This window comes from Parasteatoda tepidariorum, chromosome 9 (assembly GCF_982258835.1).
Source record: "Parasteatoda tepidariorum strain Cologne lab strain chromosome 9, Ptep-v5.0, whole genome shotgun sequence".
Classification (NCBI taxonomy): Eukaryota; Metazoa; Arthropoda; class Arachnida; order Araneae; family Theridiidae; genus Parasteatoda; species Parasteatoda tepidariorum.
Genome location: NC_141763.1, coordinates 69770092 through 69882818, shown reverse-complemented (window position 1 = coordinate 69882818; position 112727 = coordinate 69770092). Strand labels below are relative to the sequence as shown.

The following is a 112727-nucleotide window of genomic DNA, read 5'->3' as shown; positions in this document are numbered from 1 at the left end:
TAAAAAAAAAAAAAAAAAAAAATTAAAAAAAAAAACGCTGTTTTTGGTGTTCATCTTAACGATGCATTTTGTTTTGCCAAACAAAAACTGCAAGACATAGAAACTTGAAATTACTAAAGTGTATACAAAAGTGTTGTGTTCAGGAATTAAGATAGAATACAAAAAAGAAAACATTCGATTATTAGTTCGAGAATTTTACAGTTTTGAATTTGTTGGAAAAAATACCATACGGCCCACTTTACAGACCGCGGGAATGCAACTACAGAGTTAAAATTTAGCTTGCCGAAAAGATCATATATGTTAATGAACTTCTGTGTTTCTTCTGAAATTTGAATTTGTTCAAAAGTCATTGCAATTTTTAAGTGTTTTCTTTTTCCCTTTTTTTTTTGCGAATTTTTTCTCACTTATTTTTGCTTTATGTTACATTTTGCTTTTCTACTCAAAATCTGTAAGACTTAGAAACCTAAGATTACGAAGGTGGGTTGAAAAATGTACAAGATGTTTGATGGAATAAAAAAAAAACAAATACGATTTTATTATTAATTCGAGAATAATTAACTGTTAAACTATATGCTGTCGATGGACTAAAACTAAACAACTATGCAACTGAAGAGATGACATTTGACATCGGGCTAAATTCCAACATGAATTCAAACTTAAACAAGAATTTTTTTCAAAACTTGTTCGAAAGTTATTGCAATATTTTTATTATAATAATTATTTATTCATTGCTGTAGAAAAATTTTTCATACTATAAGCTTATAATATAAATCCGATATAAATCCTGTATTTTGTATTGATTTTTTAAAAAAATATGAAGTCTGAAAAGAGATTAAAGCTGTTTCTAATGTGAATTGTTATATGATATGAGGTTATCGTTATATATTGTTAACAAGCAAACTTTACTTCCCATTTATTTCGAGTTATTGTGTCGCATATTCTGTATTCCTAAGTCTTAATTTTATTCAAGTACATTTGATTATTTTACATATTCGGGTATCCTTACATTTCATTACAGTTGACATATTAATTTAATGTGCTGACATAAAATTTTAATAATTATATACTTTCTAAACAAAGTGATATTATTTATTGACTTTTAAGAAAAATTTTCTTTAAAAAAATGAATGAGAAAAATGGTTAATGCTCAGAAAAAAATAAATTTGCACACGGAGAGCAACTGTAAAAATTATGCTTGATTAAAACCTCAGCACAACCCATCTTCTCTGAGTAATTACTCTCTGAGAGATGGGAGTTCGATTTTCCATGTTATTGATTTGTCGAACTTTAGTCATCATCAAAATACAGCAGATGGCAATCCAATCGTAGTTTTTGTAAAGAATGAACATAAACTACTCTTCCTTTCCCCATGATCTTCAATAATGAATGAGAAGCGACCACAAGGGCTGGTAAGCGAAGCAACTAATCGGTGGTCCACTTAGTAAAAATCAAGAAAAAAACATCCACTCTTTTTAATCGTGGACTATAAAGGAAAATAATTTAATTTTTGTCTCCCAACGCAAAAAATGTAGTGCGCATCGTTTTCGAAAATAAATTAATAATAATATAAATAAAAATTCGAAAATAAATAAAAATTTCGTGGTGATAGGAGTTTATAATGGAAATGATGCGTTTGACGCGGAAATGATGCTTTTCAATTTATTTGTAGCAAAAAAATTTAAACATATGTATTTTATAACATTATTTTCTTCTTTTTAGTTTTGTAGGAGATAGTAAGTTATTGTCAGAAAGAAATTAAAATTAGATCTCTGGAGGAGAAATTATCTCTAATCGATAGATTACAGATAAATTTTATTTCAGATTTAAAAAAAAAGGAAAAGAAACTGCAGTTTGTATTGTTCTCAGGCGCAGAACTCTAGTAGAAAATTAAGCACTCTTGCTACTCGGAAAGTTATCGAAATTTCGATTGGCATTAAAATCTATTTTTCCAGTAAAATGTATGCTACTATTGGTTATAAATTATTTAAACTGGTACTGGTTACTATTGGTTATAAATTAAGCATTCTAACTCGTTGAAAAGTAATTAAAATTTTGATTAACAAAAAATTTCCTTTGGTGCTAATGTCGTGATAAATTCAGCTTGCAGTGAATTTATCACGATAAATTCAGCATGCAGGAAATTATTGAAACTTCCCTTGACATCAAACGCAGTGCCTCAGAAGAGCATCAGGTGGTTTAGTTTCTCCGAAAGTAGAGGAAATTTCTGTTGCAAATTTTCACCCTCAGACACACGAATGAAAAAGTAAAAAAAAAAAATCTGTGGAAAGTTTTCCGGAATGTTTCCCAAACCGTCGTCAATAGCCCATTGTGCAGCTCTAGAACGACGTAAAGGAACCATACAGTTGAAATACTGTACCTACTATTATACCTACTAAATAATACCTACTATTTCAACTCTTATGAAAAGAACTACAACAACCAACTGTGGAAAAACCTATTTCACCAATCAGATTCTCATTTCCTCCCGACGGTGATCGGAGATGCTTGAATTGCTCACAGTGAAAATAGTCCTTTTAAAAAGGTTAAAAGTGAGTTTAAAAAATCTTTTTTTAAAATCACTTAACAAACTTGTGGCAACATCCGTGAATGTTTGCATGCACTTCGCTGGAGGAGCATAGACGACTTTCCTTGACTTTCAGCTTTTCATTAATTAGTAAAATAATTTTTCAATATTATTCTCTTTTATTTACTTTAAGTATGATAATGATGTAATATAGAGTATATTTGATGCATATATATTGATGATAATTTGCTTATTGTTATAACACACTAGTACTAAAAAATTATAAAAAAACAATTGAGACGATAGATTTTTTTCTTCTTAAAATTGAGATATTTAAATGTGTCCTAAATTACTGTGGTTGAAACTCTTTGTTCAAAGTATAATATTGTTCCTTTTAATTTCAATCCTTTCCGTACGTAAGAATTTTAATTATGCTCATTACAATTCAAAACTAGGGGGATTATCAAAACTACTTGGTTGTTTGCACCAAGAACTTTTATTCACCTTCATAAACTTAAAAAAATCTTTTGTATCTGTTTTAAGAGCATTACCTTAAATAATCCTTTAGTCATAAATGGAGTAATCAAAAACCAAGTATTTAGACAGATATGGTAATTATAGTGATTTTTTTATGTAAACATCAGTGTTCTAGTCACTAAAATATTTCTATCAGTCAACTAAACAATATGATTGCATAATATTAAATACTTTTAAACATTAAATTTAATTTAAAATTAAAGAAAGTACAAATGTTTTTTATCTTGCATAATACGAAAGTTCACCTTAAAATAAATTTTAAGAAAATATAATTTTATTGAGCATTTTATTAAATTTTAAGGAAGGAAATAAAAGTTATATATTCTGTTAAGTCAAATAAATACTTAATCAGTCAAATATTTACAGAAAGTTTATAGTGTTTAAAATTATTAAAATTAAAACAAAACCTTCATAACACTTTAGGGGTTAAATTAAAGAGTTAATGTTCATAGCTATCAAAATTAGGTTTTTACTTCAGATACAGTGTATTTTGCTAAACTCTACATAATTTTATCAAAAAGCAAGGAAAGTAATAGTTTTTGGTTAATTTGAAATGAAAATTTTTAGTTATTTTAAGGAAATCGTTCTCTTTTCCATTAAAAACCTGCTAAGCTTTCATGAAAACTCATCTATATCTTCAAATATGTAACAATAATGGTATAGTTGTATACCATTATTGTTGTATAATATATTTTTTATATTTTTATTTCCTCCCTTTCATTCTTCTCTTAAGAAAATAAAATTTAACGGAAACTTTATTTTCAGTCTGCACAATAACTATGCTGCATAATGCATTGTAATCAAACAAATAAATTATATTTAAGCTATTCCATCATAAAATATATAGTATTGGATATTTACTAAAACTAACACAGAAATATTAAAAAAAAAAATCCCTATCATACAACAACCTAACCATATACCCGCTTAACCCCATCTCCGAAAACAATTTATAGTAAAAACAATTATGAAATTAATTTTAAAATTTCTGTGTCAACCTGTTCTTTAAATGTTCCTCTAACAGTTCAAACTAAAATTAGCAGTTTTTCCAGGTTTTAACGATGTTAGAAAAAAGTTCAACAGCAGCTTAAACTCATACTTTCATCATCACCAGATAGTTTTTAAACATTAAACTTTTTATTAGCTTCTGAAAGTGAAATTTTTTATTAGAAACCTGTTCTTTTTTTCAAAACCACTAACCATCCACATTAAAATTGATCAAAACAAAAATAAGGTTCTTTTAAAGATAACCAAGAGACAAAAGCTATTTTTTGACCCCCGCTTTCAAATATTTTTTTAAAAAATAAATAAGACATTTTCTCAACAAAAAAAAATGAAATAGTTGGGGTAATCACATGGTCCTTCAAGGATCTGGATAATTTACACAATGTGTAAACAAACTTTTTCGGATAATCGACCCTCTACTGTAATTTTATTTAATTGTAAAGGCGACTTAAGTAAAATAATTTTTTTGTCATGATATTTTAAAATAGAATTTTTTTTTTTTTTTGTAAATTATACATGAAATTATAAAAGTTTCTCAATTTCCGTATTAAGATGCTTTTTTTTCTTTTAAGGTAACTCAAAATGGCTGGTGCTAGTGTAGATGAAAGTCAATTTAAAGGATGGCAAAAGCATTTCAATACCTATACAACTCGTGGAAGAGCTAATGTAAGATGCATTTTTGCTTGTTAAGGTTTTCTTGGTTACTTATATAATTTTTTATTATTTATAATAATAATTATTTGAAATAATATTAAATATTTGTGAATAATTTGTATTTTTTTTTTAAATGACATTAGAAATAGCTGTGTTTTGTACTTGAATTTTTACAAAATGAATTAACAACAAAAAATGCTTTCTTTAAAAGTGATACATAAAACTACATTTTAAAACTATTATACTGTATTATGTATACTCTGTGTTAGGAAAAATAAAAGTTTTAAAAATCGTCACAAAGAAGAAAGTCAAAAATTTATATCAGTGTAGCAAAATCAGAAATTTTAATTGAAATGCCTCAAAAATCTGAGGAGGATCATTCTAAAATTCAGGCACATAAAAGTACTTGATTTGTTTCTAAAGAATAAAATTAGATTTTTTATCTTTTGGAAAAAGTGTTTAGCTCGATTGAATTGTATGACAGCTATTAAAGTGAAATTGTATGCCATGTTTACATGGAAATGAAATAGAAATAGTTTTAATTTCATTTGAATATCATAGAACCCTTCAACATAAGGTAAGTACTACAGAATTCCTAAATAGATGCTGCAAAATATTTAAATTACGAAGAGTGTATTTGTAATCCAATTGCTTCTGCAATATTTCATAGAAAAATTCAATCTTTCTTGTAACACTCAGAAATTTACTGCTATTTGAATTATTAAAAAAGTTGGATTAAAGTAAGATGAAAGAATTGTGAACAGTCATAATTTTTTTCAGATGTTTCAAATTAAGATTAAATTGTCATTGTCGAATTTGTATGCAGCATCTATTAAAACTGCACAAATATGCAACATTGATAATTAAAGAATTCTTAAATGGACACTGCAAAGTATTAAGTTACGAATGTCTGAATTTAAAATCTAATTGCTTCTGCAAAATTTTATAGAAAAAAATTGTTCTTCTTTGCAACACATTGAAGTTAGAAAAAAGAGATGTCTACAAGCATAATTTTTTTCAGGTGTTTCCAATTAATATTGAATTTTCATTGTCTAATTTATGTGCAGTATCTATTAAAACTACTAAAATATGTATATGCTTATTCAATTATGGGCACTACGGATTATTTATAAATTTGATCATGTTGTCATCTAGAAACATCATTTTCAGAGAAAAGCATTGTAATCTAACTTCCATAAAACATGGCTAAATAGGCAGTGACCTTTTGTCATTTAAAACTTTTAATCAATCCTTGTTTCTTTAAAAGACATCTAAAAAAAACTTTTTATCTAGAGCTTGTCTCAAAAGCTTTTTTCAATGATATAGATGCGAGTTTCTTAAACTATGGGTCGCAACCCCAATTGGGGTCACCGAATATTTCGGTATTTAAACTTATCATAATTTCATAAATACTGAATATTTTTACATTATTACATTAATCTAGAAATAGATAATATTTATGTGAGATTGCATTTTAATCTCCATGGAATCAAAATTGTTGATGGAATTTAAAATTTTTTTTTTGAAGAAATGCTTCATTGTGCCATGTCTACTGTTTTACCAAGATTTGATAATGTAAAACTACAATAGTATATTGCAGTACAAGTTCAAAAATTGACAGTTTCACCGACATGTGTGTCAGATTTGTGCATTGTTTATGGGATCCCACAAAATGTACATAAATATTATGGGTTCTTCACATTAAAAAGTTTAAGAAACGTGATATAAATTAAGTAATAAGGTAAATATAAACAAGAATCATCATAACATAATTAAAAAAAGGTTACTATAGGCAAATGCTGCTGTGAGTTCCTAAGTTGTGTAAAATAACTTTTAAACAGGTTGTTTTAAAAATCTAAAACTATTGTAACATTCTGTTCAAAATGAATACAATATACTAAAATAATTTGTTAAAAAGTAAAAATAAAAAGGAAAGAAAAAAGTTTTAATTTCAAAAAGGGAAATTTTTTTTTGAACTTTCTAGTGCTAAAATTTTTCTGTGTAGAACAGCAAGGAAAATGTTCTTTTCACTATTGGTTAGTTATCAAGAAAAGGTTAAATTTCTAGATTAATAATTGCATTAACATATAATGTATACAGTATGTATTAGTTTTTTTAAAAATAATTTTAATGTTCAATCGTTTTTTAAAAGATAAATTGTACTAATTCTGGAGAAAATCCTAATGGCCCATGAGAGGCAGTTGTTTCCACATTGAGAACTTAAGATCTATACTTTTGTGCAATTCTTGTTTTAATTTTTTGGTGCTTAAATAAAAAGCTTGTTTGCGCAAGAGATTATTAAATAATATTGCAAACAATTTATTCCTAATATTATTTTAAATATTTGGGCTCATTATTTTAATTGCATTTGTCGACTAATCAAGCTTTTAACAAAAATTATGAAATCTCATAACATATTGATAATTAGGAAAAATCATAGACATTGCTTTACTTTATAATAAAGAAATGCTTGTTTTTAGTTTTAAACCATTAATTTGGAATAATAGTTAAAAACATTATAAGAAAGATCAATCAATGTTACAAGTTTAAACTAAGGATGTAGAAAGATTTTATGGGTAATCCATACTTTTATAACTATTAATTTATTTAACTATTAATCTAGATTTTAATATTAAACTGGATTTTATAGTGTAAGTTTTAAGCTGGAATTATGCACTGGTTACAATGAAAAAAAGGTTTTATGCCATTAGGTGTTTAATGAAAAATAAGTGCAATGCTTTAAACTAACTTAACTGGAAATATGTACTTTTTTTTATATGGGATATAAATAGGTCACACTTATTCTTTTATATTTTAGATTACTTTTGCAACATATGGTGCACTAGCTGTTATTGGTGTTTACCAGTGGTTGAAACCAAAGAAGAAGCCTGCAGCAAAAGATGGACAATAAAACTTATTTTATAGGATGTTAAATAACAGTTGAATTGATTTATGTATTTTTTTTTCTATTTGTTAGTGTTCAAAACCTGTCAAATAAATTGATTTAATTTACATTTTTCTTTTACTTCAATTTTCAGTGCAATCTAAATATTTTACTGTAAAATTCTTAAAGACAAGTATTTTATAATTATTAAAATGATTTGAAAAGTATATTTAATTGATATTTTTAATTTATGTTGGCTTCATATCTTCACATCAATCATTTGTTATATATTTTGAATTTGTTTCAATTAATGACCTCACAAGGCTCTGCATTTGTCTGGCAGCTTTATGTTAAGAATGCAGGCAACACCTACCTAGAAATATTCTAATTTCCTTTGCATATTACCAGGGCAGCCCACTGGTCAGGGAATTTTATTTTAACTTTAAAACGAAGAAATTAGTCACGGAAAGTCTTTTACAAATGGATGGAAAATTCTTATATCATACCTGGAAATAACCAGTCTTAGAAGTAACAGCAATTAGTTATTGAGATTTGAGTTTAATTTTAACATCTATTACAATTATTTGTTATAAAAATGTCAAATTTTAATCAAACTGACATGTTTCCAACTTCATTTAATTTTTTTTTTTTTTGCCCAAAAAATTTATATTTAGCATTACAAATAGAAAATCAGCTTCCTAATAAAAAAAAATCATGGTATAGGTAAAATATGGTCTGAATTTTAATTGTAATTTACCTGATATACTGTACCCATAAGATGAAAAAAAAAAGTAGCTTTAAAAATAATCGGGCTTAACATCCAAAATAACATTATAAAAGTATATTTATGGTGAATAGGATTCAGCGATGTAAAAAAAAATTATATCATGATACAGTGGAGCATCGTTTATACGACGTTTACATTTATACGACGTTTTAGTATGGTCCCAAATCATTCATTTTAATGTAAAAATATATCGTTTATACGACGCACAGAATCGGTTATACGTCGGTTTTTGGATTTTGTTCACGTTTATTTAATTTTTTACTTGTGTATTTTAAAAAAGGGCGGAATTTGCCAACATGATTGATACAGAAAAGGGTGCCAACAAGAATGCTTAGATGAAGAACGTAGTTTTTACTAGATGACTTAAAAAACTTGACAATGTTATGAAGATGCAAAAACGAAAAATTTTGATCGAACGAAAAAATTATTCATCGACCTATGTCCAGCGCACCCATCGGATACTAATTATTTTGGAAAATGTAAAAGTTCTCTTTTTTCCTGCAAATTTCACAAGTGCGCTTCAGCCATTAGATCTGGTCGTGAATAGAAATCTAAAATTGCATCATAGAAAGCAGTAAGTTCAACTCGCTATTCAAAGCATTGTAGAGACTAATCGCAAGAACATATAATTAAAGGTAACATACATTCAAATTGCTCACTGCAATTTTTCTACTTTGGTTATTTGTTTGTTTTGCTTTGTCTAATTTAGAAATTTACGTACACGTTAAACATTAAATTTAACTGAAAACAGAGTTTCAGTTTTAGAAGTAAAAATCGATTATACGACGTTTTTTGGTGGTCCCTTTAGCGTCGTATAAACGATGCTCCACTGTATATTGTTTGTTAGACATAGTGATGTATCATGATTTTAAATGTGTTCGGAAATTATCAATCAGAAATTTTTAATTCTATCAAAAATAAATAAAACAATTGAAACTATAACAAAAGAAAATGCTAATTCTACAAAAATGATTCTATAATCTGAATAGCATTGCTCAATTTTTTCAATTGAAATAATAAAGATAGATTGACTTACGACCAATGTTTTAAATTAAAAGAAAAGTTTTATTGTAATTTTTTTTAAGTTTAAAATGACTTAAGATTAGTTTAGAAATAATAATAAAACTGTAAAAAATAATTTTACATACATACATTAAAAAATTTAAAAAAGAAAACAAACCAAAGAAATGTTTTCTAAATAACATTTGTTTTAATTATTTGTTCGAAAAAATAACGTGCATTTGGAACATTATTAAAATTTTTATTTAATTTAGAATAATCAAGTTGTATTGACGATTGGTCGAATTCTATACTTAATAAATGTAGGTTTTTTCTTTTTTGAAAATAAAAGACTAAGATGATTGATGAAAAGAAATGATTGACGACTAAAGATTTATCGGTTTAAAAATAATGCTGACTATCTAACAAATTATCAAACTAACAGGTATTGAAAGAATTTTAAGAAAAGTTGAAAATATACATATATATTTAAAAGCACGATTGTTAAGTATTAAAAAGCGTTAAAACATTGCTTAACTTTTTATTTAATTAAAAAAAAATTAGTCATTTTAACTAATAGCCAATTTTAAAAAAAAAATAACGCCAACTTTGTTTTAATGTTTTCAAAAATAAAAAATTAAATGTAAGCTTTGCGTTATTTTTTTTAAAATTAAAAACGACTGAAAACTTATTGATTTAAAAGTATATACCTACATGCATTAAATAAATTAAAAAAAAAAAAAAGCTAACTTCTAAAAATAGACAAAGAACGTTAAATCCAGACAAAGAGACAGCGTTAGCGTAGGCAAGGAGCCTCGTATAATAAAATCGTTAAACCGCGAGCGTCGTCTTAAATCAGATTTCTGATGCATCGATTTATCGCCCAGTCCTAATGGTAAATAAAGGTTAACTTGCTCAATTTAGTCCAGACGCAGTAATTAAAAACAAATCTTCTAAAATTTAAATTCGTAAATAATATTTGCTGCTTAATTAGTCCACTAAAGCTCTAATATTGCTCAAAAAACAAAATTAGAGTTCCAACTTTGCCTAGTTATCCAAGTAGAGCTCTAATAATGATTAATTATCCTACAAGGTTCCAGTTCCGCAGTGGACTGATCGTTAAGACACGGTTCCCAGATGCAGCACTGGCTACGGTCAGTGTGTGGGTGGGTGACCACTTGGATCAGTCTGCGTAGGGACCGAAAGTGTGCGGTATTAGTCCTCGTTAAACTGTTCTACCGTAAAGTGCTCGACTTCGCGTGCAGGTCGTCGGGCTACAGCAGCGGGGGGTACCATCCCCTCTGCAGAGGATCAAAATTGTGATGGCATGTCTTCGGATCATCCTCTGGGGTGTTTCCTAGACCGTCGCCAATAGCCCATCGTGCAGCTCTAGTGTGACGTAAATTAACTACAAGGTTTCAGATAAAGCTAAGAAATTAAAAAGTAAAAGATTTATTATTGAAAGATTCCTTGCTAATTTATATCCTTTAATTGAACTGACATGACAGTGACTAACCGACATGTAATGGTCCTGCAGACCACTTTTATTTTTTAAAAAATTAGTTTATTTTATTTTTTCCTCTCTGCCGAGTTCTTTTGTATTTATTTTTTAGACTATTACGTTGCATTGTTGCAGTTGTTTTCAATGCTGTGATGTATGTATCAGTGGTCAGAATTACCCGGCTACTAGTAGCGAAATTACTGTTGTACCTACTTTTTTTGCAATTTGTAGTATAGTGTGCTACTTGAAAATAAAATACTCCAGTATGTATCGATTCCTGACACATACCTTTAACATTAGTTTAGTGAAAAGAAAAAAGGTTAAAACGTTATTAATAGAGCCCGGATTTTGATGACCTAAAAAATCTCAATTAATGCCCTTAAAAAGTGCAAAAAATGCCCTTAAAATACGAAAATTGCGCTAAAAATGCCTTATGACATGACTTAAATAAAAGTAAAAATATTGAACTAAAACAATGTTTTACTCTTTAAAATTATTATGAGTCGTTTCAAAAAATATAAAGCAATGCAATACTTGTTCTATGTTCATTAAAGTTTGACAAATATGTTTTATATCCAAAAATAACAACAAAAAAAAGGAAAATATATTGACTCCAAAACATTTTCATTTTGTATAGAAACTTAAATGAATATAACAACTTCCATCTCATAATATTACTAAATATCAGAATTACAGTAGATTATTTTTTTTTTTTTAATTTTTGAAATGTAAACGAGCGTCTCTTGTCTGAAAGCAAATTTTTTATACCAGGAGAAGCTTCTTTCAACGTCTACTGATGTTATTGGTGCGTACTTGAAAAGGACGTTCACACTTACTGACAATTCTTCTTCAATTTGAAAAGATGTTGCTTCACCTGTTAATATCCTAGAAATTTTCTTCATTCTTTGAAAGCCAGTGTAATAATAAAAATTAGAAAAATTTAAAAAATGCTTTAAAATGCAAAATACGCCCCAAAATTTTAAAGAAAATGCCTTATAAATCTCAAAAAATGCTCTCAAGGACAAAAAATGTCCAAAAATGCAAATGTCATCAAAATCCGGGCCTTAGTTATTAATTTCCAATCTGATTGATATAAACCTCGTGAGTAAGTCAGTAGACGTAGGGGAAATACACGTGTGGTCGAGCTTTAATAAGAATTACGTATCAATACTATTTAAATTAGCCATTACGAATATTAGTTAATTTATCTCTTAAATCACACCTTTAAATGCGAATGTACACTCATAAAATATTGATGTTATTTCAATGGAAGTGAACATATTTTCTTTGTAATTTTCGATGTACTTAATTTTTCAAAGGAAAAAGAGCATTAAACACCTAACAAAATTACACGTATTTGATAATTAAATATCTGCTGTTCAGCAAGTCATGAAAAGTTGAATGAAAAAATTTTCAAAAAATGGTTAAGAATAACAAAATGGCTCATGTAAGCATGAATAATTATTCATTTTACTAAAAATAAACCAATTTTAGTATTCAGAACCGTTTTCAATATATTTCTACCCAGCAAAGTTCGGCCCTTAAAATTAGCAAAGTAGTCACTACGTTTCAAAAGTAGTTAGTAGCCGCTACATTTTTAAAAAAAGTAATAATAGCTGCAGTTAACTACATTTGTAATAAAGCTGTTGTAACTATAATTAACTTTAAAAATAATGTAGTTTTTCCGACAGCTGGTATGAATTTATCTTTTTTTAAACATAATTTATTGAATTATTTGGTATTCATTTCTATTCCATTTATACTTTAAAGCTATACATAATCATAAAAATTCAAAACTTAAAGATGAATGTATAAAAATTCTAAATAATTTTATAATTTAAAAAAAAATTGCAAAATAGGCGGGAGAAAATGTTTTTTAATGGAAAATCTGGTTTTCGTGGGGTACACCGTTCCCCCCGAATGCCCCTCTGGTTATTTACCAGCTGCATATTTTGACAGAGGAGTAGGGTTATTTGTATTGGTCCAGTCAAAAAATTTCGCCAGGAAAAAAAAAAAAAAAAGCCAGATTTTTGGGCGCCCCACACGTGACCTTGCAGGTCAGTTTGGGGTTGTTTTTTAATACAGCGGGCTACTTTGCCGGCCATATTGATACAAGCTGTAGCCATCATAAAACGTGAGTTATTTTAAATTCATTCTTATTTAAAGTTCATAAATTGTTTACGTATACTTTAGCTTAAAAAATGTACATATTTGCTTTTGTTTAATGTGTAGTAAATTTTTTTATTATTATATCAATAATAACTAACTTAAATGTATTGATTGAAAAAAATAAGTCAGTTGTGTGGATAACATGTTTAATATGTTTTTTTTTTTTTTTTAAATTTCTATATTAGTGTACTACAGGCTTTCAAATTTAAATTGCTGGCATTGCAATAAGTTGTAAATAAATTCGGAATTTTACTAATTTTTTATTTATTGTTATTGAATTAGTGAGAAGGAGTTTAATGCCCTTACAGTATATATATATATATTTAGTACTTACTAATATATCTAATCTATTATTAATACACTTATTTTATTTATAATTTACTGACTCAAATTATTACTTTACGCACTGGTTTATTATTATTTGCGATTGTTAGGAAATTCGTGAAAATTGAGCTAGTTTAATTGTTGCCATTAATAAGAATTTACCTATAAATAATTCCCCCTCCCTCAGAATTACAATTTGCGAATTTCACATGTGTGTACAAATGTCTTCAATATTGAATTAAATATTTACAAATTATTTATATAATACGCTAAAAGACGACATTAAATGAAAACAACTAGAATTCGGAAAAAGAAATGTTGAACACAGAAACCTTTTTTGATCCAATGAATATAGCTTTGCGTTCTAGGACTCAATCTTAATGTTTCAAGGGGTAACCTCAAATATGATAATTAATTAGTGCAGACGATATTTTAAATTACGAAATCAAACACGAGGACGTAAAAATTACTTTTTTTTCTCCATAGATTCAGATTTCTTACTCCTAAAATATTGAGGGTAGCCGCAATCTTCGAAATATGGTCCCAAGTTTGGGCGGCTATTGTTATGCTATGCTAATTTTATTTTTTGCGTATTTTACCATATCTCAAGAAATATTTTAAGCGAATTAAAATTTTTTTGCATACAATTATACAATTCATTTATCCAAAGATAATTTCTTTGCAAAAATTAATTTTTAGTAAATATTTATTATTTTTTCTTATTTTATTTAATAATAGTCAGAAAAAATTTAAATTATAAAGTATGCAGTGTTTTTTTTTTTTTTCTTTTTACATCATTTCAAAGAATGTGATTTTGCATGGCGAAATACAAAATTTTAACGAAATCGTTCAAATACTTCCAAAGAAATAGACTGTAATAAAACTCCTATGTTTAAAATTCGATTTTTAAGGAACCACTCTACCGATTTTGTTCAAATTTTTACATTCTTTGAAATCATGTAAAAATTTGTATGCTTTACAATTCAAAACTTTTTCGACTATTATTAAATAAAATAATAAAATATATTTACTCGAAGTTAATCTTTATATGGAACTATCGTTAGACAAACGAATTTACAATTATTTGCAAAAAAATTTCAAATTGCTAAGAAAGTTCTCTGGCGAAATACGCAAAAAGTAAATTTTTTTCTCCATACTTTGGACCATCTTTCTCTGATAGCGGCTGCCCCCTACAGCTTGGGGGCCAGAAAAAGTACGTTTTTGTGTTTGATTTCGTAACTTAAAATATCGTTTGCATTAATTAATTAGCATATTTGAAGTTACCCGTTCGAATTATTAGGGTCGTCGACACTTTGCAAAAGAATTCAAATGTCTATAATGGCATAGAGGGGTTCCTCTATTGTTGTCCTTGGTCTATGGACTCTATGGGGAAAAAGAGCGAAGGAAACACTTGAATCCCTGCGGCGAGTGGATTGAATGTCTGGTGCAGCCCCTCCGTTTTTCTTTAGCAAGTTATTGCTACTTAACGTTCTCGAAATAGTAGCTACTATAAAATAACTAATATGTTAAGAATACCGTGAAAGTTTATATAAAAAGAATGTCTTTCTGTCCGCGGTCCAATTCTGTAAGAGATCAGGGTCTCAGTGAAGTGACCAAAAGAGAAAAAAGATATGTTCTAAAGTGTTTGTTCCAAACTGGAATCTGAATATGTTTTTTTTATTTACGCATAAATAGTTAAATTTACTTAAACATTAAGAGAAAACACATGAAGAAAATTATAGCATACGTTTATAACACAAAAAAAAGTATAGTTTAATATTGTGAGGTTAAATTTCAAATCTTCTTTTAAAGGAACTGATTTTCAATTATTGCGAAACCATAGAGTTAATTTTAAAAATGTTTTATTGAAAAAAAAGAAACAATAATTTGAAGTGAATGAGTTTTTAAACACTCGACTCTCAAAAATAATAGAATAAGGCGTTTGATTTTATATATTGCGTATCGTAAGCATTATTTAACGCTACTATAATGGTAACTGACTGCTCAAATAAGCTAAAGATTCAGTATTTCAAACAATAATGACTTCTTATTTAACAACGAGATTAAATATTTAATTACATATTGAGTTCTGTTATTGTTACCTTTCGTTTATTTCTTATAATAATAGTTCGGATAAAAAATATTTCAAAATTAAATAAACATAAGTTACATATAAAGGCCATTAATAATATACAAGTAGAATTTCTTCTTTATTCTTTTTAATATTTTTAATTCTAATTTTTTTATTATCATTATTAATGAATTATTCTTTTTTAGAAATACATTTCAGTCATAAACTGATCATGATAAATATAATCAATCATAAATTGATTGTTAATCATGATAAGATGGGTAATAATGAAGAGAATGAATAGGTAATAATGAAGGTTTTTTAAACGAAAATAATTACAATACAAATACAAACAATAAAAACAATAGTAAATAAAATCTCACTTAATAATTTATTTTTTTCATTTTAAAAATATTAAAAGTGCCTAAGACTATTTTGAAACAATATATTCTGGAAAGAGTAAAAACAATTGCCCAAATTCAAATGCCTAAATAAGAGACTTTTTTTCTTCTAAAGAAACCTTAGTAATGATTCTCTAAAAATGAATCGAACTGATTTTCTAACAAATCGACTCTTTCGTCTTCAAATTAAGATCAGGTGGCCGTATTCAAAATACAATTTCAAAACCTAAATTACTTGGCGAAAAAAGAACTTGAATCATTTTCCTCCCCCTAATATGTATATGTGTTCTTTTGTGCACAAAAACTAACATTATTTCTGAAAATGCTGTTATCCATTTCATTTGGTATCATTTTCAAAGAAATCTTATAGCAAACTAAATTTCCCCTTTTTTTATAAATTTATTGGTTACTGGCATCTGAGGGAGAGAGCTTACTCAAAAAATAGTTATAAATTCGAAAGGAAAGAATGCATTTTAGAGATTTAAACCTAAAATGTAGATTATAAAATATGAATCGCACTCAAAATTAAAGTACGGAGACATAATTTTTATTTATTTTTTGGATTATCGTTATCCAAAAAATCGGACGACGGCACACATCAGAAAAATAACTATGTTTCTTACGAAAGAGAGGTTCGTAATATTTCCAAATATCAGACGGTTATATTTCATTCTATGCCATTGATTTTTCGGCGGAAGTGATATTTTTAGTTACTAAAGAAAGTATTTTTTAGCACAACTGTGAATTCCTCAACGTCGGGAGATACAACTTTTTGCAACTGGTGTGTTCTGAATTAAATGCTATTTCTCTTATCTATATATCATTATTATTATTGAGTTTTGGAAGAGTATATTTAAAATAGTTCTTTAAAACTTTTATCTCCTAAGTAAATCAAAGAAAATAGTTAATTCAGTCTAAAAAAAAAAAGCCATACCATTGGACAAATAGATGTATTATTGAAAGTGAAATAAAAAGTTCAGTATTATCTATCACAAAAATGTAATTTAATAAGATAACATAAAGTTCTGAATTTATATGATGAGTAACAAACGTTTCATGCATAATATCAAAGTATAAATAGTGAAAGTGCTATAAGCATCTGGGAGTTAATTTCGTCGTGTGCTAGCCGAAAAGAAGAAAAAAAAAAGCTAAAATTTTTAACTGAAGATTAAAAAAATGTGCTAAGGTAAATTTGAAAATGTAGCGAGTTAAAAAAAGTAGCTGATTCTAAAAAGAAATTATTTTTAAATAAAAAAAATTACACATTTGAAATGCTAACGAGTAAAAAGTATAAGTACAAAACTTCAAGGTAACAATATTAGGTGTATACAAAGAAAACAGAAAATACAAAATAACAATATTTTATTAGAAACAATGAGTAGAAAGTTGAAAATTTTGTACAATTAAATGTATTTTAAACATCCGTTGCATATTTTACTAATTGTATTACACAGCAAACTTTTATACTCAATGCAAGAAGATTCTTAATTGTTTATGCTCACTTGCCTTTTTCTGAGCACAGTTTAATCGTAAAAGATATAACGCGCGCGAATATCAAAAACATATTTAAAAAATATATAATTTTGAAGAAAATAAATTTAAAAAGAATGTGCGAGAGGAAAACAATTGGAGAATGGAGAGAAAGTTGTGATTTACATTACAAGAACCTTAATAGAATTATTTAGCAAAAATATTAATTTTTAAAAATAAATGTTCTAAAAATAAGTAAACACTATTAAAAATGGGTTATGATACTTCATAAAGTTTATGACATTAAGTTCTGAAAAATTGTGCTCAATAAATTGTTTTTAGAAAGAAAAAAAATATTTTATAATTTTTCTCTAAATAAAAGTGTTAATTTTTCATAATTAGATTTTGTGTTAGATATCGCATTAAGAGGATATATTATTTCAACATAGTTGAACATCTTTACTCTTTTTAACTAAAGAAGCAAAGGAGGGGGACGTTTGTGAGAAACAATGATTTACTTCCTTGACGCAGACATGGCCAACTAGAGGGGGGCCTTTTAGTTGGCCATGACCCAGGGGTCAACGAAGAGGGGTTCCTGAAGAGAGAGTGCATTGGACGAAAATAACATAATAATGTTGTGTTCATTATTTTACAAAAGAATAGTTGTTTACAATGAAAAATTTTCTTTTTTAACTGAAAGTAAAAAAAAAAAAATTTTTTTAAAATATCATGTTAAGTAGAAAGTTTTTCATTGTAAACAACTTTTCTTAAAAATTTCTTGAATGAACATTATTATGTTATTTTCTTCCTCTGATGTGTATATTATACAACCTAGCATAGTCTCAATGAGATTATTATGTAACAAATTCTATATCACTGTATTTATACACTAACTATTTATATACTGCAAATATTGTCTAGTAGTACATATCAAAATTTCAGCGCTGACTGCTGACTGGACCCGTTCCTTGACTGTAGTGGAGCTGGACTAGTGGCCAAGTAAGTGGTTAAGGGCCATATGGTTAAGGGTTTTGTATAACCTAGGTACATGCTCAGGGCTTGAAGAAAAGAAGAAAAAAAAACCGCTGATAATAAAAACGACATATATTTGTATATACAGTACTATATTTATAACGATAATGATTGTTTGACCCACAAACGCTTTACATTTTCGTATATTACGACAAATACAAATCTTATTACTTATCGTGATAATATAGTAAAATAAAAAAATTATTTATTGTATGAAAAATTTAAAATCAGAAGATTTTTTTTATAAAAATAACCGTGTGTTAACAGTGAAAAAAAAATTATTGCGCTACATAAAATTCCGAAAACTGCTCAATACTGTAAATAACAAATAAAACAAAACTTTTCAAACATTATGGAATAAATAAATTTTTAATTTAACAATATTTCTTATAAAACTTTTTTGCATTAATTATTTTTTTTAAATTAAATGATTGAGAAAAAAAATAATCTTTATTCCTCTCTTGCTTTAGAGAAATTTATTCCAGGTTTGCAAACTTGATGAATGTTGATGTAACTTTTTGCTTTTAAAAAAAAAATCAATAAATGAAACTTTAATAAGGCCTACTAAAGTATCAATTTGGTATTAATATAATCATAGAAATTTATATTAGTAAAATAAAAAATTATTTATTCTATGAAAATTTTTAAATCAGAAGCTTTTTTTATAAAATAATCGTGTGTTAATAGTGAAAAAAAAAATTATTGCGCTACATAAAATTCCGAAAACTGCTCAATACTGTAAATAACAAATAAAACTTTTCAAGCATTATGGAATAAATAAATTTTTAATTTAACAATAATTCTTATAAAACTTTTCTGTATTAAATATTTTTTTAAATTAATGATTGAGAAGAAAAAAATTCTTATTCCTCTCTTTCTTTAGAGAAATTTATCCCAGGTTTGCAAATTCTTAATGAATGTTAATGTAACTTTTTGCTTTTAAAAAATTTAATAAATAAAACTTTAATAAGGCCTACTTAAGTATCAATTTGGTATTAATATAGTCATAGAAATTTATAGTTATGATAATTAACCTTAATTAATTATTATCGATAATTAACCTTAATTAATTAATTATCGATAGTGATAGGTTAACCATAATTAACCTATCATTATCGATAAGCTAAATTAACCTTCAGAGTTCTAGTATAATGAATGTATTTTATTTTCAGTTCGATTCTATTATGTCTTTTACTTTAATTTATATGTTTTTCACTTTAATTTATAAGAATCACCGAATCAATCCAGTGATTTAATTCGAATCATTAAATCAGTGATCACCTGATCAGTGCTGAGGAAGGCGTTGTAGACTGAAAGCGGAGCTCTTAACTTAATTTTGGAAAAGAAATTTTTAAAAAAATTCTTTGAACTGTCTTACTGGTGTTGCCATAATGTTGTAGAGAAATGTTTTTTTATTTTAAATTACAGTATTTCTATCAGAGAATTATAAAATCTATATCAATTCTAATTGTTGATTTGGGAAACATGTAAACAAGAGAAATTACAATTGATGCATTCAAAATTTAAAGAGAAAACCGTTAGTTTATTTAATGAGAATATCATCTCAAGTATTTTAGAATTAATATTTATTATAGGTAATGTTTTTAAGAAAATAATCTTTTATGACATACGAATATGTAAGCCTAATCACTAAAATATTTTTTTTTTTTTCGTGCTTTAGCAGTTGCAAACAGTTTTATAGACTATACAAAATCAGTTGCTTTTTCTATATACATTATTGTTGCAATTTTCACTCAATATGGCGTCATTTTGAGAAAATATGGTATTATAAAAAATAAAAAATATAGCTTTATAAATGTTTTTAAGCATTCATAAACTCATTCAGGCATTCGACTATTCACTGAAATGTCCTTCAATAATTCACCCATAAACAAATTTACTGCTTTTTATTGCTGACTCGAATTAATTCTCTGATCCACTGATTGGTATCTTTTCATTCCTCATTCTTACTTAATTCACTCGCTGTATCTAAAATTGTGTTCACATTCAACAAGCGTATTCGTAATAAATTGTTTACAAAATATACTATCTTAAAAATAGTAGTTCGAAATGAATTAAAAATGACCTATAAAACACATTATTGAAAGAATGGACAGTCATCATAATAATATTAAAATGTTAAATGATTTTTCCTATTAATTAACTTTTGGGAAGGATTAGGTATTCTCTACTCAGGCTAGTCTTGGTAAATAAAACTATTTATAAAAGTAAAAAATGCACGTTAAATCTGTCGAGTCACATAGTCCTCCATGTTTCCATAACAAATCACACCTCTGAGTGTACAGATCCAGGAGTTTACCTGTCTTCTGGATTAGTTCAAAATTACTAAGCTACGAAGTTGAACATTAGTTGTCGTAAACCCAAAGTTGGGTCGGTTGTACAACGATGGTTATAAAATATAAAATGAAATAAAATAATAGTAGTAGGAGCTGTGATGGCTCAGGTGATCGAGCGCTCTCCTCCCAATGAGGTGATCCGGGTCGATCCCAGCGATAGCTGGTCAATTCAAATTCCGCACCCAGCTCGCACCGACCACGGTGCTGACGTAAAATATCCTCAGTGGTAGACAGATCATGGGTTAGAGTCCCCTTTTCATCAGGCTAGCTGTGGGAGGTTTTCATGGTTTTCCTCACCATGTAACGTTAGTTCCATCAAAGAGTCCTCCACGAAGTCAAAATTTCTCCCAATACTTGATCCAAGAGTTCCCTTTGTCTTCTGGATTGGGTTCAAAATTACAAGGCTACGGAGTTTAACATAAGTAGCCGTGAACCCAAAAAATTGGTTCTGCTGTTTAACGACGGTTATAAAATAAAATAGTAGTAGTTGAGTTGTAAATGCATGTTTGTAATAGTCATGATAGTGTTATTCAGATGCATTACTTTTTCTAAAAACTGTTAGAAAAAAAAACGAATTTGTCACCACATTTTTTTGCTCTCGAAAGCACGAAAATTAGCCTCGTATATAAGTTAAATGTTATTTTTTCAAGAATCTTATAATTCTTTAAGCATTCAAATTAAGCGATTTACTATTTGGTTTTCAACTTTGAAACTAAAATGAATCATATGCAGCAAATAGTTTGAAAATGCCGTAGCTTAGCAATATACTTTTTACGTTTTTTTTTTCCCTTCCTTTTCCTCTGGATTTACTTCCCAAATTTTTAAAGTGTGTTAAGGTAATTTAAACGATTAACTTCAATTTTGAAGGAATGGAACGACATTGCTTAAAAAAAATAAAAATAAAAACTTAATCGAATCGCTTAAAACTTTTTTCCTTTCTATTCTAATGCAGAAGAAAATAATCACTCTGTGTTAGAAAAAAATCAATAAAAAAAAAATATGTATATTCAACCAGTTGATAATATTATGAAATTTTTCTTTCTCAGGAAAGTTATTCTCTAAAATCGAATGATGGATAGTAAAACAGAATTTCAAAAGGAAGAAAAAGACAAGAACCTGCTGACAGATTTACCATTAAAAGATGAGTCCATTAAGAAGAAGAAAAAGAAGAGAAAAAATCGAAAGTCGAAAGCTGTTGAAATTCTTGAACTGAAAAATGAAGGTAAAGAAGAAAATCTACAAACAGGTTCACTTCTGGAAACCGAGATTAATCAGGAGAAAAGGAAGATAACCGACGAATCTGATGAATTTCAAAGAGAAATAATGGAAGAAAATTTACAACCACGGAGTGAATCCAATAAAAAGAGAAGGAAGAGGAAAAGCAGAAAGAGGAAATCTGCATCGGTACTAATGAAAGTAACTAATGAAAATGAACATGACAGCAGTGACCCAGTCTCCGCAAATAACACTGGACAAGTTAATCCTGGAAGCAATAATAAAAATAAACAAAATAACAAAAAGTCAGTAGTAACTGATGAAGATCCGGTAGCATTGACGCATGCAAAAATTTCCAGTAAAGACCCAGCAACTTCGAAGCATTATGATCTGAGTAGTGACGACTTAGCAACTTTTGAAGTAATCTACGGAGACGAAGTATCTTCGGAGTATGACGTCGACTTAGCAACTTTCGAAGTGATCAATAGACCATCCGATGAAGATGTAACTTCTGAACATGATGATCTGATTAGCACAGTAGCTTCTGACCAGGTCGGTGAACACCCAGTAGCTTCTGAACTGGTCGGTGAACACCCAGCAGCATCCGAACACGACACATTTTCTTGTGAAGGTTCAGTAACAAATGAAGATGCTGAACCTTACACTGAAAGTCCAATTTCTTCAGATCATAGTGAACTTACCAACGAAAGTCTAGAAGCTTTTGAACGCCAGGAACTGACCTGTACTGCACAAGAAAATGTGCACCCCAGAGTTACAAATGAAGACATTGAAACTTTTGAACATGATGATCCTTCTTTCGTAGATCCGGCACTTCCTGATAGTATCGAAACTTTTGTTGAAGGTCCCCCTACTTCTGAACTGGAAGAACTGACCGAAGGAGATTCACCTGCTATTGAGAATGAACGAAATGAACTGACCACTGAAGGTTCATTCATTCTAGAATTTCATGAACAAAGCGACTGTAAATTGAATGAAGAAAGAACTGTCGGCAATATAGGGTAATTTGATATACAGTTTTTTTTGTTTAATAACTTTTAGTTTATTTGTATATAGTTAGAAATTTTCAGATGCATAATTTTAATTTTAAATTTTAGGTCATTAACTAAATATCTTTCTCGATTCTAGTATTTCATATTCTCTGTTCAATTGCTTGTAATAATTGCTTTATTTTTTTAAAAAAAAATTTGCATACCTTTAAATTTAAAAGATTAAAACGATTCTGTCACTTATATGCACAGTTCCACATTTTTAACGTTTTTAATCGAAAATATACCCTAACTAAATATATAGCACGATTTCTCTAATTTTATGAATTATTCTTCACATATTTATTTATTTCTTGCACGCATAAGATTGTAACAATTGCAATAATCAATAATCTATAAGCATAGTCTATGTTTTGAATAGGTATGCTTAGTTTTTTTTATTTATTTATAATTATTATTTTTATTTTTCGTATGATTGAGGGCAATTAATGTTTTTCAAAAATGAATTATGTTTTGACATTTATTTGAATAATACAAAATTTTAGATCGCAATTAATTTTGAGAAAAGCAGATGGTTATTTAGAATTTAAATTAAATTAAATTGATCCTAACGATTAAATAGGATAACAATGATAGTGCTTGAAAACATTATAAAGCAAGGGGAAGACTTGTTACTTGATGAAGGAAACAATAAAAAAATAAGTTTGCTGCACATTCTTTGAGAAAAAATTCGTAGCCCCGCCGATTAAAAATTATAGTAAAAGTGATGAACTGGGTATTACATATAGGCCAAAGTAAGAAGTGGTAAAATAAATAGCTCTAGGACTACTGATAACTTTATTAATGAGCTTTATCAGCACTTGAAAGCTTATCTATCTTTTTTTCTCCAATAGACACACGACTGATTCTAATATCCTTGTTTCTGATGAAAGATCGCATCTTGAAGATCATCTTAGTTTCCCTTCCTATACAGCTACTACAAACATTGAAAATCAAAATAGAAAATCTTCCAGTGGGGAAGTTATACAACCTACAATAGCTGATATCCTCGTTCCTGATGAAATGCCTTCCACTACACTCAAAGATGAAGATCACCCAAGCTCCCCTTCCTACACAGTTGCAAGCATTATACAACCTACACCTGATATAATTGTTTCTAATGAAATGCTTTCCTTCACCCTCAGAGATCAAGATCATCTTGGCTCCTCGTCTTGTGCAGCCACAGACAGTAAAATGCAATGCAGTAGATCTTCCGATGAAGAAGTGCCACAAACTACAGCTGTTATCCTTTCTAATGATAGCTCTTCCACCACCCTCACAAATGAGGACAATCCTAGCTCCCCTTCCTACACAGCTGCAAACATTACACAACCTACTACACCTGATATAATTGTTTCTAATGAAATGCTTTCCTTCACCCTCAGAGAGAAAGATCATCTTGGCTCCTCGTCTTGTGCAGCCACAGACAGTGAAATGCTATGCAGTAGATCTTCCGATGAAGAAGTGCCACAAACTACAGCTGTTATCCTTTCTAATGATAGCTCTTCCACCACCCTCACAAATGAGGACAATCCTAGCTCCCCTTCCTACACAGCTGCAAACATTACACAACCTACTACACCTGATATAATTGTTTCTAATGAAATGCTTTCCTTCACCCTCAGAGATCAAGATCATCTTGGCTCCTCGTCTTGTGCAGCCACAGACAGTAAAATGCAATGCAGTAGATCTTCCGATGAAGAAGTGCCACAAACTACAGCTGTTATCCTTTCTAATGATAGCTCTTCCACCACCCTCACAAATGAGGACAATCCTAGCTCCCCTTCCTACACAGCTGCAAACATTACACAACCTACTACACCTGATATAATTGTTTCTAATGAAATGCTTTCCTTCACCCTCAGAGAGAAAGATCATCTTGGCTCCTCGTCTTGTGCAGCCACAGACAGTGAAATGCAATGCAGTAGATCTTCCGGTGAAGAAGTGCCACAAACTACACCTGTTATCCTTTCTAATGATAGCTCTTCCATCACCCTCACAAATGAGGATCTTCCTAGCTCCCCTTCCTACACAGCTGCAAACATTACTCAACGTACTACACCTGATATAATTGTTTCTAATGAAATGCTTTCCTTCACCCTCAGAGATCAAGATCATCTTGGCTCCTCGTCTTGTGCAGCCACAGACAGTGAAATGCAATGCAGTAGATCTTCCGGTGAAGAAGTGCCACAAACTACACCTGTTATCCTTTCTAATGATAGCTCTTCCACCACCCTCACAAATGAGGATAATCCGAGCTCCTCTTCCCATACAGCTGCAGACATTAAACTACAATACAGCGGGCATACTTCAAGTGAAAAAGTTATGCCTGAACCATTAGGACTTTTTAGTATGCTTGTAGCAGTATTAGTGTTTTGCTTAATAGTATTCTGCCATGTCTTTTGCGCTTCATTTTTAATATTTAAAAAACCGTCTTCTCAGAAGCTGGCCAATAAGCAGAAAATTAATTCTGATGAGGCCCATAACTAGAGTTGCCAAAGATAACGCTTTTTATTAAACTGTGATAAAATGTATATAAATAAATTGTGTGCTTAATAAATTATGTTATTATTTATTTAGAAAGTTATATACTTTCAGATTGCATAAAATTGTCCTCCTAAATTATTAATTTTAAAACAATATAATCAATGTTAATAAAATAAACTATTTTTATAGTAATAATTAAAATCTAATAATCCCCAGTATCATAATCGGTATGTTATTGATAGCAAGAAATTAAAATATAAGAGAATGTAAAGTGCAACTTCAGCAAATAAATTAAGTATGAATTAGCGTATAGTAATTTCATGACGACTTTCTCTTGAATTGATCTTCGATAAATACAGAGGCGCTTCTAGTCTTAATTTATCGAATGAAATTCTAATTTTACTAAATTATCATTGCACATATACTTTTCTAACAATCTCTCGTCTTATAAAATAGAACAAAAGGTTTCATAATTTTGTATTTAGTTGCAGTTTTGGTTAAGTTTAGTCCCTTAATTTGTCAAATACTCGTGCTAAAGGCAAAAAAGTTTTTTTTTGCTGAATTAAAGAAAACTTTTTCCATGCAACTTATGTCATTTTGTAAGCTCGTGTAGTTCATCTTGAAATTAATTCCTAAGTGTGTGGTGAATAAATTGTTGTAAAAATAACTCATTAATTCCTTTTTGTAGAGAATTAAAAAAGAAAAACTTTTCATTGTTAGGATCCCTTTACAAATACACAGTATTTATATTTTATTAAACGCAATAATTAATATTTTATAAAACAATCTTGTTTTTTGATATAACAGATTTAATTTTAAAATTTTTTTTTTTTTTTTTTACAAAAATTGTATTTGCGAAGGAATAAAAATATTTTATTAATGAACCAATCACAAAAAATAACGTAACACATTAATACCATGTTTTATTGGAACGCTATTTTGAAGAATTAATTCTATTTAACTTTTATTGTAAGAAAACATAACCTGTTTTATTTTAGTGATATTCTCTATTAAATAAATCGAAAATCACTTTCTTTGCAAAAATTTGATTGGAAGGTTAAAGTAAGTGCTCCAAATATCCAAACTCTAATTATCTAAAAAAAGAAAAAAAAAAAAAAAAAACAGTATTCCAGTTTTTTCACAAAACCAACCTGTTTTCTTCAACCTTTCTATTCCTATTATCAACAAAGCACAAAAGGCCATGTAAAACAATGTTTTAAGACAAAAGACAATGTGAAAATTCTAAATAAGTAACAAACTTTACGATATAATAAAATGATTTAAATAAATTAAATTACTTACTTAAATTCAAACATTATTTATAGGCTGTCCACTACGCGTTGCCACTTGTCTGATCACCATTGAGAAAACTCACTAACTTTTATTTTACAGCTCATAAGTCTAATTAAGATAAAGAAAAATATTCCGATTAAGAATTAATCGGAAGGGTGTTATGTGAGTTTTTATTTTTCTGATGATTTCGTTTGAGTTTCGTTTCTTAATTTGTTATTTGTATTGCATGTTCTTTTCCTGGACTTCTATACAAAACCATCGGGGTACTGATGGAGTTAATTTAAGCATTTGCTTCTCCCTCAATTAGAAATGGTTTTGTTTTTATGGCTACCGAGGCTTTTATCCCCTGAAGACGTCGGCTTCGGTGGTCATATTTTTATTTCCTTCGTTTTCTTTATCGGAAGGGTGTACTTGTTTATTTTTAAGTAAATTATCAAATTTTGGCAAGATAGTCGACACCGCAGGACGAAGCTAGTTAAAAATTGAAATGTTGCCTTATACAAATATTTCCTAGAAAAAAGTAAATGAAAGTTTACGGCAGTTTCGGAAATCGTTGAAAATTGCGTCAAAGTGTTTTCGTTTTCTTTTTCCTTTGTATTATTGTCTTGTCTTTGTCTGTTTTAAAATTGTTTGAGTAAAAGTATTTGGTAATTGTAAAGTTATTATCGTAAGTTTTAAAAAAAAAAAATCTAAATTGTTAAATTTTTGACGACCCCTGCTGCAAGCCCAGAAGTTCAAAAAATGTCAAACAAAATATTATTTAAAAAAAAACTTAAATGTTAACTTATTCAAGCTCTTTTTAATAAAATATGAAACAAAAGTTCAAAAAAAGAAATTTGATTTTAGATATTTTTAATGTTTTTCGTAACAAATTTCATTCCTAAAATATTTTGTAATTTTTTAAAGAAAAATGATCAAGTGTATTTAAGTATAATAGAAATAAATGAAAAATAAAAATATATTTTTGTCTTGAACGTTCTAAATGATAAAATTTTTGCAATTTCAAAAGATGAACTGAAAAAAATAGAGAAAAGTAATGAAAACGTTTCTTAAATACGCATCTAAAGTTACCTGCTACTTTATAATACAGTACAGAACCCGTTATCCGGAAATCAGAAAACCGGAAAACCAAAAAACCGGAACGGAATTCGATAATTTTTCCCGCCATTTTTAAAAAAAAGTTTTTTTTCCTTATAAGATTTTAGGATTTTTTCTTTTTCGAAAGATGTTTTCCTTATCATCATTTCGGAAAAAATCATTAGTGTATTCCTTCATCGTTTTTTCTTCTCTTTAAGATTATTTCCAAAAAAAAATTTTGCAACGCCTACCTTGTTAGAAGTCGCATAAGAAGTCTAACTTCAAAAATATATATATTCTATTCTTCCAAGAATATGTTCCAATTAATTTCGAATTAAATTGTGCGAGAAACTAATTCACTTATTCGAATTCTAGTATGAAACTTCATATTTGTGAGGGAAAAAAATTACATTTGTGAAATATATTCATTTAAAAAACTAAACGCAGTAGCGCGACAGCTCATAGAGGGCCAAGGCCTACTGTGCCCATCTCAGTTATATATTCATTTAATAAATAAAAATGCACTATAATAGGAGATCGAAAAGGGCAACAGGTGGCGTAGAGCAGAACTCTCTGCCTATGGCAACACTTCGCATACTTTCATCATTAGGGTGAAATATTATGTGCTTATGCGCATCGTATTTTTAGTTAAATAACTTACTTATTATATATCAGTTTGAGTTTTTTTTTTTTTTAGTTTTATTGAAATTACATACATTTGCTGACTTGTGTGCTCAATATAGGCTTATAAGTCATTGTCAAGTAGAAAATACAGATAGAACAATTCAGAGAAAGACATCACAAAGAATACATCCAGGGTTACGGCGGGATTCGAACCCGCTACCTCCACGCTTAACAGAGCGTTTGGACCGGCGATACCGCTCGGCCAGGGAGGCCCCTATCAGTTTGAAGATGGCAACGAGAAGAGTTTTAGTGGTTGCCATGGTAAGTTTAGAATGTAAATAGTTTTTTTGAGAGAGTTTTTGAGTAAGAGATTTGTTTTTTTTGGAACTGCGATGCTGTAATTTTATTGTTTAGTTAATAAATCTTCCTTTTATATTAAACGTAATAGTAGAGTTTTAATTATTTGATTCGAAGTTTTATTTGAGGTCAGTAAGTATTTTGTATTTTTTGACATATGGCGTCAGGACTTTGAATTTCTGTTCAGATTTTAGAAAACGACTATTACTGAATCTGAGTGAAAATGGAAGTATGAAGTATTGAGTATGAAATGGAAGTATATTTTACACAGCATCGTAGATTGTTTACTCAGTCATGCAATGATTTTGCAGAAATTGAGACTGAAATGAACGATGAAGAGAAATTGTTGAAATTAAGAATCATATCAGAAAAAGGTAAGCAATTACTTGTATCTGAAGAAAATGTTAGAACTGAGTTGTTTTCGGAAGTTCGAGATGAAAAAGAAATTGTGAGATCAGAATATTGGCGACCATGATAAATTTCTTTATTTATCGCAATCCATGTTAAAAGGATCACCTGCTGATGAACTTTTACAGAGTTTTCCTCCGAGTGGAGAGAGTTATAAAACTGCAATTAATCAACTTAGAACTCGGTATGGAAAACATGAATTGTTGATTCAAGTGTATGTGAGATAGTTATTAGCTTTAGTATTACAGAAACAGAGCAAATTGGAGAAACCTCTGCGGAAACTTTATGATCAACTTGAGTCAAAACTTCGATCATTAGAAGTGTTAGGGAAAAATATGCGGCAATTTGTTTCCTCTAATCGAGTCATCAATTCCAGAGGAAACACTCAAAGCATGGGAAAGATATCGGACTATAAATAAACGGTCAATTATTCATGTTGCTCCAAATGTTGAAGGAGCTGAACCAACTACCAAGACTGAGTTGGATACTTTGCTAGAGTTCTTAGAGGGAGAAGTAGAGAATGAAGAGAGAATAAACATGGCATCTCAATCCTTAGTGAGAGGTACAGATAATAGTGAGAAAGGAAGAATTCCCATGAATGGTAGATTCCAGTTGAAACAAAAATTTGGTAAATCTGCACAAGTACCTTCCACTTCTGAATTGCTTACTTCACCACATGAAAAGAGAAAGTGCCTTTTTTGTGAAAACCAGCATAATTCTTGGGATTGTGAACATGCAAAAAAAATGAAGTTTGAATGATAGAGAAACTGCTGTTGCAAGATCACGTTGTTGTTTCTTATGTTTACGACCAGGGCACCGAGTAATAAATTGCAGACGGAAACCATGCTTTAATTGTGGTAAAAAGCAGAACATACTTCTTTGCGAAGGAGTTGCGGCCAGTAATGAAGTTCAAAACCCAGAGAGTAAGGCAACCGAAAGTGTCGTTGGCGATAACGTCTTAACTAGCCAGTCTCTTCATTCTGAAGTTTTATTACAGACTCTAGTCCTGCGCATAAGAAATGGAAATAAAGACAAACTTGTGAGAGCTATTATTGATACAAGCTCTGAGAGAACATACATTACGAGAGACGTAGTCAAATATTTGGGTATAGAGAAATGCGGAGAAATTATGTTAGTACACAAATTGTTTGGAGGTGTATCATCAGGTGAAAAGTATCATTCTCAATGGAAAGTTACTTTAGCGAGTATTGATAACAAATTTAATTGTAAAGTACTTTGCTTAGATCAACCTGTGATTTGTGATTATGTCAAACGCATCCCATATGGTCCATGGATAAAGAAGTTGAATGAATATGGAATTTGTGTGAATGATACTGAGTACAGTTCTCTAGAAGTATCTAATGACGTCAAATTATTACTTGGAGCTGATGTGGCTGGCAAGCTTTTCACAGGCAATGTAAAGTGTTTGATTGAAGGTCCTGTTGCCGTTGAGTCACATCTAGGGTGGACTCTTATGGGGAAGATACCTATAAATGATATTGCTGGGACGACAAATTCTTCTCTTTCATTGCTTTTGACTGAAGCATCTGTGAATCAACTGTTGTCATTGGATGTTGTGGGAATCACAGATCCATCTGCGAAGAAAGTGCAGGCAGAGTTGCAAAGAGCTACACAAGAGTACTTTTTAGAGACAATCAGACTAGATGTAGAAAACCGTTTTGTGGTGGTCAGCATGCCTTGGCTGGAAGATCATCCTCCATTGCCAACCAACTATGACCTGGCGTATAAAAGATTGAATTCGACTGTCAACCGCCTTAAATCGCAGTCGATTTATAAAGAGTATGAGCAAGTTTTTAATGAATGGATGGAGGAGGGAATAATAGAAGAAGTAAAGGATAATTGTGAGGAAAATGTACACTACCTACCTCATCGTGCAGTTATAAAACCGAATAGCACCACCAATATTAGACCCGTATTTCATGCTTCAGCTAAGGCCAAAGGTTTTCCAAGTTTAAATGATTGCTTAGAGAAGGGTGAAAATCTTATTGAATTGATACCAGGCATTTTGATGCGGTTTAGGACTGAGAGAATTGCTGTCGTTTCACACATACTTAAAGCCTTCTTACAAATCGGACTTACTGAAACTGATAGGAATTACTTAAGATTTTTATGGCTTAGTGATACAGGCTTGAAGGTTTACAGGCATTGCAGGGTAGTATTTGGAGTAACCTGTAGCCCATTTTTGCTGTCCTCAACTATCAAATACCTTCTGATGAATGTTTTGAAAGAAATAAGGGAACAAAAAGCTACTTATCCTGAATATGTTGTACAAAAACTAATGAAAAGTTTTTATGAGGACAATTGTGTGACGAGTGTCAAGGATACAGAAGAATTGAATATGTTTGAAAGAGTTGCTACTGAAATAATGGCAAGTAGAAAATTCGATCTTAGAGGGTGGGCGTACACCGACTTAACAGAGGAAAATTCACAGCAACCTACAAATGTTCTTGGTATGAGCTGGGATAAGAAATATGATACTCTTCAAGTGAGTACAGGTTGCATTGAAGAGCTTAACATTGAGAAAGTAACGAAGAGAACCATCCTGTCAGCTGCACATAGACTTTTTGACCCCTTGGTTATGATCTGTTCTGTAACGTTGATCCCAAAATTGCTTCTTCAGAGCATTTGGAAGTTGAAACTGAATTGGGATGATGATGTTGATAAAAACATCAGAAGAGACTTTTTAAAATGGATTGAAGGTGTACCGTACATTGAGAAAATTAATATTCCAAGATATTTTGGACTAAGTGGAGCCAAGAAGTTTTCCATTCATTTCTTTTGTGATGCAAGTAAATTGGCTTATGCTGTGGTTGTTTACATTAGAGTGGAGTCTGAGAATAATGTACGAGTTCAATTACTACAGGCGAGAAGTAGAGTAGCCCCTACAGGAAAAGGAGAAATTACAATATCACGACTTGAACTTCTGACAGCAGCCATTGCATCTCGTCTTTCAACTTCAATTTTGTCTGAGGTAACTCATGATGAAGTGTTTTTTTGGTCAGATTCCACAACTGTTTTGGCCTGGATCAAAAGAAGTGAACCGTGGGCCATTTTTGTTTATAATAGAGTGCGTGAAATCAGAGAGCAGACTAACGTTAACACCTGGAGGCATGTTCCTGGGACGATGAATCCAGCTGATTCGCCAAGTAGAGGATGTTCGGTGCAACAGCTTCTGCGATTGCAACGGTGGGAGGATCTCAGTTGGTTGCACTTACCTCAAGAATTGTGGACTTCGTCTGAAGATGTCGTTAATGAGGAGGAAGTGAACTGGGAGAAAAGAAAAGGTGTCACAACCTCAATGATAAATTTTGAAGTGACTAAACTTTTGAGTTCTAATATTTCTGATAATCGAAAAATTGTACATACTAAAGCGTGGGTGACGAGATTCCTTTTTAATTGCAAAAATGAAGAGAGAAGAAAAGGAGATCTTTCTGTAAAGGAATTAGAGGAAGCTGAGAAAACCACTGTATACTTGATACAACAGGAGTCATTTGCAAGAGTTTCAGATAAAAACCTTAAAACTCTAGATATAATTATTGATAAGAAAGGAATCTATAGATTAAAAACAATTGTATATAAGATAGATGATTTGGAAGAGTTTAGAACACCTGTTGTTTTACCAGGAGAGCATCCTATAGTAAAACGTTTAGTACTGTCTGAACATAAGAAAAGGGGACAAGCTGGTGATTCATACACATTGAATTCTCTTAGAGAAAGATTTTGGCGGCTGTGTGGTAAAGGAGAAGTAAAATCTGTATCGATATCTTGCGTAGTATGCAAGCGTTTTCCTGCCAAACCTATAGACCCACCAACTGCATCTCCACCAAGTGAGAGAGTTCAAGATGCAGCTGTTTTCCAAGTAAGGGATGTGGACTTTGCTGGTCCTGTGATTTTGAAAGACAATTCAAAGGGCTGGATATGTATTTTTACCTGTGCCGCTTATTTTACAGGGAGTGGACAAGTTGTTAAAAAGGTATGACAAACTATATTTATTAGAACTGCATAGTGATTTAAAACTTTAAATTTTGTTTCAAATTCTTGCAAGGTGTTATTTTTTACCCAAAAAATTTTTAAGCTAAGTAAGTTAACTTTGCTAATATTGTTAACTTAGGTGGGAGGATGTGAAATATTATGTGCTTATGCACATCGTATTTTTTGTTAAATAACTTACTTATTATATATCAGTTTGAAGATGGCAACGAGAAGAGTTTCAGTGGTTGCCATGGTAAGTTCAGAATGTAAATAGTTTTTTTTGAGAGAGTTTTTGAGTAAGAGATTTGTTTTTTTTTGGAACTGCGATGCTGTAATTTTATTGTTTAGTTAATAAATCTTCCTTTTATATTAAACGCAATAGTAGAGTTTTAATTATTTGATTCGAAGTCCTTTGAGTTTTATTTGAGATCAGTAAGTATTTTGTATTTTTTGACAATTAGCGTGTAGAGAGTCATAGGAGAAAGAAATACGTTAGTTTCTGAATTGATTTTCAAATAGATTAAAAACTTTTAAGTTGGGAAACTGTAAGCCACTTTGGACATAAAAGAAAGAGTCATGAAAATTTGAAAAAATATTTGTGACAATTAAATACGGAAAATATTAAGAAACGGGAAAATATTGTAGTATCATATACAACTGATACAAAGAGGAGAGGAATGGAATAGAGGTCGATCCATGCAACCGGTCTTCTGCCCAGGTAGCGTATTTAAGTGCTGAGATTGCGTGAATTATCTTTAAATTCAGATTGTTGTTGTTAATTTACGTCGCACTAGAGCTGCACAATGGGCTATTGGTGACGGTCTGGGAAACATCCCGGAGGATGATCCGAAGACATGCCATCACAATTTTGATCCTCTGTGGAGGAGATGCCACCCCCGCTTCGGTAGCCCGATGACCTACGCGCGAAGTCGAGCACTTTACGGTAGCACAGTTTAACGAGGACCAATACCGCACACCCTCGGTCCCTACGCAGACTGATCCAAGTGGTCACCCACTCGCACACCGACCGCAGCCAGTGATGCTTGACTTCGGTGATCTGCTGGGAACCGTGTCTTAGCGATCAGTCCACTGCGGGACCTTTAAATTCAGAAATCTAATTCAATCCCAAAGTTAAAGACATACAATTCAAACGTTCGAAATGCTTTCACAAGCAAATTGCTGGGGGAAAGACGTTCATTTGTTGGGAGGCTCGAAAGCCCAAGACTACAGTTTTTAAATATGTGACAATGTGTGTGTTGTAAAAACATATGTGTCTGTTGTAAAATCTGTTGTGACAAGCAGGTTCTCATTCTCCTCAACTACGTAAATTTTGTTCAGTGCAAATGAGGCTTAAAAAAATTCTATAACTATAATTAGAAACATCCATAGTAATCGTAATCGCATGTTATTTGACATACTTTTAATCGAAATTTTAATCGTATTTTGTGTGAAAATTCTTTTATTTACTCCAGCATTTTCTAGTTTAGATTGTTTTATAAATAATGTGACACTTTATTTTCCTCAAATTTACTAAAAAATAGTAGTCATTAAACATGTGTATAGAATACAAATTTTATTGCACTTGCAATAATTGATGCTATGGCTGAATATTTTAGGCTTACCTGGTTAATCCTTAACGGTAATTCATATTTTGTTATTCCATCTATAAATGCCAAATTCAGATATAACTCTATGTTTACATTCTCCTTAAGTAAATGTGGTAAAATTAATTTATCTATTTCTCTCTACTCATTTATTGATGAATATAGTATTTATCGAGGACTCATAAATTACATTATGTCTGAAATTTGAGATTTTGAACCAGTGACATTTTAAAAATAATTTAATCCAACTTCCAGTGACTGCATTCATATGTATTAAAATCATATGCAGATGTATATGCATTAAGACGCTGAGGGGCTGATAAAGACTTTCGGGTAACAAATTATTTACGTGATGTTTCAATTTTGCAGATTGTTTATATTTTAATTAAAGAAAAATGAATGGATGTTAAAATATGCATTAAGATCTTATAATGTACTTTTAAAAATATCTCAGTGGTAAATATATTCGGGAGTCTTTCCAGGTTTTATTTTTTCACACCCATTTTTATGAAAAGAAAAAAATATATTGTGAAAATTTATTAATTAATGGAAACATTCACTTTTCGCAATTACTAGTATATTTTATGCTTAATATCAGTTTTAAAACAAAGCCTGCATTTATTTAATTCGTTTCTATTTTTGGGGAAATTAAGACAAAGTTTGCATTATTTAAAAAAGAAGTGCGTCTGTTAGTTAAAACGTTAAATTTTTTTTAAATAAAAAGTTAAGTAATTTTTTTTAAAACTCTTTCAGCGCATGTTCGTTTAATAATTTTTTAGGTAATCAGTATTTTTCAACCAATAAATCTTTAGTAGATTTTATTTTCAAAAAGGAAAAAAAAAAAAAAATAGATGAAACAAAAGTTGCATTTAATTTTACACTCTTTATGTATTTAATTTGACCATTACTCATTACAACTGTAGGTATTGTTTTAAGTAAATAAAAGATGGTCTAAAGATGTTTCAAAAGTGCATTTCTTCCCACAAATAATTAAAAAAGTGTTTTACTTAAGTAAACATTTCTTTGGTTGGTTTTTTAAGTTCGATTTTTTTTAAAATTTTTGTTTAAATATTTTTTTACAGTTTTCTTATTATTTTTAAACTATTAAATCTTGAGTTATTTTTTTAAAAAAAAGAAAGTTAAATAAAGCTTATGTTTGCTTTTACTTTAAGACGTTGGTCTGAAGTTTATCCATCTTTATTTATTATTTAATTTAATCTGAAAAAATTAAGCAATGCTATTGGTGTTATAGAAGCATTTATTTAGAATTAACATTTTCTTTTGACATAAATTTATTCCTTTTATTTATTTTTGATTGAATTAAAGATTGCTATGTAAATAATTTATTTTGTTGATTTCTAAAGCGTTTTTTGAGTGTATTAGTAGTAGTAATGGGTAATTTTCAAATTTTCAGGTAATGAATTGCTAGTTTCTAGCTCATTAAAGAAGAAACTTTTGCTATATTTCCAGAAATAATAGTTTAGAGGTTACTAATATGAAGTTGTCTTTAATATATTCTGGTACCTTATTTATGATTGCTATATTAATTTTATGGTGTTTAAGTGCATAAAACTCTTATTATTTACATAATCAAATGCTATTCTCTTATAGATTTTTATTTCATACTCATTATGCTGGATGACTTTTGAATTATGTCAAACAACATAATTTTTAATGTTCTATTTCAAAATTTTTGTATAAAATAAAAAATCAAATGCATACTACTTTTATATATAAATTTTTATTTTGAATATATTAATGATTACATTAACTAAAAACAATCAGAACATGGAGTTGGCGAATGTTTTATTTTCAGCATAGCATTTTGTTACAGATATTGTTACAAAGATTTTGTTACAGATTTAATACATTTTGTTACAGATATAATGGCTTAATTTAAAATTTTTCTTTGTAATTTAATTTAGATATTGCTATGCAATTTTTAAAAAAAAACACAATGATGCTTAATAAATTTTTAAAATTATATATTAATGTTTATTTAAAATATCAGGGTCAATTAAACTGAATGTTAAAAAAAATTTTAAAATCACAAAATTTAGTTAGATAACTATTTTTCTATGCATGGTATGTAAAGTAAATAATGTTAGTAATCACTGTAAATTTCCAGACTGTTTATCAATGTGCAATTTATTCAATCTCATATAAAAAGTAATTTTGTAGCAGGTTTTATATTTTGTTATTCTAATGAAAAATTGATGTTTCATTAGGTGCATAGTATTTTCTTGAAGAGAATATTCATCATGAACTTGAATTATGTTATTGTGGTTACTGTTTTAGAAGGTATGTGAATTCATTTATGTATGTATTATATCTATATTTGTATTATCTTAGAGCTTTGATATAATTAAAAATTTAGATAACTTTGTACGTTTTATTACCATTTTAATAGTATAATGCAAATGGCCATTCGCATTACACTATTTGAATTTATTTTTATTGAAGAAATGACATTTTATTTATGTTTCAACTACATTATTATATTCATTAGACAAAAAAAAATTACTTTTATTAATGATTTGTTCTAAATTATTTTATTTAAAATTAAAGGAATTCTCTTTCTTCAAAAAATTTTTTATAATTACAGGAAAAAATTTTCCTAACCGCCATGACAAGTATTTGGTTGTTGATGCTAAATTCGATGGAGAAGTTATGTCGACTGATCCTGTAAACCATGTTATGCGTCCTTTTTTCAATACAGAATTGGGATGGGAAGTTGATAAAAAAGGTCTGCAAATGCATAGGCTTCAAAGATCACCTATAAAATTACAATGGTATGCTGTGGATTTGGATTTAACCAAAAAAGAAACTATTGGTTATATGGTTCTTGATATACGCTTGGCACAAGAGAAACTGGAGGTAATCTTCTATACGTGTTTGATTAAATTGTAGTTAAACTAAAGATAAAAATTACAGATAAATCCAAATTATTGAAGAATGTTAATTAGCATTTAATGAGTTAACATTAATCCTTTTTTAGATGGTCACTCAATTACCACCTTTGGATAAATTACCACACTTAGAAAAATGTTTATTTTTTTTTTTTAAATGAGTCGATCAAAGAAAAAAATGTAAAGACGAAATAAGAATGAAATATTTTCCAAAAAGAAAATGACTAATTTTTTCCAAAACGAAAAGGACTATATTATATTATTATTATCATAGTCAGGTTGCTAAAGTATGTTAATTTTTTCCTCTAAGTATAATGTTGAATTTGGTAATAGAAAATTGTATAATATAAATGCTTAAAAAAGTGAGAGAGAAGTATTTTAAACCAATATTCTGTTCTGCAGCTACTCTTCTCTGTTTAAGTATGAAAAGTTTTGTGCAATGTATCTGCTTAGTTTAACCACATAAAATTAGTTAATTAGTATTTAAAATTAGTTTATGTAGAAAGAAAAAAAATTACTCCAGAAATTTTTCTTCTGGTACTGCAATTTTTTTCTCAGAACATAATTCAGTAGTTTTAGATATGATGTTAATAGGTATATTTGCCAGCTTTTTATCGTTTGAAGCTTGATGATCAGACCCATTTCTTAAAAAAGAAAGAAAAATCTTTTTTTTTTATTAATTTTTTTTTATTTATATTTAAAACATAGCAACTTGATTCAAGAAATTTATTTATACATACACTCATACTCATAACCACAAAAATGAATTTATGCATTGTGCTCATTTGTTATTTGGTTTTTATAAAAATTTAGTAAACTTCGTGGTAAAAATTTGCGATTTCCGGAAAATTTACATATCTTTTTCAAATTAAATATGTTTCGTGCTTTTAGATTAAGCAGTGAAATATTTTTTTAGACACCAAAGTGGTATCCATTACTCAATTCTAAATATCAGAAAGAGAAACCTGAAGTTATGATGTCTTTATCTCTTGAAAAGTCTGTTGAAGAACCTCAAACTCCATCATCAACCCACAGTTATAGGAGAAATTCCTTGAATCAAGACAGAAATGTCTTCAAAAAACAGAGTATTAGTTCTAGACCCTCTCCAAGGCAACCTCCAACCAAAATTCCTATTAATGTACCCAGCTCTAATCCCCATTTGGAGCCAGTACTTCTTGCTCAAGCTGGATTTTATCAAATTGGACCTTCTCAGTTGTGCAATGAAAAGTTTACTTTCTCCATTACTTTATCGTATGCAGCAAATCTAAATAAGGTAAATCTTGTGCTAATTTTTAATTGTGCTAATAATTAATTTTTGTTAATCAAAATTACATTTTTAAAATCGATCAGTGCTTGAAATAGTTGCGACTCTGTGGACTAAGTCCAGGCTTTCTTGGATGGATAAATTGTATAGGTATATCTTGATTAATGTTTATTTTTACAATACACAGATAATATTTATGTGACATTTTTATTTATTACAAATGCATAATAATTAAAACAACCTGCTTGTGAATCTGCCTGAATGAATTTAAAGTTTACAGTGATATACCTGCCAACTTGTAATCTCTCCAAAGATTATTTACCCCCAGTGGTAATTAGATTAAAAGTAAATTACATTCATGTGCGAAAATGTATTTTGTATTTGGCGTAAGCTTAAACCCACTAAAAAAAGATGATTATACATTTATATATATATATGTATATATATGTGGAATTTATTTAAATATAGTGGTGGTCAAAATCATTTTGAATTTAATTTATAAATGCCAAGAATGAATAGCAAGCATACATTTTACTACAACTTTAAATGTAAAAATGAAATTTTACGCAAAATATGTAAAAGTTTGCTGGTATGCAATGATCAAAAATCTTTTAGTGAAATTAAAGTATATATTTTTACATGGTTTTTGTCAAGATAATATTTTTGAAATGTTATATAATGTGAGGCCAATATTTATAAATGTGTGCATATGTATGTATGAGGCCAATATTTAGGTATGTGGGCCAATATTTATAAATGTGAGGCCAATAACAGAAATGTATTAAATTTTTATTACTTGATTTCTTTTTTGTTAAATGTCTTATTTAAAAAGAAAAAAAAATTAGTTTAAAGAATTGGAAAAGATCAAATGCAATTTTAATTTTTGAATTAATGTAATGTTGTGTATGTAAATGTAATGAATCCTGTTTTTCTGCTTTTAAACTTTTTTGATTAATAGAACTGTTTTATTATGTTTTTAGTATTATAGCTGTTTTAGTATAATCATTCCGTAACAACAAAAAAAAAATCGGATTTTAATCTTTTTTCTTTTATTACTTACATTATAATTGTCTTAATTCTTTTCAGCTCTCCCCACCTGCCATGTTAAAATCTTCCAAAGGATTCTTTTTTTATTATTCTCTGTTTGACAATGATGTTACTACAGAGAAGTTTTCTAGTCTCAATGAACCAGAATTTCTTGCTGAACGAGCAACTGTTCAAATATCTAGTTCATCTGAAATTTTATCACAATATTTTGAGCAGCACCCAAGTTTAGAAGTAAATAACTTTTTGGATTTCTTGATAACTAACCTAATTAGTTCTATAAAGTTGAATGTTTTATTGTTTCCGTATCCTGATCTGTTGCGCCAAATTGATTTTAATGGGGGGGGGGGAAACATATAGAGGTTTACCTGGGGGTGGCTACGAGGTAATTCTTTGAGTTGCTTCCTTTTTGTGACTAAGGAAGTTGCCAAGATTTTGTAATAATTCTGCCACAGATAAAGATATGGAAATCTCGTTTTATTTATTATAATTTTATGAGAGCTTCATTGAGACGTTTGGAAGTCAGTGTTTTTTAAATCTGAAATTTTATAGCTTTGTGATAAGTGCTTAATGGTTTTTTCTTTTTTTTCTTTTTGTTGAAAAATTTAAAAAAGTGAACTAGTTTGTTTTTTTGTACATAAGTGTTCTTTAGTGTCTTTATATTGAGAAGAGTGGGAACTTTTTTCCAGAAGAAAATGTTAATAAACTTATAATTTTTAATTAAATAAAAACATCTTTTTTTTCTTACTTGCAAAATTATTAATAGCACATAATCAATATACAAAATCACGATTAACTTTCTTTTAAAAAAACCATTTGAACATTTGATTATTTTTGATGTCTGCATATCATTTTCATTCTTTGTAATGTTGCAATTTTTCCCTTTTATTCCTGAATTTATATATTTGACCTTGTAATATATTTTAATATTCTTTCATGTGCTTTCAAGTTGTCTATTTCTTTACTAAAACCTCTGAACTTGGGAAAAAAATTATAATCTTTCCAGTAAATATTTTTTCTATTTATTAACTGAATTATTGTTTACTGAACCATAAATCTGCTTTTCAAGGCCAGCCTGGATAAATGCTGTGAAACATTATATCTAATAATCAGAATAATGTTAATTTTTCTTTGTGCTAACTTCTATGTACATTTTTTATATTTTTCTTTGTGTGTCTATTTTTATTAGCCAACAAAATCATAATTAATATAGATTAAAAAATTTGCTATGTCCCGGTTATTAACAAGAAATATTCCTTAAAAATCTGGATTCTTGTTTTTTTTTCTTTTTTAGTGTGACAAATTCATTTTCTATCAATAAAAAGTGTTGTAACCTATGCTCTTAATTATTTGACGTTAAAGAGTAAGCAATACAGATGGAGGAAATTAAAAACTTACAATTCTACTTTTTTTATTATTTTAACCACATTTGTTTTGTTTTTTTTAAATTTAGCCCATTGAAAATTTTTTAAAATCTTGTATAATAAATTAGGTTATTTTGGTATATGAGCCACTAAAAAAGTTTCATTTTTATAAATTTTTAGTTGTAAACAATATTCTAAGTGAGAATTACTTGCATATGATTATCGTGCCAATATTTGTGTAATTTTTCATAGGTCATACTTTGTTGTGGTGATATTTCTTTGGGTTCTGGGCAAATTCCTTTGGGTCTTCTCTCTACCGTTAAAGATAGAGATAAAGATGAAGAACCACTTTGTATCGAAGGTAGTGTTCGGGTAAGGAAATGTTTTTAGTAACCACATTATTTTTTAAACTTCATTAACTTGTACTAGTTTTCACAATGAGTGTAAAGTTTTTTTTTTTAATTCTTAATTTTTCAAGTCTTTTTTAGAATGTTTTTTTATATCCTTTTTCAGATCAATCCATTGGAAAACACATCTCGAGTCGGAGGCGATGATCTTTCACCATTTATTAGGGTTTCAGTTGTCTTGCAATCTATTAAAGTAATTTAGTAATTTTTCATGTTCTTTTAAATTTTGAGGGTTATTTTTATGCATAAAATGATTGAGTTTATTTAATGTGTTTATGTGTAGTAAAGACATGTGATTCTTTCTAAAATTAGCACTTTTCTTTTTAATTTTTTTCATCTTGTTTTTAGAGGTATCAAAAGATAAACTTTTTGCATTGTATATTTTTAAAAATGCATAAAAAAACTAAACAAATAAAACTTAAAACCTGGAATATAAACATTGATGTCAACTGCTAGTATATAAGATTGTTCAAGTTTTCTAAGGGATTATTCATTCATCAATATTTTGTTAAGCTCTGAAAGTTGACCAACTGAAATGGTTAGTTTTGCCATCTAAGTATTTCTTGCTTATGTTAATTATTTTTATGTATTAAATCTTATGATTTAAACTTTATTAATAACATTCCCTTTTTCTAAGATAATTTAAAAAAATTTCAAATGCTATATATGTATAAGCAACATAATTATTGTGTTTAAAGAACTATAACTCGCTGTAAATCGTTAGATTAATTTTGATATTTTTCCTCTCATAAGGTAGCATTTTAACAAATTCATTAAGTTGTGTTGTAGATAAAATGAACTTCAACATTATTTTTCAAACTTTACTTTTTTTTTTTGTAATTACAGGCTTGTTATTATTTTTATTTTCTAACTCTTTACTGTTATTCATGAGAGTAATATATATTCATGAAAGTAATTGATTTATTTATAAATTCACATATGTATTACAGTCGAACTCTTTTATAACGAGCTCGGATTTAACGAGAACTCGGATTTAACGAGGGAAATGAGAATTTTTGGTTGGATCAATGTTAAATCTATGGAACAGAAGTTCAGACGTGCCAACTCTCCGGCTTTTGGCCGGAGACTCCGGGTTTTTGCAAGTTATTTCCTCCACCGGGATTTTCTCGAAAATCTCCGGTTTTATCACGCTGAACGAAATTTTCTTCCATATCCGTCTCAATTGCGTCACCACTCTGGCCACGCCCAGCTCTGACGCAATTCAGAGCTGGGCGTGGCCTGAGTGGTGACGTTCATCGGCCAATCAAGAGCGCTATTTCACCTTTCCTTTCTGCGTCTGCTATTAGTAGAATAAGTGCTGAGTCAGGCTGCTCTTTGTGAAAACTGCTTTGCGATTGGCTGCTTTTGGAAGCAAGAGAGTTCGTTGTATACACTGAGAAATTATTTTCGGATCTCTTTCGTTGTACTGTGAAGTGAAGAGAAGTCAATATCAGCAACTTGGAATCGGAGTTTGTTTTTATGCACGAGCGTTGATTTTTATGACTTCTTAAGTCAGTTTTCTGCGTGGATATATATTATGGCGGCGAAAAAAGTTAATAAGAAGTATTTAACTTCTTTTAACCAATCTTATTCGGAAGAATTTCCAGGAATCATTCCTTCTAAAAAAGGATCAAATTATGCCTTCTGCACGTTTTGTTCAGTGGATTTTTCAATAATGCATAAAGGCAAAGGCGACATATCCGCTCATGTTTCGAGACAGAAACATGTCGATAATCAGAGGATACGCACAGAGAATAAAAAAATTGATTTTTCTGTGGAAAAAAAATGATAATTCTGCAATCCGCGCAGAGGCGCTCTTCACATCATTTATTGTGGAACATAATATTCCCATCAATGTTGCCGACCATGTTGGTCCCCTAATGCGGAATATGTTCCCAGACAGCAAGATTGCCAAGGAGTATAGCTGTGCAAGAACAAAAACAACAGCGATTGTTGGAGAAATGGCAAGATCCAACAAATTGGAAATTACTAATCTGCTAAAAAGCAACGTGTTTTCCATTTCTACTGATGGAAGCAACAAGGGTGACAGCAAATTGTTTCCAATTGTTGCTACTTTCTATGATGAGAAGAAAACACTGATTGACTCATGTTTGATATCTGTGCCTGCTTTGGAGGGAGATGCCACTGGTGTAAATATATCTAAACTCATTTTAGATACTTTGACTTCTAATGAAATACCTTTAGCAAATTGCTTAGCTTTAGGTGTGGATAATGCTCCTGTGATGACAGGGAAAAAAAATGGAGTGGCAGGAATGCTTACTAAAGACATTCCAGACTTATTTGTGCAAGGATGCTTATGCCATCTTTTAAATTTGGCAGCTGAAAAAGGGGCAAAGTGCTTGCCAATAAATATCGAAGAATATATTGTGGATATATTTTTTTATTTGGAAAAAAGTGTTAAGCGCAAGGAGCGTCTTAAGAAATTCCAAGAATTACATAGTACGGAGGTACGTAAAATATTGAAACATGTAGGCACTCGATGGTTATCTGTTGGACGTTGTCTGTCCAGAGTTTTACAGCAATGGGAGCCGCTAACTTCTTTTTTTAAAGAAGAAGTGAAGAGCACTCCAAGTGTTGCCCTTCCCAATTATGTCATTCCAAAGAAGAAGAGTAACCTCTCTCACAATGAAGCAAGAAAGATAATAAAAAAAAGAGAAGATGACAACGTTATGCCTCCTCCATCAAAAAAACCAAAGGTAGAGGACTTTTCAGCAAAGAATGAAATTCTTTCCAGAGAAGAAAGAATCTTCATGTTTTTGTCTTCAGACCTAAATAAAGCCTTTGTACACTTCTTGCTATTTATAGTTCCACTATTTGAAAACCTAAATTTGCAATTGCAGAGTAACATTCCCAAAATTCATGTCATGGGGCAGTTAATGAATAACCTTTTCAAGGATATTTTATCTAAATTTATGCTACCCAATATAGTAAAAAGTCAATCCAAAAGCTCTTTATTGGATGTCAACTTTTATCTTCGAGAGAACCAGAAAGATGATTGTGACCTAGTAATTGGACATTCCACTTTATCTATTGTTGAGACTTTGAAAGGAAAAGACAAAGATTCTTTTTGTTGCGATGTTAGGAAATATTTTGTAAAGGTTTGTGACTACATGCGACAAAAATTTCCTTATAATGATGAGGTCGTTATTAATGCAGAAGTTGCAAATCTAGACAATGTGGAAACTACATCTTTTTCCAGCATTAGATTTTTTATTAATAGATTTCCTCAGTTGTTGCAAATCTTAGGGGGTGATAAAGATTCAGTGTTGGACAGTTTGCAGTCCCAATTTAGCTCTTTGCAACTAGAATCTATTGATTGTGTTCAGTCTGAAGAGCGGATGGATTCTAAATGGGCAAAATTATCTGTTGTATTTGAAAATAAATATGCTATGTTGTCTAAATTTATGCTATCAATTTTGGCAATTCCCCATAGCAATGCTGAGTGTGAGCGCATTTTCAGTTTAGTAACCAAAGCTCACACACAGTTTAGATCTTCAATGTCAGTAAAAAACTTGGAAAACTTAATCACTGTTAAATCTAGAATTTCTGAACCCTGTTATAAGCAGAAGTTTGATGATGAATTTTTAAAAAGAGCTAAAACAGCCACTGTCAATCATAATAATAATAATAATTAAAATTTTATTTATTAGTTTTTATTTTATAATTCCTTAAAAATTTTGATCTTTAATCTAAAATATTTTTAATTAAAAATGAAGTTTCTAATTTTTCATTTAAAGAAAGGTATTGATTTAGTTTCCTAAACTTTTATTTATTATATTTTTTAAAAATAACAGATGGTTTAGCCCATTTATTTATTTATTTATAATAAATGATCACTAGCTTGAATCAATTTATGGTTAACTAAGTGAATTTTCTTGTTACTATTTAACATTATAGATATTAATATTGACAGTTGTTTAATTTTGATATGTAATTTTAACAATATGAATGACTATTTGAATTATTAATTATGTACTAAATAAAGTCTCTTTTAAGACAAAAGTGTTGTTTTTAAAATTTTTGTGTCTTATTTTGCATGTTTAACTCTTGCGTGATCATTTTTCTCTTCCTTACAAAAGCCTCCTCTTTTTTCATTTTCCCAGGTTGGCTCGTCTGGAAGTTGCTTTTAACGAGCAAGACCCAGTTTTAGCGAGCAATATTTTTCTGTCTTGCAATCTTTTTTCTCATCTTTCTAGTCTTTCTGTCTTATCTTTTTTTCAAAATGATAAAGAAATGCGAGGGTAGGGGGTAAGTTGTCATTAAATAAAGAAAAGTATTTAATTAAATTAATTAATGTGATTAAAGTAAGTATTAATTAAATTTTAAGTAAACTCAATCATTTGACCTCCCAAGCCCCCCCCCCTCTTCTGGTTGCACGCCTGTCTTAAGGACCCGTTTATTACGAGCACTCGGATTTAACGAGTACATGTTACGGTCCCTTTGTGCTCGTTATAAACGAGTTCGACTGTACTTATCTTGCATTCTATTTCCATACTGAGTTTTTTTCCCTTATTTCTTTGGTACATTGTCTGGCATACATTATTCTTTCATTTTTTAAAAGTTGTTTTTACATATTTATAGCATTTCTAAAAGTTCATTATGTGTTATAATTAAAATATTTGAAACCTAATGTTTTATGGAAATAAATAACATGATAGGTTAGGATAATCAGGGCTGAATGTGCTCCTGAAAAAATCCGTATTTCCGTATTTTTCACTAACAGTGATCCGGAGATTGAAGGTCCAGGCGTTTCAAAAAATCATTGATCACAGAAGTTTCCGGAAATCAAATTTTCAAAGGTGGAACTTAAAAACACAGTTTATTTTGTTTGTTTGTAAGGCGGAGCCAGAGAGATACTTTATAAGCTTATATTCATGATTAATATTCATATTTTATCAGTAAATAATTTCTATAATCATTAACTCAAAAAAGAAAGATACATTTGTAAATTTTAATTACTTCTCCAGGTCATCATAAGTATGTGTTAATGGTATAGGTATGTGTAAAATTTTGAATATATTTTAAGTAAACTAAGAAATATTGAGAAAAAGGAAAAGAAACCTTGTTTAATTTTTTTTCTAATTTTTTGCTAATTCTTTTTTTTTCGGAACTCAGGAAATGTTCTGGAATTTTGACTTAGACTCGCAATCACCCCTGGATAATGCAATCTTCTTGATTAGTTTGATAGATCTTAACTTTTGCTGTTCTGAAGCTTTTTAATTTAATAGGTATTTATTCAAAAATTAACTAAATTGCTGCAAAAAATCAGAAAAATACTATATTAAGGATGTAACCATTTATAGTGTGATATTCTTTCTGGTGAATCTTCCTTTTATCATAATATGCAGTTTTTTCTGTTATTTATCTGTGAGAAGCTGCATTATGCTCATTGATTTATTAACTTATTTTGCGACTTATTAACTATTTTTTTAAAATTGTAACAGTTTAAATATTCATTTTGACTATTATTTGTGTTCAGTTGCTTTTTTAGTATAATAATATTATGACCTTATTTTTCTTGCTCCATATCTGAAGTTAAAGCAAAGATCATTGTATTAAAACTGTTATAATATATATTCTCATTTGGGTGTCCGATTGATTTTAATTGAATAAAATTTGATTCTACACTTGCTTTAGTGTGTGAGAGTTACATAGACTGTTTTGTGTCCTCTATATATGACTTTACAGATATTCTCAATATTATTTACGTACAATAATCCTGTATGTAATTTACTTAATATAATTGAACAATATAAATGTTTTTGTTACAATTATTTTCTCTTTCATCAGAAGGAAAGAGATGCTCATCAACACAAGCAAGATAAAATTTCTGCAGTTGATAATTCTGTGTCACGAGAAAAAACTCAAGTACAGTCCCTTTTTAGAGTCAGCAATCCACATGAAAATTCTAGTTTCGTTCAGAAAACGTTTTGTCCTAAAATTGACGAAGTCCAAACGAATCACAATAATATGAGTGATAGTAAGAATGTTTTTTTTTAAAGAAAAAAATTCTATCTTGGTTATGTTATTAGGGTTTGCTTATTTATATTGAAGTGAAACCTCACATTACAGACACTCTTACAAAACAGAAACCTCTCATCAATGACATATTTTTAATTCCCGAGAAATCTTCAATGAAAAAATAATTATGTACCCTCTCTGAGAAGCGGACACTCCCATAACCGAGCGTGGACAATCATTTATACCCCAAAGCATTATTTTCTATCTCCTACCTTATATGTAACTAAACATATTGTCAAGCTATTTTACAATTAAGAAATCATTCTCCTGTCACCTTTCTTTTTATCTTTATCTTTAGATTATTTTCTAGCATCTTTAGATTATTTCATTTGGATGACACAGGTTAAGGGACCCCATAAGTTCAAATTACGCATTAATGCTCTTGCTCCCTCTTCTGCACTGAAAATTCCTATCTTCTAATCAATTAAACACTTATTTTTAACACAGCTGAGTTTAAAAAAAGAAGAAGAAAGAGACGTATCTAGTCAGGTACGTGCTCATATAAGTGAAGCATTATCTTCTAATCAATTAAACACTTATTTTTAACACAGCTGAGTTTAAAAAAAGAAGAAAAAAGAGACGTATCTAGTCAGGTACGTGCTCATATAAGTGAAGCATTTATTCAGACACTTGACAGATGATCAGTTGTCAATGTAAAAATTTCATAGGGCCTGATGCCTTACAGAGAAGTGTTACTTCTTTTTTTTCTTCCTGTTTATCATGAGAGGTTAATCTTCAAAGAGGTTTTGCCACATTTCCTATCAAGTGAGGGAGAGTAAACCTTATAATTGAAGCCAATTGTGGAATTGACATAGCATTAAAAGCATCTATTCAGTGATACTAACTTGAATGTATGTGTAAATAGGAAAACGTATTAATTTCTTTGTTGTTGCATCTAAAATCATCTATATATATATCAAATTTTTTCCTCTATTCTTTTTGTTAATATCCATGCCTTGTCCAGGATCGGTTTCCAGGACCTTTCTGATGTGAGGTCAGCTTCCTGACTATTGTATAGTCCAGTTCGAAAATCGATATAAAGATATAAATTTTTCATACATGAAAAATTTATAACGATTTTTTGAACATAAAATTTTCAGGGTTTTTCACTTTGTCACAATCGCCCCTAAGAAATGGACAATTATCGTACAAGGACCATTTTTTTGGTCCCAAAAGTGTCTGCTTAACTGAGGTTTCACTGTATTTGTTTCTCTTTTTTTTCTAATATTCTATTCTATTCTAAATTTTGCTTGAAAAAACAATTTTTGCATTTTTATCTAATTTTTGTTATGGTATACTCGAATAATACCATTTCATATTTCCTGACGTATATTTTTTTCAACTTCATATATTATAAACTGCAAATTTATTTAATTTTGTTTTGGTTGTGGTATTTTTTTCATTCATTATTTTTAAATATCATTTTAATATTTTATTACCTATATAATCTGTGCTAGTAAAATCGATCTGGCTTGACAAAATATAAAAATAATTGTCTTGATCAATTATTTTAACAAACATTTTTATAAACTTAGCAGCAACCCTTAAGAGGCTTCTTATATTAGGAATTAGTATTGCATTAAATAAAAAATATTGTTATGATTATTTTATCATGTTGTGAAGATATCATATACAAAATATTAGAATTTTCTTCGGGTGATATTGAATAATTCTGAATTTACACATAAAGTACAGAACATGTAAATTAACTTTTTTAGTAAAATATTATGTTTTTTTTTTTGGTACGAAAAGCATTAATATTGTAATATTGAACCTAATTTTCTATGAAATTATTTGTTAAATTTATTAATGAACTATGTTGTTAAAATTAATGTGTATTGCAGATTCATATGGATTGAGGAGCAGAAATGCTAGCTTAATTAATGGTTCAAATCCTGGTTCATGTAACCACTCCTCTGACAATAGCCCACCTGAAGTTAGAGATAATATTTTAAGTAGTCCACCCAATTCTTTACCTATTAAGGATGACAGCAATGCTCGTCATTTTTCATTTTCATTGGATCTATCAAATTTTCAAGCTACAAGATTAGCTCATCCGATCAATCTTTTTATTAGGTGGGTAATACTTCATACTTCAAATGTTATAATGAAAGAGAAATATCAATATAAATAGAAAAACAGAGTTTTTGTTCATAATTTTGGGAGTTAATTAATATTAGTAATGTATGTTAAAATCATGTCTTGTAAAATATCATTGTTAAACATCAGTTTTTGACAATTTTCATTATAGAATGATAGAAATCCATTAAACATTTATTATTTTTCATAATAGTGTAAAATCCTCTTGAATGTACGTTAGTTGAAATAAATACTGCAAATAATACTTCATGAAACATGACACTTATTAATAGATAGTTTCATTAAATTTCTATTCTTTGTTCCATAGCAGAAATTATTTTATATTTTAGAATTTTTATTTTATTTTCTGCTTTATATTGGCTCAATAAATTTTCTTTAAGTAATTTAAAACTTTAGAGCATATTTAAATTGATTCTGTGTTTTTTTAGGTACTCGTATCCATTTTTTGGTACAACTTCATCAATGATAACTCATCCCGATGTTGAAGTTCATCCAAAACGGGAAGTCAGTATCCCACATGGGTACTGTTCTTTTAATTTTGCCACCACATTTTCTATGTTGAAGTCTACATTTTGGGAGTAAGTATTAAAGGTATTGAATCATAAATTAGAAACTGTTAGTGTGTTGCTTTTTTTTGTAGTTCTTAACTATTTTGATTTATTTTTTGATAATTTTTAACACATGTTTTTCTGAAGTTTTTAATTTCCGATTTCCTAATTTTTTATCATTTGATAAGTACAATATCATTAAATTTTCTCTTTGGCAAGTCATAGTTTCTTACCAAATAAAAGAATTAGCTGATTTTCTCTAGATGTCTATAGTAGGAGAAATTCAATGACATGAAATAGTGTAGGTAAAAGAAAAGGAAAAACATAGATCAGAGTGTGTATATATATATATATATATATATATATATATATATATATATATATATATATATATATATATATATATATATATATATATATATTAAATATTTTACTTCACTGTAATCATAGGTAAAGCCTTTTTAAATTATTTTAGTTGCAGGGATCACAGTCGCTAACATGAGATTCAGAGATCTAAAATGTGTTATATTAATTATATTTTGTGCGTTATAGCTGATTCCAGATACTTGAAAACATAAACCATTGCTTGAAAACATAATGACATCTATTGCAACAGAGATTTTTAAATTGCATAGTGATAGTTTTTTGAAGTTGCAACTTCCTCATAGCAATAATGTTTTTAATGTTGTTTACAAAGGTTTTTTTTTATTAAAAATTAGTATACTGGATAAAGAAGTGATATTGGATATATAAGTGATAGCTGATATTCTGGAAATATGCTCTTTAAAGAGTTTTGTAACCACTGTATTGTCTTAGGCAGTTATTTTTTTTAAAAAAAAACTTTTTTATTAAAGAACCTCTATGTTTAGAATGATAAAACATGACCAGATAATTAATATAAATACATCAGTATTCTACAAATGTCTCAATTTATCTCCATACATGCTTTTATGAACATTGATCAATCAAATGGTATATTCTTTCATTATAATTGGGCTGCAAAATGCATACAATTATATATCTATTACTTTATGTACTTGACTAGTGATTGGTTAAATGTGTCTAATGGCGCTATCACCAGAAACATTTATATTGTGCTAAACTTCAGCAATGTTACTTTATTAAGGTAACATAATCATAGCTGTCAGTACTGATTATTGCTAGTATATTAATACATAATGAAGTGAACCTCATTTATAGAAATCAGTTCAGAACTTTTTTTGTTCTGAAATGTTCAGTTTATTTTTATTCAGAACTCTCTTTTTAAATTAATTTTTAAAAAAATCTTTTAACTGTCTTTGGTGAATTAAATGCCTATTAATAAGATTTCAAGTATATTTAATGTCAATCACAAGTGGAAAATATTGCAGTTTTTCTATTTTGATGACTATAAAAATCTCTAAAATTCCCCATGTGTGAAATATTTGGTACATTATTCAACAATTATCATGAAATGTATGTTATTTCGTAAAATCTGCTGGATTTTTTCCCACCCATGTTGGCAGTTATGCATAATCTAAATAAACTAAGTCAGAAGAAAAGAAGGGAAAAAAAGAAAATAAAATTAAATAAAAAAGGAAAATCACTAAGGTGAATCTTAATAATTTCATTATTCATTATGACATCATTTCTCCTGTTCTATTTATTTTAATTAATCATTTCTGACCCTTGCAGAGATTTTGCCTAAGATATGTATTTTTAGTTTCTTTTTAAATTTTAAAAATAATATATCCATTATTGAGTATATGTTTTGTTATACTAATTTTTTAGCAGTATTTGCCAAGTTTTTCATCAGTTATATTAAATATCATCCAAGAGTTTTATTTTGAGAAATATTAAAAAATAATCAAAATGTAACTAATTTATTGTTGCATTCTTTGTTTGAATTAATAGACAAAAAATTGTGATAAATCTTAAACAGTGGGTGATCGGTTAACGAACATAATCCGTTCCAAGACTATGTTCGCTATCCGAATTGTTCGTTAACCGATCATCGATTCACCATAGACTTCTATGTGAAATCGATTAATTCGTTCAGGAGACCCTAAAAATTACATTTTAAAAAATGAGTGATTTCTTAGTAAGTTTTTTTAGAAATAAAACATACATATAAACTTGCATATTAATCAGTCCTTTTCATTTTTTGCTTATGGGGCATTGAAGAACATGTCCAATGTCGATTGCTTTTCTCTCTTTTTCAGGATTTTCCGGAAGTAATTAATAGCATTGTCGTTGTAAAGATCCTCAACCCTACTGACATCAGATTGGTTTGGGTGCCATTCTAAGACCATTGCTCTGACATCCTCCCACTATTTCAAAAGATCTTTAATGGCAGATGTCGGCATTGGTCCTCTTTCATCTTCCTCTTGTTCAGATGGAGACACATTTCGCTGTGTTTCTTGGTGTTCTTCATTCAAAATTTCTTAGAGTTCTTCTGTCGTCAGTTCATCTTCATGTCCCATTATGAGCTCTTCTATATCATCCTCGTTCACCTCCACTTCCAGATCGCTAGCAGTTGTCAAAATTTCATCCATAATTTCAGGGGCATCTCCCTGATCACCTCCGTCTCCTTGAACGAAGGATGGACACAGCTTCCGCCAAGCAGAAATCAACTGTCGCTGTGTGACTTCTGACCACGCCTTTTGAATGATACGAATAGCTTCAAGAATGTCAAAATTTTCTTTCCAAAACTTTTTTAAGTCATTGTTGAGGAGAATTAGCTTGCTTCAAAACACCAACGAAACAGCGCACGAGTGTACAATTTCTTGAAAGCCGCAATAACCTCCTGATCCATCGGCTGAAGAAGTCGTATTCGGAGGTAAAAACTGAACTGTCTGTCAACAAATTATCTTCAAGATCCTTTGGGTGTCCTGGTGCATTGTCCAATAGCAGCAGTGCTTTCAACGGCAAGTCATCGGCATCAAGGTAGTCCTTGATGCTCAGGGTACAAACTTTAAATAGCCATTCTTTGAAAAAGATACTGCATGGCCCATGCCCTCTGATTCGATCTCCACATTACTGGCAATATGCTCTTAATTATGGAATTTGTTTTTAATGCTCTGGGATTCTCAGAGTGGTAAACGAGAAGTGGTTTAAGCTTCATATCACCACTAGCGTTAGTTCCCAGAAGTAACGTCAATCGATCTTTCATAGGTTTATGCCCAGGCACACTTTTCTCATCTTTCGTGATGTAGGTACGGTTCGGCATGCGCTTCCAAAACAAATCAGTTTCATCACAATTAAATATTTGTTGTGGACAATATCCTTCTGTTTCAATGAATTCTTGAAATTTGAGACAGTACTTCTCAGCTTCTTCTTTATCTGCACTAGCAGACCCACCACGCATTAATGCATGTTTAATTCCAGACCTTCTTTTAAACTTTGTAAACCAGCCAGTGGTAGCCTTGAATTCTAACTCCTCGGATGATGAACCTGGAGTTTGTTCTTTCAATTTCTCAAAAATTTCTCTAGCCTTCTCTTGAGTGATTGGCATACTAGTTTCATTTCCCGTTCATTTATCCAAACTAAAAGCAACCTCTCCTTTTTTTAAGGATAGCATTTCTTAGTTTCGCAGATGAGATTTTCGTTACTCCTTCAGCTCCTCATAATAATAATTTTTGAATGACTTTTAAATTCATTGTTAATTCAAGTTTCATTAAGTAATTATTAATACTAAGCATGCTTTAACCATTTCTCCTTTCAGTGATCTTATTTTGTATACAAAATAATAACAAATGTTTAATATTAATTTTTCTTCAGGCCGAAACGTGTTCGTTAGAATTCGTTTTGTTCATTATCCGAATATGTGTTCGTTATCCGAACACAAAAAACTTTCGTGAAAGTGTTCGTTAACCGATTTGTTCGTTAACCGATCTGTTCGTTAACTGATCACCCACTGTAATAAATAGTTATGATTGATCCCTGTCAATTTTAGGACTCCTCTTATTTTGGAAATTCTGCACAGAAAAAAGGATGGTCAAGAGCAACTTGTAGGAACTGCTAGAATAAATTTGTTTCAAGTTTTAGATGCGCCATCTCTTAGTCACGTGGTAAGTATATATAAAAATGCAAAATAAGTTTATAAAAACAAATAAATGATTTTGTCAAGTAATGAATGCGTAATAGTCTTTTATACCTTTAAAATATAATTTATTGTATTAGTTTAAAATCTCTGCTTTGTCTTAAAATGAAAAAAATATTTTCAGGTTGATAAGAAACATGGTAAACGTCAAATGAACACATGCAAAGTTATGGTTATGTCTCCTGAAGGGTATTATATATATATTTTATAGTTCTTTAATCAATATGTTGTTTTTAAATGAATAATAGTTCGTAGCTCTTTGTAATGATCTGAATACCATCACCAGTTAGAAACACATTATTTCTATTTGTTACTTAAAACTTTTTTTTTATTTACTGTAAAAACAATTATTTAAATTAAAAGTACAAAACATGTTTTGTCTATTTTTGCAGATATGAAATAGGAGAAATATTTGCTTCCTTGTCATTGATTGATTTCGGGCCTACATCTGTTCTGTGTGATCATCATTCTTCTAAATCCAGTTTACCCTGCTATAATGAGGTAAGTTTTTTTAATTCACATTTTCTTGGCACTTTAGTCCTGTGCAGGCCAAGGTTATTCCTACAAGTATTTTACAACAGTCTGCCAGATGCTTGTTTTAGTAACTTTTAATGGTGTAACATCAACATTCTAAGCATCATCGAGCTGTCTGAGTGGAGGTCTTCCCCATTTTCTAGTGCCACTTAGCTTGTTAAAGGTTAACAGAAATTTAACTTATCCTCTCAAAAGAAGCTCCCAATATTTGGTTTGATGACATCATTAATAATGAAAAAAAAAGTCTGTTTTAGGTAGTTTGTTTTTATCCTATAATTAATGTATTACTGTTGTCACGTCATTTAATGTAATAGTCTTGCTTATAAGATATTTTTGATATGAATTCCTATGTTCATGTAATGTTTCTAATTTAAAATGAAAGGTTAATAAGAATATATGGATAAATGTCATTATATTGCAAGTAGGACTGGGCGATATTAGAAATTATATATCGTGATATATCGTCAGTTTTGCATCGCGATATAGCGATGTATCGCAATATAGTATTTTTGAATTTCATTTACTTTAAGGCACAGAAAGTCAGATTTCTATCAAGACTTCATACGCATATTGATTTAAATCAATTTATAAATTTGAAAATATATATGTTTTGCTAAAGAAAGATATTAAATAAATTGACTAAGATGTACAAATCTTACTTAAAATATTTATTGAAAAAATGTGTGTAGATACAGAATGAAATATTTGCACTTCTTTATCGTTTATAAGGTATAAGCAGTCTTAATTTAAATTATCCCCTAAAACACCCTTAATGAAAAAAAATATTGTTATTAAACAAAAGCGGATTTTAAAATTTCAAAATATATTTTAATTAAAATAAAAGTTAGATTGACTAAAAGCCGAAGCTTAAAATTAAAAATGTTCGAATTTTAAACTAAAAAGTAAACATAAGATTTGTAATAATTTCTTAAAATTTTCGTTCTCTGAAAGATTTCTCAGTTTAAAAATAAAAAGGGAATTTTATAAAGATATCTAGCTGAAATTATTGAAAGAAAATTTAAAAAATTAAAAAAAAAGCTTGTCAAGAAATTCATTATACACTTAAAACAAAGTGTTAAAAAAAATTTTTTTTTTAAAAAAAAGAAACTTTTTTTAACAAATCAATATTTGCTTGTACTATTATGCGTAAATAATTACAGAATTATTAAGTTCGATCGTAATGTTCAAATTCTTAATAAAAAAGTAAACACAAGTTTTGTTATATTTTCTAAAAATGATCACGCAAATAACAAAAGATTTCTCAGTTTAAAAATAAAAAAATAAATAAAAGTGAAATTTATCAATATATTTACCTAACAGCATAGGAACAAAATTTACAAAATAAGTTCGTTAAAAAATTATTTGTATGCTTAAAACAAAGAGCTAAATAAATTTTAGAAAAAAAAATGCTTCTTAAACACTATTTTTATTATTATTTCATATAAATAATTAAATTAAATTAAATAATGACCGAATTATGAACGAAAAACAAAGTAAGGCAAAGTTTCTTAATTAAATTCTTAAAAATAAAAACAAAAGAATTGTGATATTCGGTAATATATTTAGCTAATTAACTAATAATATAAAACGAAAATTAAAAAAAAATAATGATTTTTAGTAGTAATTGATTAAAAAAAAAAAAAAAGAAATGAATAAAATTCGCAAACTTTTCAAATTCTTTTGAACAAATAAAGTTTATTTACTTATGTCCAAAAAATAAGTTTTGTTTTAACTTTATTTCTAAAAATAAAAACAACTCAAGATTTATAAATTTAAAATCAGTAATAGAAGCCCATTAAATTATTAGAAGTTTTATCCGAAAGGTTTTTAATAAATTAAAAGAAAGTAAAAAAAATAACCTAACAAATTTATTTACTTTGTAATTTAATTCCTTATGGGTGCCTTAAATTAGATTTCCGATAATTTTCACATTTAAAAATATAAAAAAAGTTTTGTCAGAAAATAAATAAAAAACTTACCTAATTAATGAAGAAACTTTTCTTTATAAATTCTTTTCAATAATAGATTGCGTTCAGAACAAGGTTACGACGGCGATCACGAAGTTAATCCCATTGAAAATAATCTACAAGAAACGATTTCAAATCGCGAAGTTGCGAAAACGAACATGTGATATAACGATATAAGGTCTCAAAAGTGATTCTGATTCTACCGCTCATCAGTCAAGGCCGTCTCAACATAACGAAACAATATCGTCTTCCACAGCGCGAGTTGGCATCGGAACGTAAGAGAAAGTCCTTGTGTGTATCGCTATATCGTTATATCGTCTTCTTCACTTGACGGCTTAAATCAGATTTCTGATGCATCGCTTGGAATGAAAGTCGCTGTATCGGTTTGCCGATATAGGCGTTAAATCGATATGTTGCGATATATCGATTTATAGCCCAGTCCTAATTGCAAGTTTTTTTTTAAATTGAATTATTGAAAAAATTCAACATTAAAGATGTAAAGGATGTGTTTTCTTAAAAGCTGAAACAAAAACAATAGTATATTATAAAGAGACTTTACAATTGACGAACAGCAATATGACCTGGTCTATTAGAATATAATCTCTGTTACTGTCAGCTAATCTGAATAGAAATAAAAAAAAAGCAAATATGTATATATTTTTAGAATACTGTCAAAATTGGCTATATTTGTTTTAAAATATATCTGTTCGAATTTTATTGTTATTATTTTTAAGGTTCGCAGTGCGATACCCAGTTTTACTCTTCCTATAATGAGACAAAATGGTTTGACTCAAGATGAGTTACTGCAGGCTGCATTAGAGGTAGAGCTTTGGCAAGAGCGCCAAAGGGAAATTTTCCGTGTTCAGGTAAAAGTGTTTAAAGTTTATATAAATTTATATACAGTCGGACCTCTATTTAACGAACTTCCATTTTGCGAATTTCTCTATTTTGCGAATATTTTCAAGGAACTAAGAACATTTTGGAAATTTCTTCGTTAAATAACTTCCAAATAGCAAAGTGAATTTTCTACTTAACGAACTTTTTTTCGAGATCCACTTTCCCTATGTCCCGAAATATTTCAGAACATTTCAAACTTGTTAACGCATTTTATGGGGGAAATTATCTCGAATTGATTTTCGAAGCCACTTCTCTTATAGAGAAAGCAGTAAAATCCCTTTCCCTTTTTGTTTGCATTTCAAACAAAAAAAACTCAGACAAAATTAACGGGAGCCTTTTAACTTAAGAGTGCATGTTGTAATGTATGCTTAAAATTACTTTGCAATTATAATTTTATACAGCAAATAAATGCAGCTATAATTTTATACATAAATTCAGCTTTTGTTTAGTTGAAAATGTAATAGCATGGTTGTGTAACACTGGATAATGTTTTGCTCTATTCTTGCTTTCGAAGCAAATTTCTTTTATGGTTAGGATTTATAAAATAAATAGTAGATTGATTGATTGAATGTAGGGTTTAGTGGCACAAGATCAAAATGAGGACATGCTGCGCCAAACAGTACGGTTAATAAATAAATAGTAGATACTAGTTTACAAGATAAAGGTGTATCGACAGTACCGTCTTTACGCATGGGCACACCCGGGCAGTGCCCGAGGGCCCTTAAGCACTAAGGGGGCCCTTGGGAATCTTACTTTTTATAAATCGTATTTAAAAAAAACTAAGAATAACCAAAATTGCCTTATTTATTTTTAAAAATAAATATATTCTATGGTATAAAGTGTGCATTTTGTTTTTCTTTCTACAAATAGTGATTGATTATCATGCAAAAAACAATAATTTGAATAGTTTATCACCAGGGAAACTAAAAAAGGTAACCGAAATCTATTTTTCTACTTTCCAATGAAGTTTTTATGTGGATTCAGTTTCTTGAGGAATGTATTTAAATTTGTTCAAATTATTGCATATGTTAAAAATGCTTTATTTTGTGTATGTGAAGTTTTTGTTAGTTCGATTTTAAGCAGTATGACCTGTTATAAGGGCCCAAAACATTTCTGTGCCCGAGGGCCCTGCATGCTATTAAGACGGCCCTGTATCGATTGCTATTTTAATTATGCCTAGTGTTTATGAATTTAAAACTTGTTTTGCATTGTTTAAGTATTTCAAAAGGTGATTTTCTATTTAATGAATTTTCCTTGTAACGTACTTATTATCGGGATTTAGCGACTTCGTTAAATAGAGGTCGGACTGTATATACTACTACTGACTATATTTATTACTACTGAAATGCGGAAATTAGATAATGTCCAAATTATCGGATTCCAAGCTTTACTGGTAGCATACATATGCATTCCTGACTTTTTGTGAAAAGTTCGTTTTGAAAACTCTTCCCATGGGTCCATATTTATGAAAAATCTATTCCTAATTTTGTCTAAGTAAAAATAAGATTTTGTTTTTTGGAGGAAGAAACACAAGAAGTATGTCTTTTCAAGGAGTTTGTTTTTAAATTTCAAAGTAGAGTTGTTATTATTAGTTTAACTAGTATTATTAATTCAGTATATTTAGTTATTATCAGTTTTTTTGATGGAACCATTTATGAAATAAAAATTTTGTAATTGGTATCTTACTACCAACTTTTTCGTGGAGAGTTATTTTTTCATGGAGAGTTATTTTTTCATGATAAAAAAAAGTTTGTGAAGGTTCCGTTAACAGACTCAAATTACTCCCAAAATGACCCCTGATCTATATATAAATATAAAAGGTATTATTTCTTTTATTAATCTAAAAAATTAGGCAAGGTAAAAACAAAATATTTTCTGTGATAAGTTGCATCAAAACTATATAAAACACATTCAGTTTGTTAATATATTGTAAATTCATTATGTATTAAAATTAGATTTTCTAGGTGATGTGCAGTCCTATATGATATACATGAGTTTCGCTCGCAGAAAATTTGTCACCGTAGCTAAACATTTTTTACTTTTACTAAAGAAAAAAATCTACCTCTTCAAAGAAAGTTTGACTTTTTAAAATTCCTGAGGGGGAAAAAAACATTTTTTGGCTCTTTCCCATGGGTCAGGGAAAACCTGGAATTGTCAGTGAATTTTATTTTAATGATAAAAGAGAAGGAATAGTTAAGACAAAAATTCACATTTTTATTTATTGGATAAATGCTTCCTATATATATTTTTTTCTTGCTCAAATTTCAGATATTTCTTTTCAATTATTTTAAAACTATTTTGGCACATACCATTTTTGCATTTCTGTTACCACCTTTTCGGTGTTTTACCTAACTCATCCTTGTGGTATGAATCAATATAGAATTGCATAAAAATAAAACATATCATTTTCAGAAATCTGATTTTTAAACAATCCTCACCGAAATGAGGTGGCGATGAAAGGGTAGAAACTAGTTACAAGAGCTAATTAATATGTGCCGAAATTTTTTTAATTGAGATTTTGTGTTTGCTGAAAGTTTTTCATTTCACCTAAGTCTGGTGAATAGAATGTATGTTAGAGGTTTAAAGGAAAAGATACAACTGAAAATAAAATTTATGAAAAAGATAATGATTATTATTTTTGCTCTTTTATTTACATGATTGCTAATTGAATTATAAAAATGGCTGTATGGCAACTCTTTAGGATTACGCTGTTTTCTTGAATAAAAAAAAAGTTTCAGGTGATTTACATGAAAAGCTCCAGCTAGGATTTACTTATCAACCTAATTTGACCTTTATTTGTAATTCATTTTTACTTTTATCTTCCCTTCTGAAATAGAATATTATTTTGACCCAATTTTATCTTTAGTTTTATTTGCAGAGTGCAGCAAAAAACAAGGACAAACAAGTTTAAATTCATTTTTATTAATAATTAATAAGTTTACTAATATAGAAAATGATAATAGAAGTAAACTTTTGCTTATAAATGAATTTAATTGATTTCAAAGTGTCAGCCTTTTACAACTGTGCATATACGCAAGCGTTTTATAAAATGTTAAGTAATGGATTGCAAGTCAGCACTGGGAGAGATTCCTTTTAACTGATCTGAAGCTCTTTACTATCTCGCAAGCTCATAACTCCCAGAACGATAGGATATGGTCTGTAGACATTCCAAGCACATCTGCGATTGTTAAACATTGCCAAAGTTAGACATGCTGTAGATTGGAATTTGCGCAAGTGGCAAATCAATTGTGGGTTTTTTATGCATAAGGCAGCTACTTAAAAACAATTAAATTTATTTATAAGTATAAGTCTACTCTTATTATTTTTTATATTTTATAAATTTTTTAAAGTTGTATTAAAAAAAATTTCCCTTCACTCTAAAACCAAATCACACCCCTATTTTTATTGCTTCTTTTCTAAGAGCAAAAAAGCTATTCTTCAAGTTTCTGCATCTCAGATTTTTCTATTCCTCAATTGTATCATTTATGTAATATTATGTTATATTAGATTTAGGTCATTTTTTCAAACATTTAGGTCATCTTTCAACAAATCAATCCTGTATTGGTTTTTAAATAGTTGATTTGAGTTGTTCAGGTACTTTAAAAGAAAATTTTAAAATGTTTACCTTTATTTATAGAAGTTTACTGTAAAAATTATTTGTACAAATAAAAATTCAAATATTTTTTATAGCTTAAGGAAAAAGAAATGCAACACTTATCATTTCTGACATCTGAATGGAAACAAAGAGATAAAGAAAGAGAATTATTATTACAACGAAAGGTAACATTTTGTTATTATATATTATTTATAAATAATGATGCAGAAAGCAAAGCAATGTTGTATGATTTGTGATATACTGGAAACCATGAAAATCAACGAAAGCTATACAGAAAATTTTTAGCGACATAGATTTATTTTGTGCCCAAAGAATTTTTTGTTATCACTTGGTGATAGAAAAAATCTATTGTGTTTGAATCATTGAAATTTGATAGAAAATTAACAAATAAATAGTAGTAACAACAATAAAATAATGAAACTTATTCATTTTTTCTGAATTCTTTCGTTAAGGAATTATTTTGATTTTTGGTCCTTTTTGTATCATTTAATTCACAATTTTAAGTGCCCTGCACTGTGCATTTCTCTCCATTTTAAATCTTTATAATAAATATTCTTTGTTTTCATTTATTTATTTAAAAAAAAAATCTGAATTTGTTATTTGGTTTTGAGTGCACCTCATCAAGTATCAATAAATATTAAAAATTGTTTTAAAGTTTTTTTTGGCTTATGTTTTATATTTTTTACATTATAACTAAATTGCATTATGACTGGTATGGGTATTAAAAAATTAATTGTACCTTCATATTGCTTAATTATGAATTAAATACCAGTGTATACCTGTATATTCTAGTATTTATTATCTATCTCTTTCATTAGCTTCAAGAGTGCCAAAAATTAGAAGATAAATTGAAAGTAACTTTGAAGGATGCTGAATTAAAAGAAAAACAATTATCTTCTCAAGAAACAGAGGTTGGTAAAACAATGTTTTGTTGGGAACAATCCTTTTTATTTTATTAATAAATTTTATAGTCTCATAATATAAGATAACTTAACTATGACTGGTATATTAATTTTAATGTCTGGTATTTTTGTCGTTAAGCTAATGTGATTTATGTGTACTTTTGGTAGCCTTGTTACGTTGCTCTATGTTAAAGTTCTGAACGGTTGCCATTGTCTCTGTGATAGAGAGGTCTTTTTTTTAAACTGAAAAGGATAATAAATATTGAAAAAAAATTTGCATTTTATTCTTACTGAAGTATTAGAATTTTATTCTTAGAAAATTGCTAAAAAATATGTATTTTTTATTATTAAGAAAATTTTTTTTTAGTGAAATACGAAATTCGGTTTAAAAAAAAAACTGATGGAAGAGGTTTATATTAAAGTTAAAGCAGAAATTTTAAGTTTAAACAAAAATTAAAACATCTGACATTTAAAATTTTCTTCAAACAATTATTGAACTTTTTAAAGTTTGAGATTTAGGTGTTTGGTGAACAATTTATTTTAATAAACGTACTTCCACTCTTCATCTTGATTAATTCAGTGGCTTTTTCATTCTTTATCATTTTTATCTAAAAAAAATAAGAAGAATGATTCAAATATCTGTTAATTTTATAGAAGTTTGAAAATAAATTTTCTATTTGAAATATCACTTTCTTTTAAAATGAGCTAAGTTATATTCAGACTTTAATTTCTGTCATTCTGTTAACTTTTAAAACTGAAGAATAATTTTTTTTTTTCATTTTAATTTTCATAAATTTTTGTAGCTTTCTATGAAACTTCTTAAACTTGATAAAGAGAAAGAACAACACCAAAGAGAAACAAAAAATCAAATTGAATCTATCAAGCATGAATATAATGAGATGCTAACCATGGAAAGGTATTAATATAGTTCTCCTAAATCTTGTATACATTTTAATTCTTTGTTGCTACATTAAAATTTATTTGATGTCCTTGTTATTTGTTTATTAAAGAATGAAGTCTAGAGAATTAGAACAGAAAAACAGTTCTTTGATTCGTCAGGTAATGCTTTTTTTGTTTTATGTTCATGGTTTGTTTCCTTAATAAATATTTAGTAACTGTAATATTGCTGAATGAATGATTTTGGTTGAATCAGAATTTTATTTTTATTCTATTAAGAAAAAAAGGATTATTTCAAACACAAAAAATTTCTTTTAGACTGATGTTCCTTTTTTTTTTTTTTTTAAATGCCAGTATTTTTAAGAGTGTAAAAAATTTAATTATAATTTATTTCTATTATATGCTTTTATAAGTTTAATTGAAGATAATTTTGTTTTATTTATTTGATTTTTCTTTGTTAAAGTTATTGTTTGGCTATTTAAATGCGATACATTAAATTTATAAAAAAATTTTAAGGTCTATAAGGTAATAAATTATATATGAATGCAAGGAACATTAAGATTTTTGTGCAATATGCTTCGATTGGTGTAAAAAGTTTCTATTATCCTGATGTTTTAAATTTTAATTTTCAAGATTTTCCTTTTATGTAACGTTAACTTTGTAATGTATTTAATATTATCTAGCTTAGTTAGAGAAGCCCTTTTTTATTAAATTTTAATGGGAATTTTTTTTCTAATTATGTTAATAAAATTTAATGTCCCAATTTTTAAGCCAATTGAAGAGAATTGGACATTTTGAATTTCAGATCAAGGAATTAGAGCGTGATATCCAAGATCAACGTGCTGTCTTTGAAAGTTTGAAAATGCAAGCAAACAAAGATCCGGATGTTCATTTGCGAACAGAAGTTAATATTCTTATCATGGAAAAAGTAAATATTATTTCATTTTTTCTTTCATTTAATTTCCCACCTATATTTTTAAAACTAAAGAGCTGATCTCTAAAGATAAAGACCCTAAGATAGCAGTAAAAAGGAGAAAATAGCAAACTTTAAAACTTTATGGAATTTATTTTACCCAAGAATAAATATTGATATTTATCTAAACTCGTGTAAGTTTACGCATGCATTTATAATTTATAGGCAGAACTTCAACAGAAACTTGAGACTGCCTTATCATCAAAACAAAAGTACAAAATTCAGTGGGGTCAAGTAGTACGCCAAATGTCTGCTCTTCAGCAGAAACTTCATAATATGGAGTGCTTAGAAAAAGAGAGAAAGGAGAAAATTTCATCTTTCCAGCAAAGAATTTTATCATCTGAAGAGAAGAATGCTGTGCAAACTAATGATGAAATTCATGGTATTGTGAAAGAAAAAGTTGAGAGGTAAATAATTCTTATTCTTTTAAGTTTTAGATCAAATTAATCTAATTTTATTCATCTTTTTATGTGTTTGTGCATTCTTTGTTTATTTACATTTTTCTTCTCCTGTTTTTAAATAATTGATTGGTATGCAACTTAGATAAAGAATGATCTATGCACTTATTGTATTGCTGGTCTAAATTATAGTTTAAAATTTTTTATTAAAATAAATCTAAATTTTTTTCTTATTTCTTTCTTATTTCTCTTTTTCTTATTCACTTAAGGGGTTTGCAACAATTTTTTTAAATAACTATAAAATCATTTATTTTGTGGATGTTTTACATGCTCATTTAACTTATAATCAATAATTTATCTTCAAAAAGTAATTAAACTGTTTAATTTTTTTTTTGAAAAACTTCAAAATTTTTAAATCCATAAAGCTTTTTTTATTTGAATATATTTTCAGAAAATTTTTTTTTCTTGGTGCTTACTATATTTATTTTAACAATTTTGTGCATTCATTTGTTGATGTATCAATTAGAATTTTTTGTATAGATTATTTTGTAAAAATGTAGAAAAAAAGGTTAAAAATTCCTGTTAAGTATATATAACATGCTGTAAAAATTGTAATGCCTCATAAAATGCTTATTCCATGCATAGTTTAAATAAGTGTATTATACTTAAGATAAAAAAGTTTACTTCAAAGCTTTATCTTAAGTAGAAAAATTCCTTAGGGATTCAATTAAGATTAATACACAAAATTATCATCTATGAGAAAAAGCACTCTAAAGTCTGTCTGCTGTGCAAGTTTCTGTATTAGGACAATCTAAAATCATTCATAACTTTTTTAAAAATGTAGATAGAGAGATGATTTTTTTTCAGTGAATTTGAAATAGTTTTAAGTTTTATTATAAGCAATAAAAAAAAAAAATTTCTCGATAATTTGGTCATTTTTTGGAGTTTTCCTTAAGAGTTTCTTTATGTTTCTATATTTTTTGAATTTCATAATCAAACTGGGCTTTTAAATTTTAATAAATTATTTAATGAAATATGCACCCAATCATAAGATATTTAAAACTTATTTTTGAACGATCTTTCCTATATATTTATTACTTTGATGTAGCATTTGCCTAAATACAGCTTGATATAAAAATAAAATGAAAATAATTTTTTATTTGTGTTTCTAGATTATCATCAGGTGCATACTCTAAGTATTTTGATTGAGATATACTGACTCGAATAGTAATTTAATATTTTTTCTGCATAATTTTGAAATGTGTCGGAAATTTTAAAAAAGCTTGTATATAATTTGATAACTTACAAATTCACAGTATAGCACAAGTTCAAAATATAGTCTGGAACAAAAAGTACATCGATGTATTAAGCAAATTTGTCTTTCGTATGTACTTTCCATTCAAGAATGCATTTTTGCATTTAATGAGTAATATCAAATCAACCAAATATAATAAGCCTCATTTTCTAAAATATCATTTGTTGTGAGATGTTTCTGAGTATTTTTCTGAGTATACAGTCAGACCTCGATGTAAGGTCACCCTAAGGGACATCGCAAAAGTGACCTCATAAGCGGGGTGACCTTTTAACCGATTCATTAGCAGTTCGTAACTAAGCACGTAAATAATACTTATTATGATTTTTTAAAAATGGTAATACAAGCGGAAACGATCGGCCATAAATTAAATATTTAAGTCAATAAATTTTATCTGAATTAGTGAAGAATTAAAGAAAGTTAAGATTTTTTTTAAAAGTTTTAATTTAAAATAAAGCTGTTTACTAATTTTCTCAAAGTGTGCAGTACATCTTACTGTATTTAAAATAAATCATTTATGCAGGTCTGTCTAGTTTTTGGTTGCATTTTTCGAACAATGTTTTCTAGATTTTGTAACTTCTCAAAATGTTCCTCAGCTCCCTCATGGTTTGTAAAAAAAATTTGTGTGGCATTTATTGCATTGAAGAATTCCAGTTGGGTTACAGTCTCAGGATCACTGTCATTGTCCTCACTCTAAAACAATTTCAGAAATTGTAGCTTGTTCATTTGGTTGCAACATTTTCATCGAATTCGAGAGGGGTAATTGCCTTGTAAAGAAGTTATATAGGCTTTTGAGAGAAGAGCTCCCCTCACCTCAGATAAATATGACCTTATAAGCGATAACGATTTTTAAAACTTGACCATATATCCGATAATCTGTAGCAAAGAATTCCTATTCAGTGAGCCGGGACTTTGGTAAAGTGACCTTATATGAGGATGGCCTTATGTCGAGGTCTGACTGTATTTATGTCTGAGTATTTCTATTACTTAATCTGAATTGAGAAAGCTCAATACTTTTTTATTATTGTGATAAGCCTGTGTATGGGTTGTCCAAATGAAAAATAATTATGTGATATCTTCTATCTGCTTATTTAAGTATTGTTATATTTAAAGACTAAGTTCAACTATAAATGACTTACATCCATTTTGTTTGAATTTACAGCTTGAAATCTGTTGTATCCCCTGAAAGTATTAAACAGCAGATGCGCCAGATGTCTTTAGCTGTGCATGGTGCAGAAACATCTCATTTAAACAGCCCTATTCAAAACCACCACTTAATTTCTAATGCTACTGTGAACAGGCTGATATCTAATGGTCCTTTGCAGAACTCTAGTGCCAAATGTTTAACTAGTATTTCAGATGAAGTGACTGAAAAACACAATTCAAATGAACACTCTAGTCCTTCAGGATTAGAGAAAAGTCCTGTTTCTATGACTTTACACTCAAAGCCATCAGGTATTCCAAAACTCTCAAAAGACTTACCAGATCTGAATGGTAATACTACTTCTAAAGACAATAATTTTCTTCAAAAATTACTTGCTGACAAGGAAAAACTTATTTTGTCTGGTTACAAAGAACAGCATAAAGCTATAAAGGATCTTAACATTCATATTGATAAAGCAAAGCTAACATCAAAATGAATAATTTTTACAATATATTTTTTCATTTGTGAATTTTTCATTTTTTACATTTAAGTGTGTAACTTATTTATTTTTCATCTGTGTGTTTTTTTTATTACTGTGTTAAAATATTTATTTAAAAATAAGTTTTATTTTGAGTCTGAAAATGCAATCCGAGTGACAGTGGGAGTGAATTTTAGAAATTATGTATGTACCTTTTTTTTAATTTTTTTTTTTTTTGCTGTCAAAGCATGGGTGATGAAAGATAAAATCTCTATGTAGTAAACTGTCTTAAAGTTATTATTGAACCAGCTTGCATAGATAAGATACCATCTTAAAATTATACTTTTTAATCTTAATGCATGGTTTAAAACTATCTCTGTTTTGTTTATAATCGTAATTCTAAAACATTTTGGTTACTAAGGTCAAATGTAATTCATTTTTTGCTTTTATGATATTTTTTTTACAGTGTCCAAATATATTTTTGTAATGAAATCTTATTTTATGAATAAAAACCAGTGAAAATCAGGAAATTAATATTTAGATACATTTTACTTTGCATAATTTAATATCAAAATTCTAAATTAGTTTTTATTTACTTTATTTACTTACTATTTCACACTCAAAATATAAGTAGTTTAAAATTAAGTATTTGGGCGATTCTTATAATTCTCAATGCAAACAAAATATAATAAGTTTGAGTATTTTTGTAAATTTCTCATTATAACATGTATATATATATAAAAAAAATGGTAAAATGGTTTATAATAAAAAAAATGGTAAAATGTACTTACCAGAATATTTCTCAATGAAAAAAATTGTGTATAAGAAGTTTTGCTTGAAAAACTGTTTTAAACACATGCACAAAATGCCACATTTCTTTTATTATTGTTCAAAAATATTATTGACAGTAAAAATTTAACGTTGAAAAATTTAACTAAATGAAATTAATTAGGAGCAAAAAAAACAACAACATAATGTTGTGTTTTTTTTTTGTTATAGTGTCCTTTGTATAATAGAATTGAAAATCTCATATTTAAGTCAGAAAAGTTGCAAATTTGTTTTATTTTAATTTTCTTCCTCCTTAACTTTTGACATAAATGGCTCAATACAATACAGACATTTTTTTCCTAGTTATGTAAAAAATAATAATTAAAGGAACACTGAAGAATTGGAATGCCTATGTTTGATACTTACAGCTTTAAATACTATGTTAGGCATACATTTAAGTTTTTAAAGTAATTAAAATAAAATGAAAGAATTTAGTTATAAGTTATGCAATAGTAAAATTCCATTTTGGAGGCAGTGAAAAAATGGCAAACTTTTTTTGATGCTTATTTATGTCTGGTAGTTTTTTACACTCAATCTTCGAAACTGAATTTTATCCTTAAAGCATAGTTGTAGAAAATTCAATATTTTATTTTTATTTTACTAGAACAGCTAAAATATTGTTAAAAGCAGTAATCTCCTCTCATTTTTGTTTTAAACTTGTCATTTCCTCATCTAGATGACCTGGAAAAGTCAGAAAATTTTTTAAACTTTTTTTATAAGTCATAAAACTTCTAATTTCTGCTTAAAAAAGGTTATGTATAAAAATTAGAAAAGTTTTTTTAAATTTTTAGAAAAAGATAAGATTGTTTAATATTAGGAAAAATTTATTTCACACTCTTAAGCAATAATTTTTATCCTCTAATTATTTTTTGCAAGCAAAGAAATTTTTTATAAATAGGTGTGAAATTTAAAAAAAAGAAAAAAAAACTAGTGAAATTTTACTATGTTTATTAAAAAAAATTTCTATATTTGTTAGTAAATGTACATAATAAAAATAAGAAAATAATTCATTAAAAAAAATGCTGTCTAAATGCTTCTAAAATTAAAGTAACCTGTAATTTTTTTAATTTTCAATGTATAGTTTTTTTAAAATTTTACTTTATGATTTATCTTTCAAACTTTATTACATTTTATAAATGTATATTTTAAGTTTATATGATATAAATTATCTTTTCTATTTCTGAAAGGGTAATTTAAAGTCTAACATTCTTTGAACAATTGCTGGTGTGCTCGATTTTATATTGTTCAATATTTGATTAATTAGTATATTTAAGAACATATTCTGAAAGAGTGGTTCTGGAAAAGTTCAACAGGTTTCATCTAGAACTTTGCTAGGCACCCTAATTAAATGAAGTGTCATTATCGAAAATGTTTTGCAGAATTCTTATTGTCATTCTAAGAAAAATTACTTTTGTTTAGTTATTTATATAATTGTTTTTTCTAATCAAGCTTTTACAAAGATGAGTCTTCCCCTTTTTTTAATTGGAAATGACAGCTGTTTTGTTTTATTAACTGAATCCTATACATTGCAATTTTAAAAGAAATTGTATAACAAAAAATTGCTGAAGCTCTAGAGCTTGAGAGTATTTTTGGAAGGATATATAGAGAAGTTTCTTGTATATTTATAATTTTTAGGAAAAATATTCTAAGCAAGCAAATTGGATCTTATGGTATTTTAAACTTGAATTAACCTTTTATCAAGTTAAAACCACTTTACCAAAACAATCGTACTAAAAAAATAATGTTGAGTGTTGTAATTCTTGAAAATGTTTTCCAAACTGATTTGCAATTGTCCTCTATTACTGTTAAGGAACAATCATTCATACTGGAGTTAGTTTTAACAATGTCTTTTTTTTTTTTCCTTGTGAATTACGTAAAGTATTACTTAATTGTGTGGAAAAATTTAAATAGTTGTTTTGCTTACATGCAATTTAATTTGTCGAGAAGATTCGTATTTAAATCAAGGAGTGAGTGCAAGCATTTATTTATATTATTTTAACTGTTTAACCTTTAATTACTTGATAAATATTTTCTTATTTGATTTCAAAAAAAGTATTTCCTGATTCTATGGAGAGATCTAATTCGGTAAAGGAATAGTGTGCTATTTAGTATTAGTTGCTCTTATAAATATATTTTTATATAAAATTTTGCTTTTAGTGCAACCATTTGGAATAACGTTCTGTTTTTATTCAAAGCATGATACATAATTGTTTTATGAAACAAATAATATTAGGCAAAGTTGAGTAAATGATACTTATTAATGCTGTGTTATTAATTTTAGATTCATTCAATAAGTCAACTGTAGATTATAAAGGGTAATAGATAATTATTAGTGATTAATACTTTATTAAAGTCTAGTTGCTACATTTGTAAAATTTTAGTATCCTATAAATTTGCCAAATATTAGCGCTTCCATTTCTTTGTTTATATAAAAAATCAACGGTTAACATTTATTGTAAATTTGTTTTATTGTGTATTTAATAAATTTTACTATTTGTTTTATTACTATTTTTATATTCTTCATTTATACAGACATATTTTTAACAAAAATTACACAAAAAATAAAACACCACATTGTATTTAGATAAAAAGTCCTGAAATTTAAAGATTATGTGGTCCACATTAAAATTATGGTTCTGCATTTTCTCTTTAGATATCAATATCAACAGGTGTAGATATGAACAAATTCAACTTAAAATAAAATATTATGATTCGAGACTTTATTTACAATGGCTATGTGAAAGGTTACATAAAAAGGAAAACAGAAGATGAGAATCACTGCCACAGAGCTCTCTACTTCCTCTTAACCTCTATACGCCCACAAAGAGCCCCATTTTAGAGCAAGTGATCCATCACTTCTAGGCTCGGTTTTTATGCCTGATGGTTTATCCTGTATCTTATCCTGTAAACAGGTGAAACGCCACTACTGCATAGCATCTTGGTTTATGAGGTATAACTAAAAGAACTAGGCTTCTCCAACTTTTAAGGGCTTTACAAGTTTGAATGTTCTATAAGGAATTGATGTAAATAAGTTTTAAATTGTAACTCAGGCAGTTCTTTAAATTCAGATTTATATTTTTAAATTTAACTAGACTATTATCTGCATTAAAAAAATGTAATTCAAAAAATAACATAATTAAAAAAAAAACATTTTTAAGTACAACTACATATTGAGCTTTTAGATGAAACAAAATTCCTCAGGGGGTTTGCCCTTTAGCGGCAAACACGGGTGTCACAATCCCGAGGTTCCCCAGTGATCTGGTTTTCTCTTATGTAAAGATACATAGAGAAACAAACTTCCTACACTTAGTGAATGAATGTTTTACTAGTTCTGTGAAGCTTTTTTCATACTTTAATAACTAATAAATTTAAGAAGCTGCTGTCGTATTGTGCAATAAATTGCTCACAGTACATAACAAATATTTAATGCTGTTTCTCTTGAAAATGAGACATCACCTATTATTTTATACGCATTAATGTAACTAAAAGGCATGCTCCAACTACTGGTTGCTTAAAGAGCACTCTCTGTTAATAAAAGAGGTAGCTGTAAAATATATTCTGAATACTATTTATTTTTAATTTACGAAAATCTAAAGGTAATTTTCACAAATTTCTATTGAAAAATAATTTGCTAGTTTTTTTTTACTCAATTATTTCAGTAATAAAAAGAACAGCCTGTAACAAATAATATTTATCTTATTCTTACACTTGTTAAATGGAAATGCTGTTATAAATTAAAATTGACCGAAAATAAAATATTATTAAATTATGCGATGTGCCTCAATAACTAACATAAAAATACACATTGGTGAGGTACAAAATGTTGCAGTTAAATTAGTTGGGAAAAACATTATAAATTTAGTTAATTAATTACTTTTGTTACAAGGTTGAAAAAAATAAAAGACAAGTTAATTATGGCGCGTGACTACTCCAAAAGTGAAAAAGTACTTAAAGATTGCAAGCAATAACTCTTAGAAATCAAAAAATAAAAACACACAAAAAGATCAATACGTCATTGTAATTGAGTTCCACATACCTGTTGCAGGTTTACTTTGAGCTGTCTGAAATGTTGAAAAACAATAACTAATGTTATTAAAAAAGAAACAGAATAAATGAGTTCTGGTTACCACTAAAACAGATTCTTTTATTTTTATTTGCTGCAGAAGGTTCGATAGAACACATCATAGGGAATCACAACATCGATTTTTTACGGTATGGAGACAGCACGGTTTTTCAAGAAAATTCACACACTTTGTAGGAAACACATCATCACTTTACTCGAGATCTTTCAATCACGATCCCAGGCTGTTTGATGGATTGGAATGCTTTTTTTTTTTGTCAAAGTCACCATGGCACACGAGATACGGATTCACTACGCTTGTGATTTACTTTAAAAACCAAAGGAAGAAAGAAAACCAACTAATCCATGGCGAAGGAATTCCAGCACAGCCGAGCCGGACAGCTCACGCACCCACGGGGGGGGGGGGGTGGAATAATGACCTCCATGCAACAAAAACTCCGTCTCTCGAAGAGAGGAGGGGGTGGAAATGAAAAATCCCTGTTAAGGGATCGTAGATTTTGAATGCTAACAAATCTCGAAATGCTGCCCGCTCCAAAAAATGGGCGGTATTTATATAAACAGCCAGAAGTGAAAGTTAAACTCCCTAAAAAATGACTTGAAGTGAAAAGATTAACAGTGAAAAATTAAATTACAATTATTCGCAAACGGTGACCGCAGCTATCGTTCTCCCACATGTTCACATCAAAGGCTGCCGAAGGTCACAGGCGTGAAGGTCGACAGACAGTGAGGCGTCACAGGAGAGGGGTCAGGGTTCGGTCTAATTTTTAGGTCACGATCCCAACAGAAAAATTAAGATTAAGTGACGCAATGTCACAACACTGATAAATTATTCTTTGAAAACAAAGAGCAAGACAGATTACTTGTTCATTTTTATATGTTAATTTGTTATCATTCATAACATATCGTGGATTTCCTGGTTTTCTTCGTGGTGGTCGTTGTTGAGGTGGATGGATGAACTGCTACAGCAGGTGGCTGAATTGCTGCAAAAGGTTGTACAGCTGGATCAGATGACTGCTGTACAGATGGAACGGAGGACTTCTGTACTTGTACAGGTGGGAGAGACTTGTGGTGGTGTAATAGAACGGACGGGAGTTATGGGAGACGGTGGTGCTGCTCGCTCAGGTGGCAAATCCTGAACTTCTGACTGTACTGGTGGTGAAGGTTGGCGAATTGAAGATGCAGGTAGGGAAGAAAGTGGAGATCAGACAATCTCTAGTTCTTCTGGAGGGACAGACTGATTTAAAGAATCCTGGATCGATCTTCTCAGCTGTTCGCTCCTCTCGTCTATTTCTGTAGCCAGCTGATTTCTTGCTTCCTCAAATGAAGCTCCCTGAGACATCCTGTCAATGAATCGGTTTGTTAGGATAATTGTTTGCTCATGAGCTAGTCTGGTGGCTGTCGCACTAGCTTCCTCAATGATATGGCGGCGTTCTTCATTTTTTCTCTTTAACTCCACCTCATCTTTACGCTTGTGGTACAGCTGGGCTTTCCGGTGTTCATCCTGGGCGTACCATGCGTGGATTTTTTTTACCACCACCTAGAAAGGAGATAACGAAGTCGAAAGACAGAATGAGTAGATGACGATCGTCTTCAAGAACTTTTTTTATCGATGTTGGATACTTCGAGACACTCTAAGATTAAACGTTGGAAAAAAATATTGGATGAAGTATGCTTTATTCTGGACTTATTTTACCACCACCACTTAAAAACTTTAGATGAGGAGGAGGTAGAACTTTTAGATGTATAAAAAGATTTTAAAAGGAACCTGGGGGCTTGAAAAATGGAAAAGGCATTTAAGATGTGTAATAGCTGGACCTAAGAGGCTTTGTTCTGAGACGGTCGATATATGGTTGTCCCACCTTTAGGAAAGCTAAGCTTGCTTCTGTTAGCATTGCTAATCTTGTACTCCGTCTCCCTGGATTTCCTGGTCTTCTTCGTGGTGGTTCTTGCTGTTGAGGTGAATGAATTACTGCAACAGGTTGTGCAGCTGGGGCAGGTGACTGGTGGTGGTGTAATAGTACGGAGAGGAGTCATGGCAGACGATGGTGGTACTCGCTCAGGTGACTGTGGTAAATCCTGGACTTCTGACTGTACTGGTGGTGAGGGTTGGAGATCAAACAATCTCTAGTTCTCCTGGAGGGACAGACTGATTTAAAGAATTTTGGATTAATCTTCTCAGCTGTTCGCTCCTCTCGTCTATTTCTGTTGCCAGCTGATTTCTTGCTTCCTCAAATGAAGCTCCCTGAGACATCCTGTCAATGAATCGGTTTGTTAGGATAATTGTTTGCTCATGAGCTAGTCTGGTGACTGTCGCACTAGCTTCCTCAATGATATGGCGGCGTTCTTCATTTTTTCCCTTTAACTCCACCTCATCTTTACGCTTGTGGTACAGCTGGGCTTTCCGGTGTTCTTCCTGGGCGTACCATGCATGGATTTTTTTTACCACCTCCTAGAAAGGAGATAACGAAGTCGAAGGACAGAATGAGTAGATGACGATCGTCTTCAAGAACTTTTTTTATCGATGTTGGATACTTCGAGACACTCTAAGATTAAACGTTGGAAAAAATATTGGATGAAGTATGCTTTATTCTGGACTTATTTTACCACCACCACTTAAAAACTTTAGATGAGGAGGAGGTAGAACTTTTAGATGTATAAAAAGATTTTAAAAGGAACCTGGGGGCTTGAAAAATGGAAAAGGCATTTAAGATGTGTAATAGCTGGACCTAAGAGGCTTTGTTCTGAGACGGTCGATATATGGTTGTCCCACCTTTAGGAAAGCTAAGCTTGCTTCTGTTAGCATTGCTAATCTTGTACTCCGTCTCCCTGGATTTCCTGGTCTTCTTCGTGGTGGTTCTTGCTGTTGAGGTGAATGAATTACTGCAACAGGTTGTGCAGCTGGGGCAGGTGACTGGTGGTGGTGTAATAGTACGGAGAGGAGTCATGGCAGACGATGGTGGTACTCGCTCAGGTGACTGTGGCAAATCCTGGACTTCTGACTGTACTGGTGGTGAGGGTTGGCGAATTGGAGATCAAACAATCTCTAGTTCTCCTGGAGGGACAGACTGATTTAAAGAATTTTGGATTAATCTTCTCAGCTGTTCGCTCCTCTCGTCTATTTCTGTTGCCAGCTGATTTCTTGCTTCCTCAAATGAAGCTCCCTGAGACATCCTGTCAATGAATCGGTTTGTTAGGATAATTGTTTGCTCATGAGCTAGTCTGGTGACTGTCGCACTAGCTTCCTCAATGATATGGCGGCGTTCTTCATTTTTTCCCTTTAACTCCACCTCATCTTTACGCTTGTGGTACAGCTGGGCTTTCCGGTGTTCTTCCTGGGCGTACCATGCATGGATTTTTTTTACCACCTCCTAGAAAGGAGATAACGAAGTCGAAAGACAGAATGAGTAGATGACGATCGTCTTCAAGAGCTTTTTTTATCGATGTTGGATACTTCCGAGACATCTGAGATTAAACGTTGGAAAAAAATATTGGATGAAGGATGCTTTACTCTGAACTTATTTTTACCACCACCACTTAAAAACTTTAGATGAGGAGGAGGTAGAACTTTTAGATGTATAAAAAGATTTTAAAAGGAACCTGGGGACTTGAAAAATGGAAAAGGCATTTAAGATGTGTAATAGCTGGACCTAAGAGGCCTTGATCTGGGACGGTCGATCTATGTTTATCCCACCTTTAAGAAAGCTAAGCTTGCTTCTGTTAGCATTGCTAATCTGGTGCTCCGTCTTCCTGGATTTCCTGGTCTTCTTTGTGGTAGTCATTGCTGTTGAGGTGGATGAATTGCTGCAACAGGTTGTGCAGCTAGAGCAGGTGACTGCTGTACTTGTACTAGTGGTAGAGACTGTGGTGGTGGTGTGATAGAACGGAGAGGAGTGGCAGACGGTGGTGGAACTCGCTTAGCTGACTGTGGCAAATCCTGGACTTCTGACTGTATTGGTGGTGAGGGTTGGCGAATTGGAGATGCAGGTGGGGAAGAAAGCGAAGATCAGACAATCTCTAGTTCTTCTGGAGGGAAACACTGATTTAAGGAATCCTGGATCGATCTTCTCAGCTGTTCGCTGCTCTCGACTATTTCTGTAGCCAGCTGGCTTCTTGCTTCCTCAAATGAAGCTCCCTGTGACATCCTGTCTATGAATCGGTTTGTTAGGATAATTGTTTGCTCATAAGCTATTCGGGTGGCTATCGCACTAGCTTCCTCAATGATATAGCTGCGTTATTCATTTTTTCTCTTTGACTCCTCATCTTTACGCTTCTGGTATAGCTGGGCTTTCCGGCGTTCTTCCTGAGCGTACCATGTTACGCACGGCCTTTGACTTCTCGATATTCCCGTACCTAAAAAGAATCCCAGAATTCTGTCTTTTAAAAATATTGAAGTTTTTGAAGAGCAATTTTTAGATTGCAACTCCTTTTCAATAAGGAAACCCTTTTCTGCCATGACCATATCTCCATGCTCAAGTTTTGAAAGAATGCTCATCCAAACTCACGTTTGTCAACTAGTCAAGTAGAAACACTATCTGAAGTGCTGCAGCAATACAGATCTCAAATGAGAGAAATTGCCCCAGATGGGATTATTCCAACCATAAACTTCAGAGTGTTATTGTTTTCATGGTGGCTGAAAGTGAGCTGTTGCTCAACAGGATTGTTGGGATTTTCAATTCTGAATTGCGTGCAATCATTCTCACGTGCAACACGTCATTCTCTATTTTCAATTCTAAACTGACTACTCATGTTTACCTATATCAAAGATCTTCTTGGCCAAATATCTAGAAGCAAAAGTTCTTATATATAACATTAACAGTATTGTGAAGCATCTTGAAACTGATGTGTCGAATATTTTGAATAATATTGATAAGAACTCATTAGTTATTCCAGTTCTTAACTTGATGAGAAAAAGAAAAAAATGTTCTACTTCACTTAGCTTGACTCTCTTCTGTAAATCATTTTTAATATTCAAAAAATTAACGAGGCAGTAAAACGTCCATCAATATATTTCAACTGTTCATCATTTTTTATATTATCCACACTAAACTCACTTTGAGCTATTTATTTAAATTCTTCAACTAACTTTTGAAGTAAACTCAACTCGTCAATAATTTCACCAAAGCTCAATGTTTCGCAAGCTTTGGGCAGGAAAGGAAGTCTCTCTAAATAAAAAGAGAAATATATATCTGAGTAAATGTATTAATGTACCATTCTGATAAAATAAAAAATTATTCTTAAAACTGTTCATGAAATTTTTATTTTTTAGGGCTAAATTTCATGACACAATATAAATAGGGTAAAATTAGTAATTCTCTCATTATAAAATATTTGTTTCTTTAATATGATCAGTTTCGACGGTGACTTGCCATAATAGATGACTTCTCGTTACCATACAGAATATTATCGTTATTAAAACAGTATTACAGAATACAGATCGTATAGTTATTACAGAAAAATGACTTCTCGTTACCAACCGTACGTATAGTTATTACAGTAACTTTAAAATTATTGTATAAAAGAAAAAAATAAAATGAGCCAAGTTATTACATACATCAAAAGGTTATCTGCGGAATATTAAAATTGAGTTTTTTAAACTTAAGGTTTTTATGAACCTCAAAATATCATTATATCTAAATTAATGAATGATTGCAACCTAGATTAGTAATTAAATCTTCTAGTACCACATAGTCCTTCAAAATTTTCAGCGCTTGCCTTTGGATTGACTTTCACGAAAACATATAGAATAAACACTCACTTGTATAGTTTTGGAATGGGAGTACCAGTTTCTTTGACTGCTCTTGCTTTTAACTTTTCTTTGAATTTACGTGATGCCAATCTGTCCTCACTGGACACATGATTGTGATATTCAGATCTTGATTGAAACATATCATTTCTGAATATAACACGTGCAGCGCAATATTGGGAACATCTCCAATATGATGTGTCCCCTACTTTCTTCATCAGGTTATAAATTTTATCCTCAAAGATTAAAACTCTTCCTACTCTCTTTGAGGACATGAAATTAATCGTGTACGTATCCATTTGAATGTAACAAAATACTGAGAAGAAAATTTAACTGTGACGAGTGAACTAAATTAATGGATGATATATTAAGATACATATTAGTGCGAAATGCGTCTCGTATAACTAACAAGAAACTTTCCTTACACAAGTACTTACAGACATCAATACTAGTCACCACTGATCTAGTGTTTCGATTTATAGAGCATGCGCAGTTAATCTGTTTGAAAGAGGAAAGGTATAGTTTACATACATATTATTGGCGAGATTTTTGACTACATATTATTATGCCCCAAAATCAATCTTATGTTAACCCCTGTACTTGTTTTTGATGTAAGTATACCTGCCTCAGGAGTTCCTTTCAATCTGTTGGGATGGGGGTAAACACCACAGGTGGAATTTTCGGTGAAACGACCCTTGAACCCTTCATTTAATGATGAAGCCAATAGTGAGGAAATATTCAAACTAATTTTAGAGAAAACAAGTGCATCCGCTACTGAAACCAAACTGCCGAAAGTTTTTAAAAAAAATGTAATTTAAAGACTGTGTTGATTTATCCGATTTCGACTACAGAATTTTCGAAGAACTACAAAATTACTGTACTTTACTTTAAGTGTTTTATATTTATTTTACGATGGTCGATTGCTTCATTTTTTGTTTTAATTTTTCCAGGAAGATCCATGACTTGCTTCTTTAATATTATATTTTCTGTTTTCAAAGAGCCACAAGTAGTGCATTCTGTTGGTTGGAATTATTCTTTATTTAAGCTACAATATTTTTTCCATGTTTGTTTATCTGTTGTTTAAGAAACAGCTTCTACCTAAAAAGGATCAATAAATATCAAGTAATTCAATTAAAGCTAAGCTAAACACCAGAACTAGAAAGTAAACACCAGGATTAAAACTAAACAGGAAAGTCGAGAAAAAACTGTTTAAAGAATGCTATATTAGAAACATACCTCCAAATTGTAGAAAATAGGAGGGATACAATTCGTTATTCCATTTTGTCTCAATTGATCTCTTTCGATTCCAGCTGCTTAGATCCATCACATAAGCTCTGAATGATCGACAGCTCTTATTAGTTTTAAAATCGAATATTGATTTTCTTCGTAAAAATAGACGAGCACTAGCAATTTTTTTTATTAACTTTCAAGTTTTGATCTTTCTTAACATAGTATGTTTAATTCAAGAAATATTAAGAAATCATACAACATTCGTAACAATGTACATGGAGACTGGCAGAGTAAAATATGTTCATCTTCATTAAATTAACATGCATACTTTTTTTTTTTAGCATTTGAAAACAAATTTATGAAGTAGATATGGCTTACAATGCCTAAGTTAAATAAGATTAAAAACACTTGATCACATGCAATAAAATTGCATCTGCTGCTTAACATTTGTACTATAAATCGCATAACATTCGTACAAATCAGATGACATTTTATTAGCATGAGATAATTTTTATCTATGGGGAAGTCATGTGTATAAAATAAGTACAAAATAGTTTACCTCCCTGGGGGACCCCTGCCCGTGGGTGTGAGGCATAACAGGATCTTTAAGGGGTTTAGGAAAAAGTATAATTGTTGCTTCTTTCCATTGCTCCGGAAAGTAACAATGAGAAATACAGTAATAAAAAATATTTAAAAGTTCGGTAATCGATAGGGCTTTAAACACTTAATTAGTAATTTTATCTCCTCCTGGTGCTTTTTTTTGTTTGAGTTTTTTGATTATTGTATTTATTTTATTAATATCTGTTTGCATTAGATTTTTATTAGGAGTATTAATATTAAAGAAATGTCTGTTTGCTTTGAAAACAATTTCTTCGAAATCGTCATCAATGTTGTTGGTATTTTCTGAAAACTGATCCTCCATTACCTGAAGTAAGGGCTAAAGCAGTGTATTGGAGTACCAAGATGCTTATAATTTCTAAATCAGCTTATAATTGCTGATAATGTTTTAGAATCTGTCACATTTTTTTAATTTTAAATAGTACTCTCAACTAGTTGTTAAACGTCATGCAAACTGAACTTACGTTTCATTTAACTGCCGTGTGGTTGTTCTGAAATTATCCCAGTAGGATTGATCCTTTGGCTGACTTTCTCTCAGTACTATTTTTATCGCTTTTTCATGATCATTAAGATCATCATCACATATCGCTCATGGGCTGCAATAGTGGCACAACTCAAAAAGCACGTTTTTTGGACTAAGAACGTGTGTAAATATGAAAATACATTCTTTTCAGCAGCAATACTAACATAACTTATAATTCAACTTGAATGTAATCTTATAATTCAACTTGAAGGTAATCTTGGTTTAAGCAAACTAAAGCATTTCCCTTAGTAACTTATCTTAAAACATGATTTTTTGAGTTGTGCAGCTATTGCAGCCTTTGAACGATATGTGATTGTATTAGACGATCTTTCACCAAGCAGATTAAGAAAAATCTCATATTTATAAATGCTCGTTCTAAAGATGTAAAAAAGAATCCCCATTTTTGGAGTTTACTAGGCACTTTAATGGTTAATGTTCTAATACTCTTACTCAGAGAATCTAGGGGATTACTAGATTCAAGTAATATCTATTAAAAATAATCTGAGAATATATAATCGTCTATTCAAATGGTTAATAAATTAGTTTTATTTTTTTTAAACTTGTAGAGATTAATTTAAATGTATTGATGTTTTCTGTGAGTTTTTGTTTATTTACTGCAGCATGAAGCCCCAAATCGATAACGATATTGACATTCTCAATTTTCTAATTCTCGGTATTAACTTAACAAAACAACTTAACATAATAAGCAATGAAAAAGGTGTTACTTATTTTTTAACTAAAATAAATATAAAATTTATTACTAAACCACTTTTTTTTCTCTTTAAAACAAAATTAGCTTTTAATCTATTAGTCTTATAATTAAGGGGAGTCGGTACCCTCTATTCCGACAATGTTAAAATGGCAAACTTCGTGTACCTTTTTCTGAGAAAGTATCAAACATAGAGCTTTGAAATTTTTTATGGTGATAAGTTTTTCACTATGTATTACGAATAATTCCTCACAAGACTTAATCTATTATAGCAAATTCATAAATATGTATAATATAAGTTCAAGTGCAAAATTATTCTTTAAATTAATCTTTTATTTATTAACAACCGAGTAAGATAAACACATCAATTTCACGATTCATAATTTGCAAAACATTTGAAAAAATACATTGTTAAATATGCTCAATTATAAATAAATTCACATTTAAGTTGCTTAAATTCTTAAAAGTAAATTTTATATATTAATTTAAAAATTTGTATCAAAAATTTACAAACAATAAAAATATTTTACTATAAAAAAATTTGAAATCTTGCTACCTACATCCGAGAACATTCTTCTATGTAATTACTATTGCTTTCAATGTATTGATACTTATAAACGTTCTCAACCAGCACAATAATTTCCAGTCTAGAAGAAACAAGTAACACATAGCAGAGATTGAAATTATGAAAAAAATATCTGAAGTAATTCACACACAAAATTCTAAAACAATCCAGCACCATAGCCGGATTTGAGAGGATGTTTTTGAGCACAATCTTCCTCACGCTTCCTCTTCTGCCTCTTTTCCTTCCTTTCTTCTTTAGTTTGCACAGAGAATGCATACCTAAATCGGGTAAGCTTCTCTCAGTCTAAGTTTTTCATAGCAGCCACTGCATAATCTCCAGGTTCAATTCCAAGAGCCTCGAGAATCTGTAACCTAGAGACATTTCCATCGTTAAACGTGCACACTGCATCAAACACCCCAAGCGAAAGTGCCTCAACATGCACAAAGGTAGATTTAGGGACCCGTGACCAGATAATATTATTGACACTTTCGTTGTTGGGATTTTGCGTTTTGCCATGTAGGCACTTTCGTAGCAAATCAAGATTTGACAAGTCCCTGAAGATGGGACGCATTGCCTCCACAACTGCAAGAGGAAGACTTGCTTTGTGCCATAAGATTGATTCGTGGCCTCACCTTTCCTGTAACCACACAACGTGTCTTCACCTATAGCGCAAAAACCATGCTGGGGTTTCTCATCCGTAGAGAGTTTGTGCAAAAATATGGCCCAAACTGCTTACCTCATGCCCTTAAGGGGACACTGGACGTTAAAAATCAACTTTTTTAAATTTAAAGGATTTCAATGAAATTTGGACCACAACTTATTGTCACTAATCTAAAGCTAATTATAAAGTTTCATCAAAAAATTTTAATTAGAAATTTAATTATTAAGGAAAATAATTATAAATTTTACGATAATCACAAGATTTTCGAAATTTTCCTTACGCATTAATTCTGTGTCTACCACCATAAACCTTATTTGAAATCATATTTCAAACTTAGACAAATAAATATAAACCCACAAAAGTATGTTTAATTAATATTGAATAGAGATATAAAAAATTTTCTATGAGCTCCAAAATTCGATACAAATTATATAAATAGTGTTGTATAAAACTACTTATAAAAAACCAACAATGTTTCATAGGTGTCAAACAGCCACTTAATTATGTGCACTATACTCAATAGCAAGCATGACAAAAATTTCAGACAATTACAAACAGATTTCATGCGCAAGGAGCTTTTCGACTAGAGAATGACGTGCGAAAAAACTCATTTTGAGAAAAACAAGGTTTTATTCAAATATGAACTATATCTTTAGAAATCACTTATTAAAACAATATAAACTTGGTAATTGTGTTAATATAACCTTTTTTTTAATCATTTTTATATATGCATAAATCAATAATAACAATATAACAAAAAACTATATCGTAATAAAAAAATATATCGTAACGATAAAAACATCATTTTTTTTTCAAAAGTCATATATAGTCAGAAAATGGTAAAAGTAAACTATTGCCAATGACTAAAACAAATTGAGAAGCTTTTTTTTAAAAAATAAAAACTAAAATTTGTATTGAAATATGCACAATAACGGAAACAAGCATCAATCGCAATATAAATTTGGCAAAAATATAGTATCTTTCTTTCAAAATCCACAAAACACACACTCAAAACAGAAGAATGTAATTCAAGAGTCATTTGTGAAAGAAAAAAAATGAAATTTAGAAAAAATGTGCTTGTGATTTCTTTTTATACACTCTGTAAGCAAACTGGTAATAATTGAAAGTGTCACGTGTCAATGAGACACGCAAATCCCCCAAAATTGTAATCAATACGAATACATATCTAATATGCACCAGCACTATATGAATTATCACTTTTACTAGCTCTTTTTGTGTATCTTTTTGTAAGCATGTGTGCTTTATACTGTTCAGAAGACTTTCTTTTTTTTTTATTTTCCCTTCGTGCGTCTTTTGCCGCAGCAACTTTCAGACTATTATCGTGAAGATTTGAAAATAATATGCCTTTCTGTAATTCTAAAGTCTTAGCACACCCAAAATTAAACTCGCTTACTGCAAGAGAAACTGCATACTCCAACTTATTTTTTGAAACAAAAATTTCCTTCGGACACTTGCTCCAGATGCAGCTATGTAGACTCTCGTTGGCATTTTGAGTTTTACCGGAAATACACCTTTCCAATAGCTCATCTGAAGCAAGTCTCTGATAAACAGGAATCACTTTTGAATCTACATCTTCTGACAATAGGGTTTTCATTAATCTGTGGCTTTGAGGCTTTTTATTTTCCGCCAATGCCCTTTGGTAAAAACACCACGAATTGTTACCTGTCGGACATTTTGAGTGTCGTGGTTTTTCATCTGTCGACATTAAATGGAACAGTGAAGCAAAAACAGCAGTTTTCATTTTATCTATATCAGGAGCATTATCTTTGATGGCTTTGCTGTAATAATTTTGTAATTTAGTAATTGTAGCATCAGTCAGTTGACCTTTTTTGCGGCCACCAAGAGTGACTTTTTGAGGCGCCATTCTTTTACCTTATTCCGTAAGGCCGTGCCCAGCCTTTTCGCTACATGATTTATGCACTCTTCTTTTGTAACTGAAAATTCTGGGCCATATACTTCTTTTTCATTCAAAGTTAAAAAAAGTTTTGGTATCACCATCACAGATCATATTTGTATACCGAAATTTATTTTCGGTGATGGAACGCTTCCATAGGCTCAACGCTGCATGAACTTCCATGCTTCCGGCAGAGCCTGAAATTTTTTTTTGGCAGGAATGCCCTTCTTCCCATATCAGGTATTCCAAACTATCAGCTCCAAGATCTCGTATTGCATTTACACACTCAGGGCAGTATTTTGATAATATCTCGTAGTCAATTACGAGATTTGTAAACGAGTCAATAACACAACCAATACCGTAAAGGGACGTGCGGCCTCGCTTCTGCCAGGTACCGTCGTAGGATACAGTCAAGTCTAATATATCGTTGTCTTTCAAGTTGCTATCAGCCTTGACATATGCATCTCTTACTGTATCGCAAGAAAGTTTCAGCATATTACTTTTAAAAGTTCTGTTGCGCTCACATAATTTATCAAAACATAGGGCATAAGTTTTGGAATCCATAGAAGGAACTCCTAAAATCATACTAAAGTTTTGCATGGCAGCATGACCTTTACCCGAGCTAGCAAATGCTCGCGCCATTTGAGTATTTATGTCGAATCTTTTGGAGTGAGATTCTCGCTCACTTGAAAAGGTAGTGCCAAAAGATTTACTGCAGAATTCGCAAAAGAGTTCCAGCTTAGATGAAAATCCAAACGTGTCAATGACTTTGACATTCAAAGAATTTTTACCACATTCACAAAATAAATTTTGCAGCAATGGTTTGAAGCATGATTCACTCATAATAATATAAGATTTACATTTATCTGGAGAGCAGTTTGTGTTAGTTTGGTCATTGTTTTGCTCTGTATCAGTATCACAATTATCATCAATACCAGCATGTATGCTAGTCTCATTATCATTACTTTCATTTTTGTTTTTAACATCAGCCTGTTGATTTATACTATTGATGTTAGATACAATGTCAACACTTTCATCGACATTATTCACATTGTTGCTTGCAGACAAAAGACGAGCTGCAAGAATAGCTTTGCTACGTTTATTTGGCCGTGCCTTGGGCTTCCTCCACCTTGAACTAATGCTATGCATTATTAAAAAGATGTAAACAGATTCAAATATACTAACTATACAAGAATCAAAACAGAATTTTAGCTAATAATAAGCTATGATTAGTTCTAAAAAGAACTGTTTTTATAACAAAATAGAAATATTTGCAGGAGATAAAAATCACACTGAAAATTGTAAACAAACTATATCAAAGTTGAAGTAGAAGAAAGTTGCCACATTTTGAAACTGAAAATATTAATTAAAAATGAATTAATTACGAAACAAAATGTTTTTATATTTGAGTATGAAACATAGTTTTGGTTTCAAACATGCTCAACAACTCATTAGTTTCGGTTTCTTCGATCAGAAAATCGGTTTGTTTACAAAATGAAATCCTTATAACTGGAAAACGCATTGGAGCATTTAAAAAAAAATTTTTGCATATGAAGCAGAAATGTTGAAATATTTTTAAAATGTAAAAAGAAAAAAAAGTGAATTTTTAAAATTTTTCATCATTTTCAACGTCCAGTGTCCTCTTAAAGCTTTCTACGTTTCTTCGTATCGCAAGGCCATAGTAAGTTTGAATTTGGTCAATTGCACTATCCGTCAGTCAATTTTTACCAGAAATACCTTTACCGTCGGATAGCTTTTGGACCTTCAAGCTGGTTTTAAGACGACGAAGTCTTGAACCCATCCTTTTCATAACATGGCCGATGCATTCTATCTTTGTTACAGGGTATTACATCCCAATGCTCATTTTTATTTCGTATAGACTCAAAGGCTTTTGAATCTCCATCGCCTAAATATGTTGTGTAGCGTAACGTGTTCAAAGACATTGAACGTTGAAAAATTCGTGAAGCACTTTTCGTTTCCATAAGTCCACTCGAACCACTGTAGTTTTGTTTGCATTTATCATCATGCACTATTTTATTATTGCATCTGCAATGCTTTGTTAAAACCTCAACGTCCAACACTTTGCCAGTGTCAACACTCGATACCGTGACGACACCATTTAACGAACTGAAACCTCGCTTCTGCCAGGTTCCATCGACAGCAACAGCAATGTTTTCTGCACCGTCGTTTTCTAATTTACTTTCTACCGTAGCTTCTTTCATAGAAATACTAGCTATTTTCCTAGCCGCTGACAAGTTATATCCCGCAAATCTTGTAGGAGGTTGGGGAAGATTTATTACTCCGGAAAACATATCTGGTGTTTACAGTAGCAATTCGGCTATCGTCATGGTATCCAGATGAGCTGAAGAGATGTTCATATTGACAATTAGAGCAAGTCAAGTTAAACGATACAGCCAGACCAGCATTGGGCTCTAAAACATGCAGATTCAGACCAGAATCACAGGACTTGCATCTAACAGCAGTCTTAAAGACATTAGCCAACAAGTTAAGGTCCATAATCACATTGAAAAGTCCACTGTTTTCTTTAAATTGAATAAAAGATGCTTCCAAATCTGGAATTTTTTTTCTTTAGCTGATACATTTTCACTACTACCAGCATTATCAGAAACAGTCTTTCTTTCATAGTAAACGCCTTTGCGTTTCTTAAAGACTTTTGCAGATCTAGGCATTTTAATCCAAAACAAATTACGAAACCTCAGCAAAAAAGTCTTGAAAAAAATTAACTCCAAGAGCAAAACAAACCTAACAAAAAATCCAGCAAATCTAACAAAAAATCAAGCAAATCTAACAAAAAACAAAACAAATCTAATAAATAAACAAAACTAATCTAACAAAAAAACAAAACTTATCTAACAAAAACAAAATAAATCTAATTAAAAACTATGAAATTGCCTGTAAAGATCAAGATAGCTATATTTGCACGTGATTATCGGTTGAAAGTCAAATGAAATATGAAAATAATACTTGAGTATTGCCTATATTAATTGTTAAAGCAGTTGCATAATTATTTAGCTTATAGCTTTTACAGTAAAAATAAAATTTTAACTTTTAACTTGCTTAGATTATAAAATAATAAAAAGATACTCGTAAACGTCAGAGCTTTGAATCTTGTGTTTACGTTTTCATCTGTCAAATGTGGGCGTGGCACAGCTAGAGGATAGTTTGTTTACATTTTGAAATTAAAATTTAACAACTTTAAATTTGAGTAAATACATAAAACTATACATCATTGGAAAGCTCTTGATTAGGAGATTTCAAAAATGTAAAAATTTCAAAATCGATTTGAAGGTTGGGTGGGTACTGACTCCCCTTAAACTATAAACTTACTATTTTGGGTTCTAAACAATATAATTCTTAATTGTTAAAAGAGGGTCGATTTTGACTTAAATATGTTCTAGCTGTATATTTCATTTTTCAAAATTAAATATCTGTTTTAAATCATATTTTTAATGAAATTATGTTGCATGTTTACAAGACCACACACAGATATTACTACATCATCCAATAATATTTTGTTGCGACTTTTGTCCACAGAACTGTGAGGTGTTACCATTTTAAAATTTCTAAGACGACCACTTAACCGTTCAACATGAATTCTCAATGCTGCTATCCGCTTCGATTGTTTCGCTTCACTTTAGCTATTGCATTTTGATCCAAACACTGAGGAGGGACGAACCAATCTACATGATTTTTCTTCCTAAACTTTCACTATATTTTTGAAACCTCTGACAGCCATTAATAAGTCACTGACAGTTAAGTGATCCAGGTATCCTGATTCTATCTAGATAATTTGATCACTTGTCCTGCCACCAAAACCAGGTAACAGGTTATCAGTCCATCTGGTGTGTATGTTACTAATTATTTAATTGTATTACAATTACAGTAATTTGACCACGTCATAGACCGAATCGCTAGGTTTTTCAATTTCTAAACAGTTCTAATTCAGTATATATCTATTGAAATAGCTTTTCTAAATCTTTCCCTGAAAGGAATAGGCAGTTTTTTATGCATTTGTACTTTAGTAGGCAATATGATTAGACTCTTTCAATTATTTGCATTAACGGACAAACATTTTTGCCACTCAAAATCAAGAACTTTCCCTGTTTCTCAAGATGTCGCAGTAAAAACACCATTCAATGAAGTATGGCTACTCTTCTGCTTTGACCCGTCAAATGCGGCAGCTATGTCTTTCCCACTATTACCAAGCATAACTTTATTCTGTGGCTTGTTCCATTGAAAGAAAAGACAGTACATTCAGACTCTCTGAAATACAATTGCCACAATCTTGGGATTTCAGAGGTGTTGGAAGGAGATTCATCAAAGCACATTGTGTTTCGGCCGAAACTCTACCTTTTCCAATGCACCTCATTCCATACATCAAGCGAATGTTGACATCATAACATTGTTTTGAAATGCTAGTAGTCATAGATTATCATCAAAGACAATAAATGCATTAAAAAAACAGTCCATTAGATACAACTTTCCATTCGTTATCACTAAAATCGATATTCCAATCTTCTCTTACTTCGTTAATTTGATCCATAAATTCATTCTCATCTGAAAATAGAAATCCAGCTTTTTTTAAAGCGATTCCTTATGCTGGATCATCCAATACTTTTCCATGTAGCGCATACCATATTCTTAGCGTCAAGAATTGAAATCTTTACGCTGATGATTTGCCTGTTTCTAGTCCTGCAAGATATCGACGAATCAATGTTTTTCTATAATGCACTTTTAAGGAATGGATAATGCTTAAATCCAAAGGCTGTTACTTGTTCGTGCAGTGTGCAGGAAAAAACGCTAGTTTAATGTGTTCAAAAGTTGGCAAGTTTCGTGGATCGGCTGGACATTAATCCATAAAATGGGGGACTTTTCTTTTTTGTCTCTCAAATTGTTTTTGCCAAATGAATGAAGAAGGGGTAAAAAAAATTTTGAAGTCATCCATGCTGCTCTATTGCTTATGCATGCAAGCTTAATATGCTATACAGACAACTTAGGCAAAAATAGCATTTTTTATTTTTATCAAATCCCTAGGGCTTGTTATACTTATTTAAAACAGTCCCTAGAACTTATTTAAATTTTTATCAGGAATTTTCGTAAAATTTTCATTATAAATGTGTATAAAATAATTTTACTTCTTTATAAGGTCTCTTCTAGATAGTTATGTGTCTAAATTAAAAACCTTACAAGCAGACTTTGTATTTAGTTGCATAAAGCGGTAAAAATTGTTCCACTTTCTTATCATTCCAAAAATATAGTTACTGCATTTATTATGTCTCATCCCAAGTCAAAATTCATGCTGGTACCAGCAACAAAAATACGCTAATTAGATACAAAATAGTTACAAGAAAGCATCTATTGCTAGTGAATTATTGCTAGAAAAGCAGAGAAAGCTAGCAAGAGGTGGGCTTGATTGCTGCTAAAACAGCTGGAGTTTCCAGCAACACAAGCTGGTGTCTGTATGCTAGAAAAGCTATATAGTGTGCCAATACACATCATGGCAGGCTAGTAATTTTGCTGATATGTAGCATTTCAATCTTGTCTAGCGAACAAATACCAGTAAAAATTTTAACCTGGATCTAACTTTAATATGATAGGTTCAGTAGCGCTGAAATATATAATGTATTGAAAGTTGTTTGATTTATAAACATCTTTGGGATTATATTCAGATTAAATATTGCATTTGCTATAATTTAACCTAAAACATATTATTAACAAGGTTTTCTTGAACATGAGAGGGATGTTTAAGAACATTATAAAGATATAGACATTTTTTATTATTAATTTATGTTTTCTAACGGAAAAAGCCAGCATTTTTATAAAATTTCAATTTTAGAAATTTAAATAAAGAGATTTAAATCAATGTTATATATTTATAGCTTAGTCATAAAAAATAACCAGCAAAATATATTCTCTAATTTAATATGAATTCGTATTATTCCTTATAAATTAAAAGAATTTATTTCAGAGCTGTTTACGAACAAATGGAGCAAATTAACTTTCAGAATTATGATTAACTGTTGTGATATATATTAAAAAGCCTATCTATTAAATGTGATATATATTAAAAAGCCTATCTATTAAATGTGATATATTTGAAAAATGCCCTACTAATAGTCTTAAAAAGAATACTTAATTTTACTCGAGATTCCAATGCTACCAAAAGCTAACTGTGCTCATTATTCATGAATTATTAAAAACACTGGAAATCACGTGATAATGAAATATTTTACGCTAAAAATTATCAAACAACTATATAATTTAATTTTAAAATAAGTACTAATAAAACAAATATATAACAAACAAAAAGTAGATAAAAATTTTATTTGACAACACTTTACATATGTTCTCGAAAGCTATGGCTTTTCTCAGCTCTATGCCATTTCTCTCTTCTGCGAGCCGATTTGCGAGGACTCCACGGGCGTCTCCAACTGCTGTGGCATGGCTCAGCCATTGATTCGGCTTCATCCACAGTGAAGCTCAACTCCACGAATGAGTCTGCTGGAGACCCAGGCAAAATTACTTTAATAGGTTCAGGCACCTATAATATTAAAAATTCAATTAAAGAAATGTAAAAGAATATTCCTATGTTCTGAAAAAATGTCATTTGCATAATCTATAATCTATGAAAACCACTTTCAATCAGGAATACCTTTCTAACAAAATCAATTCTGGATTGCCAATAATATACCCTAAAGCAGTAATTTTTTAGATAAGAAGTAGCATGCAGAAACTTTATATTGGGTTTGTATCTAAAATATTGATTAAAAAAAAGTAACAAAACTAATTAACTTTTTCACATGTCTGAAAACGTACTGGTGTTGAAAAAGAAAAACTCTAAGCTCGTTTTGTAAGAAAGGGTATAATCCTGGATCAGAATCAGTAAAAATCGCAAGAGATATGTCCCAACAAAGCTGACAATTTTTAGAAAAATATTGAAATAAATAATATAAAACACAAGAATAAACTTACTAGAAGGCCTGTGCTCCTTTATAGTTAGTCCTTTGTAAGCATCTGCACCCATCAATGCTAACAATTCTGTCAATTCTTTTAGAGGGGGACCTCCTCCGGTGCCATTTGCATGTTTCACCCTTTTTAAATCTTTTTTTATTTACTTCTAGTTCATAATCAGACCAAGAATATAACACAAAAAACGAGAAACTGTAGAATTACATAAGATTTATAGTGAATTATCTAATAAACAAAATTTTTATTCATTTATAAACCTGCAAATCCGTTTTTTTTTTAAATAGTGTTGCTCATACGCAGTATTCAGTAGTAGAAACTAATAATATCGGATTTCCATGTGGAAACAGAATCTACTGGAAAAAAAAACTTAAACAAAAAACAATAGAATCTTTGCTAAAAAAAAAAAAGCAAAATTAGCTATTAGAATTTTCTATATAGCTTGAAATGTATCTGCTGTGTAAAAATCAGAACCAAAGTAACTTTTGAAAACTTTAAATTAAATAAACTTTAAAAAAAAAATTTCAAATATTCATAACTAAAAAAGGAATCGGAAAAGATTTATTGTTTTGCTAAATTAAACGACAACTTTTTTAAAAAAATGTTCAAATATTCATAATAACTTAAAAGGGGATTGGAATATCGCTTAGATTAATGATAATATCGACATAAACCGAGTATGAAAGAGTTATTCATTGAATTCATGGTCCGCACATAGCTTTAATATTAGTATTCAAATCATTGAAATGATTAATTTATTCTTCTGCTACACATATTTATTTAGAACGTACCACAGAAGACATCTCTAAGGATATTACTCTTATCCAACACAGTAAACTGCAATATTTCTATGTATTTTACATATGAAGGAACAAATTCTTAAGTGATCTTGCCGATGACAGTTGGCGCGAATATGGCAAAATGTTCATGATAAAATTATTATTTGGTATTCCACTTCAATTTACTAATGCAAAGGTTATTTACATCGTAAAATGATATATTAAAGATGGATTTCATAATAAAAAGGTCCAGTAAGATTAATAATTAAGAAAATTAATGTTACGTTTTAATTACCGAAATATCAATGGCTTGCTGTGTTTCTAATTGGAGAAACTAGAAAACTTATTTTTAATAATTAGATGTTATATAGAATGAATTAATAATTTTGCTCTAAATTCTGTTGGAGTTACAAAATTTTAAACTGGTACCTTGTTTTAAGCGAAATTGGCTACACATAAAATTAAACTAGTGCAATTAGTAACATAAAAAATTGATGAATTATCTTTATTACCTTCATCCATTTGTCGATAGATTTGATGCATCCTCCTTCGGAATTTAACATCTTCGAAAGCACTTCCCAGTGTTGTTGCTTTACCTTAGAGGTAAAGATGCCGGTAAGGGTACCTTTATTCAAATCTGGATTTTTTTCCAGGTACTCCACAATCATTGTTTGCTGGCGAATATTGATTTTCAATAACAATATGTATGTCTGTGAGAAAAGATTTTTTTCTTTTTTTAAAGCAGCTTTGAAGCATGAATTTGATATGTTTCGAATGGTGGCCTGCACAAGTGATGGATTAACATCTAATTTACAGGACAAGTGGCCTATGATGTCTGACACATATACAGAATTAAGTGCATCTTTTCTAGAGCCTTTTATGCTTTTAATGACACTCGGCTAAAAACATCAAGTATATCACATGTATACTCGAAAAGTCATTTACTCTGCAAATGGCAAGCCTATGCTTATTTACATGGAGAAATTCCCAGATTTTGACGAGGTTTTCCGCCAACTCAGCCTCTGTCTTTTGTTTTTTTCGTTGTTTATATTTAGCTTTAAGTTTTTATACTTCATTCTGATATTGTCGATTGCTTTTTCTTCAGCTTTCATGTCTCTAGATCCATTACTTGTTTCTGTAATAATAAATTCTCTGTTTTCAGAGATTTGCACTTTAAACATTCCTTTTTAATACATCCGGGTATAAGGTCACTTTTGACTTTGGAAACAATATTTTTTCCCCGCTTGTTTTTCTTTCTTGAAACCATCAACTTCAGCCTAAAAAGGAACAATAGATATTAAGTAAATGAAAATTTCATTTTAAAAAAATGATCTAAGCTAATTTAAACACTATAACTACAAACTAAACAGGACTTTCAAAACCCTACTTGCACGAATTTTTGCACGTATTTAAATTTTCATATGCAGCAACAATAACTTAAAAGTCTTATTTTAGTAAGCTGTGTTGCACAAGAAAATGGATGGCTTAATTCAGAAAAATAGTTTTTATATAAATAGAACAGAAAGAATTAGAACTGAAGACAACGGAGGAGAAACAGGTGGTGAACTAATAATTGGACGCTGTGGTTCAATGGGAGAAGAAGTTGATGATGTGTTAACTATTTGTGGTGGTGAAGGCTGGCTAGCTTCTTCCTCAAAAGTGCGATTCAATGAGTTTTGGATCGATCGCCTGAGCTCTGAGCTGCTTTCTTCATATCAGCGTGTTATTGGTTCCTGGTTTCTTCAAAAGAAATACCCTGTGCCACCCTATCTATAAATCTTGTTGCTAGGTAGAAGATTTGCTCATTCGCCAGCGAGGTGGCGATTGTACTAGCCTTTTAGATAATTCGTTTATTTTCCTCGGTTCTCTTTTTCTCCCCCTGCTCTTTTTGTTTTCGAAATTCATGAGCTCTGCGTCTCTCCTCCTTCGCATATGCTAAGGTTCTTTGTTGGACACCCTGAGGCAGAGGAACTGTTGGCACAGGAATTAAGGTGACAGCAGCTGGCGGTGGTGGATTAACTGAAGGTAACGGAGAAACAGGTGGTGGACTAATAATTGGACACTGTGGTTTACGCTGGATACTTCTGAGAAAATCTTGGTTTACGCTGGATACTTCTGAGAAAATCTTGGTCTTTTTGGGAGTGTAAAGGGTGGATCTACTTTCAAGAAATCTTTATTCGACTTTATTAACAGTGCCAGTCTTGTCCTTCTTCTACCGGGATTTCCTCGTTTTCTTTGCTGGACACCCTGAAGCTGAGGAACTGGTGGCACAGGAATTAAGGGAACAGCAACTGGCGGTGGTGGACTAACTGAAGACAATGGAGGAGAAACAGGTGGTGGACTAACTGAAGACAACGGAGGAGAAACAGGTGTGGTTCAACGGGAGAAGAAGTTTATGGCTGCTTGTTGGTCTTGTTTGTTGTTGAATTTAATTTCAAGTCTATTTTTATTTTTGAAGAGGTTTTTTATTTCTGGAATGGTCTCTGCAGATTTGATTTTTTCAATTATTTGATCAGGAGTTTTATTGTTTTTATGATAGTCTATAATTATTGGAGTTGGAATTTGGTCTTTCTGGTAGTGATAACTAGCGCACTGGTAGTGATAACTAGCGCACTGGTAGTGATAACTTCTTCCTCCCCTTCTAAAAGAAAAGTGCGATTCAATGAGTTTTGGATCGATCTCCTGATCTCTGAGCTGCTTTCTTTCATATAAGCGCCTAGCTTCTTCAAAAGAAATACCCTGTGCCACCCTATCTATAAATCTTGTTGCCAGGTAGAAGATTTGTTCGTTGGCTAGCGAGGTGGCGATTGTACTAGCCTCTAAGATAAATCGTTTCTTTTCCTAGTTTCTCTTCTTTTTTCTCCACCTGCTCTTTTGCTATCGAAATTCATGAACTTTGTGTCTCTCCTCCGCATATGCTAAGGTGGTCATTCTTCTCCTCTCAACCATTTCTCAGTCCTCTCTTTGTTTCCTTATCTAAAATGTATTCCAATATTATGATTACACATAAAAATCAATCATATTTAGATTCAACAACATTCAAAGATATCAATAGAAAATAAGTTGGAACCTTTCGTCATATTATCCAAAGATGTAATCTTAATGTGGATTCAAAGCAAAACGTATTAGGATAGAAATTGTTCGCGCATGTGCGACTGCCGCGCCACCCTTTTTTTTGTAAAAGATTTATATATACCTTGAGAACTTCATAAATGGCGGACGTAGTCCGTGAGCTATTTAAAATAAAGAGATATACAGTCCATTGCAAACCAGTGTTCTTCTTATTTACGAAATAAACCTTGAGCTATCGATTAGAGTGACCACAAACATGTGGTCCAGTCACCCGGAAGTGAATTAGTGATTTATGGAAATCATTTAAAGTGCATACCGAAACGAACTATGTGTACGATGCTCGTGTTATTTAACAATGGAATTTATATTATCTTTGAATGAAATTTTTAGTGAGTGACAATAAAAAAGAAGCCGAAATTCTGAGGTAAGAGCAATTTCCCTTGTTTCATTCACTGTGCAAAATTTACCTTGAGTTATTCAGTTTGTCTATTTACATTGAGTTATTTTAGTGTGTTTAAAAAATGTCCCTTAATAAACTAAAAAAAGACTAATTAAAAGTCGTCGCAGACGAGTTAAGTTTAAAAGTTGAAGAAGGGGCAAGAGTTATTGATATAAAGAAGCTAATTGAAAATAGTGAGATTTATAAAAACGATAGTGATTTCGTTCAGAGTTTGATTGATAATATTCTTGAGGAAAAGAAAAACAATTATGAGTTAGAAAAAGCTAAATTAGCTCAGTTAGAGAAAGATAACCAAACAAAAATAGAGTTAGAAAAAATTAAACTCGCTCAGTTAGAGAAAGAAATTGAATTATCTAATGCGCGAAAAGAATCGCACAATTCTTCGAAATCGGAAACTATAAGTGAGCTAGAGCCGCCGCACCGTCTCGAAGATTTAATAAAAAGTATAAAAACCCTTACCATATCCGTTCCCTCTAAACCTGAAGCATTTAATTTGTTTTTTCAATCCCTCGAGAAAGCGTTTAAAACGAAAAATGTGCCCGAAGAATTAAAATCCGAAATACTGCTAAATTTGTTAGGTGAAAAAGCAAAAAATTTAATGATTTATATAAGTGAACAAGAATTAGCAGATTACGATAAACTTAAAGAAATCGTGTTGAAGGAATTTCAACCAACACCTCGAGAATGTATTAACAATTTTAATAAAATGCAAAAAATGCCTCATGAAAGTTATCTTCAGTTTGCTTCACGATTGAGTGCAGCATTCGAATACTATTGCCAATTACGCAAGGTTAGCGATTTTAAAACATTATGCGAGTTAATTATTTCGGATAAGATGTTTGGTCTACTTGACCGAGAATTAATGACTCATATTGCAGTAAGGCAGGGAGAATCATTTTTCAAACCACAAGAGCTAGGAAGAGAGTGCGATATTTATCTTTCTTCCAAGGTTAAATCAAAACAAGATATAAATTATCATTCCCAAAGGAATCGAGACTTCCGTTCTAATAAAAATATTTCTAATGTGTTTTTATCCGAAATAAATTATCCTAAATGTGTCATTTGTAAATCTAATGAGCATGCCTTGTATATGTGTTCGAAATTTAAAAATATGTCCATTAATGAAAGATTAGAAGTAGTCAAGAGTAACAAATTATGTTTTAAATGCTTATCCGCCAAATGTTCCGTTCAAACGTGCAAATTTAAGGATTGCTTTTGCGGTAAACCTCATAATAAAATGATCCACTTTCCAAGAGTAAACAGAAATAATAAATCACCCGCTATTGTTAACCAAGAATCACAGTTGAGTTTTGAATATTCCATCCCCCCTTCCTCCCAAGACGGCGCTAATGGAAATATGTCTGTAGTCGCCACCAGTTATGAAAAAAATAAATTAAACACAAAAACTGTTCTTTTGAGTACGGCTAAGTGTTTTATTAAGGATAAAAATTCCTTATGGCAGGAAGTTAGGTGCTTGCTAGATTCGGGCTCCCAATCATGTTTGATTAATCGCAATTGTTTACAGAATCTTAATTTGCCTTACGAAAAAATGAACACACAAATTTCTTGTTTAAATGATTCAACGATGAATATAAATAGGTGTGTTAGGACTTCGATTTCAAATAAAGATAAGAGTTTTGAAAAGGAATTAACCCTTTTAGTAGTTGAAAAAATAATTGATTTTACGCCGTCGAAATTTCTTAATGCAGCAGTTAAGGTTCCTGTTAATGTTAGATTAGCTGACGAAACCTTTTTCATTCCTGATAAAATTGACGTATTGTTAGGCGCGGAGATATTCTATGAATTATTACGGTCGGGACAAATATATTTACACGAATCAGAATTAATTCTACAAAATACCGTTTTCGGATACGTAGCGAGTGGTAGTTTAATTGATTCGCGTACAACCAACGTGCATTGCGGATTAATTTTAGAGGATGATTTAAACAAAACATTAAAGAGTTTTTGGGAAGTTGAAAATTTAGACGTAGGGTTAACGAAAAGTAAAAAAACGACCTTTTGCGAGGAACATTTTGAGCAAACACATTTCCGTAATAAAGAAGGTAGATACGTAGTAACTATACCCCTTAAGGAAGAACCCTCGTGTTTAGGCGAGTCAAGGGATATTGCTCTTAAACGGCTGAATTCTCTGTGGCATCGGTTATCAAAGGACCAAGAACATTTGAGACTTTACAAAAACTTTCTTGATGAATACGAGAAGCTTGGTCACATGAGTGAAGTTAAAGACGAAGGAGAACCGGAAAGTTCCTATTATATGCCACACCATGGCGTGTATCGTCCCGAGAAGAGTACTACGAAGCTTCGCGTAGTATTCAACGCTTCTAGCTTGACGCATAATGCTACCTCATTTAACGCTATCCAATATAATGGTGGGGTGATACAGGAAGACTTATTTAGCATAATGACTAGCTTTCGAAGGCACACATACGCGTTTCAAGCGGATATAAAGATGATGTACAGAATGATTTTGGTGAACCCTAAGCAGCATTGTCTTCAAAGAATCCTTTGGAAGGATCATGCGAATGGCCCAACAAAAGCTTATGAATTGAGAACTATCACGTACGGCACCGTGAGTGCTAGTTTTTTAGCAACAAGGTGTTTGAATCAGCTATCTCTTGACGAGGGGATAAATTTTCCTCTGGCAGCTCCTCTTCTACGTGACAACTTCTATATGGATGATGTGTTGTATTCAGCACCCTCTCTGGATGAAGCGAAGGAAACACGGCGGCAACTGATTTCAATTCTCGATAAAGCCGGTATGAGTCTACATAAATGGTCTGCTAGCCATCCGGAACCTTCACCAAGTAAAAACGATTATGACTTTTCGAGCGCCGATGAAACAAAAACTTTAGGAGTCATTTGGCGACCATCAGAGGACTGCTATACCTTCAAAATATCAGTGGATGAGAACAACACTTTTACCAAGCGGTCAGTTTTGTCCACCATTGCAAAACTTTTTGACCCCCTAGGGATAGCCGGCCCTGTCATAGCCAAGGCCAAAATATTTATGCAGAGATTGTGGAAATTGAACATTGACTGGGGTGATCCACTTCCTGCTGCAGAATCTCAGGAGTGGAGCGAATTTATTTCCACGTTGAAAGATGTGAACAACATTAAAGTTGATAGGTGCATTACAATAGAACAGTCTAAAACAATCGAATTTCATGGATTTGCTGATGCATCGGAGAGTTGCTATGGAGCGGTCGTTTATTGCAAGTCGTTCAACTCTGCAGGTGACATAAATGTGAAATTAGTTGCTAGCAAATCTAGAGTTGCCCCACTTAAAGCCCTAAGTATCCCCAGACTGGAACTTTGTGCTGCAGTCTTGTTGTCCAAGTTAATGAAAAAGATACTTTCCGCATTAAAATTGCAAACAGACAAAGTTTACCTTTGGTCTGATTCCATGATTGTACTAGCATGGATTCAAAAGGAGCCAACGAGTCTTAAGACATTCGTGAAAAATAGAATTGCACTCATACAAGAACTGACGCTAAAGTCCCAATGGAATCATGTGCCATCCGAGATGAATCCCGCGGACTTGATATCCCGAGGATCGGACCCTGTGAAACTTTTAGAGACAAATTTATGGTGGAAAGGCCCTAATATCCTTTATGACAATGAGTATCCTAACCAAAACTTTCCTGTGTCGCAAGAACTGAGTGTCTTCCAAAGTGAACTTAAAAAGCCTTCAAGCTTAGACATTGAAGGTCCCTTAAAAGCCTTTACATTAACATCCAAAAATTTTGTGCATGAACTAATTGGCTTGAGTAATAATTATTTTACTATAGTGCGTGTATTAAGTTATATTTTTAGGTTTTCTAAGAATTGCAGAAATCCTACTGAAGGAGCTTCAGGACCTCTGAGCAATGAGGAGATCAACGCCTCCTAGCAGTTCCTGTTGAGAGTAATACAGAACGAGGAATTTGGATCAGAAATTAGGAGTCTCAAACTGCACGGGAAGGTGTCTCCTACGAGTAAGATAAGAAATTTGAACCCTCTTTTAGATTCAAATGAAATTTTAAGAATTGGAGGACGATTAGGTAACACTGAATTGAATTTTCTTAAAAAACATCCTGCAATACTCCCTAAAAATAGTCCTTTAACTTCTGTTATTATTTCGACATATCATCTTAAATATTTGCATATTGGTCCTAATGGTTTATTAAACTGTGTAAGAGAAAAATTTTGGCCCTTGTGTGGCCGTTCTCTATGTAGAAGAATTACTCATAATTGTGTTGTTTGTGTTAAAAATAAACCCATTGCTGCTACGCAAATAATGGGAAATCTACCTAGAGAAAGAGTTGTGCCAGATTTCGCATTCAATTGCTCTGGTGTTGACCTAACTGGTCCGTTTTTCATTAAATGTAAACATCAAAGAAAAGCAATTTCTCTAAAAGTGTATATTTGCTTATTCATATGTTTTGTATCTAAAGCAGTGCATATAGAGATAGTTTCTGATTTGACATCCGAGTCTCTAATTGCCACGTTGAAGAGATTCATCGCGCGTAGAGGCAAATGTGCCAAACTGTTTTCAGACAACGCGACGAATTTCGTTGGCGCTAACAAGGAGTTAAAAAAATGTTTAAATTTATTCAAAAATCCTGATGAAAAATTGGCTAACTATCTATCCGCTGAAGGCATAGAGTGGAATTTTATTCCGCCTAGAGCCCCCAACTTTGGTGGTCTCTGGGAGGCAGCAATTAAGTCGTTTAAATACCATTTTAAAAGAGCTGTAGGTAATGCCTCTTTAACTTACGAAGAATTGCATACTATAGCCACTCAAATTGAAAGCATTTTGAATAGTAGACCGATAACTCCACTATCCGCGGATGAAACCGACTTAGAAGTTTTAACTCCTGCGCATTTCCTGATAGGGAGAACAATGAACGCCATAATTGAACCGGATTTGACAAATTTAAAGGAAAATAGGTTATCCAGATGGCAAAGAATAACCAAATTAGTACAATTAATTTGGAGAAAGTGGCAACGAAGCTACCTAAGTGAACTGCAGCAACGTGGCAAGTGGAGATTCGAAAAGGACAATGTCAAAATCGGTAGTCTAGTCTTAATTATTGAGGATAATTTACCAGCTAATAAATGGTTAATGGGTAGAATAATTAAAGTGTTTTACGGCACTGATAAGAAAATCAGAGTTGTAGAAGTGAAAACCCAGCACGGGACCCTTAAGAGGTCTATTTCTAAAATATGCTTGTTACCTGTATCATAAAAATATTCTCATGTTTAATTTTATTTTGAATTGAATATTTGTTGTATGTGAAGATCGGTTGCAGTGTAAAGTATCATTAATTTGTTTTTTTTCTTATTTGTATCAATGTTACTAATTATCATCTAAATGCTTTGTAAAGATTTTTTAAATAATGCAAATTGTGCTTTGTTAAATTACATATTAATTGAATGTTGAAACATTGCAATGCCGGGCGGCATGTTCGCGCATGTGCGACTGCCGCGCCACCCTTTTTTTTGTAAAAGATTTATATATACCTTGAGAACTTCATAAATGGCGGACGTAGTCCGTGAGCTATTTAAAATAAAGAGATATACAGTCCATTGCAAACCAGTGTTCTTCTTATTTACGAAATAAACCTTGAGCTATCGATTAGAGTGACCACAGCCAGAAATAATTTAAAAAATGAGTTTTATTTGTGCAATGACTTACCGAGGTGAAAATAAATTTATTCTTTTGTTTCAAATTTATAGTTTTAAACTACTTTTTAAGCTTTCTTCTTTTAAAAAAATTCCTTTTTAGATTTCTGCTTTAAAGTAAAAAGTGATAACCAATGGCTAATGTAAACTTCTAAATAAGAATAAAACTTATCTGATTTTCTTTATTTTGCACGCCGACATACAATTAATAAACACAATTTTTTTTTTATTTATTCTGGTTTTAAAGATGAATTTCTGAAAACTTTTGGTCTGAAATTATATTTTTGATTCGTTTTATTCTGAGTAGATTATTTATTTTCATTTGTCTTAGGCTGTAAATGCAATTTTTTAAATTTTTATTATTGTATAGGATCTTTATCCTCTTTATTAAGATGTAAATAACTAAATCTTTAATAAAAGGAATAATTCTATGCACATGAGTGGGTATTTTTTTTCTAGGATTATTAACTGGCATTATTTTTGATAACTTGTCCACTACTCTATATGGACCTAAATAATTCGGTTTTAGTTCTGCTGATAATTTACTAGAAATGTTATAAGTGTTTTCAAAAAACAAAGTGAACCTACTCGGAAATTTATTTTCTCAGCATCATTATTTTTTTCACTTAGACTAATGTGTTTTTTCTCTTGTTAACGTTTCAAGTTAGTTAACGTTTTAGAAAAAACTTCATTTAAAGTTAAATTCAACTGCTGCCAAATTATTTCAGTTGTTTTGATTGTAACCAAGATTCTTCAAATTAACCTCGTGTTGGGATTTGAACTAAGTTACATAGATTTCAACCTTCGGTGTACATTCGAGGACTTTGTTGGCACTGTAGATGATCATGTCTGGAGTGATACCTTCGGAAAGCATTAAGCATTTCGTTTCGTTCGGAAAGCATTTCGTTGTAGGTTTTCTGTCTGATTTCATCCGCATTCGTCTGTGAGGAGTCGGAGGGATCAGGCGTGGGAGAGCGGCTTGGGGTAGACGGATTAAACCGCGTTCCCCCTCACCCAAATCGATGAGTTGACATCACGGTAGTGTGAAAAGAATTTAGCCCTACTCTCAATTCGGGTCTAATATTCTAGTAAATTGCAGTGTTTCACACCTTACTCTCAATTCAGGATGTGCTACACGTGGACATAAGACCTACTCTCAATTCAGTCTAAATATCCGGGCAGCAAAGGCGTGGTACTTGACTTACTGTCAATTCAGTATAAGTATCAGAGAACACGTCCTACTCTCAGTTCAGACGATACTGGGAAATGATTAAAGTACTTAGTCTTAAGTACTATAGTATAAGTATACATAAAGTACTATAAAACTGTGAATTATATAGGCCTACGAATTATTTAGAAATAGTGGTGGATAAAAATCTACCAAATTGAATTTATTAAACCAAGAATCAAAATTGATAAACTGTCACTTTAAAATATTATTTTTTGTTGTCCGGAGCAAGTTGGCATCTCTGGTAGTACCATGTTCAAGGATAAAAGATGATGTGTGTGCGTCGTCTCATGAGTTGAAGAGTTCAATGACATCATAACCTGTGGAAGTAATTGATTCCATTCTGAATTTTTATTGCATAACGCTGCTGAAATATTTCCAATTGAATAATTTGAACGTTCGACTCTGCTGTTAACAAAGACACTATAAGCGGAAATATGTCTTTTCTCAATCGAAGTAACTTTACAAAATTCATATTTAGCATTATCCGTGATCATTAATTCAGGACAACCTTTTAATGTTATGAAATAATCGAAAATTGCTTTACAAACTGCTTCTGATTTCCTATCAGGTAATGATCCCAGATGAATGTATTTTGTAAAAGCATCGATTATAGATAACACATGTTGTAATGGTCCGAATTCTCCTGGAAATTTACTTTAAGTAACAGATTGGTGTGGGGGTTTACTTACTCTAAAGGCACTCCGTCTCGATAAACATATATCACAAGAATTAATAAAATTTTTCGCGTAACCTGTGTTAAATATATCACAAATAACCAGATTTTCTGAAATGGAATAAAATTCAATTTTCACATGTTAGCAAATAAAATAGTTTTCCTGGTGGCTTCATCTTCCTGAAATCTTGTTCCCTTTAGCGAAATTTTCAGCTTAGGATACAGGAAAAAGTTTGCAGGTGCTAGGTCTGGCGAGTATGGTGGATGCTGCATCTCAACGACACTATGCTGGGCTAAGAATCGCCTCACTGGCAATGCAATGTGTGGGCGGGCATTGTCATGTAGCAGCAGACAACTCCCATTTTGTTGAAAATAAGGCCTCACTCTACGAATTTGTCGGTCAAGAACTTCTGTGTAGAACTGTCCATTGATGTCATGTTAGGAGAAACAAATTCATGATGAATGAGTCTATCGCAATCGAAGAAAGCTGTTAACACGACCTTGATTCTGGACTTTTCAAATAGAAATTTTTTCTGGCTTGGTGAACTTGGAGCCCGCTTTTCGGAGCTTTCACGCTTGGTTTCAGGGTCATCATGACTCGTCTCTCGTGACTATTCTATCCAGAAACGCAAGGTCAGCATCAGCGTTGTCGATAAGTTCGCCACATGCGTCCAATCTCAGTTGCTTTTGTTCGTCCCTTAAGTGGTGAGGAACGAATCTGGAACAAATCTTCAGGTTGACTAGGTTTGGCATCAAAATTCGCGGAACCGTCTCTCTGTTCATGTCCAATTCATTGGCGAGTTCTCGAATAGTCAGTCAATCGAGGATCACATTTCACCATATCGCGAACTTTTTCAATTGCTTCCGGCGTGCGTACGGACTGCGGCCGACTTGTGTGTGGATCATCTTCCACGCTTTCGCGCCCGTCTCGAAAACGTTTAAACCATTCAAAAGTTCTTGAGGGGGATAATGCTTCCTCGCTGTAAACTTGTTTCAACATTTCGTAGGTTTCCGCAGCTGTCTTGCCCAATTTGAAGCAAAATGTAATGTTAATTCTTGTTCTAATCTCGAATCACTGCCTAACTCACTCATTAAATCATCGATTATAATTAAGCTGTCATTTATATTAGATGGAATTCCTTCATTAAATGTCACGCCCTGCATATACGTGTAAAGGTTTTAAAATATACCATAACACCAAATTATATTCTTAGGGAAAGGATTAATCATTCTATAATTAATGAGCTTTTTTATGAATTCCGTTTTTCTATATCCCGTTGGCCTAGCAACGATCGCTGTGAATGGTGACCTTAAATTTAACGTATCCATCAAAAACACATTTTTTATAAATTTTTTAAATATATTAATATGAAAATTACAGGAATATTAGTTAATAAATAAAACTGGCAGAAAAAAATGAAATGAAAAATAAGTAAAAACAAAGCAAATAGATGTGAGAAAGGTAAAGAGATGTTTAAGCACCTCATTAGTATTTTTATCAAAAATACATAAATGATATTACATTTCATTCAAGAAAGTTAGTTTTCAAAACTGTGGATTTACAAATATTCTTCTTATAAAAGACAATAATGTCCTAAAGCAACATTGCCGTTTTTATCAGAAACGTGACGCTTCTGGTCATATGGCGATAAGGCCAATTTATTCAGGGTTATACATTATGTTATTTTGACCTAATGCAGTTAATTTTTACATGAATTACATTATTTTCAAAAAGACACCTTTTATAATCTTCGAATTGTATTTTGATTTCAATTGCTGTTCGTTTTACACAGGGCTAAAGAGAATAGAAGGGCTGGTTCACTCCTTTGAAGTATCTCTTGCCGCGCCGATCCTCTGACGTCACTCTAGTGACGTCACTTTGGCGCAAAGCTCGCACTTTTACTTCAAGAACGGAGCGTTTGGCCTTACTAGCTCTAACTAATATTGGATCATTTCTTTTTGCGAGATATTCTAAGACATTTGTTATTTTCCATAATGACTTTCCTCAGTTTTTGCAGTGAATTTACAAGAATTTAAAACTATTATCGAACTGCCAGTTTGCGCGATTACAACTTGCAAAAATTCTGATATAAAAACAAAAGGAAAAAGTATAATTTTTCGCGTGTTCCCTAAAGTAAATGAACAACTATGTAAAGAATGGATTCCGAAATGACACAGTTAATATAAAACCGCAATACGTTTATTCTGTCGTAAAGAACTTTTATAAAAATTCATTATCTAAATAGAAACCGCCTCGCTACTTCATAAAAAAAGGCAGGTGAAAAGAATTAAAAAATAGATAAAGTCAAAGAAATTTAAAATGTAAGTAAAAAGTATAAGTAAAATATATAGTATATAGTTGAAATTTTCCTAATTTCATAACATATTTTTTAATGTAGTTATTCTAAATATTTATGATTTTTTTAAAAAATTATATTCTCTTCAACTTAAATATCTATATATTATATCATCGTAAATTTAAATGCCTATAAACAATTGTAAAATTTCTGATGTCATTATGAACCTAAATTATTATTTTGTTTCAGTAATTAGCGTTTAAGGTTGATGTTTCCTAATGATTAAGTATGAACAAATTGCTATTAACGACATATTTTAAAATCAGGGATTCTAAATTTAACTTAACTTATCGTTATAAAAGAATATGTAGATAAAAAAAGTGTCGATATATGCTTTCAGTTTTCTTAATAGTTAAAGTTAAAACTGAACTTTTTAAAATAAAGTATTTATCGTGTCATTTTCACCAACTAGCAAAACATTTTTATAAGTTTAAAATGGTATTTTTTTAATATAATAACCAAGAAAGTTTTTTTTGAACTATGTTTATGAACGGAAATAATGTGTTAATTACGTAAAGTTTGAAGGCTAATAACCAGAAAAAGTCTAACTTATTTTTACAAGAGAAAGATGCAAAGTTATCATATCTTTGCTTGCGATCTCCGAGATCTGTAGACACAGTGACGTCATGAGGAGGGAAATCGTAGCTTCAGCTCTAAGAGCGGAGTGAACTAGCCCTTGTATTCTCTTTAGCCCTGGTTTTACACCTTTTAACTTTTTGTATCTTTCCTCCCCTACTCTATACGTATACATCTTTGATCTCAACCCTATGAATTCCGACATTACTTTGCCCTTTGTTTTATCTTTCATTTTTCCCTGGACATTTTTATTAACAAGGTGTATTGCATATATATTATCAGGGGAATATTCCTTTGTATCATAGAGATCTATATCTTCTAGCATATTTTTATATATGTACGTTATCTGTTTTGATGTCACATATAAAGCTATCAGTGTCTGTATACAGAAGTTGTAGAGAATTTTTATACTTTTCTCTCATGTGACCGTAGTGGACCGTAGTACATGAGTGTTTTTGATAAGTCTAAAATTACCATCCATATTGATATAGGTTTATTAAATTTTAACACTGTCTCCATTGTTTACACTGTCTCCATGTTTTCCATTGTTTTTCCGAATACCGCATTATTCATTAATTTTTTTTATCAAAGTCGCGCTGAATTATGTTAAATTTTACGCCCAGTTTTATGTATTGCTGGTCAATCGGAATGCTCGTCATGTAAGTCAAAAGGATAGATAAAATCTACCTCGAGAATATACCCGATCGAGTTATCAGTTTGGATAGTGAACTAATCAATTGCATTAATATTACTAACCCATTTAAAGTCTTTTAAAGGGAGAAACCGCGACATTGCCCACCCATAGAGATTATTGGCATCTTAAGTATAGCAAATATGGTATAGTTCAGCCCATGACTCCAGGATTTTTCGAAATAGTAGTGCAAAATCAAAGTTGGAGCAGGGGGATATAAATGGTTTCATTGTTGGAGATACTGGTTACCCTGCTCTAACTATTTACTACGAGTAACACCTGTTACAAACCCCCTTACCACAGAACCTGAAAGAGTATATAACTCCGCGCACTGCCAGGCAAGGCTCATAGTTGAGAGATTGTTTGACACTCTGAAGAAGAGATTTCCGGCCCTACATTATTGGTTGAGATTGCGTCTGACGAACTGTTTAAATATAATTATTGCTGCATCGATACTCTTTAATTGGAGTTTAGAGCTGAATGAAAGAGAGGATTTTTTTGATGATAACATTTATATATTTTAATAAAGATTACTTTATAAGCTAAAAATCAGTGAGAATTTGTTTTATTCACATTAATTATTTTTAAATTTGGTTTCCAGGTGCCACTTATAACTTTTATCACCTGGTCGGAGAATCTGTCTTTACTTCTCAATAAGAATATAATTTTTGTATTCTTAATAGGCCATATTAAAAAAGTCAAATTCATTACAATTTAGCAAATTTAATATTCTCCCGATTCAGATATACTGTAAAAGACAGAGTAATATTTTTAAGAGCAATTCTGTTCTATGTAATAAAAATTTAACTTTTCTTTTAGTCTGTTACTGCTGAGGAAAATCTTATCAAATTCTGCTACTACAAATACTTCTATTCCGACTTAAGAGTGAATAGAAACTTACTTTTAGCTTAGGTATATAAATACCACAAAACATATAATTAAATTTGTATGGAATTCATTGTAGTCCTCATAAAATAGTTTATATCCGAATGCATTTATCTTTTTAAATTCATTAATAGTAAGAAATTGAATGTTATAGTTTCCGTTGCATTCATGGGGCTCACACATGTTTAGTGATTTTTACAAGTGAAATAAATATGAATAATTTTTATAGTTGATTTAGTGCTTATTATCTCATCTATTTAATGTGTGATTCTGTTCCACTTGTAAATATATTACCCAATAATTTAACAAAATCATGCTCAGCTGATAAGATAGATATTATTGTATTAATTATGATAAGTAATATGGTTTGTGAAGCATGATTTATCGAGGCATTTATTATATCTATGGTCATTCTTTAGGTTATATATAATTTTAGACATCAAGATTTAAATAATACCAACATCAACAGTTCCCATTGTCAGGACTTTTTAATTATACTAGACTTCACACTAATGAAAAACTTAAAATGTTCTTATATGAAAAATAAAATCAATAATCATTCATTTTAGTGATTTTGATGAGATATATAAATTTTTCTACAATATAAAAGAATGTTAAAAAGGGGCTCCTATCTAGATCATATAAAGGAAAAAAATAAAAACTTTATAGATTATACAAATCTATATTTCCATGTGAAAATAATGTACATTTCTACTCAAGTAGTGGTTTATTAAATTCATTTTGAGACTGTTTTTATATGATGCTGATGAATTCCTTCCTTGAACTTTTTTTATTCTATGATAAAAATTAAAAAAAATTCGATAACTTTGTATGACATCATAAAATAAAGTAAAACAATCATAAGTAATCCAACATATATTTATTTCAATGGCCGAGTTTCATCAAGCTGCTCTCCTGCTCTTCTCTTAAAAAGTATGTCATCACTGAAAAATAATGATTATATGTATGTGTGTAGGTAAATATATTCATATGCATATTTAGCTATATATGTGTAAAATAAATCGTAAAATAAAACTTCAGAAAAAAATTATAATTACAAATGGCCTGTAGGTTCTTATCTGGAATTATAGCCAGAGGCTTGACTAAGGCTAAGACTTATACAAGCCAGCCGATCTGTCATATTTTGCTACATATCTAACAATAATGGCCTTAATTCTCAATTTGTATCAATTCAAATTTTTTTTTTATGTCCATTTTGAAGCTTGCATATTGTTTTTATTACACTAGGAAATGTCTGACCTAACTTGACTTTCATAGAAAATTAAATAAAATTTGAATGAAATTTCTTAAGAGATAAAAATAGAATAAAAAAAAAGATTAAAACAATAATCAACTCAGACAAGAAATTTACTCACTTTAATATTTGTAGCAGCACAACTTGGTCCAGGTGCCGTCAGAACAGTCGGATTCTCAATATCATCAGCACTAAAAAAAAATATTAGATTTTTATGTATGTTAAATAACATGGCCAAATTATAAATACAATATTTATATTATATGTATACTTATACATTTATTTTTAAATGGAACCTCGTCTATTATTCTTACACTATGTAAAGCGATTAATGCTAGACAGCTACTGTGAGGTGGGTCAGTGACGCATATGAATCATTAGTATTTATTTTATATGAAACAATTCACAACTACTTAAACATAAGATCCACTCACTTATATATCTGATGCTAACAAATGTACAAAATAATTTTTTTTGTTATTTTTAATAACTTTATAATTCAATTTTAATGAGAGGATGGCACAAAACTGCCGCTAACCTTACAAACTAAATAGTATGGTCCACCAGTATCCTTTCTCAGACCAGTCTTTTCTAAACTTTCCTGCTGAGTAATGAAATGTTAAGACAATGCATGTTTAGGTACAAGTTTTTCAGTATCGCATTATTATTATTTTTTTTTCCTTTTAAATTTAAATGAAAAGATATGAAATGTTTAACTCACTTTATTAGACTCCTGAAAAATATTACATTTCTTGTCTGGGGTACTTCTTGGCTTATATAAAGAAATAGAACAGTAACTTTGTAAGAAACAAATATATTTGATAAAAAAGGTAGAAAAAATGAAAATAAAATTAATAACACCATGAAGCATACTTACACAAGTGTTGGCGTAGAATTAAACTGTTCCCTGCTGTCTATTTCATATTCACTAAAATGAAAATATATTCAATAACACTTTAAAACTATGTAATTATCATTTGATAATATTAAAATGTTTAAACAATCAAGAAATTCTTTATTACACTTTACATAAGATCTGGTTATGCAAGTTATAAACTTCTTCCCTAGCTCAAAAATATTTTTTCTTTTCTTTACCCTGTTTAAACTTATGATTTAATCCTGTTTCAATTTGTGAATTCTATTTGCTAGTCCTTGATTAATAAATAAAGATACTTATTTTTTAACATGACTTAATTATCAACATATAAATGATTTTTTTTTAAACACGAGCTCATGATCAAAACCATATCAAAAGTTCTTACTTTTCTTCAAAATTTTCTGCAACATTTGCCACTATTGGAGATGGCGGGTCGTCAACATTTTTAATCAGGCTAACATTATCGCCCAGTACAGAAAGAATTTAATTGAACTTTTCCTCGATTGGAGGCAATGCTGGTCTATCACCAGTCTTACGGGCATGGAGCCTTCTCCTGTCGTGTTCCTCCTTTCCGGCCATCTTCAATCTTTCTAATCTTCTTCAATCTATCTAAAATAAAGATATGTTATAAATTGAAAAATTCCATGCTCATTTTTATTTTAGCTGCAATACATATTATACAACTCCAATTCAAAATATTAGAATAATGATAAATAAAGTACATAGTAGATTGAGATATGCATTTATTTTGGTAAAAATGAATACCTGAGAATTTTGAAGTGTGTTATCACATTCTACATGTTTTGTAGATGAACATAACATAAATAAATTATTATGATATTGAATAAGTTTTTACAATGAATTTTTTCTAAAAATTGAAAAAATTAAAATTAAAATTTCACAGTGGTTCAAAAAATAAGAATAACATGAACAAAAATAGCATAATTCATTTAAATGAAATCTGCATGAATAGTTAATACTTAGTGGCATCTCCCTTAGCTTTAATAACGTCACGCAAACAATTTTGCATACGATGCACTACTTTTTTGCAGTCATCTTTGCTGATAGTTGCCCAAACGGATTTCACGCTTTTTATGAGTTCATTTTTGTCCTTTGGAGCTAAATCCTGAAGGCGTTTCTTCATTAAATCCCATATATTCTCGATGGGGTTCAAATCGGGTGAATTAGCCGGCCAAGGAAGTAATTTGACTTTATTGTTAGTAAGCCAAGTAGTGGTGGCGTTTGACGTGTGGCAAGGTGCAGAGGCTTGTTGGAAGATAAAGTCATCCTCAAATAGATCTTCCGATGACGGAATCATAAAATGTTCAAGTACCTCCTTGTATACTTCCGAATTTACCCTTCCTTTCAAAATGCACAGCTTTCCAAAGCCCTCAGCACCCATACACCCCCAAATCATTACAGAAGTGCTAAACTTCACTAAGCGTTTCAAGCAATCTGTGGTAAAAGCTTTTTGCTTGCAACGTCAAACACGGACACCCTGATGACCGTGGGAAACGCAAAACATCGATTCATCGCTAAAAAGTACGTTATTCCAGTCCTGAATACCCCATTGCAATCTGTCTTTGCACCATCTCACTCTGGCTCGTTTTTGCTTGCGTGTAAGTAGCGGCTTTTTCTTGGGCACACGTGATTGAAAATCAAGTTCATGGAGTCGTCGTAGTGTGGTAGATGTTGAGGCACCCACTCCTTGGTCTCTCCACTTTCTACTTATGAATCTCAAGCTCTTGAAGCGATTTTTAGTGACGACACGTTTCAGCATTCTGTCTTGTCTCAGTGTGGTTATTCGTTTACGACCACTATTTGAGCGATTATTTTTAAAACTTTGATTTGTAGTAGAATAATCTTTTAAAATTTTACTTACAGTTCCTTAAGAGCAATTCCCTAATTGCGTAGAGTCACAATCGATGTCTTGGTAGTGTCAGGTATGTCTTTCGTTCGACCCATTTTTACTCCCAACTAACTAAATCTGATTTTCAAACGAGCCTTTATACGCGTACTAGCTCTACAGTGGCGCAACTTATGCAAATTTTATGATTAACGTTGACCAATCACACAATTTTACAGATATTCTAATATTTTGAATCGCCTCTGGAAATATTTTAATATTTTTAAAAATTTCAATATTTTTTTATAAAATCTCTAATACTTCTTTAGGCGCGTGTGAACAATAATATCATACGTCAACTAATTGTGGACGGTTAATAATTTTTCCGTTCACCACCGTTGTTTATTTTTAACGATATCACGCATTTTATAAGGTAATACAATGCCTTTTTTGGTTATTCTAATATTTTGAATTGGAGTTGTAGTACTTTAACAACTTAAGAAAATGTTTCAAAAATTTGTCCAAAATATATAAACCTCATACTTCTTAAAAAGTTATCATTCAACATTTTTACATCAATTAATAGTTAGTATTTACAACAATTAATAGTTAGTATAAAATTAGATGGAAACGAGCCTTCTCCTTAGGTCTTATATTCTTTACGAAAAGCTCAAGCAGCACCTTTGATCCTGTATTTAACTTTGAAAAATAGAGCTTTCCCTTGTGCAGATTTCTGTTTGTATATTTTTAAAATTACATAGATATTCAAGTATAGAAAAAATAA

General features: G+C 30.5%; 5 protein-coding genes across 9 annotated transcripts; all 5 read left to right on the top strand.

The window, feature by feature from the left end:
• The first annotated feature begins 2538 nt into the window (after positions 1 to 2538).
• Positions 2539 to 7734, top strand: Neb-cGP (ATP synthase membrane subunit K, mitochondrial). Its single transcript, XM_087152083.1, has 3 exons — positions 2539 to 2674; positions 4639 to 4732; positions 7539 to 7734. The coding sequence occupies exons 2-3, from the start codon at positions 4649 to 4651 to the stop codon at positions 7629 to 7631; spliced, it is 177 nt and encodes a 58-aa protein (XP_087008209.1). The 5' UTR covers positions 2539 to 2674; positions 4639 to 4648; the 3' UTR covers positions 7632 to 7734.
• A 5112-nt stretch (positions 7735 to 12846) lies between these two features.
• Positions 12847 to 25536, top strand: LOC107456104 (uncharacterized). Its single transcript, XM_016073879.5, has 3 exons — positions 12847 to 13025; positions 21762 to 22949; positions 23831 to 25536. The coding sequence occupies exons 2-3, from the start codon at positions 21784 to 21786 to the stop codon at positions 25464 to 25466; spliced, it is 2802 nt and encodes a 933-aa protein (XP_015929365.3). The 5' UTR covers positions 12847 to 13025; positions 21762 to 21783; the 3' UTR covers positions 25467 to 25536.
• A 3528-nt stretch (positions 25537 to 29064) lies between these two features.
• On the top strand, positions 29065 to 33222 carry LOC147804229 (uncharacterized). The gene is made up of 3 exons (XM_087151462.1): positions 29065 to 29188; positions 29599 to 29850; positions 30035 to 33222. The coding sequence occupies exons 1-3, from the start codon at positions 29065 to 29067 to the stop codon at positions 33220 to 33222; spliced, it is 3564 nt and encodes a 1187-aa protein (XP_087007588.1).
• Positions 33223 to 34611: 1389 nt separating this feature from the next.
• Positions 34612 to 68594, top strand: LOC107456077 (centrosomal protein of 120 kDa). 5 transcript variants are annotated; one of them, XM_087152089.1, is made up of 22 exons: positions 34654 to 34854; positions 36234 to 36339; positions 37048 to 37120; positions 37425 to 37696; positions 38645 to 39001; positions 40079 to 40270; positions 41653 to 41772; positions 41914 to 42000; positions 47619 to 47808; positions 49694 to 49925; positions 50378 to 50527; positions 54432 to 54546; positions 54703 to 54767; positions 54971 to 55079; positions 57814 to 57945; positions 61667 to 61756; positions 62411 to 62503; positions 63298 to 63410; positions 63505 to 63553; positions 64197 to 64319; positions 64530 to 64771; positions 67237 to 68594. In XM_087152089.1, exons 3-22 carry the CDS (start codon positions 37081 to 37083, stop codon positions 67712 to 67714), a joined length of 3249 nt encoding a protein of 1082 aa, XP_087008215.1. In that variant the 5' UTR covers positions 34654 to 34854; positions 36234 to 36339; positions 37048 to 37080; the 3' UTR covers positions 67715 to 68594. The 5 variants fall into 5 exon arrangements, with proteins under 5 accessions (XP_087008214.1, XP_087008216.1, XP_087008217.1 ...); XM_087152088.1 differs by lacking the exon at positions 36234 to 36339 and having other exon boundaries at positions 34612 to 34854; XM_087152090.1 differs by lacking the exon at positions 36234 to 36339 and having other exon boundaries at positions 34630 to 34854; positions 47622 to 47808.
• Positions 68595 to 95547: 26953 nt separating this feature from the next.
• Positions 95548 to 101115, top strand: LOC147804228 (uncharacterized). The gene is made up of 3 exons (XM_087151461.1): positions 95548 to 95563; positions 95966 to 99655; positions 99893 to 101115. Exons 1-3 carry the CDS (start codon positions 95548 to 95550, stop codon positions 101113 to 101115), a joined length of 4929 nt encoding a protein of 1642 aa, XP_087007587.1.
• The last annotated feature ends 11612 nt before the right edge of the window (positions 101116 to 112727 follow it).

Excerpts from the sequence above, each read along its gene's own strand:
- Neb-cGP (XM_087152083.1), top strand. The coding sequence starts at position 4,649 with ATGGCTGGTGCTAGTGTAGATGAAAGTCAATTTAAAGGATGGCAAAAG. Across the intron at positions 4,733-7,538 it reads CAACTCGTGGAAGAGCTAAT|ATTACTTTTGCAACATATGG; the intron begins GTAAGATGCATT and ends TTTATATTTTAG.
- LOC107456104 (XM_016073879.5), top strand. The coding sequence starts at position 21,784 with ATGATGGATAGTAAAACAGAATTTCAAAAGGAAGAAAAAGACAAGAAC. Across the intron at positions 22,950-23,830 it reads AGAACTGTCGGCAATATAGG|ACACACGACTGATTCTAATA; the intron begins GTAATTTGATAT and ends TTTCTCCAATAG.
- LOC147804229 (XM_087151462.1), top strand. The coding sequence starts at position 29,065 with ATGGAAGTATATTTTACACAGCATCGTAGATTGTTTACTCAGTCATGC. Across the intron at positions 29,189-29,598 it reads AAGAATCATATCAGAAAAAG|AGGAAACACTCAAAGCATGG; the intron begins GTAAGCAATTAC and ends CATCAATTCCAG. Across the intron at positions 29,851-30,034 it reads CCAGTTGAAACAAAAATTTG|GGCACCGAGTAATAAATTGC; the intron begins GTAAATCTGCAC and ends GTTTACGACCAG.
- LOC107456077 (XM_087152088.1), top strand. The coding sequence starts at position 37,081 with ATGAACTTGAATTATGTTATTGTGGTTACTGTTTTAGAAG. Across the intron at positions 37,121-37,424 it reads TGTGGTTACTGTTTTAGAAG|GAAAAAATTTTCCTAACCGC; the intron begins GTATGTGAATTC and ends TTATAATTACAG. Across the intron at positions 63,411-63,504 it reads GAGATGCTAACCATGGAAAG|AATGAAGTCTAGAGAATTAG; the intron begins GTATTAATATAG and ends TGTTTATTAAAG.
- LOC147804228 (XM_087151461.1), top strand. Across the intron at positions 99,656-99,892 it reads GCATGAACTAATTGGCTTGA|ATTCAAATGAAATTTTAAGA; the intron begins GTAATAATTATT and ends ACCCTCTTTTAG.